Source organism: Scyliorhinus torazame, chromosome 13 (genome assembly GCF_047496885.1).
Source record: "Scyliorhinus torazame isolate Kashiwa2021f chromosome 13, sScyTor2.1, whole genome shotgun sequence".
NCBI lineage: Eukaryota > Metazoa > Chordata > Chondrichthyes > Carcharhiniformes > Scyliorhinidae > Scyliorhinus > Scyliorhinus torazame.
In genome coordinates, this window is record NC_092719.1 from 143,308,655 (window position 1) to 143,430,550 (window position 121,896).

At 47.8% G+C, this 121,896-nt stretch overlaps 1 protein-coding gene across 2 annotated transcripts; it reads right to left on the reverse strand.

The window, feature by feature from the left end:
• Positions 1–35,374: 35,374 nt before the first annotated feature.
• Positions 35,375–121,532, reverse strand: gxylt2 (glucoside xylosyltransferase 2). Of its 2 annotated transcripts, XM_072472232.1 has the most exons (7): positions 121,100–121,531; positions 100,500–100,692; positions 75,844–75,975; positions 71,500–71,751; positions 54,898–55,021; positions 44,421–44,593; positions 35,375–37,602 (listed from the first exon to the last, which is right to left on the reverse strand). In XM_072472232.1, exons 1-7 carry the CDS (start codon positions 121,354–121,356, stop codon positions 37,438–37,440), a joined length of 1,296 nt encoding a protein of 431 aa, XP_072328333.1. In that variant the 5' UTR covers positions 121,357–121,531; the 3' UTR covers positions 35,375–37,437. The 2 variants fall into 2 exon arrangements, with proteins under 2 accessions (XP_072328333.1, XP_072328334.1); XM_072472233.1 differs by lacking the exon at positions 71,500–71,751 and having other exon boundaries at positions 121,100–121,532.
• Positions 121,533–121,896: the final 364 nt, after the last annotated feature.

Below are 121,896 nucleotides of genomic sequence, written 5' to 3' on the forward strand. Positions count from 1 at the left end.
GTGCCGGGAAACACGCAGCTAAACCCGCTCACTATCGGACTTTGTTCCCAATTAATTGAATTGCGCCCATAGACTTACTTCAGCTGAGCTGAGGGGATTTTTTTTGTGTCTACTATTTGGAACTATAGAACCTCTTTCTTCCCATTGCATCCAGCTCTCAGTCTAGTCTGTCCTTTTGAGATGAGCATTGTTCCATCACATAGACTCAATATTACCTTTGATGGCTTCATTTTCAGGTCACCACCTTGAGTAACTTCACACAGGTCTGCAAAGCTCATGATGATGCCTGTAGCACCGGTGCTTACCTGACACTTCACCTTGATGCTCTCCTTCTGAAGCCATATTTTCCTTGAGACTGTAGGGTGCCAACCTGTTCTAGGGTGTGGAGTGATTTGTCAGGTTCATTGTCCGATATCTCTCCAACAATCATCTTTATAGGCTTGCATTTCTTCCTTCCAGCAAAACATTTAACTACAAAGTCTTTCAGCTTCTTTCAGTTGGAGCATGGTTTCCCCCAAGCTGGACATGCTTCCTTTTTTTTGTATGATGTCCTCTGCAATATTTACATCCAGGACTCTGGCCTTAATCTTTTTTCTGGCACTTCTGAAAATAGTTCTTCCTTTTCTCCATTGTTTTGTTATTGAACAGCCTGAACTAACTGTCGCCAGAGTGAAAAACCTCATCAGTTCTCCCAGCAATACCCTTCAGCAGATGCTCTCTTGAGAGTAAGTTTCTCAACTCTCAGAAGACATGTTCTCACGATGGGATATCTTGGTCCCAAAACAATCCTATCTCTGATCAGATTATCCTTTAGTAGCTCAAACTTACTAGATTCAGCTAGGGGTCTCAATGAGAGCAATAACACTGATCAATATTTTCCCCGTCTTCTTGAATTGCTGTGATGAATGTTTAATGCTCATGAGTAACATTAGTATAGGGCTCAAAGTAAATCTTCAAGGTTTCCAAAATTTCATGAGACTCACTTTTCTGTTCCTTGATGAGGTGGCATGTGCAATATAGCTTGGAGCACACTTTCCCCAGCACTCAAGAACAGAATTGTTTATCTTATTTGTTCAGGTTTCCTATTTAGATTTGTGGCAATTTCATAGTTCTGTCATTGAGACTGAAAGAATCTCCAATTTGTTTTCAAATCTCCCTTCATCTCCATAGGAACCAAAACTGGAATATTCAAAGCCATACTAACTCACCCAGCAGTCAATGTCCTGTACAAAGTTGCTGACTGAAGTTTTAATTCTTTTCAGCTGCTGCTTACAACAGTTGGTGCTCTTCCAGCTATCAAACTCCGCTTACACTCCTGACACCATATCCCATTGACGGATGAAATGGCTCTGCTCGCAACTCTTTATACACAGGATGACATCAGAGGCCACGTGACTATAGTAACCCTGGAGCAAACCACAGTGCATAAAAGCATTCCGCTAAACAAACTCTTCCATCAAATTTCCTCTCAACCCTCCCTTCTCAAAGGAGATGAACCCCAGATTCTCTAATCTATCCACATAACTTAAATCCCTAATTGCCGGAAGTATTCTTGTACATCTTTTCTGCACCCTCTCTGAAACTTTCATTTCCTTCCAAAGGTGTGGTGCGCTATAATGGACAAAATAATTCAACTGAGGTCCTTGTGGCAAGATGTTAGTCCAAAATGCTGCAGCATCTTCCTTCAGCGTGTGTCAAACATTCCTGCCGAGGGAAATTAGTGAATTATACTGAGCGATCGGCTTTCTTTCCAGTGAAAGCGAAGGTCTCCATTAGTTCACAAATCGGTGTTTTATAAGTGTTCACTGTAACATCCTTGCATCTGTGTTAACGATATGTTAATTGTATTGTTACGGTTCACAATATACAGGTGGAGGGCATTGATTATGTACCTTGAGCACATATAAAGAGAGTCTTCATGTGGTGTGGAGGGAAGAAGACCCCCTCATAAGCCTGCACCTGGGTCTGGCCAAGTTAGCCATTAACAGGTCCAGGCAGCTGGCGCTCGAGTGGGTTGGCTGGCCCAACTGTCTTCCCCCTTTACCCTGGCTATATTTGCAGCCAGGTGCCTTGGCGAGGGAATACGCGATGTCCACCGGCATGCTTCAGTCCTTCCTCAACCAGTGGGCACCGCAGGAGCTGGGGAACATCATCACCCCCGGAAATGTTTTATTTTGTTTAGTTTGTTAAGTTTCCTTCAAGACTTTGTTTCATTTGCAGAGCCGCACCAGGGACTGCCAATCCCTCTAATTTGTGCTTAATTTATTGACCTTTTGTTCTATTAAGAGTATAAAGAGAGTTTTCTGAGACATTGGGTATTAGTTAAGGAGGAAGTATACATTTTGTACCATTGCATTCTGTAAATAATTGTAGTATTAAGTAAAATATTGGTATCTGATCTTCTAATTCACTGACTGACTTCAAAATAAATTAATGGGGGAGCAGGGAATGGTTTCCTAACGGTGAAGATTGGAAACTAAGATTTTTTGCACACATAGATTTGTAATCTGCGGTACTCTGTAAAATGTGACTGAAAGCTAGTGAACCGTAATGTTCTCAGCATCTGAAACTTATGACTAATGGAAAAACGAAGTGATATGTGGACACAACGTACATCCTTACCAAAGAGTAAATAGGGCAAGGTCTTGACATTGTTGCTTCCTAATAAAAGTAAAATCAGAAGCAAAGTATTTTGTGAGCTGGATGCCTGTCAGTTGAATTTGATGAAGTTTTAGATTTTCTATTGAATTTCATGGGTTAAATTTATAAGAAAGAAGATCTGTGAGGCATGTTCAGCGTTTTATAGATTTTAAAAGATGGACAGTCATTCCATACAGAGATATATCATGAACTTTATAGGACGGTATAAAAATTTCAGGAATTCCAGATTTTATTCAGTTCTCACATTTAAATGACTGGATTTTGCTAAGATCTCACATATGGTTAGGTTCCTTATCTTAACTGGCATTCAAATCTCAGAAAAGGACACCTTTTTGGGTCAAATGTCTGCGACTTTTAAAAAAAAATCCTGTGTAAGCAATAATTTCCAGAAGCTTTGATGGTACAAATGGGACATTCCATTGTGCTACCAAGGGTGGAGCACTCAGTGATGGACGATCTCTCAGGCCTGGAGCAGATTGGTTGAAAGGTTATTTAGATTCATTCAATAGTTAGGTCAGGGAAACATGAAAATGTAACTTGTTTCAGGTTCTGGGATGATAACACATTGAGGTCAGGAAAGAGTGATGATTACATGCAAAATAGCTGGAATAAGCCGCTTTATTACTACTGATGTCATCTCTAGTTCAATATTCTTGCTATTGAGCAACTTTGTCATGAAAAAGGCAATAATAATAATCTTTATTGTCACAAGTAGGCTTACATTATCACTGCAGTGAAGTTATTGTGAAAAGAATGAAACTGGACATGGAATATGATAAAACAACTGTGGATACACTGACTTTCCAATCAAGACAATGATTGCTCCCCTTAATAAAACCTGACATTTTTAATCAGTGTTAATGGCATCAGGTGGTAAACAGCTGAGCGAAAGATAAAGTGAATTGGCTTAAAGTTACACAATTTACTCACCCTTGTCGTATATTAAAAATCTTCCCAACAGATGGAGGGGTGATTGATGATGAGTATCCAATGCTCATCATTGAGATTAGAGCAAAATGTGGCATATGTAAAAAGTAACAGCGGACACTGCCATACTCCACGCACCACGTAAGGTGATAAGAGTGTGATGGTGAGGTGGTCGAATAAAATGGTCGTTAAACTATTAAGGTCCAGTTATCACGGGTAGTTAGATTGATTATAAACTTTCAGAATCTGAACAGTTAATAGAAGGCAATGAAGTACGAAAAACAAAATTTGTTAAATTAGGGACTGGATGCCCTTAGGTGGAATGACACTGATGCACAAGCCAGAGCTATTGGGCGCGATTCTCTGAAATGGAGACAGAGTGTTCACGCCGTTGTGAACGCCGTCGAGGTTCACGACGGCGCGAAACGGCCCCTATCCCGACCGATTCAGGACCCGAAAATGGGCTAGGAGCGGCGCCACGTCATTTACGCGCGCCAGGCCTTGGCACCGCGTAAAGGCGGCGCAGCATAACTGGCGTCACCCGCGCATGCGTGGTTGCCGTCCTCCCCGAGTCCACCCCACAAGAAGACAAGAAGATGTCAGACGGATCTTGCGGGGCTGCGGAAGAAAGGAGGTCTGCCTTCAGAGAGGCCGGCCCAACGATCGGTGGGCACCGATCGCGGGCCAGACCCCATTTGAGGCCCCCCTGGTGCAGGATCCCCCCCCCCCCAGCAGGCCGCCCCCCCAGCATTCCCGCGCTGTTCCCGCCGGCAGCGGCCAGGTGTGGACGGCTCCGGGGGAACCCGCCGTTTTGGGCAGACCGCTCAGCCCACCGGTACTGAGAATCGCGGGGGTACCGGTGAATTGCCATTTTGGCTGTCTCGGGCGATTCACTGGACCGCGCCCTGCAAAACGCGATTGTGCCGATCTGGCCACTTCCGTGAATCATGGGAGGGCGTCGGACCGGCGTCGTGGGAAAATTTGGCGACCCAGGCGATTCTCCAAACCGGCGGGGGAGTGGAGAATCGCGCCCAGCGTGTGTAAAGCAGAACTGCCTAGAGATCGGTACTTGGGTGAAAAACGTACCATCTGGGTCCAGTAAATGGAGGGTGTACGACTATTGTAGGAAGAGCAGGGAAAGCTACTGGTAAGTCCAAATATTGTTTGAATGTCCAAGATAATGGACAAGATCTATGGACTTGTAGAATGGGTTGAAAGTCTGAAAGGCAAGAAAAAACTCTGAAAGTTCTCACAGTAGATCTGAGACTGACTCTTGCACTGGAAAATAATGACATACTGATGGTAGAATCTGATCGTTGGAGGGAGACATCTTGCAGTGGTAATCCAGAAGGATGTCAAAATGCAAGTAGAGGCTGTTACACAACTAGATTATGCAGCAGAACAAGGACTTCAGAGCAATCTGGAAACACTGCTCGAAGTCGAAGCCCTTATGATGAGGATATTTTGGTGGCTACAAACAAATTAGAAGACAAGAGGAGTTGCATTGTTGGAAGGAAATTGGATAGCGGATAACCAGCCTCATCACAAAAAAGTACAGGAAATGGTCCTCCCAGCTGGAACTAATAAGGCCAAAGCAAGGTAAGTGGCTCACGGTCTCAAAGGGCAACTTGGAGATCGAAATATTGGAGTGTATTCCCCAATGGTGGAAAAAAAGTCATCTCGAAAATTTTCTTCGCTCCATTGGTCACATTTGTGGGAATGTAGGTCGATCAATATAAAAAACATGTTTACAAGAAGAAAGATTTCAGTGAAATGTATTTTTGAAACCAATTAAAGAGCCAAACGATGTAGAAGTGAAGCTGTGGAAGACCTTATTCAAGCTGTGGATTTGTCATACAAGATAAAAGGAGGAATTTAAAATTGGAAGTCCCATTTCAGGGGCCCTGAAATGTATCGCTTGACCATAAAGCGTTAGGTTTGAAGTAATTTTGAATCATCAATCTTATCCAGAAAGTGTCACTCATATCCCAATAAATCGTGCTTGGTCATTTCAGAAAGATTATGTTACATCTAAAAAAAAAGAAGAGAGAAGTTTAAATTTTTTAATGTATTTTATTCCAAACATATTCAAAAGTACAAAAACATAAATAAGTCAGAGAACATTCTCCACATCTCACGATTTACAGTTTGTACAAGTTTTTCCCCCTTTTCACCCCCCCCCCCCCCCCCACCCCACACCGTGGCAAAAAAATCCTCAAACATGGTCATGAACAGTCCTCACCATGAATCAAAGCCCTCTGCTGATCTGCTCAATTCAAACCTGATCTTCTCCACAGGGAAGAAATCGTACATGTCCCCTAGCCAGGCCGCCACCCCCGGTGGCATTGTTGACCGCTAATCCAGCAAAATCCTTTGCCGGGCAGCCAGAGAGTTGAAGGCCACCACATAAGCTTCCTCCCCTCCATCAGCTCCGGCATTTCCGGTGCCCCAAAGATCGCCCAGCCGCGACCACCACAATCTTTGCTAGAGTCCCGAACACACCATCCCAGTACCTCTCCAACTTCTCACAACCCCCAGAACATATGTACGTGGTTCGCTGGTGCTCGCCCACACCTCTCACACTCATCAGCTACCCCCTGGAAGAACCCACTCGTCCTTGCCCAAGTCATGTGTGAAGTGTTGGGTACTCTGACACACAGACGAACCAACACGATTGCGTATGGTACAACGCAGTTTTATTTCATTGAACGATAAACATAGTAAACACTGGTATTCAGCACATGGTGAGCCTCTGAGTGGCTGGCAATGAGGTCTGTGCCCCGAGCTCTCTCCTGCTCGGGTGCCCCGGAAGTGTATCCTCTTGTCCGTGATTGGCTGTCGTGTTGTGTGTGTTGATTGGTCCGTTGATCTGTCCATCATTATGTGTGTGTGTGTATGTGCTGTGATGTTCACATGAATATCATGACAATGTGCACCCTGTATATCACCTTAAATTGTATCAAACTCATCCTTGCACACAAAGAGGTTGAATTCCACACTCCCCATCCCATCTCTCCCCTCAAATCCCTCCTCCTATTTCTCCTTGATCCTCACCACTTGCTCCCCCCTGCTCCCCCAGCCACCCGTAGATGTCCCCGATCCACATCCGGAAGCAGCAACCATTCCAATAGGGCATATTTCCGCAGCTTGGGAAACTCTCTCCATACCTTCCATGCAAAGTCCCCCACTTGCATATACCGAATTTGCTTCCCTTTGGGAGCTCCACGCTCTCCCTCAGCATTTCCAGATTTGCAAACCTCTCCTCCAGATAAAGATCCCTCGCCCTCACCAGCCCCACCTCGCTCCACCTCCTATACATTCTATCCATTTCCCTTGACTTGAACCCGTGGTTCTCACATAGTTTTCACACCGACATCCCCTCCATCCTAAAGTGTCTCCTCAGCTGCTTCCACACCCTAATTGTGGACTGTACAACCGGGCTCTCCGTGTACCTCCTCGGTGCCAGCGGTAGCACCACCATCACCATGACCCACAGGCTGGGCCTCCTACAGGACCCCTCCTCCATCCTAACCCATTCTAACTGCTCACCTTCCCACCACTGCCTCACTTTCTCTACATTCACCACCCAATAATAGTGCAGCAGATTCAGTAACACTAACCCCCTTTCTGTCTCTGCTTCTGTAGCAAGGTCTCTTTACCCGAGGTACCTTCCCTGCCCATATAAACTCTGAAATTGCTGCATCCAGCTTCCGGAAAAAGGCATTTGGAATGAAGATCAGGAGAGTCTGGAACATGAATAGGAACCTGGGCAAGACATTCATTTTCACCACTTGGACCCTCCCCGCCAGTGTCAGGTGTAAAGTATCCCATCTCCTAAAGTCTTCCTTTACCTCCTCCATCAACTTTGTTAAGTTCCATTTGTGCATCGTCGCCCACTCCCCTGTCATCTGGACCCCCAGATACCTGAACCTATCCCTGGCTACCCTAAATGGCAACACCCCTGGATCAGCTCCCCCACTTGCCTCGTTCACCGGAAATACCTCGTTTTTTCCCACATTCAACTTCTAGCCCGAGAAGGCCCTTAACCTCTCTAATTAGCCATGTTTCTCCCCACACTCTCCAATGGGTCTGTGACGAACAGCAACAGGTCATCTGCATACAGCAACACCCTGTGTTCCCTACTCCCCCTCGTAATCCCCTGCCACTCCGCTGACCACCTAAGGGCCATTGGCAAGAGCTCTATCACCAGCGCAAACAGTGTTCCTCTATGCAACCTGAAGCTCTGCAAACTCATCTCGTTTGTCCATACATTCCCCACCAGGGCAACGTACAGCAGACACACCCACACCACAAACTTCGACCCAAACCTTCCCAGGACCTCTAATGTTTACCGCCACTCCACCCGATCAAAAGCCTTCTCCGCGTCCATAGATACCACTACCTCCAGTTCCCATCCCCTCGACGGAGTCATGATCACATTCAGTAACCGCCTAATATTACTGGAAAGTTGCCTACCCTTCAGGAAGCCCATTTGACCCTCTGCAACTACCCCCGGAACACATCCTTCCATCCTCCCCGCCACTAAACGTAGTTAACACTTTCACATCTGTATTCAACAGTGATATGGGCCTATATGACCCACACTCTAATGGGTCTTTCCCTTTCTTCAGAATTAATGCGATCGTCGCCTGTGTCAGTGACTCTGACAACTCCCCCTTCTCCAGTGCCTCGCAAAACGCCCCTAGTAAATGTGGTGCCAACTCCGTCACAAACTCCTTCTAGAACTTGGCCAGGTAACTGTCTGGCCCCGGGGCCTTCCCTGACTTCATCCCTTGTATGTGCAGCACGGTAGCACTGTGCCTTCACAGCGTCAGGGTCCCAGGTTCGATTCCCCACTGAGTCACTGTCTGTGCGGAGTCTGCACGTTCTCTCTGTGTCTGCGTGGATTTCCTCCGGGTGCTCTGGTTTCCTCCCACAGTCCAAAGACATGCGGGATAGGTGGATTGGCCATACTAAATTGCCCTTAGTGTCCAAAAGGTTAGGAGGGGTTATTGAGTTACGGGGATAGGGTGGATGTGAGGGCTTAAGTGGGTCAGTGCAGACTCGATGCGCCAAATGGCCTCCTTCTGCACTGTATGGTCTATGTTCTATGTTTTCCATCAGCTCTCTCGAATCCTAATGGCTCCTCCAGCACTTGCCTCTTTTCCTCATCCAGCCATAATTTCAATCCTTACTTCCCACAGCAAAGTTGGATGCATCCCATCCAATCCTCATGACCTATCAACATTTAAGTATAACCAGATTTTCTAATACTTCCTCATTATCATTTTTAGCCCACCCAGTATCTTAACAACCTCCTCGGTCACTCTGACTCTGGCAGCACCTTGGTGAATACTGCTGCAAAGTACTCATTCAGTATCTCATCCACTCCCCATCCTCCATGTATATATTCCCTTTTTCTCGTGAATCAAACCCCTTCCCCAACACATTCACTGCCCTTTTACTATTTATCTGCCTGTAGAAGATGTTCTGATTCCTTTTGTTAGCTGCCAATCTCTTTTCATACTCTCACTAAGCATCTCTTACTTATTTTTCTCACTTGCTCTCTGAACTTTCTATGCTCAACCTATTTTTCACTTGTATTACTAGCCTGACATTTATCAGTACCTGTTTCATCTTACTCAGTATTTGTTCTTCATCCAGATAACTCTAGTTTTGTTTTCCCCACCATTACTCATCACGAGACGTCAAATGTATTCAGCCCACCTCCTCTCTAAAGACAGCCCATTGTCGTTTTTCCACCCAATCTATCATTCCAATTTAGCGAGGAGAGTTCCATTTTCAACCCTGCTCCAGTCAAGTATTTTTAATCTTGATCCTAAAACAGCATTGAAAGCAGACAGCCTATTTTACCTTTCTCCAGGCATTTATCTGCTTTGAATTTAACGGCTTCCAATTGCGTCTCTGCAAAGTACCTCGGGATATTTTTGCACATTTAATTCACACTATAAATACATGCTGTTGTTATATTACGTACAATGAGAATTTAACTCCCAGTTTACTTCACTGTTGCTGAGCTCTCCAAATCAGGAAGGTGCTAGCTTTGATTCTGAAACTGGGCTGGGTTAGCTGATCTCTGTGCAGATTGTGATCGAGGGAGAATTATGCTATGACTGACCTTCATACCCCTAGCGAAGACAACCCACCCATCCCCCCCCCCCTCTCCTCGTGACTGCACTGAAATAATCAGTCTATAAAGCACATACTTTTGAAGCAGCCTCACATATGCTGATGAATCATGAGAAATATAAATCAAAACAAAATCAAATTGAAATCCTTTGAGTATGCTATCAAAGATGCATCAATATTTCTGCACCACTGTACTTATTTAACTGTCTCTGCCTCTGCTCTAATGACTGGTGTTTAGTAAATGGCTGTAGTTGTAGCCCAGTAACAAGGCAATATTCACACATAGTAATTCAATCAAATATAAAAATTGTATTAGATGCTCACATAGTTGATGAAAATGGGGACTTACCAATTTACAGATAAATGTATTATGAAGACACACATCCCAAAAGGAATATTTAACGTGATTTACCTTTGACTCTGGACTACTTAAGAACCTATGAAAGCACTTCCTTATCAAACATCCATGAAACATCACATAACAATGGGATCCAAAAATAGTAAACGACATCCTGGTTGCAACGTATACAAAACAGCAGACATCATTTAATGATGATTCTAAGGCTCTCTGACAGTTACTGCAAATTAGATTTTTTTACATGACTCATAAATGGTTCTATCCAATGGCTTTACCTACAATTAGACAAAGGAAATGGTGGATCCTGTCATAGCAGGCCGTGAGAGATTATAGGGACAAACCTGGAATAACAACCATTGCTGAGGAATCATTAGTGATTGATTTCAATGTTCTTCAAGTATAAATATTACAAACTGAAGGATACTCTTCTAACAGATTAGTTTTCAATCCAGAGGCCAGAAATTACTGTTGGGAATATCAGCAGTTGGTTTGAAGACTTGGGGCAGGATTTCCCCCACTGGCCGCAATGGTGTTTTTTTGCACCGTATCATCCACTCATCAACTCATTTCTCGTGCACGTACGTGAAGCAAGTCGTGTCGCTGGCGGGTGGCCTCTGATTCGTAACACTCAGTCAAGTATAATTCTTTGGACTGGAAGATCAATAAGTTTTGGGGAGACCAAAGTGCAACTTTCAGCGAGTTGATGATCCTCGGCCACTGTTGATGTTTGCCTCAGTGTGCGTCCCTGTGAATAGCCTGGAGAGCACAGAGTCCTGTGTCACTGAGCTGCTCGGGATGAACTTCAACAATTACTACACTCTCCAGACCGTCTTTGCAAAGGCACCTTCCACAATGTGTACAACCATCTCTTCTCTCCACTCCCCCTCCCCCCCCCCCCTCCCTCCCACTCCCCACAGACAATTCAAGGGCGCAGAGACTTTGGGCATGCATGAAAGATCTGACAGGGTGTACCCTTCTTACCATCAGCCAAGCTAGATCTTGGTGCGTGTTTGAAAGTCTACTCAGGGAATGATCCGACATGATCCACCATCTCCTTTTCCCTAAGGGTCTCAAGGCCATTACGCGCAGACCACTGCTTGATAGACTTGTGGTCAAAGGTCTTTCTCTGTATAAATGTCTCCATGAGGGACAAGTGATAACTGTCATGTGAGAGTCTCTTTAAGAAAAGTGTGTTTCATCAAATGGCTGCAGTGTTGTCATTGTGTGGGTGGAGCTGGGCTGTCTGTCTGTCTTTTACTTTTGTTTTTGAGCTGGCAGCTACAGTGTGTTTTTAATTTTGTTTTCAGAGTTGGAGAGCTGTATTCACAGCAAGAAGATGTTATGATTTCTCTCTGCAATCTAAAGATCACTTGATGATTTCAAAGTAATACAAGTTTCTGTAGACAATTTAAACCTGCTGTCTTTCTTTGAAAAGGGTTTAACTTATGGATGTTGTTTAGGAAGTTATTGTGGGTTATCTATAGAGTACTGTATCTTTTGGGGGGATTGTCAGGGTTGGTAGTTGATAAACTGTTTACTGTGTGTTTAGAAAATGTTAACTGGACTCTTGAATAAACATAGTTTTTGTTTAAAAATACTTTTAGTTCTCTGTTTCATCACACCTGTTAAGTGGGCCCTTGTACTCCCCATAACCAAAATCTATTAAAAGTTGTGGGTCAGGTGAACTCCATGATATACTTTGGGGTTCTCTAAACACTGGCCCATAATACAACTACTTCGAACGTTCTGTGGTCGCATGGCCAGATCCCTCCTTCGCAACATGGGGGACACGTTGAACCTCACTATGTAGCGACACTTGGTGTTTGCATACCGAGAATCTACGCACAGCTTGATGCAGCTGCATACAAAGGTGGCCATTAGGCTGAGGGCGACGTTGGGTACGTTTCTCCCTCCCTTATTCAGAGATTTGTATATGGTGTCACAGCGGACATGGTCCATTTTTGATCTCCAGAAGAAATAGAAGATGGCTCGGGTGACTGCTGCAGCTGATAAACAGGGGAATATCACTGGTAGCAAGTCTTTCAGTTCTCTCACCATTCCCAATAGAACCTCTCCCCTCAAAATCTTCACCTCTCCACACCTTTAAAAAACATGGGCGGAATTCTCTCAGCCCAGGGCCGGGTCGGAGAATCCCCGTGACTGGGCAACGCCGCCCCGACACCGGCAAGTGATTTTCCACAGAGCGGAGAATCGGTGCCATTGGCGCCGGCGTGTTTGGCGCGGCGCCAGTCTTGGGCCACTCTACACGGCCGGTCTGCCAATTCTCGGCCCGGGTTGGGCCATGTGGCCGCAGTTAAAACGCTGCGTTCAAAGGTTGGGTGGCGGGGGGGGGGGGGGGAGCGGGGATGGTTCCGACCCCGGGGGGGACCTCCGATGCGGCCTGGCCCGCGATCAGGGCCCATCGATTGGCGGGCCAGCCTCTCTGTCCCCTAGCCTCTTTTCCGATGTGCTGGCCCCTGTACTCCTGCACCACGTTGCGTCGGGGCCCACTCGTTGAAGGAGGCCACCGCGCATGCGCGCGTTTGCGTCGGCGCCACTGCGCATACGTGGATCCCGAGGCGCACAGTTCACGCCAGGATCGGCAGCTGGAGCTGCGTGAACCGCTCCAGCGCCGTGCCGTGCTGGCAGCGGCCCGCTCACACCGTCATAAAACGCGACGGCATTTACGACGGCGTGGACACTCTGCCGCGGGATGGGAGAATCTTGCGCCTGATCTTTTGAAACTAGCTTCTAATCACCCCACATAATTTCTCTGTTCGTTGCTTAATGCCTATTTCATTTACTGCTTCAAATTTATGCATCTCCATGGGCCTTTTTAATATTAAAGGGCATTGAACAACATGCAAACTAGGCTATGAACCGTGGCTCAGTGTGCAGCACTCACGCCCCTGAGTCAGAAGAATGTGGGTTGAAGTTCCATTCCAGAGGACTGAGCACAACATTTAAACTGGAACTCCAGTGCAGTACTGAGGGAGTGCTGCACTGTTAGATGTACTGTGTTTTGCATGAAGTGTTCGTCCTAGGCTCCATCAGCCTGCTCAGGTGAATGTAAAAAATTTAATTGCACCACTTCTCATGACCTGAATAATATTTTTCCCCATATCCATGAAATAGATTACTTGATCATTATTATATTGCTTCTTCAGGAATTTTGCTGTGTGCAATTTGCCTGTCTGCATGACAACAATAATTACAATTGAAAGATAGTTAACTGGCCGTTGTCAGGAAAACAAAGGTAGTTTTAAGGGATTTATATTTGAATTGGTAAACATTAGAAATAAGGTAGTTTTAAGTGGGATTAATTCAATGTTTTTCTGCCTGCAAGATTAAAGCCTGTTGATTCATGCTGGACAAAGTGGTTTGTATGTGTGGAGGTTGGTATCAATTCCAACTGGGTTATTCTATTGCGCTTAGAGAAGGTTATGGCATGAAGAATAAATAGAACTTTCAGGGATAGCAGAGCAATTGGAGGCTCTTGTAAGGATAAAAATGCTTTAAAGTTTTCGGTAAATTTGTGAGCAGTTGAAGACAAGACCTCGGGGAGTGAACATCTCTTAATTCTGTCAGGTGAAAGACTGGACAGGATGAGAGCTGCAAAAGGACAGGCTTCCTAAAGTACAAGTTACAGTCCAGATAACCAGGGAATTGGGGCAGAAATAATGTTTAAGACGATTGGAGTTAAGTGACCAGAGACCAAGATATTGTTCAGAAGAATTCAAGGAAGAGGGCGGCATGGTGGTACAGTAGTTAGCACTGTTGCCTCACAGGGCCGGGGATCTTGGTTTAATTTTGACCTTGGGTGTCTGTGTGGAGTTTGCATGTTCTCTCTGTGTCTGTGTGGGTTTCCTCCGGATGCTCCAGTTTCCTTCCTCAGTCCAAAGGTGTGTAGTTAGGTGGATTGGTCATACTAAATTCCCCCCTGCTATCCAGGTTAGGTGGGGTTACGGGGATAGGATGGGGACATTGGTCTAGGCAGGGTGATCTTTTAAAGGGTTGGTGCAGACTCGATGGGCTGAATGACCTCCTTCTGCACTGTAGGAATTCTATTCTATGATAAATCAAGTGTTCTGAGTGAAAGAGATATTTGCAGTAACCAGATTTAAAGTGGGACAGCAGCCTTCAAAGGTAAATCAAACACCTGGTGCCATTTTAATACAGTCTGGGAATTGAGAGATAAAGCAATTGTGAGCAGTTTGCACAGCCGACAAGACAAAGAAATCCTAAAGGGGCTGATGTAAAACCCTGGACTGAATTCACTGTTAAAAGAAGTTTTGTTTAAAAGTGTAATTTGGAAAACCTGGTCTGGATTTCAGAATGCAAACCACTAAGGGAAAGCGTAATTATCATAGAATTTACAGTGCAGAAGGAGGCCATTCGGCCCATCGAGTCTGCACCGGCTCTTGGAAAGAGCACCTACCCAAGGTCAACACCTCCACCCTATCCCCATAACCCAGTAACCCCACCCAACACTAAGGGCAATTTATCATGGTCAATCCACCTAACCTGCACATCTTTGGACTGTGGGAGGAAACCGGAGCACCCGGAAGAAACCCATGCACACACGGGGAGGATGTGCAGACTCCGCACAGACAGTGACCCAAGCCGGAATCGAACCTGGGACCCTGGTGCTGTGAAGCAATTGTGCTATCCACAATGCTACCGTGCTGCCCACCATTATGAGAGATGATTTTAAAGTGTCTTTTTGGGGGTGGAGTTTGGAAGCTCTAACATGACAATCATCTGGGAGCAATCGGTCTCATCTCCACCATCCAACTCTCCATAATCCTTCATCCCACTACCAATTAAAAACCTATCCATCTCCTCCTTAAATTATTTAGTGTTCTGGCATCCACTGCACTCTGGGGTAGAGAATTCCACAGATTCACGAACCTGAAAGTGAAGTAATTTTTATGAAGACACGAGGAGTCCACGATGAGTTGTAACAAATGAAACAAATTCTTATTTACACTGTTCCCAGTAGTAACCAACAGGGCCTGAGAAGGCTGTCCCAAACTGGTTGACTTTATGCACAATATTAATTGAGTGTCCCCCGCTTCCTTAACGGGGAAGTCCAGATTCCGCAAGGGACACGGAAAATACAATCGTTCCCACCCCCTAAGTCCCGTGCGGGTTCATGTTATGACATCCCTCCCCAAAAAGCCCGAAGGACACTCCGAAGGCTGTGAACTATGAGAAGGAGAAGAAGAAACAGAAGGACGGTAGCCTTGTGGATAGCACAATTGCTTCACAGCTCCAGGGTCCCAGGTTCGATTCCGGCTTGGGTCACTGTCTGTGCGGAGTCTGCACATCCTCCCCGTGTGTGCGTGGGTTTCCTCCGGGTGCTCCGGTTTCCTCCCACAGTCCAAAGATGTGCAGGTTAGGTGGATTGGCCATGATAAATTGCCCTTAGTGTCCAAAATTGCCCTTAGTGTTGGGTGGGGTTACTGGGTTATGGGGATAGGGTGGAGGTGTTGACCTTGGGTGGGGTGCTCTTTCCAAGAGCCGGTGCAGACTCGATGGGCCGAATGGCCTCCTTCTACACTGTAAATTCTATGATGACAACTCTTTGGCTCAGGCAGAACACCCTTCACCCAAGGCACTGGGACCGACGGTATGTACCGCATAGGGGAACGCCATTTCCCACAGGAACGCCACGCTGGGTGGTCAACTGGAGTTAGCTCCAGCTCCGAGGTGGCCCGGGAGCAGCACGGCCATGCTCAGGGATGAAGAGGCAAGGCTGAAGGAAGTTTCTGGTGCTTCTGACAAAGAAAACACTGCTTAGTCACCGTCACAATGTCCTATCTATTCCTGGCCACTGACATAGCTCCGCACCAATATTTTCATCTTAGACACCCCTGGGTGTCCGTTGTGCAGGTCCTTCAAGAAGAGCTCTTGACCCTTCACCAGGACCACAACCCGCTTGCCCACAGTAGAATACCGTCTTCTGCACTCAACTCGGACATCTTGGAGGAGAAGGCTCGCAGCTTCTCTGGTAACTGTCGACACTGGCCACCAAACATGAGATGCCACACCTTGGTGAGTAAGGGGTCCGTCTGAATCCAGTATTGGATACGCGATGTGGTGACTGGCAGGGAGTCCATGGAATTCATAATGGTGATGACTTAGTTTGCCTGAGGGGTGCCGTGGCCTTGGCCGGCAATGGTAATCAGCTCAGTGCGACGTGTGGAAACCTCCGAAGAATATTCTCCATGACAAGCTAAAATATCGCACATGCCGACAAGACACAAAACGACAGCCAGTTATCCCCATAGAGGCCCCGGTGCGTATTTATCGTAACATATTGATGAGTGGACCTGTCGAGTTCAAGTTACAGATATGCATTACTCATATCCAGCTTCGTAAATGGGTACCCACCAGCCAGTTTAGCATACAGTCCTCAATGCGAGGCACGGAGTAGCGGTCGAATCTCCAAGCCATATTGACTGTCAGCTTGTAATCCCTACATAGGTGGACCATCCCATCAGGTTTCAAGACAGGGACCACAGGTGCCACCCAGTTGGGGAAATGCACGGGCCGAATAATGTCCAAACTCTCCAAATTGTCGAGCCCGGCTTCCAGCTTCTCCACCAAGGCACAGAGAATCGGGTACGCCTGGAAGTAGTGCAGCTGAGCCTCCGAGTCAACTTGTATTCTGGCCACGGCTGCTTTTCTGGTCCCCAAGCTGAGCTTGAAAAACTCTGGATACTTACCAAGCATCTCGCACAGTCCACCGGACCCCACCTGTAGAATGTGCTGCCAGTCCAAATACGAATGGCACAACCAATCGCAAATCAGCAGGCTGAGGCCACCCCCTTCAACAACAATAAGGGAGAGGTGAGCCTACTGACGTCCATAAACAACCGGGGTCAACTTTGTCCCAACTATACGCAGTTGCTCCCTGGTGTACATTGTCAAATGAGCCGCCATGTCCGTCAAGGCTTAAGTTTGCACGGCCCGTTTATATGTTGTCAAAGGTACTCCAAGCCACTATAGAAACTGCCGTCCCAGTGTCCAACTCCACGTTCAATACATATGCATTCACCTGTACCGGGACCCGAATGGAGGCCACACACTGCGCCGCCACACACTGCGCCGCCACACACTACAACTGTATCATGGCCTCCTCTTCCAGCTCATCCAGGTAGAAATTCCAGTCCCGAGACTGAGTCCATGCCAGAGCGCCTGGACCGGTGGGACCCTTGCTGCCTGCAGTCGCACCTGGATCGGCAGCCGCACATTGCACACAGAGGCAAATCGCCCTCGGCAGATTCTGGGCATGTCTCCCACCGTGATGGTTGGGCCTGCGCCCATAAGCCAGGGTCTCTTCATCTGTCAGACTGGGTGTGAGGGGCTCCATGGGGTGGCCATGCCCTAAGGTATTGACCTCATGCCCTGTATCTCCTGAACCCCTTGCTCAGCACTCTCACAGGATAAGGATATTTGTAGTGCTTGCTGGAGGTTCGGGAAAGACTTGGCCAAGAGCTTTTTCTGTGTCTCCGCGTTGCAGATACTGCAGACCAGGCGATTGTGCAACATCTCTGACAACGCAGACCCATAGTCACAAAACTTGGCCATTTTCCAAAGTTGGGACATAAACTCGGTGATCAACTCACGTGGGGCTCTTCCCGCTGTATTGAAGCGATATCATTGGACTGTAATGGACAGCATCAAGTTGAAGTGCTGACCAATGAGCGCTACGAGCTGGTCAGAGGTGTGGATGTCAGGTGCCGCACTGTACGTAATGCTCTGAATGACCCCAAACGTATGGGTGCCACAAGTGTTCAGCAGAATCACAGCTTGGTGCTCATCTTCCATGATATTATTTGCACAAAAGAAATAGCGCATCCATTCCGCATATTGAGTCTAATCCTCGACTCCGGCGTCAAATGCGTCCAGCAGCGCAAACAGAGTCTTGGCAAAAAACAACGCTCCACCACAAATTCAGGGAGGTGGCTGAACCGGCTGGGCCGCAGCTTTGACAGCAGACCACTTTACTCCTCGTCGCCAGTTTTCCCCTTCAGCAGGTACCCCATATTCCACAAGGGACACAAGGAATAAATCATTCCCACCCCATAAGTCCTGTTTGGTTGCAAGTTATGACAGTAATTCCTCCTTATTTCTGTTTTGCATCTCTTAGTCTAAAACTATGGCCTCTCAATCTAGAATGTCCAACAAGGGGAAACATCCACCCTACGTCTACTCCTTCAACCCACTTTACCAACTTATATACCTCAATTAGATCGCCTCTCATTCTTCTGAACTCCAACATCATAAGAATGTTTCTCAGGCGTTCTGTCAGTGCACTTTGGAGTTCAAAAGGGTTCTGCGGCCTGAAGTTTGGGAAACCCTGTGCTAGTCTAAGTCCTGGTGCAGGCAATTCTTATTTTCCTCACTTTTTGTCACACCTCCATGTATGTATAAAAGATTTTGTTACAATTTATTTGCAAATGGAATTCTGCTGAATCACAAAATTGTTCCTACAGGACACATGCCTCATCTGTTCTGGAAGGTTCCAATAGAGATTATAAGAATAAAAGAGTTTCACTCCCAACCCTGTGGAACCTCATACCCCATAGACATAGGCAATGCAGATGGAGGCCATTCGGCCCATCGCGTCTGCACTGGCCCTTGGAAAGAGCACCCACTTCAGCCCACTCCTCCGCCCATACCCGTAACCCAGCAACCCCACCCAAACTCTTTGGACACTAAGGGCAATTTAGCATGGCCAATCCACCTAACCTGCATGTCTTTGGACTGTGGGAGGAAACCGGAGCACCCAGAGGAAACCCACGCAGAGGAAAACGTGCAGACTCCGCACAGACAGTGACCCAAGCTGGGAATCGAACCTGGGACCCTGGAGCTGTGAAGCGACAGTGCCAACCACTGTGCTACCGTGCTGCCCCATTGTAAGACCATGAGTGGGATTTTTAGCTGTTCACACTGGCGGGATCGTATTGTCCCCAACAGCTCACCCCTGCGAAGGATATATTCAACAGGAAATTCCGTTGACAACAGTGGGGCCAAATGATCTGGGGCAGAACAGTGGAGGAGTGGTTAGCACTGCTGTCTCACGGTGCCGAGGTTCCAGGTTCAATCCTGGCTCTGGGTCACTGTCCGTGTGGAGTTTGCACATTCTCCCCATGTTTGCGTGGGTTTCGCCCCCACAACCCAAAGATGTGCAGGTGAGGTGGATTGGTCACACTAAATTGGCCCTTAATTGGAAAAAATTAATTGGGTACTCTAATTTTTTATTTTTTTAAAAAATCTCGCTGCTAGCCACTGGGAAGCCACTTTCCACCGCTGCAGAACACACCATGGAAGGGGAAGAAAATCCCGCCCATAATTATAATCATGAACCTCGACAACTAAGAGACAAACTGACTTCCCCAGCTCTGATGATAACACAGGCAGAGACATCAAAACGTGTTATATCTCAAGAAGTGTTAATAGCCACCCTTCCCCTTGAAGAAAAACAATAGATTTTGGCCAGGAACACAGAAAGTACTTGCAAGGCTCCAATTAATTCATTAATGGGCCACATCACATGACCTCATGTTTCCAGTCCTTTGGATTGTTCTAATATTAAATTTCTCGCCTCACAGTTCAGTTTACTATTTTAACATCAACTGGAAAGAACTCCAATAGCCTGGCGAACCAAGCAGCCAGGCACCAACACTCAACTCTTCGAAGCCTGTTTGATTTAAAATATCCCTGATCATCGTCTGCCAAGCGGTTTGAGCACAGAACATCCATCATGCTGCAGCTTCATTTGTGTCAAGGATTTTCATGTTACTGTCTCCAAACCAAGAACACATCTAGACCGAACTCCGCTACAATGGAAACATCCTCTGAACTCTGACTTCTCTGGGGATCACGTAAACTAATATTAATTTCTGTGGTTTTTTTTTACTGACGTGTCCATACTTGAAAATCTTTCTGTTTCCTATCCACTGCTCCCTTTTTGAGTCTGTGCACGTGTACATTCGTGGGTTTGAATGGAAATAAATTAGCTTCCTGAATTCATCAAAACACGAGTTCACTGTGAGTTATTATTAAATTGGATCACGCAAACTGAGGGCTTGGGAAAACATACCACAGCCCACATTAAAAATAATTCAAAAACACCTATGGATAGACGAGGAGAAGATAAAGAATTTCACATTTTCTCTCTCCCATCCACAACAAGACACTGACCCTTCCATTCCATCAGCCTCAATTTTGTTAACAGCCTTTTGTGCGACCCCTTGTCAAACAATTTCTTAGAGTCCATATGGACAACACTCACTGCATTTCCTTCATCAATTTTATCTGTCACTTCATCAAAAAATTGATGCATGATCTGCCTTTTACAAATCCGTTCAACCTCTCCAAGTGCCTGATGATTTTTGACACAGCAAAGGAGATGGCCATTTGGCCTATTCAGTCTGTGCAGTCTCTTTGTTAGAGTTAGCCAGTTAATCTCACTGCCCTGCTCTTTCCCCGTAGCTTTGCACATTTTTCCTCTTCAATTTCTGCTTACTGCAGAAAACGCAACAACGTGGTGTAATAATAGATCTTCGTTACCTTTGGTACTTTTGCCAATTACCTTCAATTTGTGCTGTTTCGTAGCAAACCCTTCTGCTACTGGAAATAATTTTCCTCTATTTACCCTATCATAACCATTTACGGTTATATCTCTTCCTAGTTCTCTGTGCCTTCAGCAGTCTGTCCACATAAATGGTCCCTCACTTCTGTTACTATTTTCAACAAAGATTTTCAAAATGATGAGGGGATATTGATAAACTAAATGTGGAAAAACAATTTCCATTGGTCGCTGAGTCAGCAAGTAGAGGTCATAACTTTTAGATCAACAAAAAGTTGAAGGATGTGGTTAACCAGAAACAAGAATAGCCTTTAAACAGGAACTAGATAAATACTTTAAAAAACAGAAATGTAAAATGCTCTGGTAAAATGGGCAGGATATGGGATGAAATAGATAACTCTGCGATCTGGCGCAGACACAATAGATGGAATGGCTTCTTCCTACACTGTAAAATTCGACTTAGTAAAAAGGACACAGCCATCAAACAGTTCTTAAATAAGTTGATTAGTTATCTAGAAAGCAAATCCCCTAATATTATCCTTCAAGTTACTTAGAAAATTGTAGCCTGTCTGTATTTTAAAATCAAGAATTGGTGGATGACTGTGCATTTTTGAAAATTGCTTCTTCTTAGTGAGACGAAACAAGCCAACTGAGAACAATCAAGGCTACAGTTTCTACATCACAATAACATGATAGCTTAACTCTGCAGCAATGTACTGATTCATCTTCCTCAAGGGAGCCATCTTGTTTACTTCGCATGCTTGTAACTCCAACATGTGTCATAAATAATAAACAATGCTCAAATGGTCCACTGGACAAAGCGAACATTCTTATAAATTGAAGTTAAGCTGTTTTTAATAGTTTGAGAAAGCTAGTACAATCAAAATTTACCAACCAGAGCGGAGTTGGCTGATGTGTCTGATAGCCATTCTCAGGTTCTATACAGGCTCCAGGTTCTGGTGCTTCTGGTTCTGAAATTCATTCTGGAGCTCCACATCTCAGACCAAGTGCAGTTGAAGAGGTAAATCAGCACATGACAAAAATCAGTCCTTTCATCGAGCAATCCCCAAAAATCTAGCTACTTTACAAACCACTCTTGTCAACCTCGAGGTTCCCTACCCCATACTTCAAATACTCCAAAAAGTATTGATCTGTTCTAAGCACGGAATCATCAGACATTTTAACATAATGTAGAATATTCCAGATTTGTAAAATGGCACTGGAGCTTGAAATTAGAACATAGAACATTACAGCGCAGTACAAGCCCTTCGGCCCTCGATATTGCGCTGACCTGTGAAACCAATCTAAAGCTCATCTACACTATTTCCTTATCATCCATATGTTTATCCAATGACATTTAAATGCCCTTAATGTTGGCGAGTCCACTACTGTTGCAGGCAGGGCATTCCACGCCCTTTCTACTCTCTGAGTAAAGAACCTACCCCTGACATCTGTCCGATATCTATCTCCCCTCAATTTAAAGCCATGTCCCTCGTGCTAGCCATCACCATCCGAGGAAAAAGGCTCTCACTGTCCACCCGATCTAATCCTCTGATCATCTTGTATGCCTCGATTAAGTCACCTCTTAACCTTCTTCTCTCTAACGAAAACAGCCTCAAGTCCCTCAGCCTTTCGTCATAAGATCTTCCCTCCATATCAGGAAACATCCTGGTAAATCTCCTCTGCACCCTTTCCAATGCTTCCACATCCTTCCTATAATACGGCGACCAGAACTGCACGCAATACTCCAAATGCGGCCGCACCAGAGTTTTGTACAGCTGCAACATGACCTCATAGCTCCGAAACTCAATCCATCTACCAATAAAAGCTAACACACCGCACGCCTTCTTAACAACCCTATCAACCTGGGTGGCAACTTTCAAGGATCTATGTACATGGACACCGAGGTCTATCTGCTCATCCACACTACCAAGAATCTTACGATTAGCCCAGTACTCTGTAGTCCTGTTACCCCTTCTAAAATGAATCACCTCACACTTTTCTGCATTAAACTCCATTTGCCACCTCTCAGCCCAGCGCTGCAGCTTATCTATGTCCCTCTGTAACCTGCAACATCCTTCCGCACTGTCCACAACTCCACCGACTTTAGTGTCATCTGCAAATTTACTCACCCATCCTTCTACGCCCTCCTCCAGGTCATTTCTAAAAATGACAAACAGCAGTGGCCCCAAAACAGATCCTTGTGGTACACCATTAGTAACTGAACTCCATGCTGAACATTTCCCATCAACCACCACCCTCTGTCTTCTTACAGCTAGCCAATTTCTTATCCAAACTGTTAAATCACCCTGAATCCCATGCCTCCGTAGTTTCTGCAATAGCCTACCGTGGGGAACCTTATCAAATGCTTTACTGAATTCCATAGACACCACATCAATTGCTTTACCCTCGTCCACCTGTTTGGTCACCTTCTCAAAGAACTCAAATGTTTGTGAGGCGCGACCTACCCTTCACAAAACCGTGTTGACTATCCCTAATCAAATTATTCCTTTCTAGATTATTATAAATCCTATCTCTTATAAACCTTTCCAAGACTTTGCCCACAACAGAAGTAAGGCTCACTGGTCTATAGTTACCGGGGTTGTCTCTACTCCCCTTCTTGAACAAGGGGACAACATTTGCTATCCTCCAGTCTTCTGGCACTATTCCTGTAGACAATGACGACATAAAGATCAAAGCCAAAGACTCAGCAATCTCCTCCCTAGCTTCCCAGAGAATCCTAGGATAAATCCCATCCGGCCCAGGGGACCTATCTATTTTCACACTTTCCAGAATTGCTAACACCTCCTCCTTATGAACCTCAAGCCCTTCTAGTCTAGTAGCCTGTATCACAGTATTCTCCTCGACAACATTGTCTTTTTTCTGTGTGAATACTGATGAAAAATATTCATTTAGCACCTCTCCCATCTCCTCGGACTCCACACACAACTTCCCACTACTGTCCTTGACTGGCCCTACTTTTACCCTAGTTATTCTTTTATTCTTGGCATACCAATAGAAAGCTTTAGTGTTATCCTTGATCCTACCTGCCAAAGACTTCTCATGTCCCCTCCTGGCTCTTCTTAGCTCTCTCTTTAGGTCCTTCCTAGCTAACTTGTAACTCTCGAGCGCCCTAACTGAACCTTCACGTCTCATCTTTACATAAGCCTCCTTCTTCCTCTTGACAAGTGATTCAACTACTTTATTAAACCACGGTTCCCTCGCTCGACCACTTCCTCCCTGCCTGACAGGTACATACTTATCAAGGACATGCAGTAGCTGTTCCTTGAACAAGCTCCACATTTCAATTGTGCCCATCCCCTGCAGTTTCCTTCCCCATCCTATGCATCCTAAGTCTTGCCTCATTGAATCATAATTGCCATTCCCCCAGCTATAACTCTTGCCCTGCGGTATAGACCTATTCCTTTGCATCGCTAAAGTAAACGTAACCGAATTGTGGTCGCTATCACCAAAGTGCTCACCTACCTCCAAATCTAACACCTGTCCTGGTTCATTACCCAGTACCAAATCCAATGTGGCCTCGCCTCTTGTTGGCCTATCTACATACTGTGTCAGGAAACCCTCCTGCACACATTGGACAAAAACGGACCCATCTAAAGTACTCGAACTATAGCGTTTCCAGTTAATATTTGGAAAGTTAAAGTCCCCCATAACAACTACCCTGTTACTTTCGCTCCTATCCAGAATCATCTTTGCAATCCTTTCCTCTACATCTCTGGAACTTTTCGGAGGTCTATAGAAAACTCCCAACAGGGTGACCTCTCCTTTCCTGTTTCTAACCTCAGCCCATACTACCTCAGTAGACGAGTCCTCATCAAACATCCTTTCTGCCACCGTAATACTGTCCTTGACTAACAATGCCACCCCGCCCCCTCTTTTACCACCTTCCCTGAGCTTACTAATATCTAAACCCCAGGACCTGCAACAACCATTCCTGCCCCTGCACTATCCATGTCTCTGAAATGGCCACAACATCGAAGTCCCAGGTATCAACCCATGCTGCAAGTTCACCCACCTTCTTCCGGATGCTCCTGGCGTTGAAGTAGACACACTTTAAACCACCTTCCTGCCTGCCGGTACACTCCTGCAACCTTGAAACCTTACTCATGACCTCACTACTCTCAACCTCCTGTATACTGGAGCTACAATTCATGTTCCCAAGCCCTTGCTGAATTAGTTTAAACCCTCCCGAAGAGCATTAGCAAATTTCCCCCCCAGGAGATTGGTACCCCTCTGGTCCAGGTTTAGACCATCCCGTTTGTAGAGGTCCCACTTACCCCAGAATGAGCCCCATTATCCAGGTATCTGAAACCCTCCCTCCTGCACCATCCCTGTAGCCATGTGTTCAACTGCTCTCTCTCTCCCTATTCCTCATCCCGCTAGCACGTGGCACGGGTAACAACCCAGAGATAATAACTGTTTGTTCTAGCTTTAAGATTCCACCCTAGGTCCCTGAATTCTTGCCTTACATCCCTATCCCTTTTCCTACCTATGTCGTTGGTGCCTATGTGGACCACGACTTGGGGCTGCTCCCCTCCCCCTTAAGGATCTCCAAAACACGATCTGAGAAATCACGGACCCTGGCACCTGGGAGGCAACACACCAACCGCGAGTCTCTCTCGTTCCCACAGAATCTCCTATCTATCCCCCTAACTATGGAGTCTCCAATGACTAATACTCTACTCCTCTCCCCCATGGAGACTTAGGCGGAGAGATGGCAGATGGAGTTTAATCCGGACAAATGTGAGGTAATGCATTTTGGAAGGGCTAATGCAGGTAGGGAATATACAGTGAATGGTAGAACCCTCAAGAGTATTGAAAGTCAGAGAGATCTAGGAGTACAGGTCCACAGGTCACTGAAAGGGGCAACACAGGTGGAGAAGGTAGTCAAGAAGGCATACGGCATGCTTGCCTTCATTGGCCGGGGCATTGAGTATAAGAATTGGCAAGCCATGTTGCCGCTGTATAGAACCTTAGTTAGGCCACACTTGGAGTATAGTGTTCAATTCTGATCGCCACACTACCAGAAGGATGTGGAGGCTTTAGAGAGGGTGCAGAAGAGATTTACCAGAATGTTGCCTGGTATGGAGGGCATCAGCTATGAGGAGCGGTTGAATAAACTCGGTTTGTTCTCACTGGAACGACGGAGGTTGAGGGGCGACCTGATAGAGGTCTACAAAATTATGAGGGGCATAGACAGAGTGGATAGTCAGAGGCTTTTCCCCAGGGTAGAGGGGTCAATTACTAGGGGGCATAGGTTTAAGGTGAGAGGGGCAAGGTTTAGAGTAGATGTACGAGGCAAGTTTTTTTACACAGAGGGTAGTGGGTGCCTGGAACTCGCTACCGGAGGAGGTGGTGGAAGCAGGGACGATAGTGACATTTAAGGGGCATCTTGACAAATACATGAATAGGATGGGAATAGAGGGATACGGACCCAGGAAGTGTAGAAGATTGTAGTTTAGTCGGGCAGCATGGTCGGCATGGGCTTGGAGGGCCGAAGGGCCTGTTCCTGTGCTGTACATTTCTTTGTTCTTTGTATTCCCTTCTGAGCAACAGGGACAGACTCTGTGCCAGAGACCTGTACCCCATGGCTTACCCCTGGTAAATCCCCCCACCCCCCCACCAATATCCAAAGCGGTATACTTGTTACTAAGGGGAACGACCACAGGGGATCCCTGTACTGACTGCTTCCTCCCAGCCCCTCTCACCATCATGAGGTTACAAGGATAGGGTGGGGGTGTGAGCCTAGGTATGGTGCTCTTTTGGATGGTTGGTGCAGACCCGATGGATGGAATGGCCACCTTCTGTACTGTCGGGATTCTAGATTTAAGCAGGCCTCTCAAGCAATCAAATACACAAGGGCCTGTTTCAGTATCGGAGGCTTCCGGTTGGGATAATGTCAGCACCGCTCTCTTCCAGCAATCTATGAATCTGGGTGGGTTATCGGTGTGCAATGCTACCTAGACAACATTTTGATTACAGGTTTGAACAATATAGAGCATGTAAAGAACCAAGAAGTTACTCTTGGAAGGCTGCAACTACATAATCACAGGTTTAAGAAAAAGAATTGTGAATTTTTAAAGTATCCGATTCACTAGCTTGGACACATCATCAACCAACGCGACCTTCAGAAAGAACCTAAGAAGACGTTGGAGATCCTGGCTGCTCCATGGCTGGAGCACGTGACTCAGTTAAGGTTGCTTCTAGGATTGTGAAATTATTATGGAAAATTTGTACTGTACTTAGCAACAAGGCTGAAGCTTTTACACACGTTGATGTATAACAAGCTTGGCTCTGGACGAAAGATTGTGAGCATGCTGACCAAAATGTCAAAAAGAATTACAGGAATCGGAGTTATAATAATAATAATAATAGCTTATTGTCACAAGTAGGCTTCAATCAAGTTACTGTGAAAAGCCCCTAGTCGCCACATTCCGGCACCTGTTCGGGGAGGCTGGTACGGGAATTGAACCCGCGCTGCTGCCTTGTCCTGCATTAAAAGCCAGCTATTTAGCCCACTGTGCTAAACCAGAGTTATTGGTCCATTATAACCCAAAACTGAAGCTGTAGCTTGTTTGTGACGCATCACCCTATGGGGTTGGAGCAGTTGTCTCACATATAATGCCTTCAGGTGAAAAGCGACCAATAGCATTTGCTTCTAGAACTTTGATTAGCACCGAGTCCAACTTTGTTCAACTTGAGAAAAAAGCTCTCAGTATGGGGCAGCACGGTGATGTAGTGGTCAGCAATGCTTCCTCACGACATCGAGGACCCGGGTTCCATCCAGGCCTCGGGTCACTGTCTGCGTTCAGTTTGCACATTCTCCCTGCGTCTGCGTGGGTCCCACCCCCACAATCCAAAGATGTGCAGGGTAGGTGGATTGGCCACACTAAACTGCCCCTGAATTGGAAAAAAGCTCTTAGCATTATTTTTGGTATTTGAAGATTTCACCATTATTTATTGGGCCGTCAATTTACTCTGCCGACCATCGTCCTTTAACAACAATCTTGCGCCTTGCACTATTTTTACAAAGTCAACATGTGCCACCTCTGATTCTCTCTCTTTGCGGCTACAATGAAGAATTTAACAGACTCTCACAGCTTGTAGGAAGTCGGTCATCACCCCTACCCCTGGGCTCTATCTGAAGTGAAAATGGCCGAGATGGGACATGCAGCAATCTGGCATTTTTCTTTCTAAAGTCAGCTTTCAAGTCTTCCAACCTCCAGTCCTGCCTTCTATGGGTATCTAAAGATTTGCCCAATGTTTCAGGTCGATGATCTTTTTATCACAACTCCAATTTCTCTGATCTTTTGCACTCATTTTAAATTTAACTTGTTAAAAGCAAGCCCCACCCAAAAAATTGGCCATTCCGTCAGGTACATGAATCCTCTTTGGCAACTGCCACTCACTGAGGTCTTCAAGGAGTTTCCAAAATTAAGCTATAATTTAGGAAAGAAAGGACACCGATGGGTATGTTTTGTTTGTAAATTAGAAGAAAACATTCAAAACCTAAAGAAAGTGTATGCATTCAATCCCCCAACCAAACTAGAAAATAGTTCTGCGTAACTTTAAAAGTCACATGCAATAATTGAAAACTGGTTCACTTACAGGTATTAAACTGACATAGATTTAAAATGTTTGCCGGATATACTCGTGTAAGCCAGGTTTCTGAGACCAAACTTTTAGTGAAAATGTAGTGGGGGCGGCAGGATCAATTGACACACGAGTAACATTTTTTATTGGTTGAAATCCACCCTCTTCCATCGTCTCACTCCCGAACTGTTGACGGAAGTACATCAGCTGATCGCCGAGTTGTCAGGTCAGAGGTTTCCCCACTCTCCAAGCTGGCGCACAAGGGGCCAAAAAGTATGTTTATTATTCCGCACAAATATGAAGAGTTGATCAGCCAGCCTCAAATTAGTTGGTTTGGACCATGGCGAGTTTGACTTCATGACAAACAGGTGATAAATAGAAAGATTTTGGATTTTCTGGCCTAAAGTTGGGGATTGACTTCAACATAAGATCGACTATTACTCACTTATATACAGTATTTTCTGTGGTAAAGCCATTTTTTGCTGTATTAATCAAACTTTACCAAGTTACCATATTTAAGTACATCAAGGATTTTGTTAAATTGCATTTTGTATGTCTTCACTGTAGAAGACACAAATAACATCCCAGAAATATTTGTAAATCAAGAGTGAAAGGGAGGGAGGATCATAGAACAATTACAATCACGAGGAAAAGGGTAATAAGAAAATTATTAGAAATAAACATTGACAAGTCCTCAAGTGTTGATGTACTTATCCTAGCACGTTAAACAAAGTGGCACCTGAAATAGTACACTTTAATTTTTCAAAATTCCCTAGATTCTGGAAAGGTCCCCATCAGATTGGAAAATAGCGAATCTAACGCCTCTAGAACAGAGGGAGACAGAAAACTACAAGCCAGATAGCCTAACATCTGTCACGGGGAAATACTGGAATGTATTATGAAAGACGGTAGAGAAGGGCACTTCGAAACTCTTGATGCAACCAGACAGAGTTAACATGATTTTGTGAAAGGAAAACTGTGCTTGACCTATATAATAGTTCTTTGAGAAAGAAACATGTAATATGGTTAAAGGAGAACCTGTAGATGTAGTGAACCTGGATTCCCAAAGGCCATTTGACAAAGTGCCACATCGAAGGTTACTATGCAGAATAAGAGCTCATTGTGTAAAGGCTAACATACTGACATTGTTAGAGGTTTGGTTTGCTAAAAGGAAATAGCGAGTAAAGATAAATGTGTCATTTTCAGGCTGGCAAGCTCTAACTAGTGGAGTGCCACAGGGATCTGTTCTGGGGTCTCAACTAGTCACTATTTTATATCAATGACTTGGATGAAGGGACCGAATGTATGGCAGCTAAATTTGCTCATGACACAAAGATGGAAGAGACTAGAAATAGGTGACGCCGTTTTAAAATAAGGGTCTGTTATTTGCGACGGAGATGGGCGGGGGGGGCGGATTTTCCACATATCCTGCGGCGTGTTTCCTTGGCAGGAGGAGGTCTGCCGTTGGCCAGCAGTGGGACCTTCGATTTCCCATTGAATCCATCCTAACGGTTTGAGAATCCCCCCCCCCCGCAAGAATTTGTTTTCTCTTCAAGTTGTTAGTCTGTGGAATTCTTTGTCGGAGAGCAGTGGAGGTTGAATATTTTTAAGCTCGAGTTAGATAGATTCTTGACTGACAAGGGAGTGAGTATGGAGGGGTAAACAGTAAAGTAGAGGCCACAATCAGATCAGTCAAAATCCTATCAAATGGCAGAGCAAGCTTCAGGCGATGAATTGCCTCCTGCTGTTCCTCATCCATATGTTCTTTTGGAAAAAGATACCCAGATTGCAATGGTTCAAGGCAGGTTTTGCATTCAGTGATACGAAAATGAGTTTGAGGGGACTTCCGGGTGCGGCGATGACCAGCTAAGTCGCACGTTTCGGCAGCTCCCGGTGGAAAGGACTTTTGGGCTCTTAATAGGAGCCCCAACGGCAATTTTAACGGCTAAAAACACTGTGCGGTAAACCAGAAGGGAATCCCCCCTGGACACGGATGGAAAAAGGAGAGGAAAGTGGCCGGATTGCGGTGGATCCTCTAGAGCAGCGGCCAGGAAGGCAGGCACAAAGCAAGATGGCGTCGGAAGGAGGCAGTTTAATATGGGGCCCTGACCAACAAGAGTTCCTGCGGCGTTGCGTGGAAGAACTTAAAAAGGAGATGAAGAAGGAGCTGCTGGCCCCGATATTACAGGCGATTGAAGGGCTAAAGGAGGAGCAAAAGACCCAGGAGCAGGAGCTTCGGGTCATGAAGGCAAAGGCTGCTGAGAATGAGGACGACAGACAGGGCCTGGTGGTGAAGACAGAGATGCACGAGGCACAACACAAGAGGTGTGTGGAAAGGCTGGAGGTGCTGGAGAATAATGCGAGGAGGAAGAATTTAAGGATTCTTGGTCTTCCCGAGGGTGCAGAAGGGGCGGACGTCGGGGCATATGTGAGCACGATGCTGCACTCGTTAATGGGATCGGAGGCCCCGACGGGCCCGTTGGAGATGGAGGGAGCCTATCGAGTTATGGCGCGAAGACCGAGGGCTGGAGAAATTCCTCGAGCCATAGTGGTGAGATTTCACCGATATAAGGACAGAGAGATGGTCCTCAGATGGGCAAAGAAAACTCGGAGCAGTAGGTGGGAGAACGCGGTGATCCGCATATATCAAGATTGGAGTGCGGAGGTGGCGAGAAGGAGGGCAAGCTTTAATCGGGCCAAGGCGGTGCTGCACAAAAGGAAGGTTAAATTTGGAATGCTGCAGCCGGCAAGACTGTGGGTCACACATCAAGGGAAACACCACTACTTTGAAACGGCAGAAGAGGCGTGGACATTTATTGTCGAGGAGAAACTGGAATAGGCGGGCTAGAAAAAGAACGTTTGGGACAAAGTGGTGGGGCGAATATGTGGGGTGAAGAGGGGGAAAAGGGGGAAGAGATGATTTCCCAAGTTGTCAATCCTGCGACCCTGTAACTTTTCTCTCTTCCCCATGTTGTGGGGGAGGGAGGATGAGGAGCTGGGGGCGCCGGCCATTGGGGGCGGGGCCAAATGGGAAGCACGGGCTTTGTTCCCGCGCTATGGTAATCATGGCGGGAACAGGGAAGCAGGAAGGAGGGGGCCTCGCACAGTGGGAGCCGAGGTCACGGGGGGAAGCCGAGGTCGGCCAGAGTTTGCTGACTTCTGGGAGCAACATGGGGGGTGCAATTACGCTAGTGAGGGATCTAGCGGGGGGGTTAACTGGGTTGCTGCTGCTGGGGAGAAGGGGGAGCTGGTATGGGGTGGGGTGGTCGGGGCGGGAGGGTGCCGTTGGGGGGAGATACGGGTACGTGGGAACCGGGTGAGGAGCTGGATTGAAAAAGGAGATGGCTAGTTGACAAGGGGGGGGGGGGGGTAAAGAGCCCCCCAACCCGGCTAATCACGTGGAATGTGAGAGGGCTGAACGGGCCGATGAAGAGGGCACGGATACTTGCACACCTAAAGAAACTTAAGGCAGATGTGGTTATGCTGCAGGAGACGCATCTGAAACTGATAGACCAGGTCAGACTACGCAAAGGATGGGTGGGGCAGGTGTTTCAATCGGGGCTAGACGCAAAAAACAGGGGGGTGGCTATACTAGTGGGGAAGCGGGTAATGTTTGAGGCAAAGACCATAGTGGCGGATAGTGGGGGCAGATACGTGATGGTGAGTGGCAAATTGCAAGGGGAGGCGGTGGTCTTAGTGAACGTATATGCCCCGAACTGGGATGACGCCAACTTTATGAGGCGTATGTTAGGGCGTATCCCGGACCTAGAGGTGGGGAAGTTGGTAATGGGTGGAGATTTTAACACGGTGCTGGACCCAGGGCTGGACAGATCGAGGTCCAGGACCGGAAGGAGGCCGGCTGCAGCTAGGGTGCTTCAGGACTTTATGGAGCAGATGGGAGGAGTAGACCCCTGGAGATTTAGTAGACCTAGGAGTAAGGAGTTTTCGTTTTTCTCCTATGTCCACAAAGTTTATTCACGGATAGACCTTTTTTGTTTTGGGAAGGGCACTGATCCCGAAGGTGACGGGGACGGAGTACACGGCTATAGCTATTTCGGATCACGCTCCACATTGGGTGGACCTAGAGATAGGGGAGGAAAAAGAACAGCGTCCACCCTGGAGAATGGACATGGGATTATTCGCAGATGAGGGGGTGTGTTTAAGGGTGAGGGGGTGTATTGAAAGGTACTTGGAAATTAATGATAATGGGGAGGTACAGGTGGGAGTGGTCTGGGAGGCGCTGAAGGCAGTGGTTAGAGGGGAGCTGATATCTATTAGGGCACATAAAGGAAAGCAGGAGGGTAGGGAAAGGGAGCGGCTGTTGAAAGAACTTCTGAGGGTGGACAGACAATATGCGGAGGCACCGGAGGAGGGACTGTACAGTTAAAGGCAAAGGCTACATGTAGAATTTGACTTGTTGACTACGGGTAATGCAGAGGCACAATGGAGGAAGGCACAGGGTGTACAGTACGAATATGGGGAGAAGGCGAGCAGGTTGCTGGCCCACCAATTGAGGAAAAGGGGAGCAGCGAGGGAGATAGGGGGGGTGAGAGATGAGGAGGGGGAGATGGAGCGGGGAGCGGAGAGAGTGAATGGAGTGTTCAAGGCATTTTATGAAAGATTATATGAAGCTCAGCCCCCGGATGGGAAGGAGAGAATGATGTGCTTTCTGGATCAGCTGGAATTTCCTAAGGTGGAGGAGCAGGAGAGGGCGGGACTGGGAGCACAGATTGAGACGGAGGAAGTAGTGAAAGGGATTGGGAGCATGCAGGCGGGGAAGGCCCCGGGACCAGACGGATTCCCAGTTGAATTCTATAGGAAATATATGGACTTGCTGGCCCCGCTACTGATGAGAACCTTTAATGAGGCGAGGGAAAGGGGGCAGCTGCCCCCGACTATGTCAGAGGCAACGATATCGCTCCTCCTAAAGAAGGAAAAAGACCCGCTGCAATGCGGGTCCTATAGGCCTATTTCCCTCCTGAATGTGGACGCTAAGATTCTGGCCAAGGTAATGGCAACGAGGATAGAGGATTGTGTCCCGGGGGTGGTTCATGAGGACCAAACTGGGTTTGTGAAGGGGAGACAGCTGAATACAAATATACGGAGGCTGCTAGGGGTAATGATGATGCCACCACCAGAGGGGGAAGCGGAGATAGTGGTGGCGATGGATGCCGAGAAAGCATTTGATAGAGTGGAGTGGGTTTATTTGTGGGAGGTGCTGAGGAGATTTGGCTTTGGAGATGGGTATATCAGATGGGTACAGTTGCTGTATAGGGCCCCGATGGCGAGCGTGGTCACGAATGGACGGGGGTCTGATTATTTTCGGCTCCATAGAGGGACGAGGCAGGGATGTCCTCTGTCCCCGTTATTGTTTGCACTGGCGATTGAGCCCCTGGCCATAGCATTGAGGGGTTCCAGGAAGTGGAGGGGAGTACTCAGGGGAGGAGAAGAACACCGGGTATCTCTGTATGCGGATGATTTGTTGCTATATGTGGCGGACCCGGCGGAGGGGATGCCAGAGATAATGAGGATACTTGGGGAGTTTGGGGATTTTTCAGGGTATAAATTGAACATGGGGAAAAGTGAGTTGTTTGTGGTGCATCCAGGGGAGCAGAGCAGAGAAATAGAGGATTTACCGTTGAGGAAGGTAACAAGGGACTTTCGGTATTTGGGGATCCAGATAGCCAAGAATTGGGGTACATTACATAGGCTTAATTTAACGCGGTTGGTGGAACAGATGGAGGAGGACTTTAAGAGATGGGACATGGTGTCCCTGTCACTGGCAGGGAGGGTGCAGGCGGTTAAAATGGTGCTCCTCCCGAGATTCCTTTTTATGTTTCAGTGCCTCCAGGCGGTGGTCACGAAGGCTTTTTTCAAAAGAATCGAGAAGAGTATTATGAGTTTTGTGTGGGCCGGGAAGACCCCGAGAGTGAGGAGGGGATTTTTGCAGCGTAGTAGGGACAGGGGGGGATGGCACTACCGAGCCTAAGTGAGTACTACTGGGCCGCCAATATTTCAATGGTGCGTAAGTGGATGGGAGAAGAGGAGGGAGCGGCGTGGAAGAGATTGGAGAGGGCGTCCTGCAGTGGGACTAGCCTACAAGCTATGGTGACGGCGCCGCTGCTGTTCTCACCGAAGAAATACACCACAAGCCCGGTGGTGGTGGCTACATTGAAAATTTGGGGGCAGTGGAGACGGCATAGGGGAAAGACGGGAGCCTCGGTGCGGTCCCCGATAAGAAATAACCATAGGTTTGTTCCGGGGAAAATGGATGGAGGATTTGGAGCATGGCAAAGAGCAGGGGTAGCACAATTGAGAGATCTGTTCGTAGATGGGACGTTTGCGAGTCTGGGAGTGCTGACGGAAAAATATGGGTTGCCCCAAGGGAATGCATTTTGGTATATGCAACTGAGGGCTTTTGCGAGGCAACAGGTGAAGGAATTCCCGCAGCTCCCGACGCAGGAGGTGCAGGATAGAGTGATCTCAGAGACATGGGTGGGGGATGGTAAGGTGTCGGACATATATCGGGAAATGAGGGACGAGGGGGAGATCATGGTAGATGAGCTGAAAGGGAAATGGGAAGAAGAGCTGGGGGAGGAGATTGAGGAGGGGCTGTGGGCTGATGCCCTAGGGGGGGGAGGAATCGGACGGACTCTCAGGGATGTTATTGTATATGTATAGGCACTTGTTTTAGGTAATGTATATTGGACTGTTGGATTGTATCTTTGGAGAGTATTTATTCTTGACCAGGCAGTTGCCATTTAGTTTGGTTTTTGTTTCTGTTCATATATTATTTATTTATTTGTTTAAAACTGGCCAATGTTATTTATATTGCTTTATTGTTGTTTAAAAGAAACACTACGTACTGTTATGTTTGGCCAAAAAATCTTGAATAAAATATATTTTTTTAAAAAAAGAAAATGAGTTTGAGCAGAAACTTAGGGAAAGAGTGAGTCTTTAAAAAATGGACATAATTGAATTGCCAGTTAGGTACAAATAAGAAAGTCCACTGCATTAAATGCAAAGCCTACTGAGAAAATAATGGAACTGTGTGCCACAGCTGACAGCAACACTTTTATTAATGGAATTGTATCTTATATTTCAAAAAACATGTATAAATATTGGGGATTATATATATCACATCACAAAAAAATAACTTGCATCTCAAATACAACTGTTCTTCAAACCAATTCATTGTTAGGGTATCAGTCTTTGGGAAAGCAAACAATTGTTTTGTCTTTAGGTACCACCTCTTTCAAGCTTTGAGCAGCTGGCCCAAGAAATGACCCTCTTCATGGATGCTGTAAGATGATTCGAATGACCCAGAATGACATTTCTACCCATACATATCTTTGTGTTTTCTGCAAAGTATTGATATTCTCTATTTCAATATTTTGAGTACATTACACGATTAGAAAAATATGTACAAAAAGTCAAAGATCTAAAGCCTCACAAAAAGCAAGATCTTCTGCAGGAAACCCAGGACCCCAAACAAATCAAAGTCCTCTCCAAATATGGTCCGCTAGTTTAATTTTAGTTATTTATTCAGGAATAAAATGTCTGCAAATATTCCATTGCTTGTCTGATGGATCTAATTTTTTTTAGTGTATTTTCTCAGAGAATCACGTATCAGGATATAATCTGATCACACAAGCTTCTGTTCACAAGTTGGTCTGTTCACATAAACTAAACTGCTGACCTATTGTTTAAAGTAAAACTTCACACGGGCAAAATGACCCTTCTGAATTATACCTCTTCAGGTCGGCTATGAATAATTGTCATAATTTCCATTGTTGGAGTAAAGAAAAATTCCTGTCTTTGTGAATGTTCGTTTTCATCTCAATATTTTTGGCACCACATGACCATCCCCTTCCCCAGCCCCTGCAGTTTTCTATCTCTCATCAAAGTGCTGCGGGTACAATTCCATTGTATCTCCATTATCTGACCATTTTCAGTCTGTAACTGTTAGTCGGCTTTTCAACCATGGAGGCCATCAGCAGTCCAACTCTATTCCAACACCCAGACCATTGATTTCCAGTCTGACTCACGAGGATCCTATTTGCTTCCTCACCCAAAACGATACAAGGTCACCGAGGCCAACTGAAGAAATCAAATTATGCTCCAGGTGACTCAGCGCAGACAAGGAATTGAACCAGAAACCTTCCGGTCTGTATAGCTCAGCTTTACCTTAGGGCCGTCTTTACCCATGAGGGGATCAGGGACATCCAGTAGTGCAGATAATTACTTCACAGCGTCTGTGTCAAGGAATGTTTTTGCAATGGCAAGTGCACTGGTTTGAATGACAACAATTTACTTGACAAAGAAAGATACATTTCAGCACATTAATCATTCTAAAACAGATTTTATAGATTCACTGCTGGTTTCAACAAGAAAAGATAAACAAATGGTGGGATTTTCCAGTCCCTCCCACCATCCGGTCCCGCTTAAAGTCAATGGACTTCTGGCTGGGCTGTCGTATCTCCCGCAGAGGATCCTGCCACGATGGGGCCAGATAGTCCAGGCCAAAAATACAAACCAACCCTTGCCCACACAGTCCACACCAATCACTCTATTTCTTCAACCTCCAGATCCTCCTTAATGTTACAAAGATTACTGCATTTAGCATGGTGTGGATACCCTACCCAGAGAGCGGTTCTCCAATACACCATCAGTGCTGGTATGATCTTACTGATGCTGGTGGCTCGATTCATTATATTCCTCCTGGATTCACAGTTAACCAACTATATCGACACATATAAAATGAAATGAAATGAAAATCGCTTATTGTCACAAGTAGGCTTCAAATGAAGTTACTGTGAAAAGCCCCGAGTCGCCACATTCCGGCGCCTGTTCGGGGAGGCTGGTACGGGACCATATAAAGGTGGAGGACAAGACGAGTGGCATGTACAGCCTCGCATTCCAAGATTAATGATAGGACAGCTCCTCTGCGTGATTAAAAAGTGCATCAAGAGTACAAAGAAGTCATCATGTGAGGCTTATGCTGCATAAACCTGCACAGTAATAAAACAGAAACAAAATTGTATGCCAAACAAAACCCGGAAAATATAAATCTGAGCATTGCCTTTGAGTTACAGAGCAGCAAAACTTCTTCCACGTTCATTCCTTAAACTCCACGAATTACACGGTGCTCATACTCTTTCCTCATGGTTTGCTCAATCTGTTTAAGGAACACTTGTGGAAGCCTCCCACATAAAGTGTGGACAGTTTTCAAGAAATTGTTTTGGAGTGGGAAATAAAGAGCCTGAAACAAATTCTCTTCAAAGGGGAACTGAAAGACAAAAGAAAGGTTTATGATTAATGTCCTTGCTCTGCCAGAAATTTCTATCGTTCCAGAACACCACCACGCATTTATCAATGGAATTGGGCATCATACTCAGTCATCGATGAGGAAGGCTAATCCATCAGACTCAGGACAGGACAGCAGCTTCCAGTACTGCGTCGTGCTCATGCTTTTGAACCGCACCTTTGGTGAACTTAATTGTTCCAGAAAGCTTTCAGAAGCAGAAACTGAACATTCTGAGATGAATGTAGGACGATGACAATATCTTCGCTCTTGTGAAAAGACAATCAGGAAATTTGCTATGATTGTTCTTTCACGCACGAATAGTATACTGACAAGAAAACATTAATTATGCACCTTTGACTGCTCTGGTGCACAGTATTTTGTGCTGACTGTTGAGCACTCAACTGTCAAGAGCTCTGAATTATTAATTTGCAGCAGAATTTGTTAGTATCACCATCACATAACCAATGCAATGTAGTGAAATGCTTGCAGTCTCAATATTAAACTACATTTTTTCCCAGAAACGGAGAAACCTGGAGCTACGCAACATCCATCAATCCCAAATATTCTCTAGCTCTTAAATGCAACAGAAGGATCAAATGAGAAGGATTTTTTTCTCCAAAATGAATGATGAGATCTTATCAGTTTTCGCCATAACAGCTCAAGTGAAAATCAAAGGTTGAGTTACAGTAAATCAGTAATAGAAAAGCACAATATTGTGGTTATGGGAATCTGAAGTAAAACAGAAAATACTGGAAATATTCAGCACCCCACTTCTACCTCCTTTCCAAGATTCACATCTCCTCTCCGCTCTCTTCAGAATTTCGAAGGGACCATTTCCTCCGCTACACTCTGATTCATGCCTCAAGTCACCCCAACAACTCTTCCCTCCCCCTCGGCATCTTATCATGCAAGCACATACGATGCAACATCTGCCCTTTTAGCCCAGCCCCCACCTCTCACTGCCCATGGTTGCAAACATTCCTCTCGGTGAAACAGCAATTTACCGGTACTTCTTTTAATTTTATAGACTGTATTCACTGCTCACGATGTGGTCTCCTCTACACGGGGGAGACCAAACACAGATCGGGTGGTCACTTTGTAGCACATGTTGGTTCAGTCTGCAAGCGGCACCTGGAACTTCCATTTGCCTGTCATTTTAATTGTTTAATAATCTACTTTGCTGTCCTCAGACCTCTGCCTCCTCCAGTAATGTGAGGCAGTTCAATGCAAGCTCGATGAACAGCACCTCGTCTTTCAACTGGACACCTTACAGCAGTCTGGTCTTAACGCTGAGTTCAACCATTTTGTAACCTCTCCCCCATTGTTTCCCCTTTTCCTTTCCTAGTTTCTGTTTTTCTCTTTTTCTTTCTTTGTCTTTTGGGCAGCAGCTGTACATTTCTGCCATTCACATCTGCTCCCAACAATTCTTTTGTTTCCTTGCTTACCCATTTTGGCTACTCTTTTTGGTCTTGTATCACAAACACTTTTGTTATTTAATCCCTCCTGTCGCATTATCACTTTTGATTTCCCCCCCCAACTTTCCCCTATCACTTACTTAAAACCTATCGCATCTTCAACTCTTTCCAGTCCTGGTGAAAGGTTACCAACTCAAAACAATGGGCAGTATTTTGAAAGCAGTGTAATAATAATCATCTTATTATTGTCACAAGTAGGCTTACATTACCACTGCAACAAAGTTACTGTGAAAATCCCCTCGTCGCCACACTCCGGCGCCTGTTCGGGTACACGGAGGGAGAATTCAGAAAATCCAATTCACCGAACAAGCACGTCTTTCGGGACTTGTGGGCGGAAACCTGAGCACCCAGAGGAAACCCACGCAGATACAAAGGGAACACACAGACAGTGACCCAAGCGGGAATTGAACCCGGGACCCTAGCGCTGTGAATCAACAGTGCTATCCACTGTGCTACCGTGCCGCCCATGTGCCATTCCTCGCGGCGTAACTGAAAATGTTGTGTCATTTCTGTTCTTCTGCCATTTCCCATTTTGCACACGGTTATTATTGAAATGTAAAGTGCCTGCAGGGTGCACGACAGACACAGGAGATAAAGTGATGGAGGAAATCTTTCAGTGGTGAAAGCCGGCGTCTGCTGACATCGCTGAAGCCATTGACGGATAATTATGGGCAGCACACTGGTTAGCACTGTTGCTTCACAGCACCAGGGTCCCAGGTTCGATTCCCGGCTTGGGTCACTGTCTGTGCGGAGTCTCCCCGTGTCTGCATGGGTTTCCTCCAGGTACTCTGGTTTCTTCCCACAAGTCACGAAAGACGTGCTGTTCGGTAATTTGGACATTCTGAATTCTCCCTCCGTGTACCCGAACAGGCGCCGGAATGTGGCAACTTGGGGCTTTTCGCAGTAACCTCATTGTAGTGTTAATGTAAGCCTACTTGTGACAATAAAGGTGAATGTAAGCCTACTTGTGACAATAAAGGTTAATGTAAGCCTACTTGTGAAGGTTATTATTAAACAGCCTCCTGTTCAAACAGGGAATCTGCACTTCACAGTCAGAATTGTGTCATTCAGGAGGATTCTCCACAAACCCCCCCCATCAAGTTCTGCATGGCAGACCATCGACCAAGATTTGCCCCCTTAGGGTCTCTTGCGGGACGTCAGGGAAAGGGAGGAAACGTTCTTTCCTGTTGACCCGCCCGCCAGACCAAGGCGGTCCGCACGGAGGTTGCAGAGGAGATGAGCAACAGCCGCATGACGAATTATACCTGGAAAGTGCAGGAAACTGGTCAACGACCTGCTCCAATTCACCAGGGTAAATGCACCATCTTCAACAGGAGTCCCTTGTGGGGTCATCAATACTGTATATTTACAAGTGGACAGCTGCGCCAGAACAGTGATCACATGATCAGCCTAAGTGCCACTTGGCAACTGAGCTCATGTGGAACTTTGGTATTTGATGTGGATGCCTGTGGAGAAGTGGGGGCTCGATGTAATTTGACATGTAGATGACAAACAGACCCACAATTCCCGTGAGAGGCTACAGACAAGACCTCAGGCTCCTGATAGATGCCGAGGAAGAGGCAATGGAGATGGCTGGCAAATAATGTAATTGCTGATTGGTTGCTGCAGTGAGGCTGGACCGGATGCTCGTGGTATTTGGGTTCACAGGACGATGAGATGAAATGTGACTCGCTCAAAACGCGATGATTCTTAATGTGACTGTTCGTTCCCCATGACAGGTCATCGTGACCCAATGACCAGGACGCAGCGAAGACGGGAACAAGGAAATTCTACCTCTGGCATGGAGAAAAAGAAGGAAGGATGGACTGTCACCAGTCTCATCATCCACCTCTGCCAGCACAGTTATACTCACATGGTCCACAGGGGGTTTGCAGTTAGATTTGGGAGCACAATCTGGTGAGCACACCTCAGTCGTATCCCAGCACCAGAGGGATGCTGTGACAGCCGTGCCCCCAGGCAAGTGGGCTCGGCCCCCGCGAGCCTGATGCAGATGACTGACCTCCAGTCGCAGCCACAATAGACCTGCTAGACACGCAGAAGGGAAAGTAAGGTAAGGATGCCAGGGATGATGCGCAGGTCTGTGCTGGATATGAAGGCGTTCATGCACGCCATGATTTCAACCACGTTTCGTGCATTTGAAGACATGCTTTCATCCATGGAGAGTCTAGCAACTGGCATCCCATTTCGTGCATTCAATCCATGACCTGGGCCTCCCTCCAGCAGCCCCAACTCCTTAGGAAGGCAGAGAGATGCCATTGTGCATCCAGGTGGAGGAGGAACATATTTCAGCTGCCCTTGGGTTTTCCGTTCAGGACAACCCGCAGGGTTAGCGGCATCTCCTCATCGCTTCTACCCCAACAGTTGAAGCAGACAAGATGGAGCAGGACACTCTGCAGGAGTACAAAAGACCCCAAGTAGGCTGGAGCCCTCAAGATCCCACATCTCCAGAGGATGCCTGCCATGGTCACCTGAGGCAAAAGAGTGAGGAGACTGCCTCCAGCTCGGGGCTGTAAATAGACAGTTGCAGGTGCAACCATAGCATTTTAAAGATGATACTGGACCAGAATTATTGGCAAGGCAGGCTGTTACATCGATGTACATTTGCCCCAAAGATGCCGTGTGAAAGCTCCACTTCCCATTCTATTCTAGGTGGTAGAGGGAACAGGTTTATAGTTAACTCAGCAAGGTAAGATGGCAGGGCTCGATCTACATCCCAGGAAGGTGTTGGAAGTCTGGCAGTGAAGTGATGGTCATGCAGATGCATTATTGTTGTGAAACCCTTTTTTAGATCAAGTTGTCCCTGACATGTCTCTCCATGGCCCTGACATCCACAAAACACTCATTTGGAATAAAGGCCTCTTTCTCAGGCTCTGACAAATTCTTGACATCTGAGGAGGGCTGATCTTCCTCATGCTCTTTCCATGGCAACCTGGCTCCAGATTTTACAGATGTATTCCATTATAGACCACAGCTATTTGTGACCCCCTCCGGAGTGTGTATTGCTGAACCTCTCCTGACCAGTCAAGGCTGTGTAAACACACTTTAATCAAGCTGAATGGTGTGTGCCCAATGAGTGCTCTGGTGGAGGGGGAGGCTTCATTGTAGTGGTCCTCTGCCTCACTGGCGCCATCAGCCATAGAGCCCTTGTCAGCGAGAATCCGCTCATCAACCTGATCTGGGGCTTCAAAAAGCTCTGGGAGCTGCTGAGTTGCATAAGATGCATGCACCATGACAGTTCCCTGGGAAACAGGCACGCCATGATTTCAACCATGTTTCACGCATTTGAACGCATGGTTTAATCCACGGAGAGGCTGGCGTCCGGCATCTGAGTACGCGCATTCGATCCAAATACGCTTGGGCCTGCATTCCATCATACTAGCTGTGGGCAGCATGGTAGCATAGTGGTTAGCACAGTTGCTTCACAGCTCCAGGGTCCCAGGTTTGATTCCCGGCTTGGATTACTGTCTGTGCGGAGTCTGCACGTTCTCCCCGTGTGTGCGTGGGTTTCCTCCGGGTGCTCCGGTTTCCTCCCACAGTCCAAAGATGTGCAGATTAGGTTGATTGGCCATGCTAAATTGCCCTTAGTGTCCAAAAAAAAGGTTAAGTGGGGTTACGGGTATAGGGTGGAGGTGTGGACTTGGTAGGGTGCGCTTTTCAAGGTCCGGCGCTGATTCGATGGGCTGAATGGCCTCCTTCAGCACTGTAGATTCTATGGTCCTATGTAGATTCTATGGCTCAGTTAAGCAGTGTCTAGGTGATTCCGCAGAACTAAATAGGGCATCGCCACCTCCTTTACACACCCATGTGTGGCAACCTGTGAGATGCCAAATATATTTCCCATCACAACCTTGAAGCGACTGCTGGCAAACGTCTTTAGCACCACGGCATGGGGTTCCCACATGGTTGCAAGTCCACATAATATTGGTAACCATTTCTCAGGATACCCTCAGATGTCACTGGATTCACCTCTCCGACATCTAGAGGTTCTTTATTCTTGTCCTCTGGATGCACTAACATGCCTGTGCTTGGTTTCACCAATGCCTTCCCTGGATGTCTGCATCCCCTCTGGTGCTGCCTGCTATTGGCCTTGCAGCTTCTGTTGTTGGACAGCAAGACATCTCCTTCTCACATTCTCTCCTCCTGCTCCCAGGAATATCGGCTGAATGAACCCATGGGTATTGTAATCACTGCACAGTGCAAAGAGAACAAACTTAGCGATGATTGTATGCTTGTCCATGGTTCTCATCCATAGAACTAATGATCAGTGAACCCCTTTAATCAGACAATGGTATGCACCCAAAACGCTACCCACCAAAATAATTGTCTTCACACCCTAATCTACATTCCCTATTGCAAATCAACAAATCCTCAATGTGGTGTGTCCAACCTTTCAGACATGTTCCTGTGCCTTCAACCCTCTTCCTGTCACCCTCACCCTTGACCCACCCAACATCACCTTTTGCCTTCCCTCTGTGACCCTTGAATCCCCCCCCCCCCCCGCCCCATCAACAGTTTGGATCCTACATTCCATCTCTACCTGCATGCCCCCACCCCGCCTACACCACTGCCTATTCAAATGCCCACTTGCCCACTCTGACCCTCAGCCCTCCCATTAGCCCCCTCAATGCTTTCATCCACTCCCATGCTCCAGCCTATGAAACTTTTGAATACTCAACCTGGACTGCAAATGCCTCCACACCAAATCTGCCTCCTCCCTCAGCCATCCAGCACCCTCAATTCAACCTACACTACCCCAACACTGAGATCACCAACCCCACTCTTTAGGTCTGTCGTTCACCGTGCCCAGAACCACATGCCAAACATTCCCTGCCCACCCCCCCAAACCCACATGACCAGCACACCCAGGATGCGAGGGACACCCCTCCCCCAGGATACAAGGGACACCCCCCCCCCCCCCCCCACCACAGCTCCCTTTCATGACATGCAAACATAACAAATGTAGGAACCTGTCACGGGCTAACGCAAAGCTGCTGACATTTCCTCTGCATCTCAACCCATCAGGAGACCAAAGCTTTGCCATCCACCTAATTTATTCACCCCTATATGTCATGTTTCCCACTCTTGTGTGCTCCACCTGCCCACTACACTCCACCATTAACTCTTCTTCTCTCCAGAGATGATGCCAGGCCAGCATTTTCTGTTCTAAATCAGCAAGTGACACATATGTGATCAGACAGCTAATTTGGAACTTCCTTCCACTGATAGGAATCAAATAAATTCCTCCTGATAAAATTGTAGCTCTTCAGAAAGGAGGCATATTATTTTTGTGTTTGAAATACTTACATCACGTATAGCCTCATACACTACTTTGAAGGCAGGTTGTTTATCATCATGATAAACTCCACGGTTCCCATGAAGAATCGAAACTCCCTGGTCCTCTGCTCCTCGACAGTTGCTGCCGTACATGCAATGATCTGGTCGATAATTCCACTGACAAGGGAACATGTACAGATATTCTACAGAATGAAAAGAAACATTATTTTAATATCCTACCTAGCTTTAAAGATGACCACATATTTATCATCCCAAAGATTATGGGCTGGGATGCCCTGCCAGCGGAGGGAATCCCAACCGCCCAGTGAATGGGAGGGGGCTGGCCAAAAACAGGTTTCATGCCGGTCACGAAACCCGTTGCCAGTCTCCTGGCCTGCCCTGCTGGTCCCGTTGAGCTTCCCAATGTCCCAACGAGGTTCGGGACCAGACCTAGTGGGAACATGCAAATTGTTCATTAGAGTTGTTTTCAATGTAATTTATGGGCAGGGCGCCTGATTCACCTGCCTCCTGGGATGCTCCAGCCCACCCAGGTGCTGAGAACAAAGAGTCAGCCTCGTAAAAAGAACTGGTTAGAAAAACAGCTGCTTCTCTGAGTTAACAGATCTCTGCAGCGCTAAATAAATGAGCAATCTTAATCCTCCCTTTGAAACAGCCTGGACCGGTCAATCAGAAAGCTTGTAACAGGCAATAGCCCATGAAATTGAATGTAAACAATGCAGCTCAAAGCTTTTAGACTTGCAGACATAGAAGCAGGCTAGAAAATGTTCAAGGGCAATGAAACCTTCAAAACGTTTTTACCTTAATCTGACAGATCTTTGAACTTGGCATACTGACAGACAGTTTAAAGGGTTTAGGGTTACAGATGGGAACACTTTCACTTTACAAGAACAGAACTGTATTTTTGAAATACTGCATGTTTAAAGGGTTTAAAGGCTGCAAATGTGTAGAGAAGCCAAATAAACCCCATCCCAGGAAAGACTCCAGCTCAGCACAAGCCTCCGTGACCCCCACCTCCCATGAAGGAACCCCCTTGGCACCCTGGAGGAAATTGTAGGGAAGGGACTCATCCCCTTGCTACCCCTCAGATTCTGCAGGGTGCCAGGTTGGCACTGCCAAGGTGCGGGGCCTGAAGGAGGAGAAATCCAGGGCTTGGGGCTTAATGTGGGGATCGGGATGTGGGGTGATGGAGGGGGGTCCTTGCCAGGGATTCAGGGGGGACTGCAGAAGCATTCTGAGATTGAGGCGCCTGGTCTTTGAGGAGAGGGACCTGCCAGAGATATTAGGTCTCGGCCCTCTCAGCTCCAGCAAGAACCCTGGTGTGCAATTGAATGGCACTGAAATCCTGGTGGAGGGTAACTTTTTTTCCAAGTGCCACTGAATGGCACATTGGGATCACTCCTACGCCAGCAGGAATTACTCCGGTTTTCTCTTTGGCCGGTGCATTTAGTCTCCGATTGGGTGAATTGCGTCCCATGTTTTTGCATATAACTGGGCGTAATTGTTGACCCCCCCTCCTTTTTTTGGTCATAAAACATTATCCCCAACCTCAAATTTTTTTGCTCCACATGGATGCTTACAGTGATATGGGTAGCTATCAATATGTGCACGAGTTTAAGAAGTGCCCATAAATAGTAGAACCCAAATAGCAAACAACAAAATGGTTACCACCCACAGGCACACCAACAGTTTACTTTTATACTTGGCATATAAGTCAGCCCCGCTTTTTGGAGGGAGGTTTTGAAACTTTAAAGGACGAATTATACATCAACAAGAACTGGTCATTGTTAAAAAAAATTCTTCTTAAATTGCTTAAACTTTGAGATATAACATCTGAAAAGATTTGGAATGCATCTAAAAACAATCCTTTACATCCCTTTATATAACTTTAAATAAAACGATTTCTTAACATTCATTTCTACAGGTTTCCCCAATGACTCCGTATGTACGAACTTTCGGTTGCAAGTGCAGTTTAAAATATGCACTGGGCCTCGTGATTTAAATCAGGCTGGTATTGATGGACTAGAATGAATTTAAATATTCTTGGGTTTGTGAAGATGAAAAAGAGGAATCTACCATGATGCCGTTGCTGTGAACTGACAAATGGAGATAATGATGTCCCCGACACCTGGAGCATCTACTGCACAATGGAGGAGCCCGATGGAAATCATGTGCCCTTCTGGCACCGAATTAGCCACTATCAGGCCTTGTCCACAACTGAGAGCCCCGCTGGTGCAGGTCCTGCCTGCTAAGAGCTGCCAACCAATGAGAGGCAGCTTGTGCTTGCCGCTGGCACCAGTGAGAGTGGTTACAGCTGATGGGAATGCCCAGGCCACAGGTGAGTGAAAGGGTGATGGAGGTCGCAGAAGAGGGGGAAAGGGGGTTGGAGGTAGGGAGTCGGTTAGACATAGACCATACAGTGCAGAAGGAGGCCATTCGGCCCATCGAGTCTGCACTGACCCACTTAAACCCTCACTTCCACCCTATCCCCGTAACCCAATAACCCCTCCTAACCTTTTTGGTCACTAAGGGCAATTTATCATGGCCAATCCACCTAACCTGCACATGTTTGGACTGTGGGAAGAAACCGGAGCACCCGGTGGAAACCCACGCAGACACGGGGAGAACTTGCAAATTCCGCACAGACTGTGACCCAGCAGGGAATCGAACCTGGGACCCTGGTGCTGAGAAGCCACAGTGCTATCCACTTGTGCTACTGTGCTGCCCACTTTCAGTGGTTGCTTTCAGTGTGCCACTTGATTGGACACAAAATGCCCGAAAGCGTGAACTGTGGCCTCCACTTAATCCACAAGGCACCACTAAATTGCAGAGGGCTCAGGGGTTATGAATGTTAATTGATTTTATTAATGAGCCTAATTGACATCCACTGCTGGCAGATGGGAAGCCCCATCCGCCTTAAAAAGGGGAGGTTTTCCTGCCGCTGGGGGCTTGTCACAGGTCCTCTCCCATAGAATCAGAGAATTTACAGTGCAGCAGGAGGCCATTCGGCCCATCGAGTCTGCACCAGTCCTTGGAAAGAGCACCCTACTTACGCCTCCACCCTATACCCATAACCTCACCTAACCTTTTGGACACTAAGGGGCACTTTATAATAATCTTTAGTATTGTCACAAGTAGGCTTACATTAACACCGCAATGAAGTTACTGTGAAAATCCCCTAGTCGCCACACTATAGCACCTGCCGGGTACATTGAGGGAGGATTCAGAATGTCCAATTCACCGGACAGCGCGTCTTTCAGGACTTGTGGGTGGAAACTGGAGAATCGGAGGAAACCCATGCAGAAAAGGGGAGAACGTGCAGACTCCGCATAGACAGTGACCCAAGCGGGAATCGAACCTGATACCCTGGCGCTGTGTAGCAACAATGCTAGCCACTGTGTTACCGTGCCGATGAAGCATGGCCAATCGACCTAACCTGCACAATTTGGTTTGTGGGAGGAAACTGGAGCACCCGGAGGAAACCCACGCAGACTCGGGGAGAAAGTGCAAACTCCGCACAGTCACCCAAGGCCAAAATTGAGCCGGGACACTGGAGCTGTGAGGCAGCAGTACTAACCACTGTGCCACCCCATGATTAAGTGGGTCCAGTAACAGGGAAACACGGTTGCACAGTGGTTAGCACTGCTGCCTCACGGTGCCGAGGACCTGGGTTCGATCCTGGCCCCGGGTCACTGACCGTGTGGAGTTTGCACATTCTTCCTGTGTCTGCGTGGGTCTCACCCCCACAACCCAAAGATCTGCTGGGTAGGTAGACTGGCCACACTAAATTGCCCCTTAATTGGAAATTTAAAAAAAAATAAATAAATAAATTCGGTATAGTGACCATAGTCCCCAGCATGATGGACTGCAGAAAATCCAGCCCGAGGTGTACACAAAGAATAAGATGGCATTAGACTGCCAGCACTCAAACTGACATGACTCCCTGCTCTCAAGAGAAGAGAAAATCATAACGTTTTGCAGAGAGATTATTTAAAATGTCGCAAATTTCAAATCATTCCCAAATGAGCGGTGAGTGGTGAGTTTGTAGTTATTGTAATATAAAAAACAGCACGTCAGCTTTTCTTTGTTTTTATAAATTTAGAATACCCAATTCATTTTTTCCAATTAAGGGGCAATTTAGCGTGTTCAATCCACCTACCCTGCACATCTTTGCGTTGTGGGGGTGAAACCCAAGCTAACACGGGGAGAATGTGCAAACTCCACACATGCAGTGACCCAGAGCCAGGATCGAACCTAGGACCTCGGCGCCGCGAGGCTGCAGTGGTACCACTGCGCCACCGTGCTGTTCTAAGTTCATTTGTGAAATGCTCTCCAAGTAAAAAACTTTTATAATTACAGCACGAGGGAATTTCAATGAAAACGTGGTCAAACCCCCAATCTAGTCATGTAGCCTGATGCATCATCAGGTCTTATATTATGGATATTTTGTCAGGTCAAAGTACCTTTAAGAAATGGGTGTTTCTCAGTAATGCCAGAGTGTGGGTGGAGCTGGGCTGTCTGTCAGCTTTTTACTTTTGTTTTAGGCTGTTTGCTGCAAGGTGTGTTTTAGTTTCGTTTTCAGTGTTGGAGCTGAAGCTAGACAAAGCAGGTGTACTGCTGTTCTCTCTGCCATGAAAAGACTAAGTCTTGATCATTTGGTGAATTCAGGATTATAAATGTTCTCAGTAGTGAATGTAAATTGGATTTCGGTGGGAGCGGTGCACAAGGGACTTCTGGGAGGTAAGTTTTTACTTTAAAAACCCTTACCTTTGCAGGAGCAGCACTTTGGATTTCGGCGGGAGCGGTGCGCAAGGGAATTCTGGGAGGTAAGTTTTTACTTTAAAAACACTTACCTGGTCCCGTTTCTGTTCTTCTTTTCGGTTATATTTTTATTTTTTTTTAAATATAAGGCAGGAACCGGAAGTTCAACCCGCGGACTTCTGGGAAGCCCTCCCCCAATAAATTCTGGTGGAGAGGAAACCCGAGACACTACACGTGTAGTGTCTCCCACCCACCCTCCTCCTCTAACCTAATAATAAGACCCATTGGTGTGAGGTAAGTGCCATATTATTATTATATTTTTAAAACATTTATTTATTTATTTATTTATTAACCACATCTTGGTTGGAGGTTAGAGGGATGGCAGGGAAGGTAGTGCAGTGTTCCTCCTGCAGGATGTTTGAGGTGAGGGGTGCCGTTAGTGTCCCTGCTGATTTTACCTGCAGGAAGTGCAGCCATCTCCAGCTCCTCCAAGACCGAGTTAGGGAACTAGAGCTGGAGTTGAATGAACTTCGGATCATTCGGGAGGCAGAGGGGGTCATAGATAGCAGCTTCAGGGAACTAGTTACACCAAAGATTGGAGATAGATGGGTAACTGTAAGAGGGACTGGGAAGAAGCAGTCAGTGCAGGGATCCCCTGCGGTCGTTCCCCTGAGTAACAAGCATACCGCTTTGGATACTTGTGGGGGGGACGACTTACCAGGGGTAAGCCATGGGGTACGGGCCTCTGGCACGGAGTTTGACCCTGTTGCTCAGAAGGGAAGGGGGGAAGAGGAGCAGAGCATTAGTAATTGGGGACTCGATAGTCAGGGGCACAGATAGGAGATTTTGTGGGAGCGAGAGAGACTCACGTTTGGTATGTTGCCTCCCAGGTGCAAGGGTACGTGATGTCTCGGATCGTGTTTTCCGGGTCCTTAAGGGGGAGGGGAAGCAGCCCCAAGTCGTGGTCCACATTGGCACTAACGACATAGGTAGGAAAGGGGACAAGGATGTCAGGCAGGCTTTCAGGGAGCTAGGATGGAAGCTCAGAACGAGAACAAACAGAGTTGTTATCTCTGGGTTGTTGCCCGTGTCACGTGATAATGAGATGAGGAATAGGGAGAGAAAGCAATTAAACACGTGGCTACAGGGATGGTGCAGGCGGGAGAGATTCAGATTTCTGGATAACTGGGGCTCTTTCTGGGGAAGGTGGGACCTCTACAGACAGGATGGTCTACATCTGAACCTGAGGGGCACAAATATCCTGGGGGGGAGATTTGTTAGTGCTCTTTGGGGGGTTTAAACTAATACAGCAGGGGCATGGGAACATGGATTGTAGTTTTAGGGTAAGAGAGATTGAGAGTATAGAGGTCAGGAGCACAGAATTGACTTCACAGGAGGGGGACAGTGTTCAGGTAGGTGGTTTGAAGTGTGTCTACTTCAATGCCAGGAGTATACAAAATAAGGTAGGGGAATTGGCAGCACGGGTTGGTACCTGGGACTTCGATGTCGTGGCCATTTCGGAGACATGGATAGAGCAGGGACAGGAATGGTTGTTGCAGGTTCTGGGGTTTAGGTGTTTTAGTAAGCTCAGAGAAGGAGGCAAAAGAGGGGGAGGTGTGGCGCTGCTAGTCAAAAACAGTATTACGGTGGCGGAGAGGATGCTTGATGGGGACTCTTCTTCTGAGGTAGGATGGGCTGAGGTTAGAAACAGGAAAGGAGAGGTCACCCTGTTGGGAGTTTTCTATAGGCCTCCAAATAGTTCGAGGGATGTAGAGGAAAGGATGGCGAAGATGATTCTGGATAAGAGCGAAAGTAACAGGGTAGTTATTATGGGAAACTTTAACTTTCCAAATATTGACTGGAAAAGATATAGTTCGAGTACATTAGATGGGTCGTTTTTTGTACAATGTGTGCAGGAGGGCTTCCTGACACAATATGTTGACAGGCCAACAAGAGGAGAGGCCACATTGGATTTGGTTTTGGGTAATGAACCAGGCCAGGTGTTAGATTTGGAGGTAGGTGAGCACTTTGGGGACAGTGACCACAATTCGGTGATGTTTACTATAGTGATGGAAAGGGATAAGTATACCCCGCAGGGCAAGAGTTATAGCTGGGGGAAGGGCAATTATGACGCCATTAGACATGACTTGGGGGGGATAGGTTGGAGAAGTAGGCTGCAAGTGTTGGGCACACTGGATATGTGGAGCTGGTTTAAGGAACAGCTACTGCGTGTTCTTGATAAGTACGTACCGGTCAGGCAGGGAGGAAGGCGTCGAGCAAGGGAACCGTGGATTACCAAAGAAGTGGAATCTCTTGTTAAGAGGAAGAAGGAGGCCTATGTGAAGATGAGGAGTGAAGTTTCAGGTGGGGCGCTTGATAGTTACAAGGTAGCGAGGAAGGATCTAAAGAGAGAGCTAAGACGAGCAAGGAGGGGACATGAGAAGTATTTGGCAGGTAGGATCAAGGACAACCCAAAAGCTTTCTATAGGTATGTCAGGAATAAAAGAATGACTAGGGTAAGAGTAGGGCCAGTCAAGGACAGGGATGGGAAATTGTGTGTGGAGTCTGAAGAGACAGGCGAGATACTAAATGAATATTTTTTGTCAGTATTCACTCAGGAAAAAGATAATGTTGTGGAGGAGAATGCTGAGACCCAGGCTATTAGAATTGAGGTACGTAGGGAAGAGGTGTTGGCAATTCTGGACAGGCTGAAAATAGATAAGTCCCCGGGGCCTGATGGGATTTATCCTAGGATTCTCTGGGAAGCCAGGGAAGAGATTGCTGGGCCTTTGGCTTTGATTTTTATGTCATCATTAGCTACAGGAATAGTGCCAGAGGACTGGAGGATAGCAAATGTGGTCCCTTTGTTCAAGAAGGGGAGTAGAGACAACCCCGGCAACTATAGACCGGTGAGCCTCACGTCTTGTGGGTAAAGTCTTGGAGGGGATTATAAGAGACAAGATTTATAATCATCTAGATAGGAATAATATGATTAGGGATAGTCAGCATGGCTTTGTGAAGGGTAGGTCATGCCTCACAAACCTTATCGAGTTCTTTGAGAAGGTGACTGAACAGGTAGACGAGGGTAGAGCAGTTGATGTGGTGTATATGGATTTCAGTAAAGCGTTTGATAAGGTTCCCCACGGTAGGCTATTGCAGAAAATACGGAGGCTGGGGGTTGAGGGTGATTTAGAGGTGTGGATCAGAAATTGGCTAGCTGAAAGAAGACAGAGGGTGGTGGTTGATGGGAAATGTTCAGAATGGAGTTCAGTTACAAGCGGCGTACCACAAGGATCTGTTCTGGGGCCGTTGCTGTTTGTCATTTTTATCAATGACCTAGAGGAAGGCGCAGAAGGGTGGGTGAGTAAATTTGCAGACGACACTAAAGTCGGTGGTGTTGCCGACAGTGCGGAAGGATGTAGCAGGTTACAGAGGGACATAGATAAGCTGCAGAGCTGGGCTGAGAGGTGGCAAATGGAGTTTAATGTAGAGAAGTGTGAGGTGATTCACTTTGGAAGGAATAACAGGAATGCAGAATATTTGGCTCATGGTAAAGTTCTTGGAAGTGTGGATGAGCAGAGGGATCTAGGTGTCCATGTACATAGATCCCTGAAAGTTGCCACCCAGGTTGATAGGGTTGTGAAGAAGGCCTATGGAGTGTTGGCCTTTATTGGTAGAGGGATTGAGTTCCGGAGTCATGAGGTCATGTTGCAGCTGTACAAAACTCGTACGGCCGCATTTGGAGTATTGCGTACAGTTCTGGTCACCTCATTATAGGACGGACGTGGAAGCTTTGGAGCGGGTGCAGAGGAGATTTACCAGGATGTTGCCTGGTATGGAGGGAAAATCTTATGAGGAAAGGCTGATGGACTTGAGGTTGTTTTCGTTAGAGAGAGGAAGGTTAAGAGGAGACTTAATAGAGGCATACAAAATGATCAGGGGGTTAGATAGGGTGGACAGTGAGAGCCTTCTTCCGGGGATGGAAATGGCTAGCACGAGGGGACATAGCCTTAAACGGAGGGGTAATAGATATAGGACAGAGGTCAGAGGTAGGTTCTTTACGCAAAGAGTGGTGAGGCCGTGGAATGCCCTACCTGCAACAGTAGTGAACTCGCCAACATTGAGGGCATTTAAAAGTTTATTGGATAAGCATATGGATGATAATGGCATAGTGTAGGTTAGATGGCTTTTGTTTTTTGACTTCCCATGTCGGTGCAACATTGTGGGCCGAAGGGCCTGTACTGCGCTGTATCGTTCCATGTTCTAAACCTAATGTGCTTCTGTTAAAAGGTGTTTTTTTGTCTTCTGGATGTTGTTTGGGAAGTTATTAAGGATTACTTAGTGTTGTATTCTTTGGGGGTGTATTTGAATTGATGGTTGCTAAGATGTTCACTGTATGATTTAAAAAGGTTAACTTGAGTTCATAGAATAAACATTGTTTTGTTTTAAAAAATACTTTTCCATTTCTGCTGTACCACACCTGTAGAGTGGGCCGTGTGCTCCCCATACCACAATCTATTAAAAGGTGTGGGTCAGGTGAACTCCATGATACACTTTGGGGTTCTCTAAACCCTGGCCCATAACAATTTCAATTCCCTTTAATGTACTGGAAAAATCCTTCTGTAAAAACGCAAATTACTACTTTCCTTCTTAATTACTAAGCACAACGTAGTCAAGTTTATGATTATCACTGTTCACCTGCCAGGCATTCATGCTTTGTTCCTTTACTCCAAGACTGTCTTAATTAGATAATTGATTTAATTACTTGCTTTTCAATCTTTGATATGCGACACAGTTAATATGCTCAAGTGCAAAACATTCGTAATAGCCCTGTATTCGAGAAGCAGCAATCCTAAAATTAAGCCACTCGTTCTGAGGTAACTCTTCTCAAGTCTGATCTTCTGTCACCGTGGATGATTGGGGAGAGGAGTGCATTGTTATGTTAGCTTGGTAAATTTACTTTAAACTTTTTGCATTTGCTGCAATAACCTGAAAACCTAAAACCTCCAAAGGGGCTATTCATTTATTATCCTCGCTTATGGGTTTATCAAAAGCTATGATTTTTTTTTTATTGAGTCCCTGGTCATTGTCCCCACAAGTTTTCAGGGTCATTCGGAGCCTAGCTGAATGGAGATCAGTGAGTGTATGCCATATTGCGAGCCAATGTAACTCAAGCTAATGCAAGATAAGTGACCAGCCAGAAGCCGTAAAATATTTTTTCAGCAGCAAAATGGTGAAATAATTCGTCGACATGCAGATAATGCGGCAAGGCACGGCAGCACAGTGGTTAGCACTGTTGCTTCACAGCGCCAGGGTCCGAGGTTCAATTCACGTCTTGGGTCACTGTCTGTGTGGAGCCTGCACGTTCTCCCCGTGTCTGCGTGGGTTTCCTCCCACAAGTCCCGAAAGACGTGCTGTTAGGTGAATTAGACATTCTGAATTCCCCCTCAGTGCACCCGAACAGGCGCCAGAGTGTGGCGACTAGGGGATTTTCACAGTAACCTCATTGCAGTGTTAATGTAAGCCTATTGTGACAATAATAAAGATAATTATAATTATAAAATTATTACAAAGGGCCACGTAAGAGAGCAGCCTCCATTTAAAATGTCTGCACAATCAAATTTCCCAATATTTTAAAGTCATAATTAAAATGGAAAACTAATGGACAGTTGCTGCCTATAAACACTTTGGAAAATAAAATTCTAGCAGTAGGCTTTGTAATACTTACCTGGATTGTAGTGAAAGATTATATTTAACAAATCCTGGTCTCCCCATGTGATATCATTCTTGTATTTATGGTATAATGGATACAGCAATTCTTCCCATCTGAGACCGGTTGGAATCATACTGTTCTATAGAAACAGACCAGAACAGTGATCAGTACACATGTAAAGTGACAATTCACCGACAATCCTATTGGGTTACAGTCCTGCTGGGAGCCAATGGATAACAAAGAAAACTGGAATCAATCAAGAAATTACCACTTACTCTCCATTTCAAAACTACAAAGTGAAAACACCACAGAAATTAGAGAAACACGATGAAAGGTTTATCGTGACAAAGAGGGCGGCCAGATTTTCGGATGCAGTTTTGGATGTCCTGCTCCAGGTTATCAAGGGCGGGTGGGGTGGGGTTTGGGGGCAGAAAACCTTCAAGGCATCATGTGGCGATGTCATCAAGGAGGTCAGTGCCAGGTGCTTAGCACCCAGAACATGGCTGCAATACAGAGAAAAAAAAAAAGAGGAGAAACTTAGTTTAATCTCCTCTAATGCTTGCATCACCTAAAGCTACACTACAAGGCTCTCTTCCATCCTCACTTCTCTTCACTCTCCTACATTCTCGATCCAACACTTGGCTCCAGTTGCTATCCTCATTTGCTCACAAACTATTCTGCCATGACAGCAAATTCTGTAAACGCCACACTCGGTTGTCACTTAACACACTCTCTTCTTTCTGCAGAAGGTTGCACACCACAGGCAGCAGGAGATTTAAACTGGAAGAGGCGCGTTCTGATCCCATTGAAGGAAATGTAGTTGGCATGAGGGGGAGGGGCTGAGTTACATCCATGAGTGGCGACGTTGCAGATGACACCATGCAGGGTTTCTTTATGCCGTACCCTTCTTTCACTTCTCACTTTTATCTTCATTCACTCACTCTGCAAGAAGAACTGAAACTACATTCAGCAGCCACAGATTTCTCTCTGCTCTCATTTTGCACCAAAGCTAATCTTCGTTCCCTCTTTCATTGCAGATGCTGAAAAAGTCAAGATCACTGTGCCGCCAGGAAGAGAAGGCCAGCCTTCCTGAAGGTGAAGCTCACTTGATCTAACAATGGCAAGCATCCGCTTGGAGACTGAGACCATGGGCGCGATTCAACAAGAAAATAGGCAAGTGTCATTTTTGGCACGTTTAGCAGGGTGTTCCTCAGTGGTGAGATTGCAGCCCATATTCAACAATATTTAGTGTCGAAAATGAGCCCCCATGAGTTTCTCGCCATTACAGGCTGTCTCTCAGTCTGATTTGCCTTACTCACGCCTCAGCATCTCGCTGCTAACAAGAGGGATCAGGTTTCAAACGCTCCCTCACCACTCGCTCCCCGTCAACACACAAGCATGGCAGTGCAGAGACCTGCTCCTCGCTTTGGGGATGCCGACCTGGCCAGGCTTCTCGACGCTGTGGATGTGAGGTGTCCTATCCTGTTCCCCCGAGGGGATGGATGGACCAGCAGTAGCAGCAGCGCCTGGGAGGCAATGGCAGCAGCTGTCAGTTTGGGCAGCATGACCAAGAGAGCCGCCGTCCAAGACCAACGACCTCCACCGAGCTGAGAGGGTACGTTACCCTGCCATCAGTTCTGCCTGCCACCCCTCAAATTCTCAATACCCTCAATACACCCCCCGCTCCCGACAGATTGCTGGTTGACTCCTCACACCCTCTCCACATCCGATTTATGTGCTTGTTCCTCAGAACTCTCTGGAAACCACCAGCACAACCCCATGGCGTCCAGGTGCGGTGCCCACACTTGCCACCTGACCCCCCCCCCCGAGCCATCAAGCGTGCAGCTCACAATGCCCTCTGTCTCCGCAGGAGAATATAGCCCATAAGCAGGAAAGGGTCAAGATGGGGGGGGGGGGGGGGGGCGCGGAGATCCAAGTCCTCACCCCTTATAAGGAAAGGGCTCTGGAGATTGCGGGATTGACCAAGGAGAGAGCAGTCACCGACAGTGAAGTTGGCCTGTGCCACGGAGGTGAGGATCCACTGACCTTTCACCCAGATTACTGTCTCAAATGAGTAGTTCATGTCAGACATGTCCATTGTCTTGCAGGATCTCCATTTGATGAGGCCGTGCCATCCAGAGCCGTTCCCCCTGCCACCCAAGAGATCACCTCGGAGGAGAGTTCCTAGGAGACCACCAAGCGTCACAGCTAACACCCTCACCTTCCACTAGCACAGAGGCACACACCACGTTGGGTGACATTACTGGATAGGCTACTGGGGCAAAATCTGGTGAAGACCACCCAGTTGCTGATGGATATCAGGTGGAAGTAGGATCATCTAAGAGAGACAACAGTCGGAGGTCTCTTGGTGCCCAGGACTCCCCAGGGTCCCAGTCAGATGCCGAACCTCTGGACAAGGTCCTCCCAGAGCTGATGCAGATGATAGGCCAGAGCCTGAACATTTAGGAGTGTGTGTCAGGTACATTCCAGTGACTGCATAGCCGATTGCAGGGTCTCAAAATCTTCGGTCGCAGGAGATGATACCGACAATGTGTGGCACCGAGGCCAACACTGCAAGCGTGGTTACCGCAGTGGAAAGCCTGGAGCATGACATCCATTTCTTGAGTGGTGGTGCTCAAGCCATGGCTCAGTCTGAGACGGCCACAGCTAAGGGTCTCGACATCATGTCCCAGTCGCTGAGGGAACATGTCCCAGACACAGGTGGACATTTCCGAGGCACTGCAGAGCATGACCCAGTCGCGGGGGGACCTATCATGGATGCAGATGGACAATGCCGAGGCACTCCAGAATATGGCTCAGTCATGAGGAGCATCGCTAAGGACGTCGACACCATGGTGCAGACAATGGGGAGCTGCTAGGACTGGCAGAGACAGATGACTCAAGAGGCCTCGGGAGCTCACTCCAGCTGGCCTCTGCCCCATGCACACCCCCAGGGCTGTATGGGGAGTGGAACCGCCTCCCTGTTAATAGAAGGCACTCCCTGATGCCCCGGTGCACGCAAGGCGACATGCATGCCATCTATTGTCCCCGGACCTGCGGCATCCCGGCAAGTTTCCTTGATATGCTCTGCACTAATCATCCATTGAGGGACAGCACGTGTACCCAAGAGTAAGCATTTGAACTCTTTTGAATTCATTCATCTTTCAACTCTTGAATTCACAGTAGGCACTCGAGACTTTAAAGTAGTTGTTTATTAAACGGTCAACAGTAACAAAGATTTGAAATTAAAAACGTCACATTCCATATATCACAGTAAACATGAAACAACAAGGAAACATCACCGTTCCATATTGGTACCAATACAAAGCTAGATCTGCTCATTTTCACAAAAAAAGGCATGTGGCGCAGTGGTTAGCACTGCTGCCTCACGGTGCCATGGACCCGGGTTCGATCCCAGTCCCGGGTCACTGTCGGTGTGGAGTTTGCACATTCTCCCCGTGTCTGCATGGGTCTCACTCCCACAAGCCAAAGATGTGCAGGGTAGGTGGATTGGCCACGCTAAATTGCCCCTTAATTGGAAAGAAATAATTGAGTACTCTAAAAAAAAATTTTAATTTCAAAGAAAACCCACACGGTATCACCCCTGGTAGGTACCTCAATGGAGGATAAACCTAAGCTTGTGTTATCATGTCCAGAACTTTGTCGTAGAAATGATCTGTCCATCAATGTGATAGTTGTTCCACGTATCAGTGCCTTTCTCAGTGCAGGAGCCGCAGCTGTGCAGGGCTCAATCTCTTTTTAAAAAAATATTTTTATTAAGGCATTTGTATAAACAGGATAACAGACAGGAAATCACAAAAAAATAACCAGCACCCCACCTGCAGTTACACTCCACCCACCCTGCTCCTTTTCTAAAACCCAAAAGTCGCCCCACCCACCCCCTGCTGACTTCTTAACTATCCTTGAAGAAGTCGATAAATGGTTTCCACCTCCGGGCAAACTCCTCCACAGTCCCTCTCAAGACAAACTTGATTTTTTTTTCCAACCTAAGGAATTCCGCCAGGTTGCTCACCAACACTCCCGGTTTGGCGGACCTGAGCCTCTCCATTACAGCAAGATTAGTCTCCGGGCTACCAGAGAGGCAAAGGCCAAAACATCAGGCTCGCTCGCGCCCTGGACTCCTGGGTCTTCCGACCCTCCAAAAACCGCCTCTTCTAACTCGGGACCACCTTCACCCTCAGCACCTCAGACATCACGTCCGCGAAACCCCATCAAAATCCCTCCAGTGTCAGACAGGCCCAAAACATGAGGACATGGTTCGCACCCCCCCCCCCCCCGCCTATCTTCCACCCCCTCAAAAAACCTGCTCATTCTGGCTGCCGTCATATGTGCCCTGTGCACTACTTTAAATTGATTGAGGTTAAGTCTAGCACACAAAGAGGGTCCATTTATTCTCCTCAGAGCCTCCTCCTATAACCCAGCCTCCAGCACCCTCTCCAGCTCTTCCTCACACTTCTGCTTAACTTCTCCTATCAGGGCCCAGTCCATTAGATCTTTGCAAATCTCCAGCACCCTGCCCTCACTAATCCCTGTTTTCGACACCACCTTGTCCTGCAACCCCAGGGACGGCAGGTCAGGAAAGGACGGCACCTGCAAGGACTGGAACCCATTCCCACTGGGCAGCTCATTTTCCTCTATCAGTCCCACCTAGCTCGGGAAGGTGCCCCCCACAGATAGGTCTCCAAACCGCCTGATCCCTGCCTGCCGCCATCCCTGGAACTTCGTATCCAGCCCCCTTCCCCGGAGCAAACCTGTGATTCCCGCAAATTGGAGCTCAAACCGAGGCACCTTCCAGCCTACCGCCATTGTCCCTACACCCTGCCTGACTTGTGGAGTACCTGGCCGGCGAGAATGGCAGAGGCGCCGTCAACAATGCCCCTAAGCTAGTGTCCTTATAAAAGGCTGCCGCCATCCGCTGCAACACCATCTTTCCCCCACTACCCACATTCTGACCATGGCTACATTTGCTGTCCAGTATTAGTTCATCAAATTTGGCAAGGCCAGCCCCCCCACCCCCCGCCGCAACGTCCCCACTCCAGCAGTACCTTCTTCACCTGTGGGGCTCTCCCCGCCCACACAAATCCCAAGGTCAATGCATTAATCTTCCTAAAGAAGGCCTTTGGAATAAAACTCGGAATGTTCTGGAACACAAACAGAAACCTCGGGAGTACCGTCATCTTCACGGACTGCACCCGCCCCCCCCCCCAACGACAACGGGAGCACAACCCACCTCTTAAAATCCCTTCTCCACCAATCATGCCACATTCAATTTATGTAGCTGCTCCCATCCCCGTGCCACCTGGATGCCCAGGTACCCGAAACTCGCCCCCACTACCTTAAACCACAGCTCACACAACCTCCTCTCTTGCCCCCTCACCTGGATCAACTAAATTTATAAACTGAAGTGCTAATTTGTCCAAAATGTCCATGATCCCTTCAATACTTTCCAATGGGCCCGATATGTAAAGCAACAGGTCGTCTGCATATAGCGAGGCCCTGTGTTCCATTCCGCCCCCCCCCCCCCACCCCACCCTCACTATCCCTTTCCAATCCCTTGACCTCTAAGTGCCATTGCCAGTGGCTCTATCGCCAAGGCAAAGAACAATGGGGAGAGTGGGCATCCCTGCCTTATCCCACGATGCAGCCTAAAATACCCATAACTCACCCGATTGGTCCTTGCGCTTGCTGCCGTCGCCTGATACAACAACCGGACCCAATTCACAAACCACTGTGTAGCCACCTAAAATGGCTGATTCCCTATTTATTTGGCCAAAACCCGATTTAAAATGGCTAACCGAAAAGGCTGATGGGAAAAGCAGCCAACAGGACACAAACGGACAGCTGCAGACAGAATAGCGTATTCGGATCTGGGGAAGTCGGCCCAGATCGATACCTAAGACTATTAGCAGCACATCAACACAGACATCTGCCATTTAATCGGCTATCCCCGGGAACAATTGCAACATATTAGCAATTGAATGCCGGGCCAGACCTGTCGGCGCCTGCAGTGGCCGAAACAAAGACAGGTGAACGACCACCCCCCGATCGAGGAATCGCCCCGTTTTTGGAGCATATCGAACCCAGTGATTGGGAACAAGTCCAATCACTTGGGACTCAGGGTAAAGGGCCGCCCCGAGAGGCGGGAAGCCCCTGGGCCCTATAAATTGAGGGGCCAAGTTCAGATCTCTCTCTCTGTCCCTTCTTCACCTGCTCGCAACCTTCGCAAGAACCTTCGACAAAGAACCGTAAATCTGACTCCAGCGATCGCTACCCAATAGAGATTCCTAGCCATCGACCCGTATCAGCCTTTTGAATCCCGCAGGCCAGATCCAATTCGATAAACCATTCGTTTCCCTGACCTGGTGGGCCATCTCCTAAAGTTAAATATTGGCCAGTAGTGGTAGGTTTTGATATAGATAGTAGGATTATTGTGTCAGTATTGATTGCTGTACATAATAAATGACCGTTGATTTCAATCTTACTAAGCGGTGTGCTGACTTATTAATCATAACTCGAGCTTGAACCACGTGGCGGTATCAGAAAGATACCTGGCGACTCGTGTGCAAAGGTGACATAATCAGAGCCAGTAAAACTAAGGCTAAAAAGAGCAACAACTGCTCGAAGCCGAACCGCCCCAGTACCTCCCACAGATATTCCCAATCTACCCGGGCAAAGGCCTTCTCCGCGTCCATAGCGACCGCCTCCTCCATACTCCTTCCCTCCGAGGGCATCATTATAATGTTCAACAAATGCCTAACGTAAGCAGGCAGATGTCTTCCCTTTACAAACCCCGTCTAGTCTTCCCTCATCACCCTTGGCACACAGTCCTCAATCCACGAGGCCAAGATCTTCGCGAACAATTTGGCATCTACGTTCAAGTGATATTGGGCAGGAGGACCGACACTGCTCCAGGTCCTTACCCTTCTTCAAATTTAAAGGTATTGATGCCTGCGATAAAATGGGGGAGCTCCCCCTTCTCATTAAATGCCCTTACCAGCAGGGGCCCCAGGTATCCCAAAAACTTTTTATAACACTCTACCGGGAAGCCACCTGGGCCTGGGGCCTTCTCTGGCTGCATCACTAGTCCAGTTGCACTCTACACCTTCTGTCCTTCACCCTTCCAATCTCCCGCGCCACCTCCTGCTTCCTGAGTTGATGGGCCAGCATCCTACTAGCCTTCTCACCATACTCATACACTGCCCCTTTTGCCCTCCACAATTGCCCTACTGCCTCCCCCGTAAACACCAGCTCGAACTCCATCTGAAACTTCTGCCTCTCCTTCAACAATCCTGATTCCGGGGCCTCCGAATACTTCTTGTCCACCTGCAGAATCTTGTCCACTAACATTGCCATCTCTGCTCGCTCCTCCTTCTCCCTATGTGCCCGGATCGATATGAATTCCCCCCTAATCACTGCCTTGAGCCCCTCCCTTAGAGTGGCGGCCGAGATCTCACCTGTATTATTTAGTTCCACATACCCCCGAATGGCGGCCCTCACCCGCTCTTACACCTCCTCATCCGCTAACAACCCTATGCCCAGCCCCCACTGCGGGCGCTGGGTCCCCCTCCGGTCCACTTGCAAGTCCACCCAATGCGGCGCGTGGTCTGAAACCACGATCACCGAGTACCCAGAGTCGACCACCCCTGCCAGCAGTCTTATCCACCACAAGGAAATCGATCCGCGAGTACACCCTGTGCACATGGGACAAGTACGAAAACTCCTTCGCCCTCAGCCTCCCAAACCTCCACGGGTGTACCCACCCCCCATGTGCTCCAAGAACCCCTTGAACTCCTTTGGCACCTCCGACAACCTCCCCGGCCTCAGGCCCGACCAGTCCAACCCTGAATCAATGACCGTGTTAAAGAACCCCCCCCCCCCAAAAACCAACCGGTGCAAGTCCAGGCCGGGATCTTCCCAGGACCCACCTCATAAACTCCACATTGTCCCAATTTAGGGCATGAACGTTTCTCAGGACTACTGGCATCCCCTCCAGTTTCCCACTCACCATCACAAACCTTCTTCCCTGAATCTGCTACTATACTCCCTGTCTCAAACGCCACCCATTTATTTACCAGCACTGCCACCCTCCGCATCTTCATGTCCAATCCCGAATGGAAGACTTGCCCTACCCACCCTTTCCTTAGCCTTAAGACCATAAGACATAGGAGCGGAAGTAAGGCCATTCGGCCCATCAAGTCCACTCCGCCATTCAATCATGGCTGATTTCAACTCCATTTACCCGCTCTCTCTCCATAGCCCTTAATTCCTCGAGAAATCAAGAATTTATCAACTTCTGTCTTAAAGACACTCAACGTCCCGGCCTCCACCGCCCTCTGTGGCAATGAATTCCACAGACCCACCACTCTCTGGCTGAAGAAATTTCTCCTCATCTCTGTTCTAAAGTGACTCCCTTTTATTCTAAGGCTGTGCCCCCGGGTCCTAGTCTCCCCTGCTAATGGAAACAACTTCCCTACATCCACCCTATCTAAGCCATTCATTATCTTGTAAGTTTCTATTAGATCTCCCCTCAACCTCCTAAACTCCAATGAATATAATCCCAGGTTCCCCAGACGTTCATCGTATGTTAGGCCTACCATTCCTGGGATCATCCGTGTGAATCTCCGCTGGACCCGCTCCAGTGCCAGTATGTCCTTCCTGAGGTATGGGGCCCAAAATTACTCACAGTATTCTAAATGGGGCCTAACTAATGCTTTATAAAGCTTCAGAAGTACATCCCTGCTTTTATATTCCAAGCCTCTTGAGATGAATGACAACATTGCATTTGCTTTCTTAATTACGGACTCAACCTGCAAGTTTACCTTTAGAGAATCCTGGACTAGGACTCCCAAGTCCCTTTGCACTTCAGCATTATGAATTTTGTCACCGTTTAGAAAATAGTCCATGCCTCTATTCTTTTTTCCAAAGTGCAAGACCTCGCACTTGCCCACGTTGAATTTCATCAGCCATTTCTTGGACCACTCTCCTAAACTGTCTAAATCTTTCTGCAGCCTCCCCACCTCCTCCATACTACCTGCCCCTCCACCTATCTTTGTATCATCGGCAAACTTAGCCAGAATGCCCCCAGTCCCGTCATCTAGATCGTCACCGGTTGCCATTCCGAAAAAGAACCTTTTATCCCAACTCTCTGCCTTCTGCCTGACAGCCAATCGTCAATCCATGTTAGTACCTTGCCTCGAATACCATGGGCCCTTATTTTACTCAGCAGTCTCCCGTGAGGCACCTTATCAAAGGCCTTTTGGAAGTCAAGATAGATAACATCCATTGGCTCTCCTTGGTCTAACCTATTTGTTATCTCTTCAAAGAACTCTAACAGGTTTGTCAGGCACGACCTCCCCTTACTAAATCCATGCTGACTTGTCCTAATCTGACCCTGCACTTCCAAGAATTTAGAAATCTCATCCTTAACAATGGATTCTAGAATCTTGCCAACAACCGAGGTTAGGCTAATTGGCCTATAATTTTCCATCTTTTTCCTTGTTCCCTTCTTGAACAGGGGGGTTACAACAGCGATTTTCCAATCCTCTGGGACTTTCCCGGACTCCAGTGACTTTTGAAAGATCATAACTAACGCCTCCACTATTTCTTCAGCTATCTCCTTTAGAACTCTAGGATGTAGTCCATCTGGGCCCGGAGATTTATCAATTTTTAGACCTCTTAGTTTCTCTAGCACTTTCTCCTTTGTGATGGCTACCATATTCAACTCTGCCCCCTGACTCTCCGGAATTGGTGGGATATTACTCATGTCTTCTACTGTGAAGACTGACGCAAAGTACTTATTTAGTTCCTCAGCTATTTCCTGGTCTCCCATCACAAAATTACCAGCGTCATTTTGGAGCGGCCCAATGTCAACTTTTGCCTCCCGTTTGTTTTTAATGTATTTAAAGAAACTTTTACTATCATTCCTAATGTTACTGGCTAGCCTACCTTCATATTTGATCCTCTCTTTCCTTATTTCTCTCTTTGTTATCCTCTGTTTGTTTTTGTAGCCTTCCCAATCTTCTGACTTCCCACCTCTCTTTGCACATTATAGGCTTTCTCTTTTGCTTTGATGCATTCCCTAACTTCCTTTGTCAGCCATGGCTGCCTAATCCCCCCTCTGATAACCTTTCTTTTCTTTGGGATGAATCTCTGCACTGTGTCCTCAATTACTCCCAGAAATTCCTGCCATTGCTGTTCTACTGTCTTTCCCACTAGGCTCTGCTCCCAGTCGATTTTCGTCAGTTCCTCCCTCATGCCCCTGTAGTTACCTTTATTTAACTGTAACACCTTTACATCTGATTCTACCTTCTTTCTTTCAAATTGGAGATTGAATTCGACCATATTATGATCACTGCCTCCTAAGTGCTCCCTTACTTTAAGATCTTTAATCAAGTCTGGCTCATTACATAACACTAAGTCCAGAATGGCCTGTTCCCTCGTGGGCTCCATCACAAGCTGTTCCAAAAAGCCCTCCTGTAAACATTCAATGAATTCCCTTTCCTTGGGTCCACTGGCAGCATTATTACCCAGTCAACATGCATATTGAAGTCCCCCATGATCACTGTGACCTTGCCTTTCTGACATGCACTTTCTATTTCGTGGTGCATTTTGTGCCCCCGGTCCTGACCACTGTTAGGAGGCCTGTACATAACTCCCATTATGGTTTTTTTGCCTTTGTGGTTCCTCAACTCTACCCACACAGACTCCACATCATCTGACCCTATGTCATTTAGTGCTACTGATTTAATTTCATTCCTAATTAACAAGGCAACCCCGCCCCCTCTGCCCACCTCCCTGTCTTTTCGATAGGTTGTGAATCCCTGGATGTTTAAATGCCAGTCCTGAACCCCCTGCAACCATGTCTCTGTGATGCCTACCACATCATACCTGCCAGTCACAATCTGGGCCACAAGCTCATCTACCTTGTTCCGTACACTGCGCGCATTTAAATATAGCACCTTTAATTCTCTATTGACCGTCCCTCTTTGTTTTCTTAGTGTGGTGGACCTTGGTTTACTGAGCCTTTCCATACACTGTCATATTTTGTGGGATGGGGACTATCGTAACCTCTCCTGAGTTTTGTCTTTTCGTGCTTTTTTGTATTCCTAAGCAGCTACGCTTCCCACTGATTACTTCACCTCTTGGTTCCCTGACTTTCCCTTCCCCCCCAATCTTTAGTTTAAAGTCCTATTGACCACCCTATTTATTCTTTTCGCCAGAACACTGGTCCCAGCTCGGTTCAGGTGGAGACCATCCCAACGGTATAGGTCCCCCTGTCCCAAAACTGATGCCAGTGTCCCATGAAAAGGAACCCCTCTTTCCCACACCACTCTTTCAGCCACGTGTTAACTTCCCTTATTCTTGCCTCCCTATGCCAATTTGCACGTGGCTCGGGCAGTAATCCGGAGATTATGACCCTTGAGGACCTGTTTTTTTAATTTGAATCCTAGCTCTTTATAATCTCTAAACAGGTCCTCTTTCCTAGACTTGCCTATGTTGTTGGTACCGACATGGACCACAACAACTGGACCCTCCCCCTCCCTCTCCAGTATCCTTTCAAGCTGGTCAGAGATGTCCCGCACGCTAGCACCGGGCAGGCAACATACCATGCGGGACTCTTTATCCTGCTCACAAAGGATACTATCTATCCCCCTGATAATAGAATCCCCTACAACTACAACTTGCCTATTTACTCCCTCCCCTTGAATGGCCTGCTGAACCATGGTGCCTTGGTCAGCTGACTCATCCTTCCTGCAGCCCTGTTCGCCATCCACACAGGGAGCAAGTGCCTCATACCTGTTGGACAGAATCAAGGGCTGAGGCTCCTGAGTTCCTGACTGCTGGTTCCCTTTACCTGCCTGATTTGCAGTCACACCCTGCTGTCCCTGGCCACTGGCAGGATTTAAACTACTTACTCTGAGAGGTGTGACTGCCTCCTGAAACACAGTGTCCAGGTAAGTCTCCCCCTCCCGGATGTGCCTCAGTGTTTGAAGCTCAGACTCCAGCTCATCAACTCTGAGCCGGAGCTCTTCGAGCAGCCAACACTTACTGCAGATGTGGTCGCTGCAGCTTGCAATGGGATCTGCCAGCTCCCACATCAAGCAGCTCAAGCACATCACCTGACCAGCCATCACTAATTAATTAATTACTTTAATTCAAGTTTATGAGTTTAGCTGTGTTTTTTTTTAAATTTGGGGCAGATTTGCTATCAACCAATCAGATCACAGCTTCCCTCTGACGTCACTTTTGGGGGAAAAACTGGAAAACAGGAAGTTTCAGTTAGGTTTTTATACTCAGACTGCTCCTCCTCCTCCGAACGGCTCCCGAAATTAGGCCCGAAGAAAGAGAGAGAACAAAACAGTAGGGAAGAAGCACCTTCTCCCACTCTTCACCGAATTACCTCACTGCACCAAATTACCAAATTCTCACTCGGTCTGTATCTCTCTCACTCAGGCTGTGTCCTTGACCTGCGCAATGCTTCCTTGTCGGATCCCCGACCTTCAAGTGTGTTTCTTGTAAAAAGGCCATGTTGACCTTCAAGCTTCTCAAGTGCGTGAAAACATGCGCCAGTTTAACTGGCCCATTCAGCCCCCTCACATTCCATGTGATTAGTCTGGTTGGAAGGCACCCCGTCCCCCTCCCCTGCCTATCAACCCTTCTTGGGCCTGCCCCAGCCCATGCCAGGTGACCCTCCAGGCCCACCCTCAGATGTCCACCATCACCACTCCCTCTCATGCTACGCCACAGCAACTACACCTTTGTCAGCAACCCCGCCTCCTCCCACCTTCCCCTGAACAAAACAACAACCACATCCCCCTCTGCTTCACTAGTCACCTGATCAACCCCCACTGCGCTCCCATTAACTAGCATGCCCAGCAAGCCTGGCAACCCCCACCCAAGGCGCCTGAGCCTCCTTCCATCCCCTCCCGCTGATTCCGCCCCATCCCCCCGTTCACACACCAACAATGAAACAAGAAAAAAGGTGCACTCACCCTCACCACAACAAAACATCTCGAAGGAGAAAAGTTCTCCAACAACCAACAAACAAGAAAAAGATACAAGAAAAAATGGACAGAAAAAGTTCCCATTTCCTCACACCTCCTCCACAGTTCAATGTCCTCCTTCTCCATTGCCTCCTCTGGTGTTCCAAAATAATGTTCTTGGCTATTAAAAGTCACCCAGAGGCAGGCCGCATCCAACATCCCAAACTTCAACCCCTTTTTAGAGGGCAGCCTTCACCCAATTAAACCCGGCTCTCCTCTTCGCCAGATCCGCGCCCAGGTCCTGATACTTCGATGCTCGCTCCCCTCCCAGGTGCATCTCCTTGCCTGCCTTGCCCATCTCAATATCTTCTCCTTGTCCAGGAACCTGTGAAGCTGCACCATCATCACCCTCAGCGGCTCATTCGCCTGCGGTTTCCTTATCAGCGCCCTATGCCGAGTCGACCTCCAGGGGCCGGTCATAGGCCCCCCTCCCCATCAACACCTCGAGCACCCTGGCTACATACACGTCCGCTCCCTCGATGCCTTCAGGCATTCCGACGACTCTTAGATTCTGTCTCCGGGAGCGATTCTCCAGGTCCTCCACCTTCTCCTTTAATCACTTCTGGGTCTCTTGCATCAGACCTACTTCAGCCACCAACGAGGCGAGCTGCTCCTCATGCTCCCCCACTTTGCGAATAGCCTGGCTCTGGGACTCCAGTCTCTATTTCACACGGTCAATTCCCTCTTTTAACGGTTCCACCGCCTTGGCTAGGTCCTATCGGTCTCCCTCCTCTGCTGGCTAAACATCTCATACAAGTCCACCCGGTGCTCCATCGACCACTCGGCAGACAAGGCAGACCCTTTACCCTCCGCCATCTTGACCTGTGTCACACAAAGATTCCCTTGTTCCAACAGCTTTCTTCTTCTAGACCCATTTTCTCTACACCTATTTTTCACAAAACATCCACCCTACAAATGGGGAAAAGGTCTGAAAAAACCACCTCGAGTGGGAGCTGCCAAATGTGCGACCACTCGCTCCATGGCCCCCATTGGAATTCCGAAGGACCCAATCTCACCGGAACCAAATCCTGGCATCTACATATTCCATTGGTGCTCAAGGTGCACTTGAACACCCTTGACTTCCAGTGTGTTTAACCCGTGGTGATGTGCCAGTTACATGCAGCACTCACCACACCAGCAACAAAAGCATCAGCAATCTGCATAAGCATTTCTTCAGCGGCATTAGCAGATGGCCCATTTGGAACAATGTTGCTCACCACGTCCCGCAGCGTTTTCTTGCTTCAAACCGGATTGACTGCTGGACTGACATGTCCAGTTAAACCCGGTGTTCCAGGGCCCAGGTATCTGGGAAAAAGAAACAGCAACACCAGCTGGCCTTCAGGCATTTGCAGCCACCAGCAGGAGAGGCAAACACAACCTGCAGCTGTGAAGTGTTCCCACAGCTAACAATGCTAATTAGTCATTTGCAATAGCCTTCAACTGTGAAGCTGGAGGCTGGTCACAGTCAAAGGGAGTGAGATTGACTATCAGCAGTGAAGCCACAGCAATCTGGCATGACAGAGAGGTTGCTGCTTGCCCCTGTTAGGTATCTCCACAATATTTAAAGATGGCTTGAAGGCCTCACAGATGAGAAGGCCATCACCCTGTACCCCGAACCCCCCCACCCCCCGAGCTGCTTGCTGGAAAACTGAAATGGCTACTCATCTCACTTCCCCTCAGCAACTACTGCGCCAGCTTCACGTTCTCAAAAAGCAGTAATAAATGACGCCCGGGTGTTTTCTCGCAGGCGAATTGGGTAAGTCCCGGGAGACCATTGCATTCAACTTCAATCTTGCTAATGAAATGAAAAAGAATGCAAGTGAGTGTTAATGATAGTCTCACCATCTTTGGGCGAGATCCGGAACTTGCCATCGGGAGCGGGCTGGGTGAATTGCAAATCGATTTGCGCCCTGCGCGAATCTCGATTTTGGTCTTTCTCACTATTTACCCGGCTCGCCCAGATCTGCGCCGGGCACAACGCGGTGGTTGAACCCCACCCCACGTGTACTTCAGAGGGTATGTTAGTGGAAGGGTCTTCTCGTGGTAAATCACCAGCCACTCGTGTACAGGTTCTTGGGACAGGGGCATGGAGCAAGTCAGAGTGATAAATACAAAACTCACAGACATGCTATGTTGTTACATATCAGTCAGTTTTGTTCACCTAAAACAAACTAATTTTAAGTTTCTACTGCACAAAAAGTCAATCTTGTAGCCATTTTTCTCTGACTTGATTGCTGTTTGCCATTTCCAAAACTTGACCACCCATCTCAGAAACATGCCTATCTATGTCCCTGTTACATATTGTTCACAGCCAAGAAAAAGACTTTCATGATAATGGGTGTGAGTGCTTCATAGATTTATAGAAGCTAACAAATTACTTCTTATTTGCAGCCTAGGCAAAAACAATAGCATTACTGGCTCATTAACATCAGACCTGCTGATTGTCTCAGACAACAACTTGAATAAATGTATATGTGCCATATGTTCAAACACAACATTCAAAGCAATTCTTTGTTCGGAATCCTACTTGGACTCATAACAGAAAACCTTGGGCTGGATTCTCCGATCGGCGACACCAAAATCGTGTTCGGCAATCAGCCGGAGAATCCATTTTTTTCTTTTAATTTAGAGTACCCAATAAAGTTTTCCAATTAAGGGGCAATTTATCGTGTCCAATCCATCTAGCCTGCAATCTTTGGGTTGTGGGGGCGAAACCCAAGCAAACATGGGGAGAATGTGCAAACTCCACACGGATAGTGACCCAGAGCCGGGATCGAACTTGGGACCGCGGTGCCGTGAGGCAGTAGGGCTATCCCACTGCGCCACTGTGCTGCCCTCGGAGAATCAATTTTTACACCGGAATCGGGGGCGGCGCTGTTTTTCCAATGCTCCGCCCCCTCAAAAACGGCGTACTCGAGGAGTGTGCCACATGCCGTCGGGACAGCCTCAGGACATCACCGGAGGCCCTCCCCCGATGGGCCGAGTCCCTGACGGCGTCGGTCACGTGTCCTCTCACTTTTCGGGGACCTCGCGTGGTGGCTGCGGACTGCGTCCAGCACCGCCACAGTCAGGGAGGGGGAGTCGGCGTAAGCTGTGGGGACAGGTGGGGCATGGTACGGGGGTGGCGAAGGGGATTACAAGGGAGGCAGGTTTTGGCAGGCCGGGTGCGTACCGCCGGTGCCATGTTGCACGGCGTGGCCGCCGCAGACCACCACCGTGTGCATGCGCGGCCACGGACCCGGCCATTCTGCCGTGCCAGCAGGTAAAGCTGGGCTTTACATGGCACAACTGCTAGCCCCACACTGGGCAGAGCATCAGTGCGGGGGCGGCACCGACATTTTGGTCGTAAGACCAGATGGATCCTGCGGACATAGCCGCAGAATCAGAGAATCCAGCCCCTTATCTCCAGTAATATGGGTCAAAGATTAAAAAGAGTCCTGGACTATTTTTTAAAAATGTAATTAAAAGAACCTGTCTTGGAAGAATCAGAATTATTTCAGGACACAGTTATAGAACACTGAACAATAATGAATTATTGTTATTCTTTAAAAACCTTAAATAGTTGATTTCTTATTCGAGTCAGATTCATTAACATGACTCCCGAGTTGACTCCAGCTGCTCCATAATAAGGATGCCGTGCAAAACGACTGTACCATCCTATTCTTGGTATTTCATGTTCTGGGGCCATGGCTGCAAGTTGTGTGGAGTTGAACAAATTCAGGAAATACCAGATATCATCAACTGGTCTCAGGAACAGGACATCAGTATCTACATACAGCAGAGAGTCAACATCTTTCAGGATCATCTGGTATGGAGACAGAAAAAACCCCAGAAGTTTTTCAAATATATAGACAGATAAACCGCAAACAAAATAAACTAAGCACGATAATTCTTCTAACTACCTCGGGTGCCTTAAGATCCCAGAATTTGTGGAGTTTGCACATTCTCCCCGTGTTTGTGTGGGTTTCGCCCCCACAACACAAAAGATGTGCAAGCTAGGTGGATTGAACATGCTAAATTGCCCCTTAATTGGAAAAATGAATTGGGTACTCTAAAATTTATATTTAAAAAAAAGATCCCAGAATTACTGTTATTGTGCTAAATCTAAAGGAATCTTCAGTTTTATAAAACTATACGATTATTTGGAGAGATTTCCAAAAGTGGACACATTAAATACACTCCTTATTTTCATTTGATTCCAACAGTCAAGATGCTGCTCCATGTTACTAAATCATGGCACATATTTAGTTCAGTGGTCTCCAACCTTTTGAAGCACAAAAACATTTTTAGAATCGAAATGCAGCACAAGATCTACTCTTAAAAATTCAACTTTACACACTTATTCTCAATGTGATACCTGTGCTTGGGCACTATCTGTATGGCCAAACTCATAATACAGTCCATCGGACGGGCATCTGTGAGACAAGTGCGATACTTGGATTTGATTATTTCCATCTGGGAAAAAGCCATCTCACAGAGGTATGTGGAGCCAACTAGGTGCACAGGATGTCAGAAGAGGGTAGTTCTCTGGTCTACAAGTCCCCAAAAGTCTTTATCCCATGACCTAGTTTTCAGCTCTTTCATTTTGCATGGTGATGATTTCCATATTAAGTCCATTTCTTTGCTCCAACTGCTGAAATTGTGCTGTCAGTTCTCCAATGTCCGCTTGAAGAAAAGGATTTGAGACAAACATAGTGATTGGTTCCACCATGTCTATCTCCTGAAATTATCTGCTAAATTCCTTTTCAGGTGGTCACAGAATTTGTTTGGCTGGAACCCTTTCTGTTTGACCTGTTGTTGGACTTTCTCCAGATTTGGGAAGTGCTCAGTGATTTTGCTCTTTAACTGAGGGGACTACAGGCTCAGTTTCAACTTGAACACATTCACTGCACAGACCATGTGAGACGAGTCTCTATCCCTCCCTTGCAGTTCTCGATTCAGCTGATTCAATTTTGCACTTATGTCTGTAAGAAACGCCAAGTCCAGCAACCAAACATTATCTGACAGCTCAGTATACACCTTATTTCTTGATCTGAAAAAAGGTGACAGTTTCTGGAAGCAGATCTACAAATCCCTGGAGGACATTTCCTTGATGTCCATCCGCATGAAGGATAAGTTCATCGTAGGTCACATCAAGCTCATCGGGTAACAATTTGAGCAAGCAATGTTGCAGAGCTGTGGCACAAATTGAGCTGACAATCTTGACAACAACTGTCATGACAGGAGAAAAGTCAAAAATCTTGCTCGTTATTGCTTGTTGGTGGAAATACATTGGTAATTGACAAAGGATGCAAATTCAGGATCATTCTGCAAAATACAACAAAGCCTGTATTGACACCCAGCATTGACGGTGCACCATTGCTTGTGATTGGAAACCAGTATTTTGATCGGATATTTTTCTCAGTCACACACTTTTTGAATTTGTTGTAGACATCCTCACCTCCGAGTGGCTGAAGAACGAGAAAGTCCTCCTTTGTTGTTGAGTCTTTGAATGCCATGCGAACGAAAACAATTAGCGGGACCGTATCCATCATGTCTACTGATTCCTCAAACTGCAGTAATAAACATTCACAGCCTAATAAGTCTTGGTGTATTTGCTGAGACACATCTCCGGACAATAATTCTACCCTTCTGGCAACTGTTAAAGCGCCATGTGGCATGCTCTTGATGGCTGTCATAATTTCATCGTTGTTTTTCAAGACTGTGTACAAAGTGTCAGCAGCAACTGCCATAGCCTCCGTTACGTTTCATCAGCAGGTGGCTAATGCGAAAAGACTCCTCTTTGCTCGCCTTGCCTTTAGTCATAGGTTTTGAAAAGAGTGAATGTTGAGCTTTCAAATATTCCTTTAACTCCCCAACTTTCTTTGTCCGAATTGTACTGTTTGAAGATAAATTTTCTTGAAATTTTGCACCTTGTGATGCCATTCCAAATTACCGCTTTTACTCAAGGTTACACTCTGTTGACAAATGGTCTTATCTTTGTCATTAGTAAAAATAAACTTGTTTTCTCATTCCTGGTAGAAATGGTACGTTTTTGCCCACTTGGAGGTCCATGGACCTCGTTCATCATTTTGTCTTCAGCCAGCTTATTCCAAGTTTTGGCACCTGCGGGAATCTCGCTGCCCGTGTCCCACAGATTGTTGGCATTGTCCAGCAGGTAATGAATTAATTCGCTCCTCATTACGAGAATCCTGAGTCTCATGCAATTTGGCACGGTTCGGGAGACAATGACCTCATTTCCTCACCATTACGGGCTATCCAGAGTCTCGTGCAATTTGGCTGGGTTCGACATGCAATGATAATCAATTGTTCAAGGCCCTGGGATCAATCTGTCGATCGCTATTGACTATTTGGAGACCACTGCTTTAGGTCATCCCTGCTTTACACATGGTCATGAGGTTATTATGCCAGTTTATTCAGAAGAGATCAACATGCCTCTGCTAGTGCCTCTTTAGTGCAATTCAAAACCAAACACAAATTGATGCATTTCTTTCTTAACTAGTGTCAGGCAGATGGGTTTTGGTTTGGTCATACCTGTATTATATTCTCAGACAAGGTTGAGCATGCCCATTTTCAAAATGGTTCTCAGCACAGAAAACAGCAAGAATATCCCGAGTGCACCACAATTAATGATGTAATGTAGTCCTGTCGTTATCCAATAACTAGCCTTGTGGGAACAGGTATGGAATCCAAACTGTGATGAGGAGGAGAGATTACCATTCCAAACAGGGCTGCATTTCCCTTAAAATCTTGAGCTCCCTGGGTAAGGAATACATGTCGGACTGATTTTCATGAAATTATTTTAATATTTTGGGGGACATGACCGTGGGGATAAAATCCGGCTCAATTGAGATGGCCCCACCATTGATCAGAGCCACTAACATTCCCTCACTGTGTTCACTCAGAACAAAGCATCAGAACATTGCAGTATGTTGGGGGACATTTTCTGATACTGGACTATGATATAAGTTATAGGTGGCTCTGTAACGACATTTTTGCTCCTATATTACTTTTGAATAGTTCTGCTGAGACAAAAGGTACTCATTGGCTTAGATGCCTGTTTAGAAGAGGCAATTTGTAGAAATAGATAGTGTATACGCAATGCTTGTTAATATCAGAAAGGACACAAAATGGCTGTTAGCTATTAAAGCAATACGAAAGACACAAAATGGCCGAACTAGCCACATTCCTGAACAATAAGTTACAAACTGTGTAAACTACCTAAATAGAACCGAGGGAGTATCTCAACAGCTGCTGATAACAGCTTCACAGAACCAGGAATGCAATGTATAAGCTCAAGGTCCCCCGCTGTAGACAGGACATATCCTGGTGTTAGTTTTGAATGACTTCTGTATGTAGTTAGGAGTGGGTACGACAACACCCACTTAAACCTTATATGTGATAACTGGGATGCTAAGAAAATTGATTGACTGCATGTAATGGGTTGTGACGCAAATATAGTTGATTGATTGTATGTAAATGAGAATACAACTGATTCCGCCCCTTGAATCTGTATATTAACCCAATGTGAACCTTAGCTCAAGTGAGAAAGAGGATTGCGACACTGCGTAGTCTCCAAATCTTTCTCCCAGATCTGAAATAATAAACTGCTTCTTTACTTACTCAAACAGGCCTACGTGTGACTATTTTCACCTCTAACACAGTATAAGAGTAGATGTCCAATATTCACTGCCTTCAAAGAGGAGGGAGAAAAAAATGCTACCACAGCCCCCAAAAGATTCATATTTACTTTGATACTTTTTCACAAAAATCTTGTTACTTTGGTAGCTTAAGTGTCAAACCTGAATTTCAGAGCAGAATTATTCAATTGCAAAATCTTGAAATAAATCTGTTTAGGATTACAGTTATTCAATGAAAGATAAAAATAACATCCTACCGGAAGAAAGAGGCGTTGAGCAGCGCATGGTTTAAATAATTTTTTCCATTCCTGAGGCTTCCCGGCTGAAAAGGTGATTGGGTAGATGTTGTAGTCAACACGCGACTTGAACGCAAATGGCCAAGCTTTAATCTGTTAAAATAAAAAACAACGAGTTACAGTACAATTTTTTTCCAAGGCAGATGAGCCGAATTAAATAAATGCAGGTAGATTCTGGAAAACAGTGTGAAACTTGACAGAAAGTCACAACATTCGCAGAGCAATGGTGCGCCCACAGTTATTTGGCAATCCACACATGTACACTGATTGATTCTGCAATGCACTGCTTATGTTCATTGTGCAGCCTGCACTTTATCGGAATATTAATTATTAAATCAGTGTAATAAATTAACAAAATGAATTCTCCACAATAACATAATCAAAAGTAAATTGTGAAATGTCTCTGGTTTACTTAATCAAAAGTAAATTGTGAAATGTGTCTGGTTTATCTGTACGTTAACTGGAGATGTGCACTTTGGAACTTCTACCAACATTATGGTTTATGTGTTACGCACTTTAATGGTTGTTTTTCTCAATCATCCATGACAGTTGTCAAACTTTTGTACTCAAAACCAGATATTCAAAGTGTTCTCATTTCCGGTTTCTTGGTCAGCTGGAGAAAATGCAAAGTTCTATCAACTGCGAAGTTCATTGTGAACGGGTTTCAAAGGCTATTGCTATCTGAGATTTTTTACAGAGACATAATTCCAAGGTCTGCCCCTTTCACAGCATTCTTTAGAGATTGGGTGAAGAGATGTTATTTAAGAAGATCGACCCAGCGTTTGTTGTTTGGATGGATGAGGCTGCTGCTGGGCTGCATAAAATGAACATGACAGTATAAGTAGTTAGCTCACTGAATCTGGATGAACAAAAATAGATTATCAACAGAGTTTTACCGGTCACTCATGGCAGGAATCACCTTCACCAACTGGGGCATGAAATAGCGGCCCAAATCACTTTCATAAAAGAAGGAATGATTGACATTGTCTGATAACATACAGGAGAACGTCAATGTCACATCCTGCACATAATATGCTGTTTATTGCATGGTTGGTATTGTCGCTGACTCCAGTTGCTAAGTTTCAATTGTTCTACTTATATCAGAAAAGGAAGAGTATGATTTTGAATGGTCTGCAGTAACCAAAGGACATAAACAACAGGCGCCACAGGAATTACCTTAAAACAGGCATTGTCAAACTTGGGGGCGCGACCCACGGGTCGAGGAGCCATCCATCACGGCGCTCCCGATCACGCAAATCTGCGCGCAGCAGCCGGCTGTTAATAACGCCGGCTGCAAGCGGCCTTCAAAATGGCCGCGAACACGTAAAAGAAATGCGGCTGCACTGCGCATGCGTGCCAGGTCGTTGGCGCGCATGCGCAAAACTACGTGCATGCGCGCCAATGATCGGTGACGCATGCACAGTGCGGCTGCTTTTTTTTTTTTTAAACGATTGCAGCTTTTTGTTTTACAAGTTCGGGGGGAGGGGTTTATTCATTTATTTTATTCCGTTCATTTATTTTATTCATTTTTTTTTACAAGTTCAGGGGGTTTTATTTGATAAAGTTTTACAGGAAAAAAATGCAGAACTTTGGACAGATGGAGACTCCATACTTTCCGACGCTGGAAGGTTTTACCTGTATCCAACAGGTTCCATTGGAGGAGCGTGTACGAGGATCAAAGGGACCCAAAACCATTTCCTCCATTTTTGTCAGCAGCAAACAAGGTAAGAGAAAATGGTGGGTCGCGCAGGTCGGCCGACGTGGGTCACGAAGGTTGGCCGGTTGGTAAAAATGGGTCCCCGGAAAAAATTTTGAAGAACACCGCCTTAAAACCTAGTGTATACACTTCTATGAAAAATTAGAAATGTTTTCCTATTTTTAATGGAGTTATCCAGTTACTTATTTCTGTTTATTGCATAGGTTTACACACACACAGAGGTTAAAATAAGGGGTTTAGAGTATAAAAACTGTCTGGCTTAATTTTGTCGAGGGCTGTTTTGATTTTCAGAGGCTCCATTTACATTTTCTCTAACTCATCGCAGTCATTCAAAACAGTTAAAATGAGAAGTTTAGGAGACCAATTCTCCTTCGTATTTTCTCTCAAATTTGGGCTCTAAATACAATTGCTAATTTACAGCTGAGCATTTCCTTGGATGCTTTCCCCCTGCCACCTTTGCCCCCCACAGAAATACAACAATTTTGTGCCTTCAACATTTGGATTTCCTCCTTCAGGATTTCTTGCACTTTAATTTTTTCCAATAATTAGTATACCTACATTGTAAATCACAAGCTGATGGAACATTTTGCCCAGGATTCTCCACCCCGCCACACCACATTTCTGCCCCGACTGGCCGGTAGAATTCTCTGTTATGCCAGCTGGTCAATGGGGTTTTCCATTATAGGGCAGCCCCACGCCGTCAGGAAACCCCCGGGCGCCAGCATAACGGAGAATCATGCCGGCGGAGAATCCCGGCCTTTGTGTTCGCATGTCATAGGCTTGGAAACAAAATCATTCACGAGTTGTCGAAAAACAAAGAACAGCACACGAACAGGCCCTTTGGCCCTCCGAGCCTGCGCCAACCATGCTGCACATCTAACTAAAACCTTCTACACGTCTGGGGTCAGTATCCCCCTATTCCCATCCTATTGATGTATTTGTTAAGACGGCCTTTAAACATCACTATCGTACCTGCTTCCACCACCTCCTCTGGCAGCGGGTTCCAGGCACCCACTACCCTCTGTGCAAAAAACATCCCTCGCCTATCTCCTCTAAACTTTGCCCCTCGCACTTTAAACCTATGTCCCCAAGTAATTGACTCTTCCACCCTGCGAAAAAGCTTCTGACTATCCACTCTTCCCATGCCCCTCAAAATTTTGTAGACTTCTATCAGGTCGCCCCTCAACCTCCTTCGTTCCAGTGAGAACAAACCGAGTTTATCCAACCTCTCCTCAGCTATTTACTGTCTGTTCCTGCTTTTTAAAAAACGGTGTGTCAGCTTTTGCTAGTTTTCAAACTTGGTTATCCTGTATTTGGTGAATGATAGAGATTGTTTGTTGTTATATTGCTTTCTCGTATCACACTTTCCCTTTTCTTAAATCTTTTCCCTCCTCATCAGAAGGCAGTGAATTACTTCTCTAGCTCTCTGCTACAATCATGGTTTCCAACGTGGCTTGACTGAAACTCTGCTGAACACGTTATTTATCACTAGCTTCTTCTCCACGGCCTCCTGGTCCCAGAGAATGTTGATGGGTTGAAGTGACTGATGGCACAGTCTCTTGCATAGGGGCAACGAGAGTGGCCAGGATAGCTGTTCCTCGAGCTTCAATCATAGATTCATTCCTTCCTGCCCCTGCTGCTCCTCCATTCATAGATTCTGTCTCTGAAGGTGCAGTAGGAGCATGCGACAGGAAACTTGACTGGAGAAGCTGGAGCAGTGAGCATCTATGCTTGGAGGAATGGCTCCTCATAGATTCAACCTCTGCCACTTTTGCTGCTCCTTAAATTAAAATACACAGGGGTTTATCTTGCCTTCAATATTTTGATGTTTCACTTTTGTGAATGCAAGGGTGTTTGACATCCTGATGTATTTTGAACTCTGGTCTTGGATATACGGTGCAGAAAAAAGCCATTTGACCCAACCAGTCCAAGCCTCCTCTCATCGAAATTTATCATCGTAATCCTCTATTCCCTTCCCTCACATATGCTGGTCTAGCTTACCCTTAAATGCCTCAATAAAAATGTAAATGTCGCTACAGTCCCAGAGGACCATAGGCTGCTCTCCCTTTGAACGCTGACTGGTGGTGATGCAACCTGAGGGACACCACACCTCAGGCGAGGGGCAACATTGAGAAGGTGGGGGCCTTCATGAATAACCTCAGCCGATACGGGAATTAGGCTAAAGAGGAGCAAGGCCAAGATTTAGCTCAGTTGGCTGGACAGCTGGTTTGTGATGCAGAGAAAAGCCAACAGGGCGGGTTCAATCCCTGTACCGACTGTGAGCGGAGGCCATTGCCCCACAACAAAGTTTATCTGTGTTGGAGCTAGTTCTCATTCTTTTTCAAATATTTAATATTTTCCAGAATTATCAACATTCTGAACATGTGGCACTGAAATGTATATCCCTCTAACACTGAATTAGAGCACAATTCACTGCATCTTAAATGCGGATCATCGTCACTTAATAATTCAGATCCTAAGGGCTGCAAACATTTTAATAATAAATATTTCGATTTTTTTTGACAAATTATGAACTGCTCTACAAGTTGCAAACAACATCAAATATTCATAGTAACATCTATTTATTGGCTAAATATTGCATGTACTGGGCAACATTAATCCTGGAAGTGTATGTAAGGTATTTTATACTCAGTGGTATTTAATAGTTTAACAACACCAATATTAGTTTAATAAATAGCAGAGATGGATCAACAATGATTAAGCTCACAATCCTTTCACATATATAAGCCTTAAAATTAAAACCAATCCTGGAATAAGTGAATGTAAATTTACACTCCCTGGCAACAGTTTGAGGCTGAGCCACTCTGTTTGCAATCTTGGTATCATATTTGACCCCTCACATCATATTCATGCTAGCATTAAGACCACATCATGGACTGTGCTACTGCTGTCATAATATACACACAGGTGTATGATGGTGCACAGACAGGCAGTGATTGACACACAGGATGACCACTGAACACACAGAACACAGCAGCCAATCACCAGACAGGACACAACCACTATAAAGCCAGAGGGCACTAGTTTTCCCGCTCTCTTGGGATCCAGCCTCTGAGACAGTCAGAGCCCGTGAGCAGCAACTAGAACATACACCATGTGGCAGTAAGATCGTCTGGTCAGGTTAGCCTCAGGTCTCCAATCAAGTCAGCATAGTGTCAACCCACAGATAAAGTACGTATGATAGTTAAGAGTTCATTAAAATGGAGTTGCATTTCTTCAAGTGTTGGAAGCCTGTCTCTCTCACTGCTGCAGTAAACGCAGTCCTAGCAGACCCGGCATACATCATCTGCCTCAGCTCATCCATTGCTGAAACCCTGATTCATGCCTTTGGTATCTCTAGACGAGACAATTCCAATGCACTGCTGGCTGACCAATGACATTCTGGGCGTGATATAACCAAAAGGATTCTCAGTGTGGTAGCGAGCGGGAACTTTTGCCAGCTTCCTGACGCTCGGCCCAGTGAGGCCGTCACCGCTATAATTGGCCCACTTAACAAGGCCCCAAGGCTTCAAGTCATATATGAAGGCTTGCCAGCTAATTCGCGGGACCGCGCTCGCCCGCCCCCTGCTAACAAGGGAGTGCTTAAACCGCTCCTGCACAGCCAACCCCACTCAGCTTGCAGCCATGCCACCGAGAAGACCAGCTCCATGATTCGGGGATGCTGATCTGGGCAGACTACTGCTCGCGGTTGAGGCCAGGCGGGATGCCCTGTTCTCCCAATGGTGTCAGAGGGTCAGCCACAGGGCAGCCAGGGTCACCCAGCAGGTAGTGGCAGGAGCTCAGGAAGTGTGATCAGGAGGACCAATACACAGTGTAGTAAGAAGATGAACAACCTGCACTGGGCTGATAGGGTGAGTTCGCACTGGGCCCCTGACCCCCCCAATCACCAATGAGTATGCACCTGGCACCGCCACTGCCCAGCACTGTTCTGTGTCCTGACACACCCATGTCCAGCACTGCCACCCACGCCCCCCCCCCGCCCCCAATCATACTCCCCATTCTGCCCCCCCCCCCAACTGCCATAGGTGCCCTCTCCCCAAACACCCCCACCCCCAAGCAATGAAAGATAAGTGCGGCTAACAATGCCCCCCCGTGTACCCGCTGAAGAAGTTGGCCCACAATGGACCAGACAGTGCCCAGACAGGTTGGCGGGGTGCCAGACATCAGAGTCCTCATTTCCCACGAGCCTGGAAGTCGCAGGGGTGACTGAGGACAGATCTGTAACCAACGTGGAGGTTGGCGTATGGTGCAGATGAGGCTCCACCGTCCCATACCCAGATGACTTGTCACACATGAGCTGTACATACCTTACGGACAGACCCATCCCACCCGCTGACCACGTCTGAACACCTTGGAGAAGAGCTCCGAGGATGGCACCGTTGAAGAGTCACAGCTGCCATCCCCACCCTCCAGCAGCGCAGACACGCACCTCAATGGGCAACGTCAGCGGTCAGGATTCTGGGGCACATTCTGATGAGCAACACACAGTTTCTGATGCACATTAGGGGGAATCAGGAATGCCCAGGCGCGGCAGCAGTCGGAGGTCTGCTGGATCCCAGAACTCCACCGGGTCCCAGTCAGATGCGGACCCTCTGGACCAGGTTTGCCCGGAACTGATGCAGTCGATCGGGTGCGGTCGTGAGATTCAGAGGGGGATGCCAGCGACACTCCAGCAGGTCCATAGCCATTTGGAGGAGTCGCAATGGCCAAGGGCAGAGGAGATGTCGCCGGCAATGCGTGGCACCGAGGCCAACACTGCTAGGGTGGGGACCGCAGTGGAGAGCCTGGTGCACGATGTCAGCAGAGTCAGTGGAGGTGTCCAAGGTATAGCTCAGTCATTGACAGCCATGGCGGAGGACCTCAACAGTGTGTTTCAGTCACTGGGGTACGTGACCCAGTCCAGATAACTCTTGATGAGGCGCTGCGGGGCATGTCCCAGTCTCAGGTGGTCATTGCCGAGGCCCTCCAGATTACATTCCGGTCGCTAGGGGAGGTCTCCCAGTCCTATGTGGACATAGCCAAGGCGCTGCAGGACATGTCCCAATCTCAGGTGAGCATAGCCAAGGTGCTGGAGAGCATGTCTCGGTCGCTGGGGAACGTGACCCAGTTGAAGGTGGGCATTACTGGAGCGCTCCAGAGCATGTCCCTGAGGAGCTTTGCCGAGGGCATCGACACAGTGTTGCAGTCATTGAGGAACTGCCCGGCCTGACTGAGCCAGATGATGCACGAGCAGCCGGGGCTCGAACCAGCTGCCCCTCTGACCCGAAGTGAACCCCAGGGCCCTATAGGCACAGAACAGGAGGAGAGGGTGCTGGGTGCCAACTTGGAGCTACCCCACGGAATGGCGATGGCAGCCACACACTCCCCCGAAACCCACTTCACTGAGAACGGAGTGTCTCGGAGTCAGCACACGGAACAGGGCAGGGTGGGGCATGACCTGCCGGTAAGTGCGTAGGGGCCCTCTGGGCGCCCACCAGGGACATCAAAAGCCATGGGATGTGGTTGGCAGCAGGCTGCCTCCACCTCTGAAGTGCATCCTGGGGACATAGCTAGATGTAACGGTAGAGCACAGAAGGCGAAGCAGGTTGAGGATCATTAAGAGGACTCTGGGGGTGGGTATGTTATTGGGGGGGGGGAGACGGTCTGAGATGGGGGGGGCGGGGGGACACACATGTGTAAACTGCCTCAGGATAGACTTGTCATGCACACTCCCTGGGAAACATGCACACACGTGCATGACCTTCATGTGGTGGTCGCACACGAGCTGGATATTCAGAGAATGGAGCCCCTTCCTGTTGACAGAGGGCTGGCAGCAGCACCATGAGGGCAGCTTCTGCGGGGTTCAAGATATGGTCCATACAGTGTAATATCTTTCAGGAATTGGGAGAGGGTGTGAGACTGACAACCAGTGCTGTCTTCCGCCCCAGGACCCTCCAGACCCCCACTGCCTGCCCGCCGCCCCCCTGCATGCCTTGCCCACGCACCCCTGGCTGCAGCAGGGGGGCCCTGCTCATTGGACTCCACACCCTGTACCCCAGACCCCCACACGTAATGTTACCTGGACCAGGTGCTTGTCCCTACCCCGGGGCACACACCCACCCTCTGGTCGCCAACATATTAACGGTGCTGGGGCCCAGTCCCTGGGTGTTTGGATGTTGGCTGCTGCGTCCATAGTGTTGCCTCCTGCAGTGTTCAGGCACAGTGTCCAGGCATCACGATCTGATTAGGATCCTAGGCAATTACCCCCACATGCTACATGGCACGCCTACCCACAGGATCCACTTGGGATGTGGGAAGTGCTCACTTAACTATGATGGCTAATTCGCAATAGCCTTCAGCCACATGGCCAGAGGCTTCTGCGGTCAGTGGGAGGTATGGGGAGTTGGTGGGGCAGGCGGGCAGGGGCTGGGGTTGCCCCCAGAACAGTACCACATGATCCAGGGGTTGGCATGGTCGACCCGCGGGTGCCGAGACATCCATCTTCCCCCACCCCAGCCCAGCCCAGCCCTTAGGGCGGCCACCTCCCCTGCTCCGTGCCAATCCCTGCGCCCCCTCCCTCCTCCCTCCGAGCACCGGGGCAGGAACCCCAGTGCCCCTAGGCTCATTGCCTGGGATCAAAGATGGCTACTCATCTCCTCGGGTCCCCGCAGCAGCACTTTTGCCAGCTTCACATTTTTTAAAAAGAGTGCTAATCTGCACCCACGTCAACACTTGCTGGGAAGGCTGTTAGATCACAGGCGGCCGTTAGATAGGGGTCACTCTATTTGGAGATTGGGTTTAAGTGGTGATTATTGGTTTCTTGCCACACTAAGGCGGGATCCTGATTTCGCTAACGGGAGCAGGCTGGTTAGATCACAAACAAATCGGCACCCGGCACGGTTCCCGATTTTGTCCTCGTGTTATTTAACGGCCTTGTCGCGCTCTCGCTCAAGTGCAATGCAGCCATTAAAGGGGCTGGTTTAGCACACTGGGCTAAATCGCTGGCTTTAAAAGCAGACCAAGCAGGCCAGCAGCACGGTTCAATTCCCGTACCAGCCTCCCCGAACAGGTGCCAGAATGTGGCGACTAGGGGCTTTTCACAGTAACTTCATTGAAGCCTACTTGTGACAATGAGCAATTTTCATTTCATTTCCTTTCATTAAATTGCGCCCACTATCTTCACAAAATTAAAGTAATCCAAAAGTCTGCTGCCTGTGTCTTAACAAGCACCAAGCCCTGTTCATCCATCACCCTTGTCCTTGCTAGCCTGCACATGCTCCCAGTTAAGCAATGTCTCAATTTTATCATTCTCTTCCTGGTTTTCAATTTTTTTTCCTTGGCCTTGCTCTCCTTTAGCCTACCCTTCTTTAACTTTCCGTCGACTCTGACTGGCCCACTGCCATTTTATGTTCAAATGATGTCCTGGAGGAAGGCGGCGGGGGGCATTCTCAGTTTTGAGGGGTAGACTAGGGGGGAGGGGGGGGGGGGTGTAGGAGGTCGGAGTTCCCAAATTGAGGGCCCCCACCACCGCTTCCCGCCCATTAACATTTTCTATTTATATCTGATCCGACTGGTGCCTGCCAGCCTATAAAATTGAGGCTGGGCCATAATTGGGGTGCGGGTTGGCTTCCCTTCTGAGGCCCGGCCTTACCCATCATGAAATTGTGTCAGGGTTGGGGCCGCGGGACTTCCGGTGGTGGCCATGTTGTGAGTGGTTGCACACAGGGCAGCTCCTGCTTGAAGGCAGAGGAACGAGCTCTTTTTACCCGATACTGGGTGGAATTTTCATGAAAAGGCGGAGATCAAGGTTGGAGGAGTAGTTTCCCCCAGGAGTGGTATGTCCGCTGGTTACCAAACCCAGGAGAAGACGGTGAGAGACCTGGGCAAAGAGTTGGAGGAAGCCTGTACTGCAACAGCAGCCAGTGTAAGCATGGCTGAGTGGGAAGGGCCGGTGCAAGGTGAAAGGCCCCAGATGGAGCAGTTGATGGCTTTTATTAAGGAGGAATTCCGGCAGCAGAGGAAGGAAATGTGGAAGGATCGCTCGAAGGCCATCGAAGGAGCTCTGGCACCCCTGAAGAGTTTGTTGGCATGGGTGGAAACATGTTTAGAGGTACAGGGGTCGTAGATTCGGGAGATTGAAGGAGTGATCTCAGTCCACAGCGATCGTGTGGTGGCTCTGGAGGCGGTGGGTTCCTAGGGGACCTGTGTAAAACATTGAGGGCAAAGGTGGAGGAGCGGGAGAATGCCTCAAGAAGGCAGAACCTGCGAATAGTGGGCCTGCCTGAAGGAGTGGAAGCTGAGAGTGCCACGAGGTATGTCTCGAAGATGATGGCGGGGTTGGTGGCAGAAGGGATGCTAGATAAGGCGCCTGAAGTGGACCAAGTGCATAGGTCCCTGAGACAGAAGACTAGAGCTGGGGAGCCGCCGTGGGCAGTGATCATGAGACCCCACAAATTTGTGGAGAAAGAGAAGATTTTGCGATTGGGGAGGGAGAAGCGTACCTGGGACTGGGAGGGGAATAACGTCCAAATTTATCAGGACATCGGAGCAGAGTTGGCAAAGCAGCGGGCAGGCTTCAACAAGGCCAAGGCGGTGCTGTGCCGGCGGCAGATCAAGTTGTGGTAAACCACGGTATTGCATTATATTGTATTGTGCATGCCTGGGCTTGTCCAGGCTGGTTTCGCCTGTGGCTCCTCCCCTTGGGCTTATGTATAAAGGTGGTAAGTCTCCGCCTCCGACCCAGTTCAGGTCCAGAGGCAGGAGGTTTGCTGTTTAGTGTATTAAAGCCTCAGTTACATTCATCACTCGTCGTGTGTTATTGATGGTGTATCAATTTAATACACTAAACTTCTAAGATGAACTCACCACTCAAGCCTGATCGCCTTGAGCTGGACCCACAGGCAGCCGACGCCACAGAAACGTTTGAACACTGGCTAAGCTGCTTCGAGGCGTACCTCGCATCCTTCACCGAAGACTTCACAGACCTCCAGAAGAAGCAGATCCTCCATGCTCGGGTGAGCCCAAGAGTCTTTCTCCTCATCAGGGACGCCCCCTCGTACGCGGAGGCAATAACGCTGCTAAAAGGACAATACATTAAATCCGTTAACGAGGTGTATGCTCGGCACCTCCTCGCCACGAGATGGCAACACCCTGGGGAATCACTTGCAGAATCCCTGCGTGCCTTGCGCATAGTCTGCCCAGCAGCGCTGCCTATCGGGGCCGTCCCCAGCTGCCGCGCCACCCGCCATGTGCAACCTGTGGGCGCCACCATCTTAAATTTCAGCCGCCACGTGCGACCCACGGGGGCCACCATCTTGGACGCCATCGCCAATGCCACCCGCCACGCGCGACTCATTGGGGCCGCCATCTTGGGACCACTCCGCAGCCTAACGGGAGCCCAGCTCGTCCGACCGTATGCTGGCCGCCGCTACCTCTGACCGGCCTACCGACCGCCTTCCGAACCTAGTCTACATCACGCTTGACCAGTCCCAGCCGCACCACCTTGCGAAGTCCACGATGACCGTCCGGATCAACGGGTACGAGACGGCCTGCCTTTTCGACTCCGGGAGCACAGACAGATTCATACACAAAGACACGGTAAGGCGCTGCTCCCTCCCAATCCTACCCGCGACCCACAAAATCTCCCTGGCTTCCGGATCCCACGCATTAGAAATCCGGGGGTAGTGTGTCACGGCCCTTACTGTACAAGGCGTAGAGTACACTAACTTTAAGCTCTACGTCCTGCCCCATCTCTACGCTGCCCTATTACTGGGGCTCGACTTCCAGGCCATCTCCAGAGCCTGACCTTAATGTTCGGCAGACCCCTGCCCCCCCTCACCGTCTGTAGCCTCGCGACCCTGAAGGTCGCCCCACCCTCCCTCTTCGCAAACCTCACCCCGGACTGTAAGCCCGTGGCTACCAGAAGCAGATGCTACAGTGCCCAGGACAGGGCCTTTATCAGGTCGGAGGTCTAGCGACTCCTGCGAGAGGGGATCATTGACGCTAGTAATAGCCCCTGGAGAGCCCAAGTGGCGGTCGTTAAGACTGAGGAGAAGCACCGGATGGTCATCGATTACAGCCAGACCATCAACCGGTACACGCAGCTCGATGCGAACCCCCTCCCCCGCATATCTGACATGGTCAATCAAATTGCGCAGTATCGAGTCTTCTCCACAGTCGACTTGAAGTCCGCGTACCACCAGCTCCCTATCCGCCTTTGAGGCAGATGGCCGCCCCAACCACTTCCTCAGGGTCCCCTTCGGCGTCACCAACGGGGTCTCAGTCTTCCAAAGAGTAATGGACTGAATGGTTGACCAGTACGTACTTGGGCAATGTCACCATCTGCGGCCACGACCAGCAGGACCATGACGAGAACCTCCGGCGCTTCCTCCACACCGCTAAACTCCTGAACCTAACCTATAATAGAGAGAAATGCGTCTTCCGCACAACCTGCCTAGCCATCCACGGTCACATAGTGGAACACGGAGTCCTAGGGCCCGACCGCGACCGCATGCGCCCCCTCCTGGAACTCCCCCTCCCCCACTGCCCCAAGGCCCTGAAAAGATGCCTGGGGTTCTTCTCGTACTACGCTCAGTGGGTCCCCAACTATGCGGACAAGGCCCATGCACTGATCAAATCTACCGTTTGTCCCCTGACGGCTGAGGTCCGACTGGCCTTCAATCACATCAAGGCAGATATTGTCGAAGCCGCGATGCAGCTGTGGACGAGTCCATCCCATTCCAAGTGGAGAGCGATGCGTCGGACTTTGCTCTGGCTGCTACACTCATCCAGGCGGGTGGGCCTGTGGCTTTCTTCTCCCGTACCCTCCATGCTTCCGAAATTTGACACTCCTCCGTCGAAAAGGAAGCCCAAGCCATTGTAGAAGCTGTGAGACATTGGAGGCATTACTTGGCCGGCAGGCGATTCACTCTCCTCACTGATTAATGCACGATCAATTACAATTAAAGACGAGGGAGTAACATAACTGAAGGCTTTAATAGACTAGAACTGTTCCCCAGCAGCTTCGGTACAGAATGAGGGCTGCTGGGACGGCACCGGTTCTTATACCACGCCTGTCAGGGCGGAGCTACATACAAAACAGCCAATGGTAAACTCCTAGGTTTAACCAATGGTCTTCAGCCTCTCGGGTACTGCAATACCTGATAATACCACACTGACCAACGGTCGGTTGCCTTCATGTTCAATAACACACAGTGGGGCAAGATTAAGAATGACAAGATTCTGAGGTGGAGGATTGAGCTTTCCATCTACAGCTATGATATCTTGTATTGACCCGGGAAGCTCAATGAGCCCGAAGATGTCCTCTCCCACGGTACATGTGCCAGCGCACAGGTAGACCAACTTCAGACCCTCCACAACGACCTCTGTACCCGAGGGTCACCCATTTTTTCACTTCATCAAGGCCCGCAACCTGCCTTACTCCACCGAGGAGGTCAGATCAGTGACCAGGGACTGCCATGTCTGCGTGGAGTGCAAACCGCACTTCTATCGGCCAGACAGAGCACACCTGGTAAAGGCCTCCCGCCCCTTTGAGCACCTCAGCATCGACTTCAAAGGGCCCCTTCTCTCCACTGACCGTAACGTGTACTTCCTCAACGTTGTTGACGAGTACTCAAGATTCCCCTTCGCCATCCCCTGCTCTGACATGACCTCTGCCTCCGTCATCATGGCCCTGCAGTCTTTTCACCCTGTTCGGGTTTCCCGCCTACATCCACAGTGATCGGGGCTCTTCCTTCATGAGCGACGAATTGCGTCAGTTCCTGCTCAGCAAGGGCATCGCCTCCAGCAGGACGACCCGCTATTACCCCCGGGGGAAAGGACAGGTGGAGAGGGAGAACGCGACGGTCTGGAAGGCCGTCCTTCTCGCCCTACAGTCTAGATGTCTCCCGCTGGCAGGAGGTCCTCTCCGATGCGCTTCACTCCAACTGGTCGCTCCTATGTACAGCCACCAAGGAGACTCCTCATGAACGTATGTTCGCCTTCCCCAGGAAATCCACCTCCGGGGTCTCGCTTCTGTCCTGACTGACAGTCCCGGGGCCCGTCCTTCTATGGAAGCATGTGAGGAGCCATAAAACCGACCCCCTCGACGAGAAGGTCCTGCTCCTCCATGCAAATCCACAATATGCCTACGTGGCACACCAGGTCGGGCGGCAGGAAACGGTCTCCCTTCGGGATTTGGCACTGGCAGGTTCCCCAGCGACCATCACCACCACCCCCGACCCTACACAGTCTTCCCCCACCCCTGCCCACCTCCCTCACGAACTAACACCCTCCGGCCCACCGGCGACAAGCACCACCACCTCCACCGATAAACTGCACCCCCCTTTGCCGACTCAACATCTGGGTGAAGAAGAAGAAGCCAACACGCTCCCGGACTGGCAGGTCTCGACGCCAGCGTCCACACCACAGCCGGGACTGAGGCAATCACGGGGGAAGGTCAAGGCCCCCGACAGACTTGACCTTTAAGACCACTTCACCCCCACCGGACTTTTTTTTAAATAGGGGGTGAATGTGGTAAACCACGGTATTGCATTGTATGCCATTGTATTGTATTGTGCTTGCCTGGGCTTGTACAGGCTGGCTCCGCCTGTGGCTCCTCCACTCGGGCTTATGTATAAAGGTGGCAAGTCTCCGCCTCCGACCCAGTTCGGGTCCAGAGGCAGGAGGTTTGCTATTTAGTGTCTTAAAGTCTCAGTTACGTTCATCACTCGTTGTGTGTTATTGATGGTGTATCACAGGTTTGGAGTGCTCTACCCAGGGAACTTATGGGTGAAGTTTGGAGGGCGGGTGTATTATTTCGAGACCCCAGAAGCAGCCGAAGACTTCATTAAGGAGCATAAATTGGGGGAGAACTGAGCGGACAATGCTTGGGAACCCGGTGTTGGCACTTCGTAATGGTTGGGAACGTGTTTGAAGTGGGGGTAGGGATTGGGGGATTTTCATCCCCTCCGATTTGGAGGGGACACTTTTTTGGGTTTGCTGTTTACTGTCGATATTGTGAGGGGTGGTAGGGATGAAAAGTTTATGTGGAGATGGATGTTTATGGGACTGTTTGTGTTTAGCATTTGTTTGTTTGCTTTCGGGGGAGGGGCCCTGGATTCAGGAGAAGTCTTTGTTTGGGTGGGGGAGGGTAAGGGTTGGGAAGGGGAAGGTAAGCAGGGAACGTTCTTCCTTGCCCGGAGGAGTGGGGGGGGGAGAGGAGGTCATTGGGAGGTGCCGTTGTGCAGGGGCTGTCATGCTAGCATCTGATGCTAGTGAACGGACGTGAGGGGGGCGGGTTGTTGTTACGACGTGGCGGGGGTGCGAGATGACATGATCAGGGGCGGAGAAGGGGGCCACCTGGGATGGGCTCGGTAGAGGGTGGAATTAATGGGGCGGGAGTTAAATGGCGGACGATAGAAGGGATTGGAGGCGTAAGCCTCTGGTAAGGCTGGTAACGTGGAAGGTCCGGGGACTGAATGGGTCGGTTAAAAGGTCACGGGTGTTCGTGCACCTAAGGAGCTTGAAAGCGGGGGTAGTCTTTCTGCAGGAGACACACCTCCGTGTGAAGGACCAGGTTAGGTTAAGGAAGGGGTGGGTCGGGCAGGTTTTCCACTCAGGGTTCGATTCGGAATTGAGTGGAGTGATGATTTTAATGAGCAAAAAGTGGGATTTGAGTGCAAAGGAGGTGAGGGATCCGGGTGGGAGATAGGTGATTGTGAATGGGGTATTGGAAGGGGAGCCGGTGATGTTGGTTAATGTGTATGCCCCAAATCTGGATGATGAGGGTTTTATGAGGGGGATGCTGGCAGCGATCCCGGATTTGGCCAGGCATGAGTTGATCATGGGAGGAGATTTTAACTGTGTCTTAGAGCCAAGGGTGGATAGGTTGAGCCACAGGTCGATGGGTAGGGTACGAATGGAGAGGGAGCTGGGGGGTTTATGGAGTGGATGGGTATGGTGGATCCATGGCGTTTTCAGAACCCAGAGGGAAGGGACTATTCTTTCTTTTCACACATCTATAAGGTGTATTCGAGGATTGATTACTTTGTAGTGAGTCAGGGGATTTTGTTTGGGGTGGAGGGGGCAGATTATGCGGGGATAGTTTTCTCGGACCATGCGCCCCACTGGCTGGAGACTCGGTTTTGAGCAGGACCAGAGCAGAAGCCAAGGTTGAGGTTTGATTCGGGGGTGTTGGCGGATGAAAGTTTTTGCGAAGAGGTGCGGGCGGCGATTAAGGAGTATGTGGAGTTGAATCAGAATGGGAGGTGTCGGCGGTCATTTTTTGGGAAACACTGAAGGCAGTGGTCCGGGGGGGGGGGGGGATGTTATTTTGTTTAAGGCTCGTGCAGATAGGGAAAGGGGGGAGGAACATGACCGTCTAGTAAGCAAGACCGTGGAGGTGGACAGAGAGTATTCGAGGGTGCCCACCGTGGAGGGATTGGCGAGGAGGAAAAAGGTGCAGGGGCAGTGTGATAGATTGACAACGGGGAGGGCAGTAGATCAACTGCGTAGAACAAGAGGGGTGCAATAGGAGTATGGGGAGCAGGGGATCAGTATGCTGGCGCACCAGCTGCGGAGGCAGGCTGCGTCCAGGGAAATATTGCCGATATAGACTGGGGCTGGGGAGATTGTGTCGGAGCCGGGAAAGATAAACAAGGCGCTTAGGGAGTACTACCAGGGATTGTACGAGGCGGACCTAGGGGGAGAGGAGGGAGGCATGGGCGGTTTCTGGACGAGCTGGAGGAAGCAAAGAGGTGGGCGTTGGGAGGAGCCCCTGGGTCTAAGGGAGGTGCTGGATATTATCAGGGGTATGAAGTCGGGGAAGGCCCCAGGGCCAGATGGGTACCCAGTGGAATTTTATCAGGAATTTGCGATGAACCTGGCACCACATTTGTTGAGGGCGTTTAATGAAGCATTGGAGAAGGGGGAGCTGGCAGAGACGATGATGCAGGCAGTAATTACGGTAATCCCGAAAAAGGGGAAGGACCCAGTGGAATGTGGGTTGTATAGGCCCCTTTCACTATTGAACACAGATGTGAAAGTATTGCCTAAGTTGATGGCGGGGAAGATGGAGTATTGTGTCACGGGGGTGGTTGCAGAAGATCAAACAGGCTTTGTGAAGGGCAGGCAGCTTGCAAGTGTGGTAAACACCACGAGTAACATTGCATGTATCACGGTACTGCCCCTGTATTACAGGTACCACAGTAAATCCCCGCCTGCTGGCTCCTCCCAGCAGGCGGCGTATAAAAGTGTGTGCTCTCCTGCGCTGCTTCCATTCGGGTTCCAGCTGCAGGAGGCACAACATCTTGTGCAATAAAGCGTCGATTGTTTCACCATTCCCGTCTCGTGGTAATTGACGGTACATCAATTTATTGCACAAGATTTTAAAAGATGAATATCTTAATCAAGCCTGATCGCCTGCAGCTGAGCCCTCACGCAGCCAACGCCACGTCCACCTTCAAGCACTGGCTAGCCTGCTTCGAAGGCTACCTCAGAGCAAACACTGAAGAACTCTCGAACCCACTGAAGCTCCAAGTCCTCTACTCACGAGTGAGCCCTGAAATTTTTCCCCTCATCTGGGATGCGCCCACCTACACAGAAGCCATGACGCTACTAAAGGGACATTACGTTAAGTCGGTGAATCAAGTGTACGCCAGGTACCTCCTGGCCACGAGGCAGCAACTCCCTGGAGAGACTCTGGACGATTTCTTGCGGGCCTGACAGATTCTCAGTAGGAACTGTGACTGCCAGGCAGTTTCGGCAGTCCAACACACCGAACTATTGATCAGAGATGCTTATGTCACGGGCATGAAGTCGACGTACGTTCGCCAGCGACTATTGGAAGGGGGTACACTCGATCTGGCTCCTCCCAGCAGGTGGCGTATAAAAGTGTCTGCTCTCCTGCGCTGCTTCCAATCTGGTTCCAGCTGCAGGAGTGCAATAAAGTCTTGACTGTTTCACCATTCTCGTCTCGTGGTAATTGACGGTTCATCGGCAAGTTATATAAGACGGCTGTTGAATGTAGTGATGAATCAGTCGGGGGCTCTGGTACCGGAGGTGGTGGTGTCCATGGACGCGGAGAAGGCATTTGATCGGGTGGATTGGCAATACTTGTTCAAGGTTTTGGGAAGGTTTGGATTTGGGCATGGGTGCGGTTGCTGTATGTAATATAATAATGTTTTAATGTCAGTTACTGTGAAAATCCCTTAGTCACCACACTCCAGCGCCTGTTCGGGTAAGCCGATACGGGAATTGAACCCGTGCTGCTGGCCTTACAAACCACTGAGCTAAACAGGCCCAATCCTTTATTGTCACAAGTAGGCTTACATTAACACTGCAATGAAGCTACTGTGAAACTTAGGTGGCACCAAAGGCGAGTGTGAGGACGAGTAATATGAGCTTGCAAAGCTTTGACTTACACAGGGGTACAAGGCAGGGGTGCCCGCTGTCATTGTTACTGTTTGCGTTGGCCATAGAGCCGTTGGCGATGGCTCTCAGGGAGTCGGCGGAGTGACGGGGGATTAAGAGGGGACAGAGGGAGCATCGGGTGTCGCTCTATGCAGATGACCTGTTGCTGTATGTTTCGGATCCGCTGGAGGGTATGGGATGGATTATGGGCATGCTGGGGAGGTTTGGAAGGATCCCGAGGTATAAACTGAATGCAGGGAAAAGCGAGGTTTTCCCGGTGAATGAGCTGGGACGACGGGCAAATTTAGGGGGAGCGCCATTTACGGGAGAGAGGGATAGGTTTAGGTATTTGGGGATTCAGGTAGCGAGGGAATGGTGGGGCTCCATAAGTGGAACTTAATGAAGCTGGTGGAGGAAACCAGGAAGGATCTTGTGAGGTGGGATACATTGAACATGACGTTGGCGGGAAGGGTCCAAGTGGTGAAAATGAATATTCTGCTGAGGTTCTTGTTTATCTTTCAGGCTCTCCCGATCTTTATATCAAAGGCCCTTTTTTGGAAATTGGACAAGATCATTTCGGACTTTGTATGGGCGGGAAGAGTGGGAGGACCCTGCTACAGAAGCAGTAGGGTGGGTTGGCGTTGCCGATCCTCTTCATTATTATTGGGCGGCGAATGGGAATAAGGTGCGGCGATGGTGAGAAGGAGGAAGGGGTAGAATGGCTTTGGACGGAGGAATCTTTTAAGGGGTTTAGTTTGAGGGTTATGGTGATGGCAGCATTGCCAATGGCTCCGAGTAGGTATTCAGGGAGCCCAGTGGTGCAGTCCACGGTGAAGATATGGAATCAGTTGAGGAGGCATTTTAGGGTGGAGGGGATGTCGGTGTTAACGCCGCTGTGCGAGAATCATGGGTTTGAGCCGGGGGGGGTTGGATAGTGTGTACAGGCGGTGGAGCGAAGTGGGACTGGCCAATGTGAGGGATCTGTATTTGGAGGAATGGTTCGCCAGTCTGGAAGGGCAAAGTGAGAGGGTAGAGCTGCCGAGGGGTAGTGAGTGCAGGTATCTGCAGGTTGGGGACTTTGCGCAAAAGTTCTGAAAGGGGTTCCCTAGGTTATTAGGATACGACCTGCTGGAGCGACTGCTGCTTCCGGATGTGGAAGGGGAGGGAAGAATTGAGGATATATACAAGTGGCTGGGGGAGAAGGGAGGCGAGCGGGTGGTAAAGATCAAAGAGAAATGGGAAGTGGAGTTGGGAGGGGCGATCAATTGGGGGTATGGAGTGAGGCACTGCGAAGGGTAAACGGGACCTCCTCCTTTGGAAGGATGAGCCTGAGACAGTTTAAGATAGTGCACAGGGTACATATGACTCGGGCGAGAATGAGTGGGTTCTTTCAAGGGGTAGCAGATGAGTGGAAGAAGTGTGACGGGGCCAGCGAGTCACGCAACCATGTTTTGGGGTTGTGAAAAACAGTCTTAGCCAGGTTAGTGGAGGAGGACGTGGACCTGAACCGTTTGGTGGCGATATTTGGGGTTTCAGAGAAGCCGGAGCTCATGGAGAGGAGGAAGGCTGATGTTGTAGCCTTTGCCTCTCTGATTGCACGGCGGCAAATTTTATCGGCATCGCCACCGGGGGCAGCGGCTTGATTGTGTGACCTGCACGACATCCTGCGGTTGGAGAAGACAAAATATGAGTTAAGGGGCTCTTCAAAGGGGTTTGAGAAATGGTGGGGGATGTTTGTGACCGCGTTTGAGGAGCTGTTCGTCGCAGGCGGGGGTGGTGAAAAAGGAAAAAATTTGTACAGACTGTATATTTGATTGCTGGGAAGTATGTTTCCCAGGGTGTTTGTGTTGTAACCTGTTTTCATACGTGTTGGTCATAAAATACATTTTAAAAGAAAGGGTTGGGGCCGCAGCTGTCCATGCAATTTGACCCACCCCCTGCCTCTGCTGCCCCAGAACCCTCCGAAGTCATTTGAGCATCCCCAATTTTAATGTCTGCACCATTAACTCTGAAATTACCTCCCTAAAACTCTCCACCTCTTTCTTCCCTTAAGAGGCTCCGTAAAGCCAAGGTTTTGGCCAGCTAACCTCGTATCTCTTTATGTGGTCCAGTGTCAAATTTTGCTTTACAATGATCCTGTGAAGGGTTGCGATGTTGCACTCCATTAAAAGTGCTACTCAAATACAAGTTATTTAATAAGGACACGGGAAATCCACACTGAGTCAAATAAAGAAGTTTGATTTAATTTTTCCAATTAAGGGGCAATTTAGTGTAGCCAATCCACCTATCCTGCACATCTTTGGATTGTGGGGGTGAGACTCAAGCAGACACGGGGAGAATGTGCAAACTCCACAAAGACAGTGACCCAGGGCCGGGATCGAACCCGGGTCCTCGTGAGGCAGCAATGCTAATTACTGTGCCACCGTGCCGCACCAAGAACTTTGATTTATTCACAATTACAGTATATACACTTCCCGGCAGATCCCCATCGGGTATTTTCCTGGTCAGTGTCTTACTGACTGACCATTTATACAATGCTTATTGGGGTACCCCCACCCCTCAGCGAGGGAGCTCGTACTCCTCAAGAATCATAGGGAACACAATGATTCCCACCCTTTGCCTCCCGTGTGAGATATTACATTCCTCTCCCCCAAAGTCCAAAGACCCGCTTGATGGCTGACGAGGAGGAGAAGGAGGTGCAGGTGAAGGATGTTGGACTCCCTCTGGTTCCAGTAAATCGTCGTGCACCTGATGCACCAGATTAACCAGCGTATACTTCGCAGAGGATCGTCGTTTGTGGCAGGAACACTGGTGGACGATCGACAGGAGGTGGCTGAACTGTTGAATTGGCAGAGACCTCAGGTATCTGTGTCTCCATTTCTCAATTTGAAGATATGTTGTTGGGCAGGTTGGCATCGACATAGACTGGAGGTGTCCCAGCAGGCTGGTTTGGCAATGGAGTTGTAGGATCCAGGACAGGTTTCTTCCGAGGAAACCCATGAGGGACCAACCTCTTGCGAGCAAATATGATCCAAATGCCATTTCACCAGTTGCCCCGGGCCCAATCTTGTTAAGTGACCGGTCCCGTTTGATGGATGACAACCCCAGAGAGCCAGTGAGCACAGCCGATGAAGTTAACGAACACCGCGTCATCGGGTGTGAAGCATCGGAGAGGTCAACGTCAAGCCGGGCAACTCGCTTGCAACGACTGGATATGGTGCAACTTTAACTTTGCACAGATGTCTGGAGACGTGCCACACCTCGGCCGCCAGTCCATCACCCAGAGACCGGAGCCACTGTGGAGGTCACTGTGGGGATACCGCGAGGAACGACGCCATACAACATTCACCTTCATTCCTTGTATTTCTTGGAAACCGCATTCTGTGCTCTCTTGGGACAAAGAGATCTGACGGAAAGTGAGGGAGGTTTCACCCAAAATATTTTTTTGTGTTTCCGTATTATTTATCCCGCAGACCAAACGATCGGAGCATATCCGAGAAAGCAGTCCCATTCTCACACAACTCAGCTATCTCCCGCAACCATGATATGAACTCAGTGACAGACTCACTGGGGGACCTCTCCGCCATATTAAAACAATACCTTTGAATGATCACTGACGGGGTTGGGTTAAAGTGTTGTGCCACACGTTGGTTGAATAAGGCTGTATCTGGCGCCGCCGGGTACATAAGACACCTGATCACTCCGAACATACGCCCCCGCAGGCCGTCAACAGTATAACCGTCAGGCTCTTGTTCTCCATGAAATTGTTGGCCTGGAAGAAGTAACCCATCCTTTCTGCGTACTGGTTCCAGTCTTGAACACCCACATCAAATCATCTAACCACCCAAACAAAGGCATGGAGAAATAATGGTTCCAACTTGGGTCGAGAAAATCGAGGACGTGGCCGAGCAGGTCGCAACGCCGACAGTTTAATAAAGACATGGGGAGACCACACCAAGTAAAATAAAGGACTTTGAATTATTTACAATTACGGTATATACACTCCTGGTGGATTCCAACCAGGCCTCTTTCTAGTCGGTGCCTTACTGACCGACTTCTATACCATGTCAAATGGAGTTCCCCCGCCCCTTAGCAAGGGAGCTAGTACTCCACGAGCATTACGGGTAAGATAGTAAATCCCAACCCATAAGTCCCGTGCGACATATTACAGTTATTAAGTGACTATTCTGTGAATGAAACTCCAATTCCCTGGAGTTCAAAGTATACTACACAAAGCTAACTCACTTTTCAACAATAGAGCAGTGTGTCGCTGGAAGAATCCAGAAGTAGTTTGTGAGAATTTGTGGGAATTTACAGAGAAAGACAAGGGGCTGGTTTCTCCGTTTCAGTGATCAAGTGTTGACGCCAACGGAGCATGTGTGGTCTTCTACGACCAAATATTCTGCGTGAAACCCTCATCGATTCCGGGACTGGTGAGGGGCTAGCAGCAGCGCCGGGTGAAACTCCTGGCTCCCGCGCCAAAAACAGCCGGAGAATGACCAGGTCCCTGGCAGCGCATGCGCATGGTTAACGACCTGCAGCTGTCGCGCCCTACAACATGTCGCCAGCCAAGCACGTACCCGACCTGTCATCCGCGGCCCCACAGGACACCCCTTGCCCACCCCCCACCAGTCCCCCAATCCCTCGCGGAAGCCCCCCCCAGCCAGTGGGAAGGATCCCTGCGCGATACACGCCCGGAGCTGCCACACCGGGATCCCATCCCACTGAGACCACACATGTCCCGTGCCATCCGGATCTCGGACGTTCAGAGGCGGAACATCGCGGGAGGGCGACCGATGGCGCGCCAATGCTGTTGCAATGGCGCGTGATGCAATGATGCCATTTCCGAGGGGGTGGAGCATGACTGACCGGCGTCAAACCGGCTCCGGCCCTGATTTGGGCGTCGGAATCAATTCTCCGCCCGATCGCCGATTACGATATCGGTGTCAGGCAACGGAGAATCCCGCCCAAGTTGTTTGGCTCAGTAAAGACCTTATGCAACATATTTTACAAACAACTACGGCTGAACATTCTGGTTTGGTGATTAGTTCTTTGCAGTTAATTACACATTACAATGGCCCAGGATTTATTTCAAAACTAATTATAAGATTAACGAGCTCACCATTATTTCTGCACAAATGGGGCAGCATCTTCAGATAAACACAGATGCATAGTTACTTGTATAAATACAGAAATGATTGATTCACTCAAAAGGCTGTGGGTTCAAATCCCACTCCAGAAATCTGAGCAGAAAATCTAAGCTGGCACCCTATAAAAACTCACCCGAGAAGGTGAATCAAAACAACAGTTCATTTTCAGCCAAAAGAAAAGGCCGCAACGTGGCATACAGCACACAGTTCCCAACCAGGACTGCCGATCATGCTGGTCCCAAACCGGGCCGGTTTTTAAGGGTCGATTCTATGAGCTTCAGCTGATAGGCCTCAGGCCATTAGCAGGGTGCTCGTATTGCATGAGTCCCATGGGGAGATCAATTGGGTCGTCCCCGTGGTTCCCGTGAGGATTATTACACACCCCAGTACTGAGGGAGCAGTTCACCATCGCACGTCCAATCGTTTGGGTGACATGTTTAAACCAGGCCCCATTTGGCCTCTCGGATGGACACGAAGATTCTATGGCACTTTTTGAAAGAAATTGAGGGTTTTTTCCCCTCCTGCCCAGGGCCATGTTTCCTCAATCATTAAAAGCAGATCATTATTATCTGCTCAAATCAAATTGCTGTTGGTGGGGGGACCTGTTGTATGCAAATTACTGCCACATTACAACAGTAACGAGAATTCAAAAGTGCTGTAAAGAGCTCCGCAACATTCTGAGAAAGTGAAAGGTGATAAATAAACGCAATATTTTCTTTCTTCAGCTAATTCAGGACAGATCTGGGGGTAAATGGGGAATTCTCCTGCCGAGCATGGCACAACAACTCAGTGTAGATACTGATTTTGAATAGAGGGAGAATTTTGCTAGCCACCTGTAGTTTCCTGTCTAAGTAATAAATGTACATTAATTCAAGCTGGCCGGCTTCAGTGTGCTGAAGTATCTGGAACTGCATCATTCAAACATCAATTAGTTACCAGGGTCACTGAGCCACAACCTTTTTAAAATTATCAAGAGCGCAGGGATTCATTTCAGAAATATATTCTACTGTGCAATTAACTACAACAACAACAGTAACCAAGCCAAAACTTTAAACTGTACTTTTAAGCAAGAAGCAGCTGCCGTTACGTGGGAAGCACCAATATATAAGTAATTAGATTATCAAAATAACTGGAGTCAAATTCGGAGACGCAGCAGAAACGTCGAGTCAGAGAGCCTAAAGTCAGACATTGAAGGTACAAAGCAACCTGATTAAAGTAAGCTGCATAACCAATGACAACATACTTCTCCGAGATTATTATTTGCACTATTTAACTGTCATTGCACAGACAAAAACAACATTTTCTAATAGCTCCCACTTCTTTCTGTTGGAGACACTTACACTTTTTTTAAATTGCGGCTGGAGAAAATCTTCAGCAAAAATGTGGATTTTTATCTTACTTAAGCTGAAAAGAAGAACTGATTTTAACATGGTCATTGTCTCTTCAAGCCGGTCCCCACAGGCCACCACTGCTAAGTGCATCCATTCTTCTCCATGCCATGTATGGAGGCGAAACAGTGGCTCATCAAGAATTCTAAAGGCAAACAAAAGGTTGATTAATTAAAATCTACCATTACAACATTTAAAATATACACTGCCAGTCAATCTCCTTCTTTCTTTCCCTAGTTCTCTCACGACCACATATGATTTTCACGCCATGCTCAATCACTCTCTGATATCTCAGAGTGAGTATCAGGATGGAGACAGAGCCACAACTACGGGCACGAATCTCCGAGACTAAGTGCTCCCACCAGCAGGAAAAACTGAAGTGTCTCCCGCAGGCGGTAGGAGCGTTGCCGAGGTGCGGTTAGAACAAAGGAAGTGAAAGCACTGAGCATTTTTGAAGCTGCCAGCAGCTGTCAATCAGAACAAGGATGTTTATAAATGTTTGTGAGGGAGACAAAGAGTCCAACACAAATTAGTGAGTCAAACAAAACTTCTCTATTGACACTAATATTTACACAGCACCTGTACTTTGCTACAGGTCTTCTCTTTAGCCGGTGCCTAACTGGCCAGCTCTATTTATGCAACAGAAAAGGTTAATGATTGCCCGCCCCCTTATCAATGAAGCTTATATTCCCCAAGATTCATGGGGTAACCAATTGTCCCTACACAATAGGATCTGTCACAACATAAGCACTGCAGTTAGGATTAATGGTGGACAGTTCAGATGCATTCAAGTGTGAAGGGAAAGATAAATAAACAACCTCCTGCACTCTGTGTTAAATCATTAAGCTGCCAATCTAAAGCTAGTTCAAGGTACTGCATTGTGTAATTGAATGAAAGCAAAGCATTCCAAAGGGTCTCAGGGGATTGCAGAGCTTTTCAAGTACTGTGTGCTTTCTAGGAATGTTCAGACACTTCAAAAAGCTGCAATGTTACAAGCATGGGGCTAAGGGAGCAGATGTGAGGAAAGGGAACATCATTGAGGCTTTCTGGCTTGAATCTCCATGAACTGTCCAATCTTCTCATCAGCTGTCTGGCAAAGCAGTTCACAGTGAGAAGGCTAAATCAATATTTAAACAGTTTACAGACAAGGATGATGATTTTGACCATGCCAACGGTGATCATCAAATTGCCCAGGGCTAGAAGGGACAGTCCAACCATGGGACCCCCATCCCAGGGGAGGGTCCTGAAAGGTAACCCCTTGCCCCCAGCCTGAACCTAACCAATCTCTAGGACCCCTGGGGGTCCCTTCCTCATAGCCTTTCAGCATCAGGGGGCACATGGGCAATAGAAATACCTCCTTGACCCCCATCCCTTGGGGTCCCCCCTCCCTTGGGGTCTATCATGCCTGAACAGGGGTTGTCATGGCTTTCACCAAAGCCCATCCGGTGAGGTTCCCGCTGGGGGTTCAGAACATGGAGAGTAGGGGATTCGGGCTTCCAGCCCACTAATTGCATTCAGATGAATGCATATGAGCTCTTTGCATGTTCCGCTGGCATGGGGCGGGAAGCACGCTATGTCCTGCGCAGAGGGACCAGAGCGTTGGAACGAGTCACTCACCCGGCACCAATTCTGGTTTTGGGCGTGGGATTCTCCGCCCAATCGGGATTCGTGATTTCAGCAGGCGGAAGAGGACAACTCCCCCCCAAGGTTTTATGCCTCTATCAATGTTAGAAATGGTCAAATATTTTTCAACATCTGAACTGCCTTGTTGCACTGAAAGATGAAGGATGGTTTATAAAACGGTTCAATTGTAGTTTTTAATCTAAATATAAATTGTCTGCTGCAAACGTTGGGCGAAATTCTCCTTTCTGGAAACTAAGTGTTGACGCCGGGACTGAATTGCGTGCTGTTCGCATTCCCATTGAGGGTGCTATTCAGGGAGCAATTCAGGACATGCTCATAGACCAGCACTCTGCTGAAGTGAATTCCAAGAAATTCCTGGCCTACCGGCCGGACCGTGCGCACCTGGTGAAGGCCTCCCGCCCCTTTGAACGCCTCAGCGTGGACTTCAAAGGCCCCCTCCCCTCCACCGCCCGTCACACATATCTTCTCAGTGTGATCGACGAATACTCCAAATTCCCCTTTGCCATCCCATGCCCCGACATGACGTCTGCCACCGTCATTAAAGCCCTCAACACAATCTCCACTCTGTTCGGTTTCCCCGCCTACATCCACAGTGACAGAGGATCCTCATTCATAAGTGATGAGCTGCGTCAGTTCCTGCTCAGCAGGGGTATCGCCTCCAGCAGAACGACAAGCTATAACTCCCGGGGAAACGGAGAGGTAGAAAGGGAGAATAGGATAGTATGGAGGGCCGGCCAGCTGGCCCTACGGTCCAGAAACCTCCCGGCCTCCCGCTGGTAGGAAGTCCTCCCTGATGCACTCCACTCCATTCGCTCATTACTCTGCACTGCCACGAACGATACACCCCATGAACGTCTTTTTGCCTTCCCCAGGAAGTCCACATCCGGGGTGTCACTCCAGACTTGGCTTGCAGCTCCGGGAACCGTGCTTCTCTGTAAGCACGTCCGACTCCACAAGGTGCACTTGCTCCACGCAAACCCCCAGTACATCTACGTGGCGTTCTCCGATGGCCGCCAAGATACTGTCTCCCCTCAGAGACCTGGCACCAGCAGGTTCCACCCCCACACCCCCTCCGCCCCCGGTGCCACCTCCCCCTCCCGTCGCTCCCAACAGCGCCCCCCCATCCCCCCCCAGGACCATCCGTCCCGCCCCTGCCCACGCCCGACGATGAAGAGGATTTCGGCACACTCCCGGAGTCACCATCGACCAGATCAGCACCAACATTGCCGACACCACTGCGTCGCTCCCAGAGGAACATCAAGGTCCCGGACCAGCTGAACCACTGACCAGTCCACCGGACATCAAAGGACATTTGTTTGCTCAAATCGTGTAAATATTAACTCATTGTTGTATATAGTTATCCACCACCCCCGCCGGACTCAATTTTTAATAGGGGGTGAATGTGGTAAACCACTGCTGCACCTGTATTAGGTGATGTTGTAGCCACTTAAAATGGCCAACTCCCGATTCAAAATGGCGAACGGCAAAGGCTGATGGGAAAGTCAGCCAACAAGACAAAAACCAGCAGCTGCAGGTTGGCTGTGTATTTACCTCTGGAAAGGCCAGACACTATCGATACCAGCAACCATCAGCATAACAAAACAACAGCCATCTGCATACTAACGAGCAATCCCGGGAACAATAAGCAACATTTAGACACACAAAGCAAAACCAGACTTTTCGGCGCCAGCAGAAGCCTACACAAAAGGAGGTGAACGAGCACCTCAAGACCGCCCATCGATCAGGGAACTGCTCCAGCATTGGAGAAAAGCGAACCAAGCGATTGGGACAAGGTCCAATCACTTGGGACCAGGTACAGGGTCCGCCCCGAAAGGCAGGAAGCCCCTGGGGACTATAAGAACTGAGCCCCAAGTTCAAATCGCTCTCTTCTCTTCACTCTTCAGCAGCTTCTCTTCAGCTCTTCTTCCTGCCCGGGTCACCCAGCAACAACAAACCAACATTGACCGTGACCGGTGCAGTGACTCCAGTGATCATCGAACTCGTAAGTTTAATTCAACGCTCGCTACGAGCTAGGCACTCCTAGCTACCAATCTGTACCAACTTCGAATCCCGCAGGCTCAGAACCCGAACGAAAGGCCATTTGTTTCCCTGACCTAGTGGGCCAGTTCCAAGTTAAGTATAGGCCTGTTAGTTGTAGAAGTAGCTTAGACGTAGAATTTATGCATGAGTAGCGATTACTGTGTATAATAAATGTGCTTTGATTTAAACTTTACTAATCGGTGTATTGGATTATTGATCATTACGGACTTGAACCACATGGCGGTATCATAAAGATACCTGGCGACTCAAGAGCAAAGTCCGATATTCAGGACGCCAAAGCATGTAATGAGGCAGTGGGGAAGGGAACACTGACAAAGGAGAGTACTTGCAGGCACGGAGATGGGTTGAAGTGTGTACACTTCAACGCAAGAAGCATCAGGAATAAGGTGGGTGAACTTAAGGCATGGATCGGTACTTGGGACTACGATGTGGTGGCCATCACGGAAACTTGGATAGAAGAGGGGCAGAAATGGTTGTTGGAGGTCCCTGGTTATACATGTTTCAATAAGATTAGGGAGGGTGGTAAAAGAGGTGGGGGGGTGGCATTATTAATTAGAGATAGTATAACAGCTGCAGAAAGGCAGTTTGAGGAGTATCACCCTATTGAGGTAGTATGGGTTGAAGTCAGAAATAGGAAAGGAGCAGTCACCTTGTTAGGAGTTTTCTATAGGCCCCCCAATAGTAGCAGAGATGTGGAGGAACAGATTGGGAAACAGATTTTGGAAAGGTGCAGAAGTCATAGGGTAGTAGTCATGGGCGACTTTAACTTCCCAAATATTGAGTGGAAACTCTTTAGATCAAATAGTTTGGATGGGGTGGTGTTTGTGCAGTGTGTCCAGGAAGCTTTTCTAACACAGTATGTAGATTGTCCGGCCAGAGGAGGGGCAATATTGGATTTAGTACTGGGTAATGAACCAGGGCAATTGATAGATTTGTTAGTGGGGGAGCATTTTGGAGATAGTGATCACAATTCTGTGACTTTCACTTTAGTAATGGAGAGGGATAGGTACGTGCAACAGGGCAAGGTTTACAATTGGGGGAAGGGTAAATACGATGTTGTCAGACAAGAATTGAAGTGCATAAGTTGGGAACATAGGCTGGCAGGGAAGGACACAAGTGAAATGTGGAACTTGTTCAAGGAACAGGTGCTACGTGTCCTTGATATGTATGTCCCTGTCAGGCAGGGAAGAGGTGGTCGAGTGAGGGAACCATGGTTGACAAGAGAGGTTGAATGTCTTGTTAAGAGGAAAAAGGAGACTTATGTAAGGCTGAGGAAACAAGGTTCAGACAGGGCATTGGAGGGATACAAGATAGCCAGGAGGGAACTGAAGAAAGGGATTAGGAGAGCTAAGAGAGGGCATGAACAATCTTTGGCGGGTAGGATCAAGGAAAACCCCAAGGCCTTTTACACATATGTGAGAAATATGAGAATGACTAGAGCGAGGGTAGGTCCGATCAAGGACAGTAGCGGGCGATTGTGTATTGAGTCTGAAGAGATAGAAGAGGTCTTGAACGAGTATTTTTCTTCTGTATTTACAAATGAGAGGGGCGATATTGTTGGAGAGGACAGTGTGAAACAGATTGGTAAGCTCGAGGAAATACTTGTCAGGAAGGAAGATGTGTTGGGTATTTTGAAAAACTTGAGGATAGACAAGTCCCCCGGGCCTGACGGGATATATCCAAGGATTCTATGGGAAGCAAGAGATGAAATTGCAGAGCCGTTGGCAATGATCTTTTCGTCCTCACTGTCAACAGGGGTGGTACCAGGGGATTGGAGAGTGGCGAATGTCGTGCCCCTGTTCATAAAAGGGACTAGGGATAACCCTGGGAATTACAGGCCAGTTAGTCTTACTTCGGTGGTAGGCAAAGTAATGGAAAGGGTACTGAAGGATAGGATTTCTGAGCATCTGGAAAGACACTGCTTGATTAGGGATAGTCAGCACGGATTTGTGAGGGGTAGGTCTTGCCTTACAAATCTTATTGAATTCTTTGAGGAGGTGACCAAGCATGTGGATAAAGGTAAAGCAGTGGATGTAGTGTACATGGATTTTAGTAAGGCATTTGATAAAGTTCCCCATGGTAGGCTTCTGCAGAAAGTAAGGGGGCATGGGATAGTGGGAAATTTGGCCAGTTGGATCACGAACTGAAGTCAGAGAGTGGTGGTGGATGGCAAATATTCAGCCTGGATCCCAGTTACCAGTGGCGTACCGCAGGGATCAGTTCTGGGTCCTCTGCTGTTTGTGATTTTCATTAATGACTTGGATGAGGGAGTTGAAGGGTGGGTCAGTAAATTTGCAGACGATACGAAGATTGGTGGAGTTGTGGATAGTAAGGAGTGCTGTTGTCGGCTGCAAAGAGACATAGATAGGATGCAGAGCTGGGCTGAGAAGTGGCAGTTGGAGCTTAACTCTGAAAAATGTGAGGTTGTCCATTTTGGAAGGACAAATATGAATGCGGAATATAGGGTTAACGGTAGAGTTCTTGGCAATGTGGAGGAGCAGAGAGATCTTGGGGTCTATGTTCATACATCTTTGAAAGTTGCCACTCAAGTGGATAGAGCTGTGAAGAAGGCCTATGGTGTGCTCGCGTTCATTAACAGAGGGATTGAATTTAAGAGCCGTGAGGTGATGATGCAGCTGTACAAAACTTTGGTAAGGCCACATTTGGAGTACTGTGTACAGTTCTGGTCGCCTCATTTTAGGAAGGATGTGGAAGCTCTGGAAAAGGTGCAAAGAAGATTTACCAGGATGTTGCCTGGAATGGAGAGTAGGTCTTACGAGGAAAGGTTGAGGGTGCTAGGCCTTTTCTCATTAGAGCGGAGAAGGATGAGGGGCGACTTGATAGAGGTTTATAAGATGATCAGGGGAATAGATAGAGTAGACAGTCAGAGACTTTTTCCCCGGGTGGAACACACCATTACAAGGGGACATAAATTTAAGGTGAAAGGTGGAAGATATAGGAGGGATATCAGAGGTAGGTTCTTTACCCAGAGAGTAGTGGGGGCATGGAATGCACTGCCTGTGGAAGTAGTTGAGTCGGAAACATTAGGGACCTTCAAGCAGCTATTGGATAGGTACATGGATGACGGTAAAATGATATAGTGTAGATTTATTTGTTCTTAAGGGCAGCACGGTAGCATTGTGGATAGCGCAATTGCTTCACAGCTCCATGGTCCCAGGTTCGATTCCGGCTTGGGTCATTGTCGGTGCGGAGTCTGCACGTCCTCCCCGTGTCTGCGTGGGTTTCCTCCGGGTGCTCCGGTTTCCTCCCACAGTCCAAAGATGTGCGGGTTAGGTGAATTGGCCAATGATAAATTGCCCTTAATGTCCAAATATCTTTAAATCCCTTCCTGCATTGTATCCAGATTGGTGCCTGTTATAGCACTCATCACTCAAAACCAGGTCTGCTGGCTGGGACATGTCGTTCATATGCCTGACCGCAGATTTCCAAAGCAATTGTGCTACTCAACAGCAGCAGGAGATTTCCAGAAGGAAAATGGAAACACTTTAGAGGTGGTCTTCAAACATCCTGAAGAGGTCAAACAGCTGACTCATGGGAAACCCTGGCTTCTCACTGACCAAAATGGAGAAAGTTTGTTCAGGAAGGCACCAACATGTTGAGACACTTTGTTGGGACTACACAGGAAAAGTCAATGCATCGGAGAGAGCACACAAACCTTCAGTAACTCAACTACCCGATTAATGACTCTACCCAATCCTTCAAGCACGATCTGCTCCACAGGTGGCAGAGTACGCAGATTGTGCATTGGACATTTCAGTGTAATATAAGGGTGTCCCGCATAGCAAGGGTTAATGGGGGACTGGCGAACAGTATCACCCACATTGCGATGTAGAAAGTCACATGATGGTAGACTGTGTGTAGATAGAGTCTAAGAGAAGTCGGCATGAAGGTAGTCGCTAGTTAGGGGCATATCTTGGAAATACGTATATCAATGTGTGTTAACCAAACAACCTTACAAGAATCAACCATCTCAGAACCTATTGAACCAGAGTGGAAGCAAGTATCCACTATCTGGAGGGACTGTCGAAAAGGAAGTAGCATATTATATCTCATGCCCCCAGCTATGTCTCCTTCATTAGGCTTAATGGTCTCCTCTGCCCACCTTCTGGAAACAGGGCATCTCCGCTGTCTTATTGCCTGAGGGACCACCTACGCAAAAGCATTGCTGAATCATAGAGTGACCTTTCCGTGTGCTGAAGCCACTCCCCATTGGAACAGAACCCTTCCTTTCTAGCCTGTGCACCTCTCTGGATGATGCAAGTGCCATTATAAATGCCGCCTCAACTTAAGATACGATGACCTTGTTATGACCCTCCTGCTACCTTCTTTTGGCTGGTTCCCCTATCTGTCAGCCTTTAACTGGTTCTCCCTGGTGGAATCACCGAGAAGGTCCAACCTCGGTTCGAGCAGGTAACCAACAATCCGCTGTCGAGTGCCCCAGCAGCCCATAAATCACCCATACCCACCATCACAGCTTCCGAAGCCAGATCGGCCTTCTTGAAAGTGGACCCTCGGAAGGCAACGGGCCCGGATGGGATCCCTGGTCGTGCACTCAGAGCCTGCGCGGACCAGCTGGCAGAGGTGTTCGCGGACAACTTTAACCTGTCCCTACTCCACTCCGAGGTCCCCACCTGCTTCAAGAAGACCACCATCATACCGGTGCCAAAGGAGAACCAGGCAACGTGCCTCAATGACTACCGTCCGGTGGCCCTCACTTCAGTCGTAATGAAGTGCTTCGAGAGGTTGATCATGAACCGCATCACCTCCATACTCCCAGAACACCTTGATCCACTGCAATTCGCATACCGTCGCAACCGGTCCACAGCAGACGCCATTTCCCTGGCCCTACACTCATCCCTAGAGCATCTTGACAAGGACTCTTACATCAGACTCCTATTTATTGACTACAGCTCCGCCTTCAACACCATAATCCCAGCCAAGCTCATATCAAAGCTCCAAAACCTAGGAGTTGGCTCCCCACTCTGCAACTGGATCCTCGATTTTCTGACCAACAGACCACAATCAGTGAACAACAGCACCCCCTCCACAATAGTCCTCAATTCCGGGGCCCTGCAAGGCTGCGTACTTAGCCCCCTACTCTACTCCCTGTACACACACATGACTGCGTGGCAAAATTTGGTTCCAACTCCATCTACAAGTTTGCTGACAATACGACTATAGTGGGCCGGATCTCGAATAACGACAAGTCAGAATACAGGAGGGAGATAGAGAACCTAGTGGGGTGGTGCAGCGACAACAATCTCTCCCTCAATGCCAGCAAAACTAAAGAGCTGGTCATTGACTTCAGAAAGTAAAGTACTGTACACACCCCTGTCAGCATCAACGGGGCCGAGGTGGAGATGGTTAGCGGTTTCAAATTCCTAGGGTGCACATCTCCAAAAATCTGTCCTGGTCCACCCACGTCGACGCTACCACCAAGAAAGCACAACAGCGCCTATTTTCCTCAGGAAAATAAGGAAATTTGGCATGCCCACATTAATCCTGACCAACTTTTACAGATGCACCATAGAAAGCATCCTATCTGGCTGCATCACAGCCTGGTATGGCAACTGCTCGGCCCAGGACAGCAAGAAACTTCAGAGAGTTGTGAACACCGCCCAGTCCATCACACGAACCTGCCTCCCATCCATTGACTCCATCTACACCTCCCGCTACCTGGGGGAAGCGGGCAGCATAACCAAAGACCCCTCCCACCCGGCTTACTCACTCTTTCAACTTCTTCCATCGGGCAGGAGATACAGAAGTCTGAGAACACGTACGAACAGACTCAAAAACAGCTTCTTCCCCGCTGTTACCAGACTCCTAAATGACCCTCTTATGGACTGACCTCATTAAAATTACACCCTGTATGCTTCATCCGATGCCGGTGCTTATGTAGTTACACTGTATACCTTGTGTTGCCCTATTATGTATTTTGTTTCATTCCCTTTTCTTCCCATGTACTTAATGATCTGTCGAGCTGCTCGCAGAAAAATACTTTTCACTGTACCTCGGTACACGTGACAATAAACAAATCCAATCCAATCCAATCCACCTGCCTGTGTGTGCCATCAACCTGTGTGTCTCCTTCACTGGAAATTTTCAGTTATTCTGAGAGTCTGCTTGGATTGTAAAGTGTGGATCCTGCCAAAAAACTCAAATGTCGAAAATGCATGTTGTACACAAAGCCAAGCTATTTGCTTTGAAATAACTTGCTGCTTTTAGTTCCATTCACAATCTGAGGGTGGCCCAAAGAGCTGCACGGCCAGTGCAGCACTTTTGAAGTTCAGCCAATGTGGCAATATAAGAAACGCACCAGCTAATTTGAACAAAGCAAGGTCACCCAAACAAGAATGAGATAAATGACCAGTGTAAGAGTTCTTCCTGTTTATTTCCTTTGTTCCCATTTCTTTTCTTTTATTATTTTGGTACGTTGACTAATAATCAGGATGTGCCTTTAAACAGAAGGCTCAAAGTTGAAACAGCCTGCTTGCCAGGACACTGTGTTCCCAGGTTTTGTGTTTTGGAAAGGAGAAGACAGACTCCAGCACCAAGTGGATCTTAAGAACCAGCTTTGGGGAGTTGGTTCAACTGGTTATCTGGCAAGCAGTGGATTGGCCAGGGACACTGTTCTGCCTGATTTCAGTGATTGGTTCCTGTGTGATGCTTTATGGAGCAGAAGTGTTTAGACCTTGAAGCTGAAAGAAAAGGGGGGGGATTCTCTGAGCCCCGCGCCGGAGAATCGAAGCAACCGCGCCACGATGCCCCGACGCCGGCACGCGATGCTCCGAGGTGCGGAGAATCGGCGCCATTTGCGCCGGCGCGTTTGGCGCGGCACTGGCCGCGGGCCACTGGAATCGGCGGGGCCACCGATTCTCCGGCCCAGATGGGCTGAGTGGCCACTCCCGACACGACAGAGCCCCGCCGGCGCCGTTCACCCCTGGTCGCTGCCGGCGGGAACTCTGTGGGAATGCTCGGGGGGGTGGCCTGTTGGGGGGGGGGGGGGGGTGAGGGGGTTCCTTCACCGGGGTCCTCCAAAGGGGTCTGGCCCGCGATCGGGGCAGATCGGCGGGCTGGCCTCTCTGTCGGCAGGCCTCCTTTCCTCCGCCGGCAATGTTATAGCCCTGCGCCATTGTTGTGCGGGGCGGCCTGGGGTGGACGGCCACTGCGCATGCGCTAGTTGGCACCTGCCCAACTGCGCATGCGCAGGTCCCAAGGCACCGTGTCAATTACGCGGCGCCGGGTCTCCGACGCCCCGCCAAGGCCCCGCCCCTGCAAATCATGCCACGCCCCTGCCAGCCCCACAGAGGCCCCAGAATAGGGGTCTGGGAACGGGTGCCGAAGCCGGAGTAAAACACTCCGGTTTTTTCTCCGGCGTCGGCACTCAGACTCCCGTTGGGAGAATCCCGCCCAAGCTTTCGCTCTCCTGCTTACTGAAGTGAAAGAACTGCTCCATTGTTCTGGAAACAATGAGTGCCTGGTACATCCTTTGCTGTAAACCCGAAATGATGCTGAGTCTGCAGAGAAAGTAGACAACCTTGCCAGAGGAACATGGGCAGCATGGTAACATAGTGGTTAGCACTGTGGCTTCACAGCGTCAGGGTCCCAGGTTTGATTCCCGGCTGGGTCACTGTCTGTGCGGAGTCTGCACGTTCTCCCCGTGTCTGCGTGGGTTTCCTCCAGGCGCTCCGGTTTCCTCCCACAGTCCAAAGATGTGTAGGTTAGGTGGATTGGCCATGATAAATTGTTCTTAGTGTCCAAAAGGGTTAGGAGGGGTTATTGGGTTAGGCAGATGGGGTGGAAGTGAGGGCTTAAGTGGGTCGGTGCAGACACGATGGGCCGAATGGCCTCCTTCGGCACTGTATGTTCTATGTTCTAAAACCATCTCAAGCCTAGGAAGAAGTACCAAAACAAAAGCATGAACCTCAGAAAGACATTGACTGGAAGCCATCCCAGTGCATCGAAGATCCTTATTCTTTTATTTTTATGAATATGTCCTTTCCCTTTGCACCACCTTTTCCCCTCTGTGTTGTTTGTCTATTTGTGTGTGTTAGGAAGGGGGGGTTTAGAAAGAGGTAGTAGATAGTTAGTTACATTTTCAGTCTGTTTAATTATAATACTGTACATAATAAAAGATTACTAGTGTTTTAAAGTTCCAAACCTGTAGACAGTTAAATCTTGAGAAGGATGGCAGAAATATTTTTTCTAAAGTGCCATGGGATTATTTTATGGACACACAAAAAGGCAGACAGGGCCTTGATCTGACATAATATGCAAAAGATAGTACCTCTGACACTGCAAGATTTACTCAGCACCACACTGATTACATTGATTATCCTAGATTACAAGATCTAGTTTCTGGAGATGAGCTTGAACCTAAACGTCTTAACTAAAGGCAAGATTGCTACCAATGAGCCAGAGCTGACACCATGCAAGCCAGCTGTCAAAAAATACGCACATTATAATAGCTGCAAGTCTCCTGCGCACGTTCTGTCAGAATGCCAAAATTGATTATATGCACCATTGCTTGCTTACTGAGAAATTATTATCTTTGTTTTTCATTGGATTTGGCTTCCACTTCAAAGCAAAATAGTATTGTATCTGAGCAGTAGTCCTCAAACATTCAGCAGTTCCCTCTCCACCTGCCAGCTTCACACTGCTGAGGTGAAGCATTCATTAAATGTTTAGCAAAGATTCAGTTAAAACATTTTGAAATAAGCAGTAATATTGTGGACATAACACTCTTGGAGCATTTAAAGTGCTTTTTACATCAAGCACGGTCCTGCTGATGAATTGCTTCTGTGTAATTATGAATCCAATGGCACATTATTCACTTTGTCAAAATGTAAAGTTGTTTTGGCCCAATAAACAGAGATAAAGAGAACACGATTTGTAATGAATGCAATTATGTCAAAATTTAGTAATTACAAGGCCCAATAAGCTTGATACTCAAAGCAAGCATCAGGGATATAGAAAGCATAGCAAAACTGGAATGCTTGATTTTCCTGCGCAACAAAGTAGCTGTTGCAACAGCATGACTAGGTGCAAAACTTCCTGTCCATATTCTGAGCTGTGGATCTGCGTATATGAGATGGGATTTCCTCACTGCTTCGTAATATGTCCATCTTACTTGGGCTGGTGGCTTCAGTCATTATGGAGTTCAACAGTGCAATTGATCTGTTGCAGATACTGCCTTTAGGGTGAGATGTTAAACAGATGCATATACAAGATCGCATAACACCATTTCAAAGGGCAGGGCAATATTCCTAGTGTTCTTGACAACGTTTATCCCTCAATCAAAATCACAGAAATAGATTATCTGGTCATTATCAGACTGCTGCTTGTGGGAGATTGCTGTCCACAAACTGACTGCTGTGTTTCCTGTGGCACAATGGTGACTACACTTCAAGAGTACTTCATTGTCTAGGAAGTGCTTTTGGGCCATCGGATGGTTGTGAAAGGCAGTGTACACGCAAGATCTTCTCTCAAAGTTCCCAGCACTCTGTTAAGATAACAGCTTGAACACTGTGACTATTTTAGTTCCTGAGACACAGGGAGGAGTTCAATCATTGGTGGCCTCATGCAGAACATAAGAACATAAGAACTAGGAGCAGGAGTAGGCCATCTAGCCCTTCAAGCCTGCTCCGCCATTCATTGAGATCATGGCTGATCTTTTGTGGACTCAGCTCCACTTTCCGGCCCGAATACCATAACCCTTAATCCCTTTAATCTTCAAAAAACTATCTATCTTTATCTTAAAAACATTTAATGAAGGAGCCTCTACTGCTTCACTGGGCAAGGAATTCCATAGATTCACAACCCTTTGGGTGAAGAAGTTCCTCCTAAACTCAGTCCTAAATCTACTTCCCCTTATTTTGAGGCTATGCCCCCTAGTTCTGCTTTCACCCGCCAGTAGAAACAACCTGTCCGCATCTATCCTATCTATTCCCTTCATAATCTTATATGTTTCTATAAGATCCCCCGCATGCTTCTAAATTCCAATGTGTACAGTCCCAGTCTACTCAACCTCTCCTCGTAATCCAACCCCTTCAGCTCTGGGATTAACCTAGTGAATCTCCTCTGCACACCCTCCAGCGCAGTACGTCCTTTCTAAGGTAAGGAGACCAAAACTGAACACAATACTCCAGGTGTGGCCTCACTAACACCTTATACAGTTGCAGCATAATCTCCCTAGTCTTAAACTCCATCCCTCTGGCAATGAAGGACAAAACTCCATTCACCTTCTTAATCACCTGTTGCACCTGTAAACCAATTTTTTGCGACTCATGCACTGGCACACCCAGGTCCCTCTGCACAGCAGCAAGTTTTAATATTTTATCATTCAAATAATAATCCCTTTTGCTGTTATTCCTACGAAAATGGATAACCTCACATTTGTCAAGATTGTATTCCATCTGCCATACCCTAGCCCATTCATTTAACCTATCCAAATCCCTCTGCAGACTTCCAGTATCCTCTGCACTTTTTGCTTTACAATTCATCTTAGTGTCATCTGCAAACTTGGGCACATTGCACTTGGTCCCCAACTCCAAATCATCTCTGTAAATCGTGAACAATTGTGGGCCCAACACTGATCACGGAGGGACACCACTAGCTACTGATTGCCAACCAGAGAAACACCCATTAATCCCCACTCTTTCCTTCCAGTAATTAACCAATCCTCTATCCATGCTACTACTTTACCTTTAACGCCATGCATCTTTATCTTATGCAGCAACCTTTTGTGTGGCATGAAGAGCCATGAGGCTAACACCGAGGAACAAAAGTCTGACTTAAGAGGAAAAACAAGATAGATGCCCTTTTAAGTCTTGAGTGGGGTGACCTTATACTGACATAGCAGGTAGTAAATAGTCTGAAAAAGGTAAATCTGCAAAATTAATAAAAACAAATTGCTGGGATAGGTTAAAACTAGTAAAAAGCAAACTTACGATTTATACCAGGAGGTAACTTGCTCGCACAGGGAAGGAGTCAATGGACATAGAAAGCGAGAAGACAAGAAAACTGGCAGCATTTAGCAACCAAGTGGATCCTGGAAAGGTGGCCGGGTGAAAGGAAGGTTGGCTAGCTGGGAGCAATTTAAACACTGGTGCCAGGGTCCAGGATGTATCCGAACGGGTAGAGGGCATCCTGAAGGGGGAGGGCAAACAGGCAGAGTTTGGTGTACATATTGGTACTAATGACATAGGCAGGAAGGGGCATGAGGTCCTGCAGCAGGAGTTCAGGGAGCTAGGCAGAAAGTTAAAAGACAGGACCTCGAGGATTGTAATCTCGGGATTACTCCCTGTGCCACGTGCCAGTGAGGCTAGAAATAGGAAGATAGAGCAGCTAAACATGTGGCTAAACAGCTGGTGTAGGAGGGAGGGGAAGGTTTCCGTTATCTGGACCACTGGGAGCTCTTCCAGGGCAGGTGTGACCTATATAAGAAGGATGGGTTGTATCTAAACTGGAGAGGCATAAATATCCTGGCCACGAGGTTTGCTAGTGTCACATGGGAGGGTTTAAACTAGTATGGCAGGGGGGTGGGCACGGGAGCAATAGGTCAGAAGGTGAGAGCATTGAGGGAGAACTAGGGAATAGGGATAGTATGGCTCTGAGGCAGAGCAGACAGGGTGAAGTTGCTGAACACAGGGGGTCTGGTGGCATGAAGTGCATATGTTTTAATGCAAGAAGTATTGCGGGTAAGGCAGATGAATTTAGAGCTTGGATTAGTACTTGGAACTATGACGTTGTTGCCATTACAGAGAGCTGGTTGAGGGAAGGGCAGGATTGGCAGCTAAACGTTCCAGGATTTAGATGTTTCAGGTGGGATAGAGGGGGATGTAAAAGGGGTGGCAGAGTTGCGCTACTGGTTAGGGAGAATATCACAGCTGGACAACACCTCAGAGGGCAGTGAGGCTATATGGGGAGAGATCAGGAATAAGAAGGGTGCAGTCACAATGTTGGGGGTTTACTACAGGCCTCCCAACAGCCAGCGGGAGATAGAGGAGCAGATGGATTATCATCGAATTTACAGTGCAGAAGGAGGCCATTCGGCCCATCGGGTCTGCACCGGCTCTTGGAAAGAGCACCCTACCCAAGGTCAACACCGCCACCCTATCCCCATAACCCCATAATCCAGTAACCCCACCCAACACTAAGGGCAATTTTGGACACTAAGGGCAATTTATCATGGCCAATCCACCTAACCCGCACATCTTTGGACTGTGGGAGGAAACCGGAGCACCCAGAGGAAACCCACGCACACACGGGGAGGATGTGCAGACTCCGCACAGACAGTGACCCAAGCTGGAATCGAACCTGGGACCCTGGAGCTGTGAAGCAATTGTGCTATCCACAAGGCTACCGTGCTGGACAGATTTTGGAAAAGAGTAAAAACAACAGGATTGTGGTGATGGGAGAATTCAACTTCCCCAATATTGACTGGGACTCACTTAGTGCCAGGGGCTTAGACGGGGCAGAGTTTGTAAGGAGCATCCAGGAATGCTTCTTAAAACAATATGTAGACAGTCCAACTAGGGAAGTGGTTGTACGGGACCTAGTATTGGGGAATGAGCCCGGCCAGGTGGTAGAAGTTTTAGTAGGGGACCATTTCGGGAACAGTGACCACAATTCAGTAAGTTTTAAAGTGCTGGTGGACAAGGATAAGAGTGGTCCTAGGGTGAATGTGCTAAATTGGGGGAAGGCTAATTATAACAATATTAGGCGGAAACTGAAGAACCTAGATTGTGGGCGGATGTTTGAGGGTAAATCAACATCTGACATGTGGGAGGCTTTCAAGTGTCAGTTGAAAGGAATTCAGGACCGGCATGTTCCTGTGAGGAAGAAGGATAAATACGGCAATTTTCGGGAACCTTGGATAACGAGAGATATTGTAGGCCTCGTCAAAAAGAAAAAGGAGGCATTTGTCAGGGCTAAAAGGCTGGGAACAGACGAAGCCTGTGTGGAATATAAGGAAAGTAGGAAGGAACTTAAGCAAGGAGTCAGGAGGGCTAGAAGGGGTCACGAAAAGTCATTGGCAAACAGGGTTAAGGAAAATCCCAAGGCTTTTTACACGTACATAAAAAGCAAGAGGGTAGCCAGGGAAAGGGTTGGCCCACTGAAGGATAGGCAAGGGAATCTATGTGTGGAGCCAGAGGAAATGGGCAAGGTACGAAATGAATACTTTGCATCAGTATTCACCAAAGAGAAGGAATTGGTAGATGTTGAATCTGGAGAAGGGCGTGTAGATCGCCTGGGTCACATTGAGATCCAAAGAGACGAGGTGTTGGGCGTCTTGAAAAATATTAAGGTAGATAAGTCCCCAGGGCCTGATGGGATCTACCCCAGAATACTGAAGGAGGTGAGAGAGGAAATTGCTGAGGTCTTGACAGAAATCTTTGGATCCTCACTGTTTTCAGGTGATGTCCCGGAGGACTGGAGAATAGCCAATGTTGTTGCTCTGTTTAAGAAGGGTAGCAAGGATAATCCAGGGAACTTTTGGGCAGCACGGTGGCATGGTGGTTAGCACAATTGCTTCACAGCTCCAGGGTCCCAGGTTCGATTCCCCGCTGGGTCACTGTCTGTGCGGAGTCTGCACGTTCTCCCTGTGTGTACGTGGGTTTCCTCCGGGTGCTCCGGTTTCCTCCCACAGCCCAAAGATGTGCAGGTTAGGTGGATTGGCCAAGCTAAGTTGCCCTTAGTGTCCAAAATTGCCCTTAGTGCTGGGTGGGGTTACTGGGTTATGGGGATAGGGTGGAGATGTGGACTTGGGTAGGGTGCTCTTTCCAAGAGCCGGTGCAGACTCGATGGGCCGAATGGCCTCCTTCTGCACTGTAAATTCTATGATACAGGCCAGTGAGCCTTACGTCAGTGGTAGGGAAATTACTGGAGAGAATTGTTCGGAACAGGATCTACTCCCATTTGGAAGCAAATGGACGTATTAGTGAGAGACAGCATGGCTTTGTGAAGCGGAGGTCATGTCTCACTAACTTGATAGAGTTTTTCGAGGAGGTCACAAAGAAGATTGATGCAGGTAGGGCAGTGGATGTTGTCTATATGGACTTCAGTAAGGCCTTTGACACGGTCCCTCATGGTAAACTTGTACAAAAGGCAAAGTCACACGGGATCAGGGGTGAGCTGGCAAGGTGGATACAAAACTGGCTAGGTCATGGAAGGCAGAGAGTAGCAATGGAAGGATGCTTTTCTAATTGGAGGGCTGTGACTAGTGGTGTTCCGCAGGGATCAGTGCTGGGACCTTTGCTGTTTGAAGTATATATAAATGATTTGGAGGAAAATGTAACTGGTCTGATTAGTAAGTTTGCAGACGACACAAAGGTTGGTGGAATTGCGGATAGCCATGAGGACTGTCAGAGGATACAGCAGGATTTAGATTGTTTGGAGACTTGGGCGGAGAGATGGCAGATGGAGTTTAATCCGGACAAATGTGAGGTAATGCATTTTGGAAGGTCTAATGCAGGTAGGGAATATACAGTGAATGGTAGAACCCTCAAGAGTATTGAAAGTCAGAGAGATCTAGGTGTACAGGTCCACAGGTCACTGAAAGGGGCAACACAGGTGGAGAAGGTAGTCAAGATGGCATACGGCATGCTTGCCTTCATTGGCCGGGGCATTGAGTATAACAATTGGCAATTCATGTTGCAGCTGTATAGAACCTTAGTTAGGCCACACTTGGAGTATAGTGTTCAATTCTGGTCGACACATTACCAGAAGGATGTGGAAGCTTTAGAGAGGGTGCAGAAGAGATTTACCAGGATGTTGCCTGGTATGGAGGGCTTTAGCTATGAGGAGCGGTTGAATAAACTCGGTTTGTTCTCACTGGAACGACGGAGGTTGAGGGGCGACCTGATAGAGGTCTACAAAATTATGAGGGGCATAGACAGAGTGGATAGTCAGAGGCTTTTCCCCACGGTAGAGGGGTCAATACTAGGGGGCATAGGTTTAAGGTGCGAGGGGCAAGGTTTAGAGTAGATGTACGAGGCAAGGTTTTTTTTTTTACACAGAGGGTTGTGGGTGCCTGGAACTCACTACCGGAGGAGGTGGTGGAAGCAGGGATGATAGTGACATTTAAGGGGCATCTTGACAAATACATGAAGAGGATGGGAATAGAGGGATATGGACCCAGGAAGTGTAGAAGATTGTAGTTTAGTCGGGCAGCATGGTCGGCAAGGGCTTGGAGGGCCGAAGGGCCTGTTCCTATGCTGTACTTTTCTTTATTCTTTGTTCTTGTTCTAAACTGTTTTGTTGTTATTGGGTGTTAATGAATCTTGCATGGTTTGGCTCGGGCAGAGCCACAGGTTAATCAGAGAGCTGTGGGAATATTATCCTGCATCCTTGGAAACATGAAGTCCAAAATTTGTTTTTAAAATTTTCCCTCCTCAGCTTAGCTGAATTAATTGCAAGCAAGGCTTTAAAATAATTCCATCAATGTAACTACCAAAAATGGACAGGTTTTTAAATGAAATGACGTAAACTCAGAAACATGAATAAAAACACAGCAATACTCCACTATCCTGTGAAGGCTGCCATTGGCTGCCAGACAGAACCAGCAGCTCTGAATCCTGCCATGCAACAGCCTCTCAGGCAACCTGTGGTTGGGTTCACTGTATAATCACCATTCCACATACTGCACAGCCATGACCAGCAGTAAACCGATCCAAACAGTATACCAATAATAACAGGTTAAAATTCCTGAACAAAGAAAATTCCATTGGTATGCCATTTATTTGCCCATCTGTCTGCTGCAGTGTCAAAAACAAGAGAAAATGTAAATATTGAATCTTACATACTTTTGGAAAGCAGAAGTCAAATCAGTTTGAGCAGAAGTTGAGAAATGTAAAACTAAAGTGTTAGAGCACCACCACTGACCAGAGGTTGTAATTACAAACAGGGCAATGTTTATGGCAGTTTTCATTGCAGATGTGGGTGGGCATTAGCATGTAACAGGAAAAGTGACGAGGTAAGGTTTGAAGATAAGAACATGATAAATTTATCTTCACCTATCACTTATATACAGAAGTACCTTGGGCCATTTTGCCCTGTTAAGTGTGCTATATAATGCAAGTTGCTATTTATGGGGGTGGGAGGTTATACAAAAAAAGGAAAACACTTCTTGATAGAGGAAATGGAGATCAAAATACAGATGTTCACAAAGAGGTTTGATAATTGTCTCAGTTCAAACTTCCTGCACTCAAACATTGCTATTTAAACGGACAACCCCCTTCTCCCAAAGTCTCTGCAATGCATGAACATTCCAGACACAAGTAATAATCCTTTTAACTGTAACCATAGGAAAAACAGACATTCTTGCCACTAGCTCACTAAAATCCGGAGTTCCCCGCCAAAATAATCACTGATTTTTTTTAAACTTGGGGATTAACATCTGTCAGAGCACAAGACAGTGAGATAGTGGAGGAATGCAGCACTGCGCTCGAACACTGCCGTCACTGACACTGAATAAAATCAATGTGTTGTAAGCAGCGACACAGTACAGTATGAGCAAGAAAAATAACGTTTCCTTATAAAACAATAATGTGGTTCAGGAAATAGTTGATCCCATTGTCAAGAGCCGCAACGTGTGTACAAATAGATGGGGATGGCAAGATTTTGAAGCATTTAGGGACAAATCCAGGGTGAGATTGCTTCATTTTGGCTCGAAACTCGGATGCTGCGCTTAGATCCAGTGACTGGGAAGCAAAGTGAGCTGCCTGGTGCCCCCAGGAAGCAATGTGAGCTATTGGTGCCCCCCGCCCCGCACACAGAGCTTGTTATACAATACATACACACCCCTTCCCCTAGCTCTTACCTACCTGTCACTCGCTGCATTTTTGCGCCTTTTTGTCAAGGGACGTGGCGGTGGGTTTAAATCGGGCGGACGCAGCAAGCGGAAAGCGGTGGGCTGGCGAGTGATCAGCCCAGCCCGGACTCTGGGCGCGACCTGCGAAGCCGCCCCCTGGTCTCCCTGTGGCGGGGGCTCCGCTGCCGAATTGGCCCGCAGGAGGTAGACAAGCAGGCGGGCAGCAGCCAGACAGGCAGCGACTACAGCCAACTTCTCGTGAAGTTTCATTGTGTCAGCTCACCAGACCCGCTCCCCACATCCACGTCACTTGCTGTGCACTTTGTTGCCGTAAAGTTCTTCATACTTTGTCGGAAATTAATTCCAGATTTCACTTTTTTTTTGCCTCCTGTTTGTACTTTTATTGGTGCAGCGCGCACAGTCAGTGTTAAACGTAACAAACCCTCCCACTCCCCCCATCTTCCGCAGAGGCGGAAAATGACAACGTTATATTGCCACTGAAAAAAGGAAGGGGTGGGGAACCAAGTTGCATTTTAACCCTTCAAAGCTTGTATCATTTTAGCTCCTTGGGATTGGATGTTGCTTGAACACCATATTGCAGATCGAGAATTGCAAATGCTCTTGTGGATTTGCAGTGTGAACTTGTTATTTCAGATTCCAGCTTTTGCAATTTCCTCCCCTCCCCCCTGCAAATTAAGACACGTGTTCTTTTGTAATAATCAGCGAGAGAACGATATCATTTAACCAGTTTTTTAAAAAAACTTCCAACAATGACCCACTGTCTGTTTATGCTTGGGTAATGAAAGGTCT

Bases quoted from the DNA above. Each gene is read 5' to 3' on its own strand.
- gxylt2 (XM_072472232.1), bottom strand. From the start codon at position 121,356: ATGAAACTTCACGAGAAGTTGGCTGTAGTCGCTGCCTGTCTGGCTGCT. The intron at 75,976-100,499 runs GTAAGTGTCTCC...TTATTTTAACAG, and splicing joins AGCCGCAATTTAAAAAAAGT to ATTAAAGCTTGGCCATTTGC. The intron at 44,594-54,897 runs GTAAGTATTACA...TTCATTCTGTAG, and splicing joins AATCTTTCACTACAATCCAG to AATATCTGTACATGTTCCCT.